Genomic DNA, 141,878 nt, shown 5'->3' with positions numbered 1-141,878 from the left:
TTCAACATTATATATTTTAACCGTTTTACTTTACCTGGTGCTACATATCCGTATGTGCCTGCAAGGGAGCTCCAATTCGATGAGTCTGGATTCAAAAGCTTAGCAGTGCCGAAGTCTGAAACACAAGGCTCGTAATCATAATCCAACAAAATGTTGTTGCTTGATAAGTCTCGGTGTACAATTGGCGGCACGCAATCATGATGCAGGTAAGACAGTGCATGAGCTACACCTTTTACAATTCTCACCCTCGTACTCCAATCCAATTCTTTTGCTTCGTCTTCTTTGCTCAAGATTGAAGCCAGACTACCCTTTTCTAGGTATTCATAGACCAGAAAGGAGTGCTGCGAATTTGAACAAAAACCACAAAGTTTCACAATGTTTCGATGTCGTATATTGATTAGTGCACTTATTTCATTGTGGAACTCCTTCTGCGATGTCTCCTCGCCGTCAAGTTTTTGATGGAGTTTCTTCACTGCAACTATGCTGCCTGATGGTAGCTTTGCCTTGTAGACACTTCCAGATCCTCCCTTCCCAATGCAAAATATGGAATCAAAACCATTGGTTGCTCTTATGATCTCCCGATACAATTTTTTTCCATCAAAAAGAGAGATTGAAAAATTTTCATCATGGATATCACTCTTTCCTGTTCCCAGCTCTTTCTTTCTTCTTGTTTTGATGAAGACAATTGCAAAGAGAGCAAGTAAAACTGCTCCCAAGATAGGGAAAACGATTGCAAACACGAGTTTTATTTTTGAGACGTGCTTATTGCAGGATTCTAGACCTACAACATTTCCACACAATCCTTCATTCCCTTCAAAGCTGTGAGCATCTTGAAATGCTTTGTTGTTGGGGATAGGACCTTGCAAGTGATTGTAGGATACGTCTATGTACGACAAGCCACGCATTCCATCAAAAGTTGCTGGAATGAGACCGGAAAGATTATTGTGGGAAAGATTCAGCCCCTCCAAGCTCTGCATATTGCCGATTTCTGATGGTATCTTGCCGTCAAGTGAGTTACGGCTTAAATCTAACTGTGACAGGTGAAATAACTTCCCCAACTGAAATGGAATTTCTTGACTAAAATTGTTGTTGCTCAAATTCAAGTAGTTTAACCTGACCAATTCGCCAAAAGTGCTTGGAATCGAGCCGTTCAGCTTGTTGATTGACACGTCAAGATATTCAAGTTCAGTGAATGCTCCAAATTCTGAAGGTATAGAACCCAAAAGTTGATTGCCATTCAACTTTAGATTCACCATAGAAGTCAATCTCCCCAAATCCTTGGGAACCACCCCAACCAGATGATTCGAAGACAAATCGAGTTCTTGAATTTTAGTTGCATTGACAATCTCAGATGGTATGCTACCTGTAAGGTTGTTCCCCGCAATCCGTAGGGTTGTTAAGTTTGGACACTGTCCCCAGATGTTTGAGATTTCGCCATTTAAGTTGTTGTGGCTTAGGTCTACATACTGAAGATTTGGATTGACACCAAAGTCTTCAGATGTATTGCTTGTAAATTGGTTCCCTTGAAGACGGACTCTGACCAAGCTCTTGCAACCTTTCAAGCTTTTTGGGATTGGACCTGAAAATTCGTTGTTTTCTGCACTAAACCTTTGTAGCAATCCACCTCTACATATATCTCGAGGCAAATAACCAGAAAATTGGTTAGTAGCCAAGTCAAGTATTGTCAACTTCAGTAGATTCTCTATCTCTTGGGGGATTGATCCAGATAATTGGTTACCACGGAGGTAAAGTTTTTGTAGGCTGCTCAAGTTGCCAAACGACGAGGGAACGGTTCCGTTGAGCTGATTGTTGGTGAGCTCTAGAGACACAATAAATTCCAACCTTCCAATCTCTTCAGGAATAGTGCCGGAAAGTTTATTATCGTAGAGAGAGAGATAAACAAGGTTTGTCAAATTGCACAAAGAAGTTGGGATAGAACCAGAAAGGGTATTGTTGTACAACATCATCGTGGTTAGATTTTTCAAGTTTCCGAAACTCAGAGGGATTGAGCCTGATAAATAGTTGTCAAACAAGTAAAGTTCAACCAACTTCGAAAGGTTTCCTATTTCAGGAGGGATAGGACCCAAAAGTTGGTTTCCGAAGAGAATCAAAGAAGTCAACTGGCTCAAATTACCGACAGAAGCTGGAATTGAACCCTCTAAATTGTTTAAGTTTAGAGCTAGCTCATAGACAAATTTAAGTTGGCCTATTTCTTGAGGAATTGAGCCGTTAAACTTATTTGCATTTAGGTGAAGAACCTGAAGATTTGTTAAGAGACCGATTTCGGGTGGGATTTTTCCAGACATTTGATTGTAGGATATATCGAAATAGATGAGTTTGGTGAGGGAACTGATCTCAGGTGGGATTTGATCAAAAAATTCATTCAAGCTGAGGTCAACATATGCAAGATTAGGCAAGGACATGAATGGAAATTCGAGTAGGGTACCATGCATACCAGAATTGGTGAGGTTTAATCTGTTGACACTTCCAGCAGAGTTGCATGAAACACCAACCCAAGTATTGCATGGGGCTTCATTTGTATTAATCCATGAGGTCAGGTTGTTTTGGGTTTGGTTTTGAAAGCTAGCTTTCCATTTGAGGAGTGCTTCTGCTTCAGTGGAATTGGCAGAAGCAAAAGCACTTTTTGGTGGTGAAGCTAGCTGAAGATACAAGATAAGGCAAGCTAGAAAGCATACTTTTTCACAATAAGTTGAAAATCTCACCATGGTTTTTGTGTGTACTTTTTTTAAGCAACTCAGGACTTTATTTATAGTGAGATGCATTATTAATTTGCATATCCTCTATTTGTTTTTGTTATCCCACCTAAACTTGCTCTGATTTTGTGGGTAGACCGTCCCTTGTTTAGATGCTACTTGTACCTCAGTAGACGGTGGAGTCTAAACAACTAGCACTGGATTTTTGACCTATTTAAGTTTTTGCTATTAAACTTAAAGAAAATGGGAGAAACCTAGTGAATTTTAAATATTCTTTCTTAATTAATATATGAGATGCTATTTGTCTGAGAGGACTTTGAATTTTCTTACACTTTGTGTTGAAGTCTTTGTCTCTTATCTTTAAAGATTGGAAAGTTTTCAGTGTGAACATATATTCATATTGTCAACAAATTTGAACTTTAGCTAGGTATTGAAAGCAATCCGTAAGGTATATTGACAATTTCCCAAATCGATAACGGAGTATTTGGTATCAATGGTATATTTAATCAAGTTAGTTAGGTATTGAAAGCCATCGGTAAGGCATATTGATAATTTCCTAGATTGATAATGGAGCATTTGGTGTCAATGGTATATTTAAAGGAAAACTAATGAAAATGGCTTGAAAACTTTGAGTTTTAACGATAAGGACAAAATAAAAGGTAAAGTGAATAGTATAAGAATTTACTTTTTAGTGTTAAAATATGATTTTTCGTTAAAATGAACAGTACTGCGAACTTTTCGTTAAAGTGAACAGTACTGCGAACTTTTCGTTAAAACTCCCTATATTTACTCACGCCGAATATAAAAAAATAACTTCAATAATTAATTCAATAAAGATTGGTATGCAAACTCAATTTTAAAATGCACAATTTTGAAAATACAATCGAGTTAACAACTTGGTTCTTTCTCTCTAAGATAATTTATGCTCCATCATGGTGTTCATTGTTGATCAACGCTTGTTTCACAGGATACAAAATTCACGTCTTTAATTATGAAAGGACTTCAAATCATAAGTAGCAATCATGATTGAGTTGAACTCTTTCAAAATGACTCACTGAATCTCTATATGAAAAGACTCACATGAAACTGTATGATTGGATTCAATTGAAGGAAAAAATTACTCTCAACGCGCATATTATTTTTAATTAAAGAATTACTATCTATTTAAACTCAAATTTACTACCTAAACTATCTTTCCAAACCCAATTCAAATTGTAAATTTATTTTTATACTTATTTAAGAAATAAATTTCAAATTGATTGGTGAAGTATCTACTTGTTTTATGAATCTTCCACATACCTAACTCTTCAATTTTTTTGTTTTTTTTTTATGTCGATGTCCCTGTGATTTAATTTGCATGTAGGAATGAATAGTTTTATTGAGCAACAGAAGATACTTCAAAGGTTGTGTTTTCAAAGAACCTCGAGTTGCATGAGAGAAATAGGGAGGAGAATTTTCTCCCCTCCTAATCTCTCCTTCCTTCTCCTCCTATTTAAATGATTACGATTAAATAACGTCAACATCTTGTATTGATTTTATTAGGGAGAGAAAGACAAAAAAAGACAAAAAAAAAAAAGAAAAAAAAATCTATAAAAGGAGGGGAGGGAATGGTATGAGAATAGGATGGGAGAAAATTTTACTGCAAGAAATAAAGATCTTCTCGGTCCTTTGTCTCCCCTCCCACCTTGAGATCTTTACCTCCTAAATCAAAAGAACCTACCTCTCTCTTTGTCTCTCTTTCTCTCTGCTCTCTTTTTCTTCACCCCCACTATATAATCCACTTCAAGTTCGATTATCATCAAAGATGAATTTAAACCATATTATTGCTAACACATTGTGAGGCAAAGCGCACCCCTCCCCCTTAGTGTAAATAATATCTCTTGTTCAAAAAAAAAAAACGTATGTAATTGTGTAAACTAAAACAAAACTTTAGACCTACCAAGTCATACTTTTTTTTGGAATATGAAATCTCGTCGTGGACAAATTTAATCTTTGTCGTTTGTAATGTTATTTGTCCCCATGATTATGAATAAAAAATTAATAGTTTATCATTCAACTTTTAGCATTGTATTCGATCAAATATTTTAGGACTTTATATTAAGACCACCGGATGTTAAAATCCGAATCTTTCACTGGTCAAGAGGGTGCTTCATAAAGCTTATTTTTTAAAAGCATGCAAAGCAACAACGGATGGTATAGTAAATCTTTCCAAATTGCCATTAACACTCTCATTTATCTCTCAAAATATATGACAGACTTTATTCTCGAGACTCACAGACACGTCAAAATGAAAGACATTTGAGGTTTCACTATCAAATATGGGGAGAAGTTCACATACTAATAAGCACACGTTCGTTCTTTCTTTCATTGATATAAGATTCATGCTCTCAACACGCTCATTGGGATTGACACTTTCAACACGTTCTTTCGCGTGTAGCAAATTTTTAAGCCTAACATGATGTTGGATTCATACTCACAATACTCCCCCTAATGTATGGCAGATTTTTAAGTTTAACATGTGAACACACAAATCGGGTAAGGTGGCACATTGACTGTTGAGCTTCATAAATGAAACAATCTGTCTTGATACCATAAAAAAGTTGACCTTTCTTGCTAAAGTTAGAGAAAAGATTTGTTAAAAATCAATTAACAATAATAACGTACAAAGTCTCTATTAAAAACAATTAACAATAAGCATTAACAATAACCTGTGATTAGGTTGCCTACTTAGGAGGCAAGTTGGTCTGAAACGATGGGCTCATGGCCATCCCTTAATTATCACTTTCACATACATTCCCTTTAGGGGTGGAAGTTAGAATGGTATTTTCAATTCCATTAGTAAAGTTTTCAAATTTGAATCCGAGCTCAAAAATTCTGATCCAAAAATTGAAATGAAAACATAATGCAATTGGGAATTCTGATCCGTCCAAAAATCACCCCTAATCCCACTAATGCCAATTGCTTTTAAGATTTTTTTTTTCATACCATATATAAATAAATTTTCACATATATCTATTATTTAAGAGAATTTTCTTGGTCAAAACTTTTAGCAACCGAGAGAATTCTTTTTGTTAATCCAATTGTTGATTTTTTTTTTCAAAAGATTTAAATATTGATTATTACGTTATTTATCAATCAAGTTGGTTTAAAGAATTAAATGATTATGAATATAAAATTTGTTCGGAAAAGGTATATTATTTTTAAGTGAAGGGATGAGCTCATTCCCTTAAAAGGGAGCTGCAAGTATTATAGTTATGTAAAATGTTTAATCATCTATTGGTTTATTATCGTGGTTAATTTAGTAATTAACTTCGCTACCCACTATCATATTTGCTGTCTCCACCGCGTCATTTTATCCTTCTAATTTCAGATGTGTGATCCCTTCTACTAGTTCAGATCGATATGAGCAATCCGCCTTCCCATAACTTTAACATTAATGTCCTTAGATAAAAACGTAGTTACTTCGTAGAATCATAAAACTTAGTTGCTACTGTCCAAAAAGAGTTAAATATATTTGAAGCACAAAAAGTTGAAAACATCTGAAATTTAACAAAATAATAAGTATTTATAAGCAAGGCTTCCGACTTCCAGCACAGAATACAGGAGGAGGAGAACTAACATAACTGCTATAATTGATATGATGTAATATTTATTCTAACAATACAATTTTATTTGCCTTCGGTGCCCTCGATCCCAGATGGGGATCCTGTAGGTAGCCGGCTCATGGGACTACCTCTCCTGATCCAGGCGGTTTAGAACTTATTGGTACGTCTATTGACGGTACTTCCCTTGCAAGAATGATCTCCATCTGCATAAGCGACTTATTGATGATCATCTTTCATCATATGCAATGATAAGAAAACAAATTTATCATCAGTTAATTACTGAATATATGTGTGTGTGTGTGTGTGTTTTAAAGGCTCGTTTCATAATCATTTCAGTTATCAATTTTTAGTTTTTATTTTTTATTTTTTGAAAATGAAAATTAAAACTTGTTTGATAACTGTTTTACGTTTTCGGAATAAAAATCTAAATAAAACAAAGTTTGAAAACCCAGAGAGTAGTTTTTTTTTTTTTTTTTTAATAATTAAAAACAAAGTTGGTGGGGTTCTCCCCAGTCACGCAAGGCAATGAGTTTTGTTAGCTTGAAGGACAATAAGTTAATATATAATATAAGAGAGCTAGAAAAAGAGAGAAAGAGTAACTGTGTATTGGATCTTCGGAAACATCGGCAAAGACTAATTTTGATGATAACAATAGCAATAGAAGGAACGGAACCATGTAGATACCGCAGGCCTTGTGAACCATTTTAACTAGTGAGAAACTTTTTATTATGACAGGAATACGAGTAGTACATCATGTATTTTTATATAAGGGGAGAAATTTTATTTTTTAAGTTATTAACTTTTTAACACAAATATTTCACTATTTGTATAATGATACGTGGTGTACCACTCCATGTACTGATTATACTAAAAAATCTCTCTTAACTAGTAGACATATAAATTTGGCTCCTTGATTCCTGTATTTAAGCTATATATCACGACATGGGAGTCACCCCATCCGCATCGCGTGTCTTTTGGGGAATCTTCTTCATTTAGCTCTCAACTTCTAAGTAGAACGTTCTCCAGACTCCGACAGGTGGAGATAGTGTTAGAAGTCATGTGCTGGCAAGAAGAAGAAGTCCGTCAACGAGCGGAAGCTCGAGAAGAACATGCACGGTAGCAACGATATGGTTCAAATTCGCATTTGACGAGAATCGAATCTAAGACTTTTTATTTACAAGTGAAGAGGAATACCACTAGACCGTAGTACTAAGTGGCTAAAAAAATTATTTGAGTAAGAAAAATTTCTTTTGATCCAATTATGATAAGATAGGATGTTTGTTGTGATTCTAGGAGTTTTGCTATATTAATTTGTGAACTAACTGGTAACTTAAATATAATAAAAATCATAATTTTAATTTAAATTAGTAGAAGAATGTTTGATCAAATGTTTAAAAGTTATAGATGGTTGATTCAAAAAATTCAAAATTGAGGTACATATATCAAAATGCCTCTTAAGTTTTTTTCAATAATATTTTTTAATTCATTCGATTTGACAATAAAAAATTGAAATGAATATGTAAGAAGTAAAAATAAATGTGTGGAGAACATCACCCTATAATTTGAGAACATCACCCTATAATTTGAGCTCCTTTTTCGGACAAATAAAGCTAGTTCTTTTACAAATGCTGAAAAAATTAATTACAAAATGCCTAATTTTATTACTCTATTGTCTAATTTTATCTTTAATTGTTGACAACCTAATGCTCATTTGTACTAATTAACCAAATGCATGCAACTCAACAAGGTTTAGACATTAGTGTGTCAGAAAAAAATACAAGACGGTGGGGCATTTAAAAACTAAAAAAGAATTTTTACTATTTTAATATGATTAATTGAATAATCTGCAATGCAAAAAAAAAATAGAAATAATTAATTAAATAATTTGTAATGAAAGAAAAAAGGAATGAGAGGGGGCATGTGCCCCCACTGGGCCTTACCTCCCTCAGTCCGTGCGTTTATGTTTATATATGAGAGCCTCATACATAATTATAGATGACAAGAAAGTCAAGGTCTTTAGGAGCATAAACTTCCATCAATACGAAATTTCTTATATTATATTCCCCATCTCGATTTAATTATTCACCATTTGGTGGTGATGTTTATGTAAAGACTATATATTCAAATATGGTTTAGCGTGTTCCTCACCCCTCTTTAAAGAATCTCTTAATGGAAAAATTCATAATTTAACAAAAAATTAAAAAAATCAAACAGACAAATTTTGTGTTTTTTTCCTACAAAAAGGGACAATTGATAGCAAACCACGGTTATCCACCTCTTCCAGGCTCGGAGAAGCTATGGGGAATTTCACCCTACCTGTGACCACAGTCAAGCAGACTTACCAACTCGGAGCATCGAAACCGGAACCTCCCACATTTTTTTTTTGTTTATTGGGAAGCCACAGTCTGTGCCTTTACCATTGGGCCACTTGATGTGGTAAAAGAAATTTTACCTTTTCATTTTGCACATGTTTATTATAAGACTTTCTCCAACACTTGGGGTAAAACTTAAAATTGTTAACTCAGAAACAGTTTTTCTGTTCTAACTCATTCTGGTTAACTTTTTAGCCTGAGATTATTAAAAAAATGAATTTAGGATAATTTTCTTCTTAAAGTAATTTAAAAAAAAAAATTATGTAGGCTATCCTCATTTAGTGTTATGAACATTTTATCCTAAAATATTTAGATACCGATAAATATTGAAAAATCACTAAACTGCCACCATGAAACTCATTGGACACTATGAAAGAATTTTTTTTATAATTATTTTAGCAGTTGGATTTTTGGACCGTAAGATTTGATTATTTTAGATCTTAGCCGTTGAATTCAATGAATTTATAAATATAAAACAAAAAAAATACACATATATATTGGGTCAGCCGCCCACTAATTCAAGGGGAATTCTGGCCTAAATTTTCCCCAAAAAAGAGTTTGGGTTAAATTTCATATTTGTGCCACTTAGTATTACGGTCTAGTGGTATTCCTATTCACTTATAAGTAAGAGGTCTTAAGTTCAATTCTCGCCAAAGGCGAATTTGAACCACGTTATTACTAGCTCATTGTAAGGCTAAGCACACCCCCTTCCCTTAGTGTCCAAAAACATAAAATAAAATAAAAACTCATATTGGGCCCCAAGGGTTAGAGTAAGTTGGGATAGGTTTAGAACCTAAAATTTTAGTAGGTCTGATAAACTATGTCCAATATCCAAATATTGACACAACAAGTATGTATATATGTGGTAATCTTATAGAGATTGGTTTTTATGATTAATCTACATGGTGCCAAATGATCGGATGGGTTCCCCACTCATTTGGCATCAGTACACTAACATAAATTTTGATGGAAAGACAATACAATTACCAAATTGCTTTGCGGAATTCATTTTTAGGAACTAACATGATAAATTTTCTATTTTAGAGACCATTTTGATTAGAATGCCCAATTTCAGAGACCAACCATGATAAAAACTCACATATTTTTATGCTATATATCGCACACCATTATAGCTCAATTTTGGTGTAGAGACTCTTAGGCCATAAAATGAGTACATTTTTATAATACGTGTGACATGTTATGCTATTAGGATAATCTAGATAAATTTTATTTTCAAAAAAATTACCGACCTAAAATTATTATTTAATAATTTTGAGCTAAAATTTTAAGTCATAAGTGTTGGAGGAGAAAAATTGTTTCTGAGTTATGACACAAATTTTCTAGCTTAAATTTTTAAACTTTATCCCCAAGGGTAGTCTTAGAGAGAGGGAGAAAGACTAAACTGTCAACTATTATTTAAGAAACTTATACGGGAAATCTAGACTCATGCACAAACGGGACTCAAACGGAGAGTGTTGTTTCTTGCACAAGCGGTACTTTTTATTGTATTATTAGTCTTGATGAAGATAAAAATGTCATGAAATTAAGGGGTCACTTTCTCAACGACTCATGGCCTGGTAGCGGGGCAGACCCGCCTACTATATAAAATGGATAAGGATCGTCTGCCCTCCTAGTTTCGGTGTCCTCCCGTGCCCTCCTGTTTTGTGTGGTCACGGTTAAACTACGTTAACATTTTATATTATTTTTTTTATAGAGATAATAAGACAAAAATGAATAGTAATATAAAATGTAGATGTGACTTAACCGTGATCACACAAACAAAAAGACACGGAAAAACACCGAAACTAGAAGGGTAGTCATTCCTTGTCCATACAGAAGGGAGCACGGAAGAAAAAGTCAGATTGGACCAGAAAATAGGAATCTTCCAAACCCAACTGACCAAATGCATGCTCCAGCAGGATCTGAGGAATACTCTACAACGGGAATATCATTATTTTGCATGTCAGATTCTTTATAGCAATGTGGTACTGACAATTACAAGTTTCGTAGCCAACTAACTAATAATTCTATTTTTACCGTCTAAATATATCACAAATTTATACCGTTTTATGTAAAAGACGAGGTGGACAGCCTAATGTAATTTTTATTTTGTAAATAAAATAGAAATTATATTAGGCTGTACAACTAGGTTGTCATGTAAGGTGGTACACTGAATATGATATATTTAGATGGTAAGTGTAATGGTATTCTTTTGTAACTGTATGTTTTTGTCTCTAAATATAGATTTTATTTTATTCAGTGGTGTTTGTTGCAGTTCTAATTTAATTATGAATCTAATCATGTAATTCTTAAGTAAAGATTATTGTAGAAATCCTATGAGATCTAAAAGATCTTTCCTATTAGTATTTGTCTTACTTATAGAACAAGTTTCTCTCTCCTTCACTAATACAAATAAAAGTACAAAACATTAGGAATATCAATAACTGAATTCCTCAAGCCCATGCTCTCTTTATTTCTTTGCCGATCTCTCTAAAGTGTTTTTCCTCTGAAGTGTGAAGTTGCTAAACACTTGTTAATAAGAACAACTTTTTTGCTTGACTTTTTTTGTAGCACTCTTTCTTTTCCCCCACAAAGATTATAGTAGGTAACAACTCTTATTTTGGATTTACCATTTTCGTCCATTCATTCGTTGTAAAAATTTCTTTGGCTTTTCAACTAGTATGAAGGATTCGTTTGAGACTTTATCTCGAAGAAGCACTTTTTCTTATAAATGCTTATTTAGAATTGTTTTGTTATAAACATGTAGAAAGTTATCTTACAAACAAAGATACTAATCATTCTTCTTGGAGAGATTCGACTAACTGCTTAATAAACCAATCATCCTTCTGACAAGCTTGTTGATGTGGCACTTTTAACCAATACAACAGCGACACATGTCACTATAGCTATTTTCCTGATCGGGAGAGGATCCTCTCTAGAGCCGGTTCCACCAGAGCCTCCGGATCCTCCTCTTTCCTCTTCTTTCTCTGCACTTTTTCGGCCCCCGGAGTCAGCGTTGTGCTCCCCCGGAGTGGGCATCAGCCGGAGTGGGCGTCATGGGCTACCCGGAGCTAGTTATCGACAACGTCGTAGTAGTCATCGTCGACTGTGTGGTGTTGAAGTTTTCCGATAACTAACTCCGGGGAGGGCATGACGCCGAACGCTTGTTGGAGGTCTCTTCCTTGCCAGAACCATCTCCACTTGCAGATGCAACCTACTGATGACCATCTTCCCTGCATGCTCTGCAATAACCAGAAGAAACTTTCATCATTATAGATGACTAGCTTGATGTTAAGGGTCATTCAACAACCATTTCAATTTTTTATTTTTCGTTTTTAGAAACTTGCTTGGTAAGTGTTTAATAAAAATTGAAAAGCAAAATCAAAGTGTATACTGAAAACAGACGCACAAAAAAAATAGCTTTTAGCTTTTTGTTTTTATTTTGCATTTTTTGAAATTAAAAACAAAGTAGTTATCAAACAGCTTCTAAACAATAATTTAACATGCATGAGAGAGAGAGAGAGAGAGGGTAACTATGTATTGCATTTTCTGAAACGTTGGCAAAGACTAATTATGATGATATCAATAGCAATACAAGGAAGGGACCCATTTTCATTAGTAGAGATATAAAGTTTGGCTCCTTCATTTCCCTAGCTAAGCTAAGCTACCCGTATATATTATATTCATACACCCTAAATTACTTCTTTCACACTCTTTTAATTTTTTAATATTTTTTGAAACACCACTAACACTTGATAGAAAATATTAAAAAATAAAAAAGATGTAAAAAAAGTAATTTAGGATGTGTAAATATAAATATAAAAGCAGTTTAGGTTGCCAAATGTTATTGCTAGGTCAAGGTTTCTGTATACCCATTAAGTCATCCACAAAACTTCCACATAATTTCGAGATAATAAAATAAAACTTGTCAAAATCAAGTGTTGATGAAATTATGCAAAACGAAATTTCTTCTTGTTATTATTTATGAGGTTTTCAATGTCGAAAGTGATCGCTATGTCAATGCCTGATATATTATGCAATTAAGCATGGAAGAAAATAAAAGCAAAGTCTGATTAGAGCAGAAAACATGAGTATGTCACTACTAGAAATACTATTTGCTCTACAAATTTATGCTCCATGAATCGAAATTTGTCAGGTAACAATCATGTTTATTAGAAGTGTGAAATTGGTAACAAACAGAATATCTTGTATATAAAAATTATAATCTGTTAAACTGACTAGTCAAGCCCACTAGTTAACTAAAATAGATTTGTTAGTCGATAAATCAAAGATTCAATAACCAATTTCAAATATCAAAAACTATTCTAGTCAGCAAGGTCTCAGTTCGTTCCAAGTTATTAATGTGTCAAGTGAGTATGATTGTGTGCACATTATAATTAAATATTCAAGTGATACATGTAGCATGTATATGTATGTGAGATATGTGACACAATATAAATAACTTTGAACACAAGATGTTTTTGGTCGGAAAAACCCACCTCTAGGTTAACAAAATCGGGGACTCTCCACTGAGTCCAATCCACTAGTATAATCAAGGTTCTTACAAAGTACCACGCAAAGCTCAATTCTTAGACCTAGTCTATAACAGCAATACAAGGGGCCATTTTCATGAGTAGAGATAAAAAGTTTGGCTCCTTCATTCCCCTAGCTAAGCTAAGCTACCCACGTATACGTATTTAAACGCGGATTAGGTAGCCAAATGTTATTGCTAGGTCAAGGTTTCTGCATACCCATTAAGTCATCCACAAAACTTCCACATAATTTCGAGATAATACAATAATACTTGTCAAAATCACGTGTTGATGAAATTATGCAAAACGAAATTTCTTCTTGTTATTATTTATGAGGTTTTCAATGTCGAAAGTGATCATTATGTCAATGGCTGATATATTATGCAATTAAGCATGGAAGAAAATAAAAAGCAAAGTCTGATTAGAATAGAAAATAGGAGTCTGTCACACTACCAGAAATTACTATTTGCTCTACAAATTTATGCTCCACAAATCAAAATTTGTCGGATAATGTAATTTTACCTGATGCAAATTTCAGTTGGTTGGGCAAAAATGGTCAACGATTAGGGTTTTGTCGGAGGCTATGCGCAACAAAGTCATTTAGTTGGGCAAGTCAATTTTCGTTAGGCAAACATTTGGCGTCAAGGCAAAAAATGGTGCGTAGGATGTGAAATCTTGTCCAACGAGCCTCAAAATGTTTCATCGCCTAAAGGCTTAGGTTTTAGGATTTTGTTTCGTTGTGTGCGTATATTATCCTTTGTTGACATACTCTTTGATTATAACTAAACTTTATTCCAATATATGTGTCACAGATGTATTATAGCGTTATTAACAAGTGTGTCAATTTTGTGTGTCCAAATAACATCACCAAATTATGAAGTCTTATATCAACACTATTGTTTGAGAAACTTATATGAGAAATCTAGACACATACACAAACGGAGACTCATTCGTAGTGTCATCTGTTTCTTTCACACGCAATATTTTTTATACTATTGTTAGTCGTGATGAAGATAAAAATGTCAAAGTCCCGAATTTATGAAATTAAGTAATCACTTTCTCAATGACTCATGCCCAGCTTGTAGCGGGGGAGACATGCCTGATATGTATCATTCAGCATTGAAGACAAAGTCAGATTGGACCAGAAAATAGGAGTCTGTCTTACTTTGAATCTTCCAAACCCAACTGACTAATGCGTGCATGCTCCATGAGGATCTGAAGAATACTGTACAACTGGAATTTTACGATTTTGCATGTCAAATTCCATCTACTATATATTATTAATTAATTTTATGATAAAATCAATTTTTTTTATGGTGTCAGAGCAAATTAGTCAACATATTAAGTCATTTTCATCATGGTTGTATTCTTTTGTTGTGTGGGGCATTCCTCACATCCTCAGGCGTGGTCACTTTTTATGAAAATGACTTGTATACATAGAGAGATATAGTTGTTAATTACCATTGCATACATTGAATAAAAGAAATTTACTAACACATTTTTTTTATTATTATTAAAGAGAAGGGAGAGAGTTTGAAATTATTAAAATAATTTTAAAGAGGGGGTTCCGAAATCGAACACATGTGTGGAAATCCAACATCCTATTTACTATGATTTTAGACCACATACAAGTTTCAGTCACACATGAAAACTTGAAGAGAAAAGAAAAAAAGATATCGATCGAACATATTTTAGCCACCAATGGATACATTAAGTGTATTTGTGTTCATGTTCCTCGTGTTGCTTTCCTCATCTTTGCGTACGTCTAACTACAAGTTGCTTTTTCTTCTTTATTTTTTCGTTTTTATATCAATGTAGTGCTAATACTCCGACAGTTATAAGGTTTGTAATTGTCTGTTTTTCCCTTCTAAAATATAGATTTTTTTATTTGGTAAAATTTGTTGCATTTCTAATTTAATTAAGAATGTAACTGTGTAAATCATAAGTAAATATTATGTAGAGATCTTATGAGATATAGAAGATTATGTAGAAATCTTATGAGATCTAAAAGAAGATTATGTAGAAATCTCATGAAATCTAAAATATCTTTCTTATTAATGTTTGATCTTTCCTCATGTAAATTCCTCAATGTCGTATCTCTCTTTTTACTCTGTGATCACTCTCCCTTCACTCCCTGTAAATTTATACTACAGTTGAGTTTAAAGTGTTTTTCTTTATTCTGTGAACTTACTAAACATTTGTACATGAAAAGTCGCATGAAATTTAGCTACAGCATGCCTAACATCACTGTTATAAAAATCTCCACTAGGAGGTCACCGTCCTGATTAATTTCTAGGAGTTTGAAAATTAAGAATGAGCCCTTAGATTTGACTAGGCACCCCCTTAGACAAAAAATAGATAACTTTTATTTTATATTTTAATTTTTTAATAAATTATAAAAAACTTGTTGAATATTTAGATGAACACTCATTATATGCTTGTTCCCCATGTTTTCAAATACTTTTTGATCTATATGTCATTCTATTTTTTTCATTTATATATCCCATCACAATTATGTATTTTTTTAAGTATAAGTAAATATATAACATAAAATTAAAACTATAAAATCGCCTAGGTGCTAAGTCACTCCCCGCCGCTCGACTAGCCCCTAGTATTTTTTAAAATCATGCCTAACATTGTTAATGAGAACAACATTTTTGCTTAACTTTTTTTAGCACCCCTTTTTCCCACAAAGATTATAGTAGGTAACAACTCTTATTTTGGATTTAACTTTTTCGTCCATTCATATTCGTTTTTCAACTTTTGAACTAGCATTAAGGATTTGTTTGAGTAACTATGATTCTCTTTCTTCCTATTTCCATCCATTTCCATTCCCTCTTCTCATATTTTATATTTTGTCTTTATATTTCTATAAAATATATATATATATTTATATATATAAAATGTTGACGTGACTTAAACGTAACCGTTCAAATAGGAGGGGAGAACATGAGAAATAAAAAAGAGGGGAGAGAATACAACAGCGACACATTATTATAGCTATTATCCCGATCCCGGTGGTTTAGAACCTATTGGTACTTCTATTGGACCTTTCCTGCCAAAATCATCTCCATTGCAGATGTGACCTACTGATGATCATCTTCCTTGCTGCATCCTCTGCAATAACAAAGAAGAAACTTTTCATCATTACAGATGACTAGATGTTTGTTAAGGGCTCGTTCAACAACCATTTAAATTTTTAATTTTTAGTTTTTCAGTTTTATTTTTGTGAAACTTGTTTGGTAAGTGTGTAAAAAAAAATTGAAAATTGAAACCGAAATCAAAGTATATATTAATAACGCCAAAAATTAAAAAAAAAAAAAAAAACTTTCAGTATTTTGTTCTTTTGAAATTAACAACAAAATAAGTATCAAACAGCCAAAACAATAATTTAATGTACATGAGAGATAAAAGAAAGGGAGGGTAACTGTGTATTGGATCTTCTGAAACATCGGCAACAATTAATTTTGATGATAACAATAGCAATACAAGGAAGGGAACCATTTTCATTAGTAGAGATATAGAGTTTGGCTCCTGCATTCCCCTAGCCAAGCTAAATGATATCGTCAAACATTCGATTCGATTTGAAATTGCAATTGATCATATTGCATAATCTGGATTTGTGCGGTTTTGAATTGAATTTTTGTTGAAAAGATTAAAATTTTAGAAAGAAGGGCATTGCTTAAGTCGGTTTTGTGCGTTTGTAGGGAAGATCTTTGCTGGAAAGTCTTCTATGATTCTGATATGCCATCTTTAGCGGTTGCTGTGTCGAAGAAAATGCTTGTTCCTGATAGCTAGAGTGACGGCTCTTCGTCTTTGACGGAGCAGTTGGGGGCTACGAGTACAGTTTCAGAGGATCCTCAGGTTTATGATACCCGTCCATATGCATACCAGTTATGTTCTATGGTATCAATTAAAATATTATGCTTTCAATACGAGGGAAGAGTGGATTTCTACTTGGAGCACCAAGAGGCCATGGCAGCAAACCAGCTTAACAGAGTTAAAACGGAGAAGATTGCGATGAACTGGGGCTAAGACGAGATTTTTTAATTTTTTATTATGTTTTAATAAAACTTAACAGTGTCAGTGTTTTTTAAATGTACGGACAGATGTTAAAAAATTAGACAAGGAGACACACACGGAACATGCATTCTGGGACAGCAGACCCACAGCCAAATGTTATTGCTAGGTCATGGTTTCTGCATCTTCATGCCCATTAAGTCATCCAAATTTATGTTCAAGTAAAATGTTAAGAAGATTCTTAACATTTTATAGATTTTTTGCCACCTTAAGTAAATTTCTATTTTAACATTATAAATCGTAGTCTCAAAAATATAAAGTGTAAAAAAAAGTCATAGAAAGTCTCTTTTGAAAGAGTTTTTTTAGCATTTCTCTTATGTCCAAATGACTTGCAATAATTTGGTGATAATGGAACTGTCAAAATCACTTGTTGATGAAATTATGGCAAAACCAAATTTCTTGTTATTAAGTTGGAGGTTTTCAATATCTAAAGTTTTCAATGTCAAATGTCAGTGCCTGATTTTTTGTTAAGCATGGACCAGAATTAAGAAGCTTGTCAATGTCATAGTTTGAATCTTCCAAACCCCCGATTAATTCATGCTAATGCATGCCCCTCACTCTATATATGAGGATGTGAGGAACGTCCTAGTTATTTTTAAAGTATGGAGTATTTAAGCAGTATTTTACCTATCATATTATAAGTTGGAGAAAATTAACATAATTTTTGTGTTTCTACTTATTTTATAATACGTGGAGTATCCGCTTGAATACTAAAAACTAGAAAAAAAATTCTCCCTACCTAGAAGGTTCAAAGATTAATGTCATATGCTAATTCCAAGTCGCACATCTCTCTTATAAGTAATACACTTACAAGTGTGGTAGGTTAATTATCAAGAAGTGATATTCGCATTCACTTTTCTCTCCCACATACGTAACTTCACAACGATATCGCAAAAATCTCTTTTTCCTAACGTCAAATATTCAGCGGCTGCCTTTGCTTCTCTCTCGCATTTCTGTTTGGTCATGTAAAGGTACAATCTATATTAGAAAGGAGAAGGAAAAAAAGAAAGAAAAAAGAACTATGTGGTACGCAAATGAAACCGCATTATTTTACAATAATTCCTAATGAAAAGTTGTTTAGTTTCGTTGATCATTAAACTTGTAACAAACATAACTCAGACAAATTCAAATTAGTCAGATGTCCCACCTAAAGTGCAGAGTCAAACAAATGCAGGCAGATATGGAAGCTCTCATGGCAACCAACAAAAGACCAGAGAACCGTTTGAGACCAAAATTTTCGCTGCTCAGCAAGACTATGTTGGAGTTTTGAATGGAAAATACCATGAGTTTATTTTAATCTGCACTCGTGGATTGGTTTTTTGCAGATTTCAAATTATAAGTCTTACACAAGTAGACTCAGCGTATTGAATTAAGTATAGATTAAAAGAGTTTGGTATGGATTAGGATGCAGTCCATGATTAGAGCAATTAAGATAAGGGCTCGGAGACCTTGGGATCTCAGAATTAATCCAATCCTTATATGTGTGTGTGTGTGTGTGTATTTTCAGATAACTATGAGTTTGAATTCAAATCAAACGTTTATCAATCAAACGACACAACTGTGAAAGGCAGTTGTTTATTCTCGTCCAAAAGGCGTGAACAAGTCTATAAATTTACCAACCCATTCCATTCAGAATATCAATTTTTTAGACAACCCAGTTTTCATATAACATTAATATTTTGGAGAGAAACAGTCAGTATGTTCGACGCAATCAAAGCCCTAGTGCAAAGACTTTGATTGTGATAATTGAATCCTGGTGATAGAAGCCTACAAAAACTACTGCACAAGTGTAGAGGCCAAATTTCTGTCTATAAGGACATTACAACCCTTACTGTTCTTGGTATTAGGACATAGGACTAGGGCTTTCATTTTGATAGGCTGATTTGTTTCGCCCATAGTTTTACTTTAGGTATGGTTAGATATGTCGTGTTGCAATTCTTTTGATTTTTTTTTATAATTTTTTTTGTCAAACGATAGATTTTGTTATATTAGCTCTCAACGGGATTCAAACTCATATCGTCGTCATGCAAGGGCTCAACTCCTTTCCACCATTGTGGTAAAAGGGCACTTGCCAATTGTTTTGAAGAACCTATTATGTTTTCAAGTTACATAATTTGAGCGTATGTGAAAAATATATTGGCACCCTAAACCCTTCATCTATTATTGTTGAGCGGGAACAACATGGTTTCTCTGTTGATAGTTTTTATGAGAATTTACCTCCAACTTATGGATATTGTGGTGTAATTGGCCATAACACGAACAAAAGCCGACATTTAAAGGATCGTAATCTTTCAAATGGGATGCAGACAGATGTTGAGGTTCATCATCACGGACGATCACGAACTCATCAGGTTTATCGTCCAAAACCGTCAACTAAAATTGTTTCACCTTCAGTTGATACTATTCACAAGGGATGTTCTCCTTTAGTTGAAATTATTCACAAAGAACGTACTTATGAACTTCATAATGATGTGGAGGTTCCATTATGTAGCTCTCTTGAGCAACGTCATACTGAACAATTCAACTATTTTGCGAATCAAATACTAATAAGTGTTGTGAATAATGAGTTAAGTGTGTTGGCTGACAGGGTAATTGATTCGTCGGCAGTGCATCATGAACAGTTAGAGACAAATGCAGACGGATTGCTTCTTGTGTTACAACCAACCAATAATATTGGTAATACCTCTGTTTCCCCACCCCACAATTTGAATAATACTCTTACAGGTGAGATTGGAGATGAGTGAAGGAAATAATATTGACCATGTTGATTCTGATGATGATGAGGATGCCCCATCTGGTTTTGGCTTGACGGAAGAGGTTGTGGACACAGGTAAGGATCCCAATGGCTTTACTCTAGTTCTTAGTAAATCTCAGCAGAAGAAGCAAAAGAAAAAACAAAAAGTTGAAGTAGCTAGGCAAGAAGAACCCTATGTTACTAGGGCAGAAAGACAAGTTATTTCAACCTCCAAATGAAGCTAGTTTACTGGAATATTTGTGGTATTGGTAATTCTGATACGCTTATGGAGCTTTCCAATGTCTGTTATTCCCATCATCCGGATTTGGTTTGCATTTCTAAACCTATGGTTACTTTTAATTCTATTCCTTCTACTTATTGGAATCATTAGGTCTTTTTTTGCTTACTGCTAATAACATGGGTGATTCACTGCCTAATATTTGGGTTTTGTATTCTACGAGTTATTGTTCTCCTACTATGATTTCTTCTTCAGGGCAACAAATTACTTTTCAGGCTTCTTTTGATGGTGTTCTTTCTCAATTTACTATTGTTTATGTAGCTACTACTTCGAGTCTTCATCGTGCTTTATGGTGCGATGTTTTAAGTATTGGTTCTAATACTACATTACCTTGGATGGCAATTGGTGACTTTAATGCTATTCTTTGAGCTCATAAGCAAATAGGGGGTCACTTACCTGCTCGAACTTCGTGTAAAGACTTTCGTAGTACTACTGAGCTTTGTGATTTTACTCATATAGATACTACTGGTGCTTTTTATACTTGGAGTAATGGTTGGAGTGTTTGTGGTAACCTGGAGAGGCATCTTGACTGCTCTCTTTGTGACACACGCTGGTTACAGTTTTGGCCTCATACGAGTTGTTCAGCTTTGCCCAAGGTAGTTTCTGATCACAATTGTCTTGTTTTCTCGGCATTTGCTCCTCTTCTTGGAGGACCCTGACTTTTTCAGTTTCAATCTATGCGGACTTTACATTCAGGCTTTTGCATACAGGTATCCCATGTTTGTTATGTTGGAAAAGCTCAAGGTTCTTAAATGTTGTCTTCGAGATTGGAACTCTACTGTTTTTGGTGGTGTTAATAGAAATGTCACTATTGCTAAAGAAAAACTTCACAATATCCAAAATATTATTTCTTCTGATGGGAATTCTCAAGAGAGGTTTAATGAAGAAGTTGTTACTAAGGCAGCTGTCCTAGATGCTCTTCATTTGCAAGAAGCCTTTTGGAGCGATCATGCTTGTATTAATTGGCTTACTAAATGTGATCGTGATACTGCTTTTTTCCATGTTTATGCTAGAGGTAGGCTTTCTTCTTCCAGGATTATTACTCTTTTGGATGGGGAAAATGTGTTCTTTTCCACTAATGAGTTTGCTGGTCATGTGGTAAACTTTTATCAGTCCTTATATAACTCTCTGTTCACTCCAAATGGAATTGAGGATGTTTGTGGTGTAATTCTGCCTATGGTTAGTGAAGAGAAAAACCTTGCTCTTTCTAGTTTACCTTAAGTTGTGGTGTAATTATGCCTATGGTTAGTGAAGAGAAAAACCTTGCTCTTTCTAGTTTACCTTAAGCTAATGAAATTTAAAATGTTGTTTTTTCCATGGATCCCTCGAGTGCTCCTGGACCTGATGGCTTTCTAGGTTCTTTTTATCAGTCATGTTGGGATCTTGTTAGTTTAGATGTTATTGCATTTGTACAAGATTTTTGTTAAGCGAGGTTGGCTTTATCCAAATGCTAATTGCAATTTTGCAGTCCTTATCCCGAAAGTAGAAGAGGCTGCCACCATTGCTCAGTATCGGCCCATTGCTCTTGTTAACTTTCAATTCAAAACTACTCCTAAGATTCTCGCTTATTAACTTGGCCCTATTATCACTCGCATAATTTCTCCTCATCAATCGACATTGTTGAAGGGTAGACATATTTCTGATTGCATTGGCCTAGTTTTAGAAGGGTTTAATTTTACAGATAAAAATGCATTTGGTGGTAATGTGGGCATAAAATTTGATATTGCTAAAGCTTTTGATACTTTGAATTGGAATTTTCTTCTTCATGTGCTTTCTCACTTTAGGTTTTCTCGTATTTTTGTGGCTTAGGTGCATGTTCTATTACAATCAACCGTCATTCAATTTTAGTAAATGGCACGCCACATGGATTTTTCTCTTGCTCACAAAGTGTCTGTCAGGGAGATCTTCTTTCTCCACTTCTTTTTTGTCTAGCAGATGAAGCTCTAAGCAGAGGTTTATCTTTGTTTTTCTCTACTGGACAGATTACTGCTATTTCAGTTCGGCGAGGTGATGGCTCTCCAACTCATGTGTTATATGTTGATGATCTTTTTATTTTTTTTGTTATGGGAATGTTCAATCTCTTCGTTCTCTTTGAACTTTTTTGGATAAGTGTGGTTCTGCATCAGAATAGCTTGTTAATGCAACTAAGAGTACTTTTTATCTCGGTTCAACCTCTGCCCATCGTAGAGTGCATATCTCGAGATATCTTGGCTTTCGTATGGGTGTTGTTCCTTTCACTTATCTTGGGGTTCCTATTTTTTCGTAGTAAGCCAATGAGAATTCATTTTCAAGTTTTTGTAGATAAGGCTAAAACTCGTCTTTCAAGTTGGAAAGGTAAACTTCTCTCAATGGTCGGACGACTCCAATTGGTGCAATCTATTTATCAAAGCTTGTTTCTACATAACTTCTCAATTTATCAATGACCAACTTACCTTTTAAAGCATACTTCTGCTTGTGCACAAAATTTTATTTGGTCAGGGGACTTGGCTTCCCGAAAGTTAGTCATTGTTGATTGGAGTATGGTGCGTGGACCTAAGCATGAAAGTGGGCTTGCTCTTCGTGATTTGGCTGCTTTGAACTTAACGGCTTTACTTAGTTTTGGCTATGATGCTTTACAATCTTCTTCTTTGTGGGGTTCTTTCGCTCATCAGCATTTTCCTCTTGCGGCCTAGTACAAACAAGATATTTATTTACGGTCCTGTGTGGCATGGTTTGAAGCGGGCTTTGCCTATTCTGAATAATAATAGTCGGTGGATTATTGGCGATGGAAAGTCAGTCTCTTTTTTGTTCGACAAATGGTTGGATGGACCGATTATTGGTCCTTCATTGTCTTCGGTCATTTCACCTACAGTTCTTTCTCGGGTTTCAAATGATATTGAAGCTCAAAGTTGGTCTTTACCAGATTATTTTATAGATTTATTCCTTTTTGTGGTCCAACGGATTATTCTTTTACCTTTGCCTTTAAATGTAGAGAATGACAAACTGATCTAGGAGCCTTCATCGACTAGGAAATTTTCCTTTTCTTCTAGTTATCATCTTATTCGGAAAAAAACATAACGATTGTGCTTGGGCTAAGGCTATTTGGTAACATTTTATTCCGCCTCGACTGTCTATTTTGGCTTGGCGGCTTTTCCATGACAAACTTCCTACCGAAAGGTGCACTACAACGACTTGGTATCTCTCTGGCATCCATTGTTATTTATGTCATAGTTTTGAGGAATCTACTTTTCATTTTTTTCTTCGGGTGCCGGATATCTAGGCAGCTTTAAAGGTGGTTAGCATGTCAATTTGGTACCTCTTTGCCTTTTTCAAATTCCTTGGCTACTTTTTGGGATGCTTACGTACGAAAGCCTTTTTCCCAACGATTGCACAATCTCTGGATTTTTGCAGGTCTTTCTACTATTTCGGCTATTTGGAAAGCTCAAAATAAGTTTATTTTTTTGGGGCCCAATCTATTTTCGCCGTCTGTGCATGTTTATCAATTCTAGGATCGTTCATGGTGGGAAGTTTAGCCCTGGTTATTCTCAAGATTTTGACGCTCGTATCATCTCTTCTCTAGGAATCCAACCTATCTTTTGCAAGGCACCAACTATTTTTCATGTGCTTTGGTCTTCTCCTTGGTTTCCTTGGATTAAACTTAATACAGATGGTTTGTCTAAAGGAAATCCTGGTCATGTTGTTTGTGGAGGAGTTTTATGGGATTGTCATGGTCAGTTTCTTAGTTGTTTCTGCTAAGGGATTGGTCATCGCAACTCTTTTTGTGTAGAATTATCATCAGTTATTATTGGTGAGGTTGGCATTGTCTTTGGCTGGAAAGTGACTCTTCTAGTGTTATTTCTGCTCTCCAATCGACTGATTTTCATCCTCACGCAATGGTTTATTTGTTTAGACCATATTCGAAAGATGACTTTCTATGCCTCTCACATATATCGCGAAGGAAATGTAGTTGCAGACAATTTTGCTAACATGGGCTTGTCTTCTCCAACTTTGGTATAACATTATTCCCCTCCGATGGCGGTCTGTGCTGCTTTATTTTCAAACAATGTTGGCTTTCCTGGTTTCTGCTTCTCAAATTAATGTGCATCTCGGCATACAAGTTTGTCTCGCTTTCTTGTTTTATTTTTTTTCTTAACCTTTTGATGTTCCTTGTTTTTGTTTTGCAGGTTTAGATCTTTATGTTCGTCTTTAGAAGGGTTAGGTTTCATGTCCCCCCCCCCCCCCCCCGGGGGCCTTTTTTCCTTGTATCTTTGTTGTTTTTGTTTCTAGAAAGATAAGGTTTATATCCCCCTTCTTTTCATGTATTTTCTTTATCTTTTTTTTTTTTTTTTTGTATTATGAGGGGTTAGGTTTATGTCCCCCCTAACTAGGTGTGCTCTTTTTTTTATATCAATAAAATTCTCATCGTACTGTCAAGGTTTTCTGTAAAAAATTAAAAAATAATAATAATAAATATTGTTATTCATGATGAAAAAATGTCAAATCACGTGTTTTAGTTATGAAACAGATTCAAAAAGAAATTTGTCATGAGGTTTCAATCTCCAATGTCCAACGTAAATTAATAACTTTGTCAATGACTTGTGCTCAGGGAGTGGAGGACAACTTGTATGGCTTAGGTTCACCACGACATGCAAGTTATCTTCTCCTTCACCCTCATTTTTTGGCTTCTAATTTCACATGCATCATGTTTACCAAGTTCAGATATATATAATAAAGCCGCATTCCCATAGTTTATACATTAATGGTGCTGCTTAGATATACTATTAAAACTGAGTTGTGGAATCAGAAGTTTGGAGTCATGAATTATATTTGACTCAAATCCTCTCCAATTCATCAAAAAAAAAAAAAAAAAAAATTAGACGTTTTTTTGAGTCATGAATTACAAGAGAAATTTATTGAGATGAGAAAAAAAGAAGTTATACCTAGCCAATGAGGGACGTAAACCTTATTCTTCATAAAGCAAGAACAACAAAATACAAGAACACAGGAAGGGATATGCACTTATCCCTTTTGAAAAAGAAAATACAAGAAAAAGAAAAGGGGAAGACATAGACTTTACCCCTCTTGAAAAAGAAAATACAAGAAAAAGAGAGGGGCGGATATAGGACCAAACCCCTCTAAAATAAAACTTAAAAGGTAAGAACCTTCAAGACAAGCTGCAAAACAAAAAAGAAAAATCCAAAAAGATTAGGAAAAAATGAAATTTGGATTGAGCTAGTTTAAGCATTTTCCAACACATCAATAAAAAAGCGTCTAACATTTGAAAAGTTTATATATTTCAAAACATCTACACTTCTCCCACGTTTCAATTCTATCAAAAAAAAAAAGAAAACTTTATTGGAACATAAAAACTTCATTGAGTAAACCAACTTACATATGGTTCGATCGGTTTAATGCACACCCCTAATTTTTTGTTCCTTTCCCCGTATAAGGCATTGGCCCATAAGGTATTGGTACGTTCATGGCTGTCTTTGTCACAGTATGCTGATGCGACCTGCTGATGAACTTTTTTGCTACATCTGCAATGACTAATGAACTTTCATTACTAACTAGTTAACAACTTACGAATCATATATAGATGCTAATCAAACAACGATTTATTGTATGAGAGAGAGAGAGAGAGAGAGAGAGTAACTACTGTGCTTTGGATTTTCAGAAACGTTGGCAAAGACTAATTTGGATGAGAACAACAGCAATAGAATGATGGAAATCATGTAAACAACGTTGGCCTTGTGAACCATATTGTATCAGCTCGAGACACAAGTTTGGCTCCTTCGTTCCCATATAACTAATTATATATAATGCGATGTCTAAACGCATTTCAAATTTGTTTTTTTTTTTTTTTTGTACAAGTAGTTGTTGACCTAGAACTGCCCAAGTCAAGGGTTTTGTCCCTTATCATTTTATGAGCTTTCCATGCTCAACTTTATAATTTGTTAAATTTTTATATTTCTTTGATTTTTTTTTTTTTTTTTTTTTTTTTACAAACATTTTGATATAAAAAAAAAAGTTTATATTTTTGAGTTTTTTTTATGGATAAGTAAAAAATTGACAGGTATTTATCGAGTTTTGGAGAAGTTTTGGTATTGAATCTAATTTAGATTAATTAGTAATATTATTTTGATTGTTAGATTTAAATGTGAGTTGTTGGATCTTTTTTATTACCGTTACAATTGATTAAATTGGATTGAGCCGTTAGATTAAAAAAAGATGTAGCTGTGTACGCATCACTAGATCATAATTCAGGAGGCGCGACATCCAATGGTGACAACGGCTTGTGCATCTCAACCGTAAAAACTAGGCTTGCTATGAGCCCACCCGCATTGAATCTTTCTATTATGTTTCTTCTGACCTGCACGCCCGCCACTCCCCCTTTGGAGATAATTTGGACCAAAAACTCAGGTTTTAACCATAAACGTCCCACTCAAATTTATATCCAAACGACTTGCACTTGCATGCACCACACTCGAAATAACAAAACGATCAAAATCACGAGTTAATGAAACTGTGGAAATTTCTTGTTGTTATTATGGCTGAGGTCTCCAATGTCAACATCTCCTATGGAATTAAGCATGGAAGAAAACAAAACTGAAGTTTGCAGATTGGACCAGAAAACTGAAGCCTTGTTAGTTTTCCTTTGAATGGAAGTTTTAACGAAACACTCCCAATACTGTTTACTTTTAATGAAAAATGACATTTTACCTTTCTTGTTACTATTCACTTACACATTGATTTGTCCTTTTTCATTAAAACTAAAAGTTTTTTAAAACTTTTTGTTAGTTTTCCTCTGAATTTCTTCCAAACCCCCATCTAACTCATGACTAATGTATGCTTCTCGCATTGTTTTGTGAGGATGTGAGGAATGTCCTACTTAGAGAGATTTTTTTTTAAGAGGTGATGTTAGGAAAGCCAAATTTTTAAATCGAATGATGTGGTGGTGGATGATTCGATTATTAATTAAATGTTTTTTACAAACGATATTATTGATGAGTCGATTTTATACTATATATTATTCCCTATTCTTGGTATATTTTGGTTATTATTGTGATGAGATTTTGATGCTTTGTTATGTATTTCCAATATAGGACGTGCAGACTTGTTCGGAGCATAAAGTGATCAAACCGTGGAATTTTTGAGTCATTCTAATTGAAGCGGCTTCGTGAGTCTGTCAAGAAGGGTGTATTAAAATTTCATAATTTTATCCTGAAGTATCTGATCATGGCAAATTAATTTATGGCCAGCGTGCAATGTTGGCAGATTGATTGGGCTACAAAATTTGTTTGCGACTTTTGGGCTGGAAAATGATGGATTTTGGACTTGGGTTCTTCTTGGAACTTGAAGAGGAGGTCCTAATCTTTAATTTGATTCGTTTTGGGCCTGTTTTGAAGCCCTGAAGGTCTAGAAACGTGGCTTCTCCTTTGCTCGGCAGATTTCCTAGTCAAAATAAGAATGTAATTTTTAGTTATCCTTTTATTATCTTATTTCCTAGTTTTTAGAAAACCATTCTATGAGGGTTTTAATTGGGAGTAGTATAAATAAGGCTTTTTAGCCATTAGGGTTCTCTACGGAGCATAGAGAGAACTTAGCAGAGCTTTGGAGAATTTCAGACCTTTTATCCACAATGTGTTTTCAATCTTTTTCTAGTTAATGATATTTTCTTTGATTTTTATTATGAGTATGCGTAACTAATTCCTTTTGCAAGGGTTGGGCCATGAGCCATAGCGTGAATATGTGATTTTATTAATTTGCTTATGAATGGATGTATGCTTGCTTTGAATTATTAATCACTGTGATTAAACTATCTATATATTTTAATGACTGATCACCATTAGGATATTTAGACAAATAATTTGATGCAAATTCTGTTGGAACATCACCCTGAGAAGAGCTTCTTGTGATTAATAGTTGTAAGTTCACTTAAGGCAAACATCACGATCTTAAGGGTTGCATGGTTTTTCAGAGGGTTTTCATAAAGCTTAATGAGTCTTGCATGTTTATATTTGATCTAAACATCATAGATAGATTGCATGTTAGATTTACGTTTTAGCTTGAACATCACAAGGGAAATATGCATTAGGAAAACCTAACCTTCAAAGCATGTATGTGGAAATTCATAAGTGATTGGTAAAATTACATAGGATTGTTATTGGTGATGGCTAAACCCTAGTCTTTCCCTAAATTGATTTTAATTTAAAAAAACGTTTTTCTCTTTGCTGCCTTTATTTCCAAACTTCTAAATTTCTTTAATTGTTAATTTAATATTTTCGAATTCAAAATTTTTCAAATCTTTGAGACAAAATCTGTTTTAATAATTAATTAAGAGTTAGTTTAATTACAAGTTAATCAAACAATCTTTGGGGACAACGACCTTGCATGAGCAATTACACTACAAGTACCTTGTATTCTTGCAAATATTTTCAGTGATTTTAACCCTATTTCCATAGGTGGTAAAAATACCTATCAATTATCTACACTACTGGATGGGGGAGTGGGCTAAGCCTCATAATGGGCTAATAATAATGTAGTTCAAATTCACCTTTGGCAAGAATCGAATCTAATTCTTCTCACTTACTAGCGAAGAGGAATATCACAAAACCTTAGCACTAAGTGGCGATTATTACTTAAGTGTTGATTAACGTCCTTATTTCCTATTAGTGACATCATTTGATTTGCAAATTTAGTTTTAAAATTTGGTCTTCCTAGCATTATCCTTTTTTTAAGTACGGAGTATTTAATCAATATTATGCATGTCATAATACAAGTGAAGCAAATGATATATTTCTTTTGTGTCATTCTTCTTATTTTATAACACATGGGGTACCTGCTTGAATATCGGATACTCAAAAAAATTTCTCCTAACTTAGAAAGTTCAAAGATTAATATCAAGTACTAATTCTAAGTCGCGCATCTGTCACTTATAGAGAATACACTTGCAAGCACGGTAGACTAATGATTAAGATGTGATTTCTGCATTAACCTTTATATTCGGCATACTCCTCTTTTTTATAGTCTTTTATATATTTAATAAAGCAAATCAATTAAGAGAAAACGACAGTGCGAAAATATACTACTTGTAATTAGGGGCGGTTTGGTTTGAGATAGAGAACCAAAATGGTCCGTTCGAAAACCAAACCTCAATTGTTCGCAAAAAGAGGGCAAAAAACCGAAACCAAACCAATATTTCAGTTTTCTCGAAATTTGGTAATACCGAAATAGTTCGGCTTTTCGATTCGGGCTCAAGAATGGGCCTTCATGTCAAATTTTTTTGGGCTTCTGATTTTAAGCCCTACAAAACCCAATTTTGCCCAAAATTTTTAAGCCCCAAATGTTAAGTTGTGGCCCTATGCTCATGTTCTCTATTCCTCTCCATTTATTGAGCAAAAACACTTTTGATTTTTTTTTTTTTTTTTAACAAACGATATTATATACACTAAAGGGAAGAGGGGTGGACTTAGTGTCGCTATGGGCTAGTAATAATGTGGTTCAAATTCGCCTCTGGTGAGAATTGAACCTAAGACCTCTCACTTAAGTGAAGAGTTATATTATTAGATCGTAATACTAAGTGGCCTTCTAATTATTAGAATTGCATCAATTTAATGAAAAAGTTTGTATCTTACTATGATCACATCAATTTAAAAATTCGTACAGAAAGGAAACAAATTGCTACAATTGCATTAGTACACCATTACAGTACAGATCTCAACAATCCCCTAATCTCCACAATCCCCTCAACCATTACACAAAGGTACCGTTTGGTACGTGGGACGGGACAGAACAGAGTGGGACAAGGCGTTCCGTCCCACGTTTGGTGCGCCTAAAACGGGTGGAACGAGCTGTTCCACGGGACTAGTTTTGGGTGAATTTTCGTTCCACCTCACCCCCTGGAACGACTCGTTCCACATCCGTGGAACACAAAATTATAACCTCTCCGTCTCCTTCTTCTTCCTCCTTGTTTCCATCCGATGGCATCTTTGCTCCCGCTCCGTTCCGTCCTGTTCCGTCTGCATACCAAACGATACCAAAAGGACTAACCTCAACAGTCCCCTAATCTCAAATCAAAATTCGAAACCCAAATTGTAACTCTAATCCCCATTTCAGAATCCCAAATCAAAATCCTAATTTAAATATGAAGAATTAAAGGAAATTTTCTTAACTTAAGTGTGACTTGATCAAGAGAGAGTCAGAGAGGAGTAGAGAGAAAGAGACGTGTGGTGTTGTGGGTGTGACGTGGCCGGGATCAAGATCGACCAAGAGAGAGACGTGTGGTGTTGTGGGTGGGTGGGGCCAAAGTCGAGATCAGGTGGTTGGGGCTCAAGTGGACCGAGTCGAGAGAGAGACAAAAATCGGGTTACTATGTTAAGGAAGAAGAGAAGAACTAAAGAAATGAGAGTCAAGAGAGAGAAACGAACCAAGAGACTAAGAAATGAGTTGAGAGAGAGAGAGAGAGAGAGAGAGAGATAGTTGTGGAGCTCACTGTGATATGGTGGGGGTGGCTGGAGTAGGAACTTGGGCGACAAAGTTAGGGGAGGATGAGAGCTTGGGGATTTGAGGTTCAAAGTTGGGAGGAAGAGTTGAGAGAGTGATCTGAGTGAGGTGAGGTCAAGACAGAATGGTTGTGTTTTTTTTTTTTTTTTTGGGTAAAGTAAAGTTCATTCAAAGAACTAAAATATACTCAAAGCCCACAATATACACAAATCCCTCCTCCAAAGACCCAAACAAAAGGCATAAGGCCCGACCCATACAAACCCTAACACAACGAGCCAGAAAAAACAAAAAACCCCCCAATTGGAATACCATACACATCAGCCGCCAAAACCCTATGAAAATAATCATCCATCCCCAAGGTTGCCAAAATTGCCCCAATTTGCGCACAATCTGAGTCATCCAGATAAACTCCACACTTCTAGTCGAAGCATCGGCACCCAAGGAGCTTCCAGATCAAAGCTCAGTCACCGAGGAGAACAATCCCATCAGAACAGTTGCAGCGGAAAATGACAGTACGTAGACCCAAACCGAAGTTCTACACACCTTCCCTTGCAGAATTGAAACTTCACCAGAGGAAATTTCACCTTTGAACTGGGTATTGAGAACATGACTAAGAACGGCAGTTGAAACTGGAAGATCAGATAGATCTACACAGGGATCCGAGTCAGAATTACAAGCTATCTAGAAGGGACATAGGATACAGGCCAAAGAAAAAAAAAAGGAGGAGGGACTTAGGCTGCTACCAACCCAAGCCATAGCTAGGATTAACGGCAACAAAAGTGAGAAAGAACTAAAGAACCAACCTTGAAAACTAAAGAAAACGCTCACACACCAGAGAGAAAAGCTCTCACCAAAATGGGAGAGAAAAAGTGGGGTCGAGAAGGGTTGGTTTTGAGTGAACGGTTAAGATAAATCTCAACCAAATCCGATGATTATAAAAAATTAATATTACAAATTAAAACAAAATATACATGTACACACCCATAGATATATTTCGGTTCGATTTGGTCTTATCGAACTAATCCAAGTTTCATGCCAAATTTCTTACCGAATTTTTCAATTTCGGTTCAACTTCGGGTACCAAATTTTCGGTATTGTCCATTCGACTCAGTTCGGTTTCGATAGGTTTGTTTTTTTTTTGGTATTTTATTCCACCACTATTGTAACATCAAATATTCAGGGGCTGTCTTTGCTTCTCTCTCCCTTTTCTTTTTTGTCATGTGCCTACAAACTTACATTAAAAAAAAAACCATGTGGTGAACAATTGAAACCGCATTATTTAATACTAATTTGTAATGAAAACTAGTAACAAACATAACACAGACAAAGTCTAACTAGTCATATCTCACATTTAAAGTGCAGTGTCAAACAAATGCAGGCAGACGGAAGCTCTCATGGCAACCAACAAAATGCCAGAGAACCGTTTGAGACCAAAACTTTCGCTGCTCGAAAGACCCGGTAGCAGTTTGACAGGCTCGCCCTTGTTATACTAAATTGGCGATATCAGATGCAGAATGGAACACGGAAGAGTTCCCAATTCCCCAAGATAGCAGTCACCAGCAGGAATGAGAAAAGCTGAAAAGATATAACCATCAAAACGATTTCTTCTCGTAAGAAACCAGACCATGAACTCCACCTTCTACTTGTGCTGCTCCTGTTCTTACCTGCATAGTAAAATACATTGTCAACTGATTGAGAAACCATATTAGTTCTTGATACGACCATCATTACATCTCAGATTCCTTGAGCAATAACAAGGTAATCGTGGAGTGCGCTTTTACTTGAGGTAAAATGGGGATGGAAAACTATCTAAGAAGTAAATAAGTGTCTGAATATGAGTGACACACAATGGCAGTACTCTAGATTAATAGGTTTCTTCCCCACTCCTTTCGGTAGTTTAACCTAAGAGTGACGAACAAGAATACAACATGATATGGAACGGACTACAAAAGAGTAAGTTATCGAAAGAAACATTGGCTACAATATCAGTTCTCAATTAAAGCATAGAACTAAATTGACATCCTTAATAACGATGATATGAATAACACAACAACGTCTGCAAAATGGTCTACTTACCTCTAGCCTTAAAACACTTGATTTTAAGAGTTCATGAGCAGACTGCAATGAAGAAGCACCAAGATCTTGGAAACCTTGTTTCACAGCTTGCATTGTATATGGTATGAACTTCAAAACAGAACCTTTGTCTGCAACTGCCCCAACAACCCCCTGTGCAATTTTCAGCTTAGCTGTATCGCCCAAGTACCTCTGATCACTCCCTTTTGTCATTGCTTCAAGAGACCCCATGCCTCGATATTTTTTGACTCGGCGACCATTCTATTGGAAAAAATGAAATCACTTATATCAAACTGTTTCCTTAATAGAGGTTAAGTGTGCAGAAAGCTAATTAACAATGACAAAGAAATAACAAACAGCATGTTGCTTATAAAAGACAAGTATACTGTAAATCCGGTGCAATTTATGTAGACGATTTTTGCTTTTAGTTCAGAAATAAAGGAAGATACACATAATTTGGGTCGTAGGTTAGATTAGCAAAGACCCTCTGTTCAAAACTAAAAAATTAATCAATTGCTTAATTAGATAATTACCATAAAAAAAATAAAAAATAAAAAATAAAAGCAAAGACACAGAAATTAAATACTATGTCCAATACACTTCCCCATAAGTTTAGCTTTGACATGCATCCATGAAAAACCCAATCACAATTTCAGGGAACCAGACCCGTATCTAGCCTAATCCTAACCCCTTTTGCCACTTACTGTCACCACTTGGGTTAACCCGAAGGAGTCCAAAACCCCTTACTGTATGTAGGCTTCAAACTGATTAAGTTCAGGTCATCAGGGAGAGAGTCCATGCAAACATACCAATGGCATTCCTAATAATGTAAAAGCATTAAAGATTGATGGCAAACCATAACACATCAATGACTAATCCGTCGAACGATATTGATGCAGTCCAAAAAGGATGAGAAATAACTCAGGATGTCTAACATACTAAGAAAAACATATCTTCTAGATAAGTTTCTTTACCAATCACAGCTGCAATTCAGTATTCATAAATCAGCCTAATAAACTCCTTAAACCACTCAAAAAGTTGTCAAAGAACTAGAAAAGACATATGTAGTAAACACTCATACAAACGAGAAGAAACGTCCAAGTAGATTTAATATCTGATGGTATGAGCAGTATAACTGTTCCAGCAATATAAACATAAGTAAGTCCCAGACATACCTGATACACAAAAACCCCGGGAGCCTCCGTGCTTCCAGCTAAGAAGCTTCCCATCATGACAGTAGAAGCCCCAAGGACCAAAGCCTTGACAATGTGTCCAGAATTGGAAATTCCACCATCAGCAATCACGGGCACCCCACTTTGTGAAGCAATAGACGCAACCTTGTAAACAGCAGTTGCCTGAAACATATCACCAAAACCAAAACAACTTTGGTCATAAAATGGTATAGCATTCAGCAACCTGTAGAACAAAACGTCAAACAAAGTCTTCAAAAAGTTCCAAAATGTAATTATATATCTTTTCACGCCACAAACTACACTGTTTTAGTCCATCAAAGGGTTGTCACTGCCAGAAGCTAAAGTCGAACCTTTGTTTTCTACGCCCTATGTTCTTAAGTATCTAATAACTAAATAGTAAAATACCCATCAAAACAACGATTGTTAGGCACAATGTCATTGATCAACAAATCCTTAATCAAATAATTTTCATCCACATAGAATTCAAGGAATTTAACCGATCACTACAAATACCATAACTTTCAACACCTCCAGATTCTACAAATCCTTAAATTAGCCACCAATAATGAGGATGTCAAACTGAAGCATCAATCACAAAAGCAACAACTAACAAAAAGAAGGCATCTTTATACCTGTCCGCGACCGACAGCGCAGACCTCTTGAGTGGTACAAATTGAGCCAGACCCCATTCCAACCCTCAACCCGTCAACACCAGCCTGAATCAAATTCTGCGCCTGACTCACCGTCACCACATTCCCGCCAACTACATCCAAATTCGAGTACATTTTCTTCACATACTTTATCATCTCAATCTGATAAATGGAGTTCCCCTGAGAGCTATCCAACACCACTACATCCACCCCTGCCTTCACCAACTCCTCCAACCTCTCCTTATCCGACTCCCTCGTCCCGATCGCCGCCCCAACCCGCCACGTCCCGTCGGGACCCACCGTCCCAACCCCCAATTTGGGGTACCCTTTAATCCTCTCCACCTGCTCCTTCGCCACCACATCCACCACCTCATTTTCCCTCACAGTCGCCACCAAATCTCGTTTTTTCTCCTCCATGTACTCCCCAATCGCCCCCAAATCGTAACTCCACGGCACCGTGAAGTCCGTACAGTTCACCATGTAATCGTAAATCTTCACCTCCTTGTCCCCCAATTTCACCCAATCCTTGCCCGCCACGTACCCCAAAAGCTTCGAATTGGGGCTGCCACTCTCAGTAACCAGAACGTAGGGATTGGAAGCGTCGAAAACGTCGTCAGATTGGATTCGATCGCTTGGGGATTTGAAGACGGGGTTCGAAAGAAGCGGGACCCGGCGGGACTTGACGGACCGGACCATGTGGGCTTGCTCGGACGACGTCAAGTTGGAGTGGATGATGCCTATGCCGCCGAGTGCGGCCATCGAAATGGCCATGTGGGACTCGGTGACGGTGTCCATCGGGGACGAGACGCAGGGAATCGAGAGAGGGATGCGGCGGCTGAGGTTGGAGGCTAGATGGACGGAGTCGGTGGGGAAGTCGATGTAGTGAGGGAGGAAGATGACGTCATCGTATGTGTAGGAGTAGCCCTGGTTGAAGAGCCGGTCAGAGGAGAAGCCGTCTTCGAAGATTGAGGCCGACATTACGGTGGCTGTAGTGGGCGTCAAACGGTGGCGGCGCCGCCTAGAGAAAGAGAAATGGTTGGGAGGAAGGCGCGGGTTCAGGGTTTTTTGCGTGAGATGTTTTCCTTGCTTCGGTGTTTGGGAGGGAAGCGGAGTAGTGGACTTCTGCCAGTGAGTCGGCTACTAATATGGAGGGAAACGTCCAAATATATTGGTTGGGTGTGGGCGGCTGCATGACACCTAGCCGTGTTGCTTCTTTCTGTTTCTCTCTTGTTTCCTCTTATTTTTTTCTGGTTTTTATCAGTTTTTGTTTAGTTCTTGACTAAATTTAGTTTGATACTTACTAGTCTAACAAGTTCTCTAAAGATATTCAATGAGTACAAGGGCCGGTGGTGATCATCAAGTGTTTGATAAAATGTCTGATCGGCAAATGTTGGTAGGGATCGACAAGTTATGCCCTAGTTTCATTAGATATCAATAGACCCATTAAGTATTTGACAAAATGCGTCACTAATAGAATTATGCATTAAATCAACTGAAGTCAAACAATTTGCATGCCAAACATTGTTTTTATTGTGAAAAGTTTTGAACTTTACGTTAAGAACTCATAAGATGCGATTTCGAAATATACTGCTAACTCGACTTTATCTTAATTACTTGTTTTGATTTCACCATGTCAAATTTTATTAGTTGAAGTTTTTCTTTTTATTAAGTGGTGGCCGTAGATACGGATAAAGGAGTATACAATTCCAAACATAGGGAGTCATATCCTAGTAGATCAACCACATTACAACATTATCATAATACTAAAAGATGTTTCTAAATCTTAGAATAATAATCCATGTTAATTAATAAGTGGATTGCAGCTGTTTGGCACTAACAAAAGCACATTTGTCATGATCAGTTGAGCCATTGGCTTTGAACCTAACCAAGTTTGCATAAAATATATATATATAAACAATTTATAACATGAGAAATTATTGAAGTTTGTATTCATGATTGAACAAGAAGTTATCTTTACATTGTACTTATAAAATTCCTGTTCAAATTAGGGTTACATACACTAAAATTTTGTACTTTTCTTATCGAAAAGTTGAAAAGAAAATGAAAAAGAAAGAAAAAATGGATTTGCATTGTCATTGTGATCGAGTTTATTTTGATATCAATAATAAACAAATTGACACTCATCATAACCTAAGACGTCACCAAGATAATGGATCAGTTTTCTATATAAATTAAAATGCAATATGGAAAAGTATTGGGACTAAACAAGAAATGAGTGTTAGTGAAATTATTGAAATATGTACTCTCTTACTTGGATATACAATAACTAGCATGGCAGTTCTCCAAAAGAACAAGTGCCACCAGCAACCTTAGTCCTTTGACAGTAACTACTGAAGGCACAGGAAGCATGGGCGAACAATGTGTCGGGCATGAAGCATGACCCATTGGGTTGGATGGAAGCGCAATAGCCTCTTGGATGATGGGATCGGGCAGAGATGACTTAGCCACGCACGACAGGGCCACCGTCGGGCCTCGTCTTGGACTAAGTGGCGTAGTGGGCGGAGGGAACACCATGGGAGGTAGGAACACCGGCGGGCTTGGTTGAAACCCAATAGGAGATGGAACCGAAGAAGGCGGGCTTGGAACAGGATCGGGCGGGCTAGGCTCGAAATAAGGTGGGCTTGGGATGTAGATATTGGGACTAGGTATAAAGCCCGGCGGGCTTGGAACGCTTTCGGGCGGGCTTGGGACATTTTCGGGCGGGTTGGGAGGGGATGGATGGTTGTGTGCCGGGTACCAAGCCCGTTTGTCTCTCTGTTAGTTCGTGTGATCGTCCTTTCCCACCTCTAAGATAAGGTATAAATAAATTGTATTCTTCATCCTTAATATTATTTCCAAATTATTTCCTAAGACTATTTTATGTGTGAGTAACTTTTTCTTTCTCTTCCTTCACACAAAATGAAAAAGCAAATCAACAATTCAAGCAGGCAAAACACATAGCAGTGAAACATAAACAAGCCACATAATAGATGTGTATTTGCATCGTTCTCTTCTTGTCTGCTTCTTATTTTTCTTTTGCATCTTCGTCTTCTTCCTCTGCCTTTGTTAGTTGTGGTGTTCAAGTTTTGAATCACTTAGGAGTAATCCATCTCGAGAAATCCTAAACTCAATCGAGCAATACTTGACGTCTAAAGTGTCTTAGCACGAGACTTTGACAATGCAATTTTCTGAGCAAAAGCCTTGTAGATTTGGTAGAGAAAGTTCCAATTTTTGCAGCTGTCTAAAAGTGATCTTATTTTTTGAATAATCTCTATATTTGCCAAATTAAATTGGTAAAGACATACATACATTATTTTGTTGAAGGTTAAAGTTGAATTGGAATGAATATCAAAAACCTGCGCCGTTAGTTAACCTTCTTGATGAATAAACTAAATTTTAGTAGTTTTAATCAAAGGTAAAAGAAATTAACAATCAAACAAAAATTAGTAAAAAATTGGAAAGAAAAAGGCATAGGGACTAGCTTGAACACGGGACCTCGTTATTACTGGCAACAAAGGAACCAACGTCTCCAGTTAACCTCCTTGATGAACCAACCAAATTCTAGTTATCATAATCAGATAAAAGAAATTAACAATCTAACAAAGTAAAAAAAATGAAAATAAAAAGACGCCGATAACAGTTCAACCACGGAACCTCATTATTACTAGAAAATAACACCACTAGCACCTCTAGTTAACATTCTTGATTAATTAACCAAACTTTTTAATTTATATGCTTATAGAATCATATATGAATACAATACTATAATAATTTTTGTGCCCCATTTTTGGGGCCCAACGGTCACCTAGCTGGCACTAGATCAGGACAGGCCCTAATAATTTGGTTTTAAAAATAAGAATGTCAATTATGCTACTGATCAGTCTTTAGATTCATGTTATGGAACTAAATTAGTTGTTATTCCATTATTCAGTAAGATTATTGATCACACCTCTTCTGCAAAATCATTAAAACTTACATGTATTCTAACTTAAATTATGTCTTTCTCACAAACATACTTGATCAGAATTCCGGTTGTACATTTTACACTGCACGAACTTTTTTTCTTTTGAAAGCATGAACTATTTGTTGTGATAGGAAGGTTGGTACAAAGCGATCAAATTGCTGAAAAAAGGTCCTCTCCAACTGATAGAAAACCAAATTCGTTTCCACCAATAAAACGCAGAGTAACCTTACTTTATCACTATTTTTTATATAATATAAATCTGTTGATGTCAAAATTCATTGCAAGTATTTTAGTAATTAAATTTTTTTTCCTTGCCTAGGCTGTTTTCTTGGCAATGAGAGTACTGCTGGGAAATTTTTGGCGTTCCAGTGGACAACTTTTGTCATATTTTATTAATGTAAATGAAACAATATTCCTTAATATTTTTGTTATATAAATAGCCCCAACATTTTATAATCTTTTGTATATCTCCATCTAATCTTTTTAGCATGTAGATAGAAAAAATCTATGATCTTCTGTATGTAGACTGTATAATCTTTTGTATGTAAAAATCTTCATAAAGTTTTCAATATAAATAGTATTAAATGACATAATTTTTATTATATCTTTCAACATAATCTTGCATACAATTTTTAACCCTACAACAATGCGCGTGCATCAATTTCTAGTAAATACCAAATAGGATATTTTGGTCTAACCATTTAAGTGGTAATACATGTGGGACTTGCTGTTGAGCGAGTCCAGCTAGCACTCCTCTCTTATTCTCAATTTAACTACAAATATAACAAAGTACATATATGATATATTTAAACAAGACGATCTGAATTTCGTGCCAACTCAAACAATATCAAATGCAATTTAAATCTTAATGAGTTGTTCAAGTGTGATGTCTGGTCCTCCAATTGAAGCTGCATTTTGGAATGATAACGACTGAGAAACCATGTGCATTGTTGGCCTCAATTGCGGTCGCGAATCCCTGCATGTGATTGCTACCCTTGCAATGGTTGTCAGTTCATGTTCAACTTCAAGTGTAGGAGGTGGGAGTCGTTGGTCCAATACGTCCTTCAGCAATTTGTTTTCACACACAGATGGAGACGAAAAGGACGAGATTAAATCACCTAGTCTTTTTCCCGTGATCACTTCCAATGCCAGCACTCCAAAGCTATAAACGTCACATTTCTCAGTTATCTTCCTTGTGTAGGCCAACTCTGCATAAAAATTAAGGGAGAGCAAGCCATTAGTATGTATTTAAATTTATATTGTCACATTTCAACATTTTATATTTTAACTGTTTTACTTTACCTGGTGCTATATATCCATATGTGCCTGCAAGTGAGCTCCAATTCGATGAGTCTGGATTCAAAAGCTTAGCAGTACCGAAGTCTGAAATACAAGGCTCATAGTCATAATCCAGCAAAATGTTGTTGCTTGATAAGTCTCGGTGTACAATTGGCGGCACGCAATCATGATGCAGGTAAGACAGTGCATGAGCAACGCCTTTTACAATTCTCACCCTCTTACTCCAATCCAATTCTTTTGCTTCGTCTTCTTTGCTCAAGATTGAAGCCAGACTACCCTTTTCTAGGTATTCATAAACCAAAAAGGAGTGCTGCGAATTCGAACAAAAACCACAAAGTTTCACAATGTTTCGATGTCGTATATTGATTAGTGCACTTATTTCTTTGTGGAACTCCTTTTGCAATGTCTCCTCGCCGTCAAGTTTTTGATGGAGTTTCTTCACTGCAACTATGCTGCCTGATGGTAGCTTTGCCTTGTAGACACTTCCAGATCCTCCCTTCCCAATGCAAAATATGGAGTCAAAACCATTGGTTGCTCTTATGATCTCCCAATACAATTTTTTTCCATCAAAGTGAGAGATTGAAAAAATTTCATCATGGATATCACTCTTTTCTGTTCCCAGTTCTTTCTTTCTTCTTGTTTTGATGAAGACAATTGCAAGGAGAGAAAGTAAAACTGCTCCCAAGATAGGGAAAACGATTGCAAACACGAGTTTTCTTTTTGAGACGTGCTTATTGCAGGATTTTAGACCTACAACATTTCCACACAATCCTTCATTCCCTTCAAAGCTGTGACCATCTTGAAATGCTTTGTTGTTGGGGATGGGACCTTGCAAGTGATTGTAGGATACGTCTATGTACGACAAGCCAAGCATTCCATCAAACGTTGTTGGAATGAGACCAGAAAGATTATTGTGGGAAAGATTCAGCCCCTCCAAGCTCTGCATATTGCTAATTTCTGATGGTATCTTTCCGTCAAGTGAGTTACGACTTAAATCTAACTGTGACAGGTGAAATAACTTTCCCAACTGAAATGGAATTTCTTGACTGAAATTGTTGTTGCTCAAATTCAAGTAGTTTAAACTGATCAATTCGCCAAAAATGCTTGGAATTGAGCCATTCAACTTGTTGGTGGACATGTCAAGAGAGTCGAGTTGAGTGAATGCTCCAAATTCTGAGGGTATGGAACCCAAAAGTTGATTGCCATTCAACTTCAGATTCACCATAGAAGTCAATCTCCCCAAATCCTTGGGAACCACACCAACGAGATGATTCAAAGAAAAATCGAGTTCTTGAATTTTAGTTGCATTGGCAATCTCAGATGGTATGCTACCAGTAAGGTTGTTCCCAGCAAATCGTAGGGTTGTTAAGTTGGGACACTGTCCCCAAATGTCTGAGATTTCTCCATATAAGCTATTGTGGCTTAGATCTACAAACTGAAGATTCGGATAGACACCAAAGTCTTCAGATATGTTGCTTTTGAGTTGGTTCCCTTGAAGACGGATTCTGACTAAGCTCTTGCAACCTTTCAAGCTTTTCGGGATTGGCCCTGTAAATTTGTTGTTTTCGGCAGTAAACCTTTGTAGCAGTCCACCACTACAAATATCTCGAGGTAAATAACCAGAAAATCGGTTAGCAGCCAGGTGTACTTCCTCAACAAATTTCAAGTTTCCAATCTCTTCAGGAATGGTGCCGGAAAGTTTATTACCGTAGACAGAGAGATATACAAGGTTTGTCAAATTGCCAAAAGAAGTTGGGATAGAACCAGAAAGGGTATTGTTGTATAACACCATGATGGTTAGATTTTTCAAGTTCCCGACACTCAGAGGGATTGGACCCGATAAATAGTTGTCATACAGGTAAAGTTCAACCAATTTCGAAAGGTTTCCTATTTCGGGAGGAATAGAACCCGAAAGTTGGTTTCCGAAGAGAATCAAAGAAGTCAATTGGCTCAAATTACCGACAGAAGCTGGAATTGAACCCTCTATATTGTTGAAGTTTAGAGCTAGCTCATAGACAAATTTAAGTTGGCCTATTTCTTGAGGAATTGAGCCGTTGAACTTATTTGCATTTAGGTGAAGGACCTGAAGATTTGTTAAAAGACCGATTTCGGGTGGGATTTTTCCGGACATTTGATTGTAGGATATATCAAAATAGATGAGTTTGTTGAGGGAACTGATCTCAGGTGGGATTTGATCAAAAAGTTCATTCAAGCTGAGGTCAACATATGCAAGATTGGGCAAGGACATGAATGGAAATTCAAGTAGAGTACCTTGAATACTAGAGTTGGTGAGGTTTAATCCGTTGATGCTTCCAGCTGAGTTGCATGAAACACCAATCCAAGTATTGCATGGGGCTTCATTTGCATTCACCCATGAGGTCAGGTTGTTTTGGGTTTGGTTTTGAAAGCTGGCTTTCCATTTGAGGAGTGCTTCTGCTTCAGTGGAATTGGCAGAAGCAAAAGAACTTTTTTGTGATGAAGCTAACTGAATATACAAGATAAGGCAAGCTGTCAAGCATAGTTTATCACAATAAATTGAAACTCTACCCATGGTTTTTGTGTATACCTTTTTCTGAAGCGATTCAGGGCTTGATATTATAGTGAGCTGTATTACTAATTTGCATATCCTCTATTTGTTTTTCTTATCTTTCACTTTTCATCCAAATGGTTAATTAAAACTTACAACCCGGTGATGTTTTTATTATTAAAGTTAAAGAAAACGGGAGAAACCTTGAACTTTCCAGTGATTTTTTAAGGATTTTTTTTTTTTTTTTTATAAAAAAAATATGTCAAATTTTAAGATAAAAGCAACCACCACATAAATTAAAAAGTAGGATTAATTTCATTTTATTACCCTAACATTTCTTGATTTTCAATATTTGGTACAAGTTTTTTCATTCCAGAGTGGTACATGAAATAGTAATTAGATATATCCGTTAAAATTACTGTTAAATTAGCCGTCAACTGATGACGTGGCGCCTACAAGGACAATTACTGAGAGCCACGTGTCAATATGACCCAAGTATATATTAAAAACTAAAAACATTAAAATTAAGAAATTTTAAATTTTAAATTAAAATTTTATTTAAATCTGGCCTCTCCTAATCCCCTTCGGCCATCTTCCTTCTCCCCCTCGCTTTCTTCCTACCCACCATTCTCTACCTAGCCTTCCTTGATTTTTACACCATCCCCTTCCCAGTAACTCTCACAATTCCCACTCTCACCGGCATGACTATTTTTACAACCTCCCTTATTTTTCAACTCATCTCCTCTCTCCGTGCAGTCGGGTTTATCACCCACAACGCATATTACGGATTCCATGATTGGCCCGTGGCAATTAACTCGGCAACCAATTCTGATTTGGCTTCCTTCTTTCCTAGGTATTAAGCCTGTCAATTTCTGACACGATCATTAATCTAACACGATATTACACGAAATTAACAGATTTTTAAATTGACACGATAACGAATCAGGTCTTTTTTTTTCAGATTTTCATTTTTGAACACATAATCTTTAGCAAAAGTAAAAAATGAAAATCTCTTTTTTTAAAAGCCCCCTACATATATATATATATATATATATGTATGTATGTAAAGCGACGTACACCACATATATCATCCATAAACGCCCCCACGCAAATTTATATCGAAAACGACTTGCGCATAATTTCAAGGAAAAAAAAATAAAACTGTCAAAATCACCTGCCGACAAAATTATGCAAAACGAAATATCTTCTTTGTTATTATGCGTGAGGTTTTCAACGTCGAAATGTCTAAAGTGATCACTAATGTCAATGTCATATACATATATATATATATATATATGTAAAGCCACGTACACCACATGTATCATCCATAAACGCCCCCACGCAAATTTATATCGAAAACGACTTGCACATAATTCCGAGGAAAAAAAATAAAACTGTCAAAGTCACATGCCGACAAAAGCAAAACGAAATATCTTCTTTGTTATTATGCGTGAGGTTTTCAATGTCGAAATGTCTAAAGTGATCACTAACGTCAATGTCTGCTATAGCATGGAAGAAATTAAACGTATCATTGGACCAGAAAATTGAAGCCTATCAGTGCATACTTTGAATCTTCCAAACCCAACTAACTCATTCCTAGTGAATGCTGGTGAATAACTTATTTAAGCGATACTATAATAATACAAGTAAAGAAATAATAGATTTTTTGTGTTTATTTACTTACTTTATCACCGTAGAATTACTGCTTAAATACTGGATACTCAACTTACGAAGTTTAAGGATTAATATCATATACTAATTTCTACTGGCACATCTCTCACTGGTGGAAAATACAATTACAACCTTGGTAGATTACTTATTTAGAGGTGATTTTTGCATTAACTTATTTCTTTCACCTACTCCTTCGTTTTGTAGTCTTTTATATATTAAGTGGTATTCATCTTTATTTGTAAAAAAGATTTTAGGTTCGACTCTCACTAAAGGCAAATTTAAACTACATCATTGCTAACCCATTTTGAGGCTAAGCCCATTTCATTTTCCTTAGTTCAGATAATATTCTCTTCACTTGGAAGTGAGAGGTCTTAGGTTCGAATCTCATGGATGGCGAATTTGATACCAAAATAGATTGTCCATTGTGTGGCTTAGTCGAACTCCCTCTCTTTTAATATAAAAATATCGATGCACTTAAAAAAAAAAAAAAAACCCTCCTAGATAAATTATATATATATATATATATATATGTAATGTGACCTACACTATAAATCTAAACGCGTTTTATTTTTAGGGGTGTGCTATCTACACATCATATTTTACTTCTCACACACCCCTTAATAATTTCTGTACGTTGATCTTCTTCAATTCATTTGATCTGACGGTCGAAAATTAAAAAGATATGTGAGAAGTAAAATGAAATGTGTGAATATCACACTTTTATTTTTATTGATACTTACTTGACATGGAAGATGGAATTGATTATGCATGTTAGGCGTAGGTCAAGATTTCTGCAACTCCATTTAGTCATCCATAAACGTCCCCACTCAAAACTGTCAAAGTCACCTACTGACGGAAAATATGCAAAACGAAATATCTTCTATGTTATTATAATTTATGTGTGAGGTTTTCAATGTCGAAATGTCTAAAGTGAGCACTTTGTCAATGTCTGCTATAGCATGGAAGAAAAGGATCAGGATCCTCTCCTGATCTAAGGATGAGGATCCTCATGATTAAGGAGTGTGGGTCGTTGGATGAAAATTTGACGGTTATAATTATTATAACTTTAAAGAGTCCCCCTGTTTGTAGCCGTTGGATTTTCATCCAACGGCCCACATTCCTTGATCATGAGGATCCTTATATAAGGATCGGGAGAGGATCCTGATTCGGAAGAAAATAAAGGTCTGATTGGACCAGAAAATAAGAGCCTGTCAATGTCATACTTCGAAGAAATTTTTTTTTATGACTGAAGCAGTGGTATGTTACGTGTTTTTATATAAGTGTTAAAAAATTATATTATTAAGTTATTAACTTTTTAACACACATATCTTATTATTTGTATAATGACACGTTCCAAGTGGTGTACCATGTACTGATCACACTGAAAAATCTCTCCATACGAATCTTCCAAACCCTAAGTAACCCATTCCTAATGAATGTTGTTCAATAACTTATTCGAGTGGTACTTTATATGTAATAATACAAGTTAAGAAAATGATATATTTTTTATGTAATTTTATTTATTTTATAATAGTGGAGTAACTGTTTAAATACTAAACACTCTACTTACATAGCTTGAAGATTAATATTATATACTAATTTCGAGTTGCACATCTCTCACTTATAGAAAATACACTTACAAGCTTGGCTTCGCATTCACTTATCTCATTCACACGCTACTCTATTTCGTAGTCTTTTATATATTTAATAAATCAATCTCCTTTTTGTAAAGTCAAATATTCAGCAGTTGTCTGCACTTTTTTCTTTTCTATGTGGTCATGTAAAAGTACAAACCTACATTAAAAAAAAGGGAAAAGAAAAAAAAAACTATGTGGTAAACATTTGAAACTGCATTATTTCATAACTTAAATTACCTATTAATAATTTTTTTTTAATTAAAAGAGAATGAAAAAATAATTTGATTATTTATTTACATTCAATAAAAATAAAATAAAATAAAATCATGAGCAGTAATATAAATTCGTAAAAAAAAAAAAAAAATTGCTGTTTTTTCTTCCACATATAACCATAATTTTTCAGTTCCACTTTCTCTCCCCCATTTCCTACTTTTTACCTTTTTATTTTCTTTTTCATTCAATTAAAACTCTATTTAATTCCAATTTTTTTTAAACACACATGACACACCTCGACCGAAGTCAAGGGCGCTGGCCGTCACGTGAGGGTGACGTAACCATGTGCACAGTGCGGAAGCAATAATAATAATAATAAAAGTACGAATAAATAAAACCAAACTACTAAAGAAGCTAGTTAAAGTAACACACTAGTGTGAAACTAAAAGTGATAGACAATATTCAGAGCACAAAAAGCCTAAGTGCAGTCCAAAAGAACAAATACTAATTACACAACATCCAAAGGTGATCCTACACTGGTGATAATTTGTTAGGGATGCTGAGAATTCTTCGTAAGCCACCAAAAGAGCACACCAAACTAGAACCTGGAGAGGCGCAAAACAGAAAGTGTGAGTGGGCAAAAACAAAGCTTTTCAAAATCATTTCATTCTCAAAAATTCTAACCCCTCTCCGTAAAACCTGTATAATTTCTCATAAAATAGAATATATAAATATATCACAACCATGCTCAGAGCAGCAACATTCACAAATATGTATGTATATAGCCATGTCAACTAACTCAGCATATGATGTAAGTAACCCAGGTAATGTCAATCAATGTAGAATATATGTCATCCGGAGTCACTTAACGTGACATGTACAGCTGAATCTAGAGCTCAAATCCACATCTCAACAATTATACCTGCACACGAGTCGGAACCACCTAAAGTGGTATGTATGACAGGACTGGGTGTAAATAAATACGCTTAAGTGCTACGATCACATGAAGACTGTGCGAATAATCGCGGGTCACCTATGATTCGGAACCACCTAAAGTGGTCTTTACGACAGGATTGTGCACCTAACTTGGATCCAAGATGAGCGTGTGGTGCGGGAGGTGAACATCACGTGAAGGACTGTGCCTTACTCTGGGCGGGAGCACTAACACCGGGGGGCAGGTTTATGAGCTCTCAATGCATCTCACGTAATCACTAATTCACAACCATAAACCATAAACTTACCTGGCACTTACATGTGCGTCCGCAACACCAAACATACATATATACAACTACTAATGCATAAATAAATAGGCAAACGCTATGCATGGCATTTTAAAACATATAAACATTCAATTTCATTTTCTGGGGAAAAGCACAAGTATATAGGTATATACAGAAAACCGAAAGCCCACTCACAGGTATGTGGAAGGGTCGTAACCCCCGAGCCTTGAGTGACTGCACTCGTTCTTAGGATAGGTTTCACCTATATGCGAAACAACTATAAAAACGTCAATTTAAAGCACATAACCAAAACTAGGTAATAATTTCTCATACAATGCTCAAATGGGTGTTTGAATATACCAACGTGATCTACTCAACCTCATGAACATCTCTATATTTTTAAAATAATTTTCTGAGGCCTCACTCGTCGCCACGTGCCGACGAGTGCACGGACCTACGCGCCCCCCACGCGCGGCCACGTGACAGTCACACTGACGGTGTCAGTTAACGCCGTCAGGAATATTCCGTTAAACCCTAACGGATTCCATTAAAATTGACTGACAGCGTCAGCATATTCTGTCCAAACTGACAGAATATTCCATCTTCGTCTCTGGCGAGTCGCCGGTCGCCGAAAACCGGAAAAATCTTTAAAACCTTCGTTTCTCACTTGTTTCTTCACCAATTTCTATGAAATTTGCACCAATGGAAAGCTGGAGATGAGTAGAACAATGTTATACCTGTTTGAAACCTCAAAGATCACAGGATCTTGCAGGAGAAATTCGAGAAAAACCGGCCAACTTCAAACTAGCTTTCTCGACGTCCACTTTCACCCAACGAACGACTTCGAGCTTCCTGATTACCTCACTAAGCTTCCTATAAGCTTCAAATTCCCTAAAAATCCAATATTTCATGTGTGCATGAACAGTGACAAAATCGGAGGTTCATGGTTCGACGTAAAATCGAAAGATTCCTTACCTGAATTTGGTATGGTTGAACTCATATGGTCCTCACGAACACAAAGGTACCATTTTCCACTTCGATCCGTCACGTTTGCAAGGGTTTTGAGTCCCATCCGTACAAGTGAGAATGAGAGAGAGAGAGAGAGAGAGAGTCACGGGGGAAAGAAAAGGGATGGGTGTGTGTGTGTGTGTCCTGTAGAGTCAACCCCCCAAAAACAATTAAACAACACCCCAAAATGACAAATAACCACCAAGGAAAAAATCGTCATTTCACACATACGATACGAATAATACGGGACGAGCTATCACACACATGTGTGTGATATTTATCATGAATATATATAATGAGACCTACACCACATATCTAAGCGCGTTTTTATCCAATTTTTATTAATATTTATTTGACATGGAACTAATTATTGCATGTTATTGTTAGTTCAAGATAGTGTTCAAAATATCGTCATAGGTAAAATGTCAATACGCAAATTTGTGCAAATATGTGAGAATATCGATGGATGTATCGATATTGTTATCGGCTTTTTTTTTATGGAAATGATAAAAATTTAAATAAAAAGAGTTTATCCGATATTTAACCAATGTGAAAAATATCGACAATCAAAAGTTAAGAGTTTCTCCGATATAACTTCATCCCCCTTTCTATATCTTTATTTGATCATATGGATATTTTTACAGAAATATAACACTGGTTTAAGGTTTATGCACATCCTATTAAGTCATCCATAAACGACCCCGCTCAAATTTATGTCCAAACAACTTGCGCTTGCACCACACAATTTCAAGAAAAATCAAAGTGTTGATGAAAGTATGGAAAGAAATGCTAAGAAGACTCTTTTAAAGTGGTACTTTCCATGAAACTCTCCGGCACCTCATGTTTTTTGTACGATATTTTATAATGCTGATACATGAATTGTGCAAAAACATGAAGTGGGGATGGAAAGTCTATAGAGAGTCCCACTTTTAAGAGAATCTCTTTAGTATTTCTCAATTATGAAAATTTCTTCTTGTTATTATGGTTGAGGTTTTCAATGTCGAAATGTCCAAAGTGATAACTATGTAAGAGAAATGCTAATTGTAGGTTTAATTTATTGATTTTAGTATTATCAAACTTGTGTTTGTCTTATTTATTTCAAGTTGCCTAGTGTTTAAGTTTAATTGCCACTTGTAAATACAAATATGCGCTGGTAGTGGTATTGTTCAGTTTAAAAAATAGTTGGTTTTTAGTTTAAAAAATAGTGATAGTACATTTGTTCAATTTTAGAAATAATTAGTCTTTAGTTTAAAATAGTAATAGTATCAGTGTTCAGTTTAAGAAATAGTGAGAGTGCTATTGTTTAATTTTTTTAAATAGTCAGTGTTCAATTCAACAAATAGTAATAGTGTCAGTGTTTAGTTTAAGAAATAGTATGTGTTGAGTTCTAAAAATAGTCAATGTTCAATTCTAAAAATAATTAGTATTCAGTTTAAAAAATAGTACAATACTAGTGCTCAGTTTAAAAGATAACTAGAGTTTAGAGTTTAGGAGAAGCCCCTAACAAAGTGGTGTTCAATATTTATTATAATAGAGATATTGCAATGATGGAATGTAAAATGTCTAAAGCAACAACTTAATTGCTTTAATTTTTTCTTGTTCCAAGCACCTGCTAATATACGTACCAATTCTAACTATCCATCTGATTGACTATCACATTCCGATTTTGCCGTAGCATGATATTGTCCGCTTTGCGCCACACTTTCACAAATTTGTTCATAGGCAAGAGAACCTCACTACCCAAAATGCGTTATGCTAGGAAGAGAGGGGCATGTACATATAAGGCCAGGGACTAACCCCTACCCCGTCGATGTGGGATACTACAATTCACCCCCCTTAGGGAGACCAATGTCCTCGTCGGCACATCTGAAAGGACGATGAGTCTGGCTCTGATACCAAATTGTCACATCACTACTCTGTCGTAGCACGATATTGTTCGTTTTGGGCCACGCCCTTACGGATTTGTTCATGGGCAAGAGAACCTCACTACCCAAAACGCGTTATGCTAGGAATAGAGGGACATGTACATATAAGGCCAGGGACCAACCCCCACCCTGCCGATGTGGGATACTATAGTTTTCGGAAAACCTATTACTTATTATGCTATATTGAGTTTTCTTAAACCTTAAGGGTTAGTATGTTGATGAATAACTGTTTCAGTATTACTTATATATCAACTTGGTCCACTCATGTTTTGTTTTGTGCCATCTCATGACATAGAATCAAGGCGTACAAACCCGAGGTCAAGGCACTCCCGCATCGGCATCTTCAAGTCCTCTCGGTGTACGACCCATCCCTTTGTTCGTTCAATTTTATATTATTCCTTTCTAGTGTCTCGGATTAGTTGTATGTTCTGAACACATTGTATGATCATTGTATTTAAATTTATAAGTTTTAATTATGTTTGTTACTTCTCACACATGTTAGTATGAATTCGTCACCTTCAGGTGTCGACCAGTATGTGTCTACCTTGGTGTTTGGAGGATATCAAAGCCGGGTGTGTCAGTGATGTTCCTTGTTTCTGTTTTGCAGGTTTAGACCTAAACTTTAGGTTCGTCTTTAGAAGGGTTAGGTTTCATGTCCCCCCCCCCCCCCTTATTTTCGTTGTGTTTTGTTCTAGAATGATAAGATTTATGTCCTCCCTTCTTTTCATGTATTTTCTTTATCCTTTTTTCTTGTATTATGAGGGATTAGATTTATATCCCTCCTAACTAGGTGTACTCTTTTTTTATATCAATAGAATTCTCCTTGTACCGTCAAGGTTTTCTATAAAATTAAAAAAAAAAAGTTAATAAATATTATTATTCGTGATGTAAAAATGTCAAATCACATGTTTTAGTTATGATACAGATTCAAAAAGAAATTTATTATGAGGTTTCAATCTCCAATGTCCAACGTAAATTAATAACTTTGTCAATAACTCATGTTCAAGGAGTGAAGGACAACTTATATGGTGTAGATTCACCATGACATACAAGTTGTTATCTTCACCTTCACCCTCATCTTTGGCTTCTAATTTCACATGCAACATGTTTACCTAGTTCAGATATAATAAAGCCGCATTCCCATAGCTTATACATTAATGGTGCTGCTTAGATATACTATTAAAACTTAGTTGCGGAATCAGAAGTTTGGAGTCATGAATTATATTTGACTCAAATCCACTCCAATTCATCGAAGAAAAATAGACGTTTTTTTGGAAAACTTGGCGTTACAAGAGAAATTTATTGAGATGAGAAAAAAAAAATTATACCTAGCCAAGGAGGGACATAAACCTTATTCATCATAAAGTAAGAACAACAAAATACAAGAAAAGAGGAAAGGATATACACCTTATCTCTTTTGAAAAAGAAAATACAAGAAAAAGAGAGGGGTGGACATAGGACCAAATCCCTCTAAAATAAAATTTAAAAGGTAAGAACCTGCAACACAAGCTGCAAAACAAGAAAGAAAAATTCAAAAGGATTAGGTAAAAATGAAATTTGGATTGAGCTGGTTTAACCATTTTCCAACACATCAACAAAAAAAGCAACATTTGAAAAGTTATATATTTCAAAACATCTACTCTTTTCCCACGTTTCAATTCTATCAAAAATTTTTTTTTTATCGGAACATAAAAACTTCATCGAGTAAACCAACTTACATATGGTTCGATCGGTTTAATGCACACCCCTAATTTTTTGTTCTATGTCCTGGCACTGGCCCATGATTATAAGGATTTGGTACGGGAATCTTTCTCACAATATGCAGATGCGACCGGCTGATGATCTTTTCTGCTACATCTGCAATGACTAATGAACTTTCATTATTAACTAGTTAACAACTTACGAATCATATATAGATGCTAATCAAACAACGATTTATTGTATGAGAGAGAGAGAGAGAGTAACTACCGTGCTTTGGATTTTCAGAAACGTTGGCAAAGACTAATTTGGATGAGAACAACAGCAATAGAATGATGGAAATCATGTAAACAACGTTGGCCTTGTGAACCATATTGTATCAGCTCGAGACACAAGTTTGGCTCCTTCGTTCCCATATAACTACTTATTATATATAATGCGATGTCTAAACGCTTTGTTTTTTTAGTACAAGTTGTTGTTGACCTAGAACTACCCAAGTCAAGGGTTTTATCCCTTATCATTTTATGAGCTTTCCATGCTCAACTTTATAATTTGTTAAATTTTTATATTTCTTTCTTTTCTTTTTTTCCTTTTTTTTTTTCTTTTTTTTTTTTTTTTTTTTGCTAGAAATTTTGGAATTTTCTTTTGTGTAATCTTTGTTTTATTTATTTATTTTTTACGAACATTTTGATGTAAAAAAAATTATTTATATTATTTAGTTTTTTATGGATAAGTGAAAAATTGACATGTATTTATAGAGTTTTGGAGAAGTTTTGGTGTTGAATCTGATTTGGACTAATTAGTAATATTATTTTGATTGTTAGATTTAAATGTGAGCTGTTGGATCCTTTTTTATTATCGTTAAAATTGATTAAATTTGATTGAGCCATTAGATTAAAAAAATGGAATTTTAACGAAAAGCTCTTAGTACTGTTCATTTTAACGAAAAATCACATTTTTACACTAAAAAATCAATCTTGGTATTATTCATTTTACCCTTTATTTTGTCCTTATCGTTAAAACTCAAAGTTTTCAAACTCTTTTCATTAATTTTTCTTTAAAAAAATTGTAGCCAGGTACGCATCACTAGTTCATAATTCAGGAGGTGCGACATCCAACGATGACAACGGCTCGTGCATCTCAGCGGTAAAAACAGGGCTTGCTATGAGCCTGCCCGCACTGAATCTTTCTATTATGTTTCTTCTGACCTGCAAGCCCGCTTTGGAGATAATTTGGACCAAAAACTTGGGTTTCATCCGTAAACGTCCCACTCAAATTTACATCCAAACGACCACACAATTTCACAGTCAAAATCACGAGTTAATGAAATTGTGGAAGTCTCTTAATGTCCACATGTCCTATCGAATTAAAGCATGAGAAGAAAACAAAACTGAAGTCTGCAGATTGGACTAGAAAACAGAAGCCTGTCAATGTCATACTTTGAATCTTCCAACCCCCATCTAACTCATGACTAAGAGTAGTTCCACCGTTGGTAAAGTTCCATCGGGTTATTCACTATTTAATTTACTCAATGAACAGTAATTATTATTAATAAACAGTAAATATCTTTTGCATCTCCACATTTACACTAAATGACCATGGTAATAGGTAATAAAATATTAGTATTTTTTAAAAAAATAATACAAAATAATTTTTTTATAATTTCAGATAAAATTTTTAATCGATCTCATTCTACCACTTTTTATCAAAAAATTTATTTTTATTTTTTTAATTTTTTCTTTTCGCATGGTGCACCATACCATTTCAAAACCTTTGTTTTTTTCACATGGTGCGATGCACCGTACCAAAACCTTTTTTTTCTTATTTTTTTCTTCTTTTCACATGGTGCCAACGCATCATTCCAAAAGTTGTGTGTGTTTTTTTTTCTTTCTTTTTCAAGCTCAATAGCTCTCTCTCACTTGAGCTCCGGAGGCAAGGCCTCAGACTCTGACAACATCAATAGCCGATCCGTGCAAAAATTCAATTTTTCCTTAGTAAAGTAGGTAAAGGATCGCCAAGTCCTTAGTTAAAATCTCTCTCTCTCTCTCTCTCTCTCTCTCTCTCTCCCTCTCTCAAAAACAAATCCCAATCGTGCGATCTGGGCGCGCGAGTGGAAGGAGGGGGATTGCAAGTGCGTGGAGGCGAAGGCGGTGTGGGGTGCGGCGGCAATTGCAGCGGAGGAGGGACTGGATCTCTCCCATTTATCTGTGGGTGTATCATCAGCCTCGGTGACAAACTCAGGCAAGAGCCGTTGAGTTCGAAGCCTTCCAGGTTTTACATTTTTTAAATTTTTTATTAATTTTTATTAATATTTAATATTTTTATTAATTTTATATTGTGGCTGAAGTCGTCCTGAAGTCAGCCCACATCACATTGCCTTCGGGCGCATGGGCCGGCACAAATTGCCGGGCCTCTCGCTCACCAGCATACGCTACGCTTCATCACTCGGGCTACATGGTCTCGTTCCTGCCTGTCCCTCGAGCTAGAGCACATGGTGGACTTGCTCTAATGTATGCTCCTCACATTGTGAGGATGTGAGGAATATCCTACCTAGAGAGAGATTTTTATTTAGAGATGATGTTAGGGAGGTTAAAATTTTAAATCAAATAATGTGATGGTGAATGATTTGATTATACTTAAATGTTTTTTGTACAAACAATATTATCTATACTAAGGAATGGGAGAGTGGGCTAAGCCTCACAATGGGCTAGCAATAATGTGGCTCAAATTCACCTTTGGCGATAATTAAATCTAAGACCTCTCACTTACTAATAAAGAGGAATACCACTAAACCGTAGTACTAAGTGGAATTATTATTTAAGTGTTGATTAATATGCTTATTTTCTATTAGTGACATCATTTGATTTGCAAATTTTGGTTTAAAAATTAGGTCTTCCTAGCATTATCCTTTGTTAAGTATGATTTAAGCAATACTCTGCATGTCATAATAAAAGTGAAGCAAATAATATATTTTTTTGTGTCATTCTTCTTATTTTATAACACCTGACGAACTTGCTTGAATATCAGATACTCGAAAAAATTTCTCCTAACTTAGAAAGTTCAAAGATTAATATCAAGTACTAATTCTAAGTCGTGCATATGTCACTTATAGAGAATACACTTGCAAGTGTAGCAGACTAATGATTAAGATGTGATTTCTGCATTAACTTTTATCTCCCACATACTCCTCTTTTTTATAGTCTTTTATATATTTAATAAAGCAAATCAATAAAGAGAAAACAACAGTGCAAAAATATACTACTTGTAATTAGGGGTGGTTTAGTTTGAGATAGCGAATCGAAATGGTCAGTACAAAAACCGAATCGTTATTGTTCAGGAAAAGAGGGCGAAAAACTGAAACCAAACCAATATTTTAGCTTTCTCGAAATTCGGTAATACCAAAATAGTTCGGCTTTTCAGTTCGGGCTCAAGAATGGGCCTTCAGGTCAAATTTTTTGGGCTTCTGATTTTAAGCCCAGCAAAACACAAATTTTCCCAAAATTTTTCAGGTCCAAATGTTAAGCTATGCTCTATTCCTCTCCATTTACTGAGCAAAAACACTTCTAGGGTTTTTTTTTTTTAACAAACAATATTATCTACACTAAAGGGAAGAGCGGTGGACTTAGCATCACTATGGACTAGCAATAATGTGTTTCAAATTCGTCTCTGGCGAGCATTGAACCTAAGACCTCTTACTTACAAGTGAAGAGGTATACCATTAGATCGTAATACTAAGTGACCTTCCGATTATTATAATTGCATCAATTTAATGAAAAAGTTTGTATCTTACAATGATCACATCAATTTAAAAATTCGTATAGAAAGGAAACAAATTGCTGCAATTGCATTAGTACACCATTACAATACATACCTCAACAATCCCCCTAATCTCCACAATCCCCTCAACCATTACACGAAAGGACTAACCTCAACAATACCCTCATGTCAAATCAAAATTCGAAACCCAAATTGACACTCTAACCCCATTTCAGAACCCCAAATCAAAATCCTAATTTAAATATGAAGAATTAAAGGAAAATGTCTTAACTTGAGTGACTTGATAAATAGAGAGTCAGAGAGGAGTCGAGAAAGAGAGATGTGTAGTGTTGTGGGTGTGACATGGTCGGAGTCAAGATCGACCAAGAGAGAGAGTCAACAGAGGTGAAACACAGAGAAAGGTCAGGAACGGGTGGGCGGGGCCAGAGTTGAGATCATGTGGTTGGGGCTCAGGTGGGCCGAGTCGAGAGAGAGAGAGAGAGAGAGAGAGAGAGAGAGAGACAGACAGACAAAAATCGGGTTACTATGTTGAGGAAGAATAGAAGAACTGAAGAGAGGAGAGTCGAGATAGAGAAACGAATCGAGAGACTAGAGAGGAGTTTTGAACGAGAGAGAGATAGTTGTGGCGGTCACTGTGATGTGTAGGTGGTCGAAGTGGGAAATTGGGTTGGTTTTTTTTTTTTTTTTTTTTTTTGGTAAAGTAAAGTTCATTCAAAGAACTAAAATATATACAAATCCCTCCTTCAAAGACCCAAACAAAAGTGATAAGCCCCGCTCCATACAAACCCTAACACAACAAGCCAGAAGAAACAAAAAACCCTCAATTGGAATACCATACACAGCAGCTGCGGGAACCCCATGAAAATCAATCATCCATCCCTAAGATTGCCAAAATTGCCCCAATTTGCGCATAATCCGAGTCATCCAGATAAACTCCACTGGGGAGAACAATCCCATCAAAACAATTACGGCGGAAAAGTGGTGGTACGAAGACCTAAACATAATTGAAACTTCACCATAGGAAATTTCACTTTTGAACTGGGTATCGAGAACATGACTAAGAACGAGAGTTGAAACCGAAAGATCGGATAGATCTACACAGGAATCCAAGTCAGAAATACAAGCTATCCAGAAAGGACATAGGAGACAGGCCAAAGGAAAAAGAAGGAGGAGGGATTGGGGCTACCACCAACCCAAGCCACAACTAGGAACAGTGGTAGCAAAAGTGAGAAAGAACTGAAGAACCAAGCTTGAAAACTAAAGAAAACAGTCACACGCTGGAGAGAAACTCTCTTACAGAAAGAAAAGCCCTCACCAAAACCCCCGCGGGGAGGGGGGGTGGGGGTGGTGGAAGTGGGGTTGAGAAGGGTTGGTTTTGAGTCAACGGTAAAGATAAATCTCAACCAAATCCAATTGACTATAAAAAATTAATATTCCAAGGTTCGGTTTGGTCTTATCGAACTAATCCAAGTTTCATGCCAAATCTCTTACCGAATTCTTCAATTTCGGTTCAGCTTCAGGTACCAAATTTTTGGTACTGTCTATTCGATTCAGTTCGGTTTCGGTAGGTTTGGTTTTTTTGGTATTTTATTCCACCCCTAGTTGTAACATCAAATATTCCGCGGTTGTCTTTGCTTCTCTCTCCGTTTTCTTTTTGGTCATGTGCCTACAAACATTAAAAAAAAAAAAACCATGTGGTGAACAATTGAAACCGCATTATTTAATAATAATTCGTAATGAAAACTAGTAACAACCATAACTCAGACAAAGTCTAACTAGTCATATGTCACATTTAAAGTGCAGAGTGAAACAAATGCAGGAAGTAGTTTTCAAAAAAATAAAAAATAAAAAATGCAGGCAGATGGAAGCTCTCATGGCAACCAACAAAATGCCAGAGAACCGTTTGAGACCAAAACTTTCGCTGCTCAGAAATACCCGGTGGCAGTTTGACAGCCTCGCCCTTGTTACTCATGCTAAACTGGCGATATCAGATGCAGTATGGAAAACGGAAGAGTTCCCAATTCCCCGAGACAGCAGTCACCAGCAGGAATGAGAAAAGCTGAAAAGATACAACCATCAAAACGATTTCTTCTCGTAAGAAACCACACCATGAACGCCACCTTCTACTTGTGCTGCTCCTGTTCTTACCTGCATAGTAGAATACATTGTCAACTAATTGAGAAACCATATTAGTTCTTGATATGACCATCATTACATCTCAGATTCCTTGAGCTATAACAAGGTAATCGTAGAGTGCACTTTTCCTTGAGGTAATATATGGGGATGGAAAACTATCTAAAGAAGTAAGCGGGGTCAGGGAAAACCCTGAGAGGTTACAGATTTCTTCTTTGTAAGTAAATAAGTGTCTGAATATGAGTGACACACAATGGCAGTACTCTAGATTAATAGGTTTCTTCCCCACTCCTTTTGGTAGTTTAACCTAAGAGTGTTGAACAAGAATACAACATGCTATTCAACAGACTACGAAAGAGTAAGTTATCGAAAGAAACATTGGCTACAATATCAATTCTCATTTAAAGCATAGAACTAAATTGACAGCCTTAATAACGATGATACGAGGTAACACAACAACGTCTGCAAAATGGTCTACTTACCTCTAGCCTTAAAACACTTGATTTTAAGAGGTCATGAGCAGACTGCAATGAAGAAGCACCAAGATCTTGGAAACCTTGTTTCACAGCTTGCATTGTATATGGTATGAACTTCAAAACAGAACCTTTGTCTGCAACTGCCCCAACAACCCCCTGTGCAATTTTCAGCTTAGCTGTATCGCCCAAGTACCTCTAATCACTCCCTTTTGTCATTGCTTCAAGAGACCCCATGCATCGATATTTTTTTTACTCGGCGACCATTCTAACGGAAAAAATGAAATCACTTATATCAAACAGTTTCCTTAATAGAGGTTAAGCCTGCAGAAAGCTAATTAACAACGACAAAGAAATAACAAACAGCATGTTGCTTATAAAAGACAAGTATACTGTAAATCCAGTGCAATTTATGTAGACAATTTTTGCTTTTAGTTCAGAAATAAAGGAAGATACACATAATTTGGGTCGTAGGTTAGATTAGCAAAGACCCTCTGTTCAAACTAAAAAATTAATCAATTGCTTAATTAGATAATTACCATAAAATAAATAAATAAATAAGAGACACAGAAATTAAATACTAAGTCCAATACACTTCCCCATAAGTTTAGCTTTGACATGCATCCATGAAAAAACCCAATCACAATTTCAGGGAACCAGACCCGTACCTAGCCTAATCCTAACCCCTTTTGCCACTTACTGTCACCACTTGGGTTAACCCGAAGGAGTCCCAAACCCCTTACTGTATGTAGGCTTCAAACTGATTAAGTTCAGGTCATCAGGGAGAGAGTCCATGCAACCATACCAATGGCATTCCCAATGATGTAAAAGCATTAAAGATTGATGGCAAACCATAACACATCAATGACTGATCCGTCGAACAATATTGATGCAATCCAAAAAGGATGAGAAATAACTCAGGATGTCTAACATACAAAGAAAAACATATCTTCTAGATAAGTTTCTTTACCAATCACAGCTGCAATTCAGTAGTCATAAATCAGTCTAATAAACTCCTTAAACCGCTCAAAAAGTTGTCAAAGAACTAGAAAAGACAAATGTAGTATACACTCGTACAAACGAGAAGAAATGTTCAAGTAGATTTAGTAGCTGATGGTATGAGCAGTATAACTGTTCCAGTAATATAAACATAAGTAAGTCCCAGACATACCTGATACACAAAAACCCCGAGAGCCTCTGTTCAAAACTAAAAAATTAATCAATTGGTTAATTAGATAATTACCACAAAATAAATAAAAAAGCAATGACACAGAAATTAAATACTATGTCCAATACACTTCCCCATAAGTTTAGCTTTGACATGCATCCATGAAAAAACCCAATCACAATTTCAGGGAACCGGACCCATATCTAGCCTAATCCTAACCCATTTTGCCACTTACTTTCACCACTTGGGTTAATCGAAGGAGTCCAAAACCACTTACCGTATTTAGGCTTCAAACTGATTAAGTTCAGGTCTCAGGGAGAGAGTCCATGCAAACATACCAATGGCATTCCTAATGATGTAAAAGCGTTAAAGATTGATAGCAAACCATAACACATCAATGACTGATACGTTGAACGATATTAATGCAGTCCAAAAAGGATGAGAAATAACTCAGGATGTCTAACAAACTTAGAAACACATATCTTCTAGGTAGGTTTCTTTACCAATCACAGCTGCAATTCAGTATTCATAAATCTGCCTAATAAACTCCTTAAACCGCTCAAAAAGTTGTCAAAGAACTAGAAAAGACATGTAGTAAACACTCAAACAAACGAGAATGAAATGTTCAAGTAGATTTAATATCTGATGGTATGAGCAGTATACCTGTCCAGCAATAAAAACATGAGTAAGTCCAAGACATACCTGATACACAAAAACCCCAGGAGCCTCTCAGTGCTTCCAGCTAAGAAGCTTCCCATCATGACAATAGAAGCCCCAAGGACCAAAGCCTTGACAATGTGTCCAGAATTGGAAATTCCACCATCAGCAATCACAGGCACACCACTTTGCGAAGCAATAGACGCAACCTTGTAAACAGCAGTTGCCTGAAACATACCACCAAAACCAAAACAACTTTGGTCATAAAATGGTATAGCACTCAGCAACCCGTAGAACAAAACGTCAAACAAAGTCTTCAACAAGTTCCAAAACGTAATTATATATCTTTTCACGCCACAAACTACACTGTTTTAGCCCATCAAAGGGCTGTCACTGCCAGAAGCTAAAGTCGAACCTTTGTTTTCTATGCCCTATGTTCCAAAGTATCAAATAGTAAAACACCCATCAAAACAACGATTGTTAGGCACAATGTCATTGATCAACAAATCCTTCATCAAATATTTTTCATCCACATAAAATTCAAGGTGTTTAACCGATCACTACAAATATCATAACTTTCAACACCTCCAGATTCTACAAATCCTTAAATTAGCAACCAACAATGAGAACACAAACTAAAGCATCAATCACAAAAGCAACAACTAACAAAAAGAAGGCATCTTTATACCTGTCCGCGACCAACAGCGCAGACCTCTTGAGTGGTACAAATTGAGCCAGACCCCATTCCAACCCTCAACCCGTCAACACCAGCCTGAATCAAATTCTGCGCCTGACTCACCGTCACCACATTCCCGCCAACTACATCCAAATTCGAGTACATTTTCTTCACATACTTTATCATCTGATAAATGGAGTTCCCCTGAGAGCTACCCAACACCGCTACATCCACCCCTGCCTTCACCAACTCCTCCAACCTCTCCTTATCCGACTACCTCGTCCCCGCCCCAACCCGCCACGTCCCGTAGGGACCCACCGTCCCAACCCCCAATTTGGGGTACCCTTTAATCCTCGCCACCTCCTCCTTCGCCACCACATCCACCACCTCATTTTCCCTCACAGTCGCCACCACATCTCGTTTTTTCTCCTCCATGTACTCCCCAATAGCCCCCAAATCGTAACTCCACAGCACCGTGAAGTCCGTACAGTTCACCATGTGATCGTAAATCTTCACCTCCTTGTCCCCCAATTTCACCCAATCCTTGCACGCCACGTACCCCAGAAGCTTCGAATTGGGGCTGCCACTCTCAGTAACCAGGACGTAGGGATTGGAAGCGTCGAAAACGTCGCCAGATTGGATTCGATCGCTTGGGGATTTGAAGACGGGGTTCGAAAGAAGCGGGACCCGGCGGGACTTGACGGACCGGACCATGTGGGCTTGCTCGGACGACGTCAAGTTGGAGTGGATGATGCCTATGCCGCCGAGTGCGGCCATCGAAATGGCCATGTGGGACTCGGTGACGGTGTCCATCGGGGACCAGACGAAGGGAATCGAGAGAGGGATGCGGCGGCTGAGGTTGGAGGTTAGATGGACGGAGTCGGTGGGGAAGTCGATGTAGTGAGGGAGGAAGATGACATCATCGTATGTGTAGGAGTAGCCCTGGTTGAAGAGCCGGTCGGAGGAGAAGCCGTCTTCGAAGATTGAGGCCGACATTACGGTGGCTGTAGTGGGCGTTGACGGTGGCGGCGCTGCCTAGAGAAAGAGAAATGGTTGGGAGGGAGGCGCGGGTTCAGGGTTTTTGCGTGAGATGTTTTGCTTGCTTTGGTATTTGGGAAGGAAGCGGAGTAGTGGACTTCTGCCGGGGAGTCGGGCTGCTAATATGGAGGGAAACATCCAAATATATTGGTTGGGTGTGGGCAGGTGCATGACACCTAGCCGTGTTGCTTCTTTCTGTTTCTCTCTTTTCTCCTCTTATTTTTTCTGGTTTTTATCAGTTTTTGTTGAGTTCTTAACTAAATTTAGTTTGATACTTATAAGACACAAACAAGTTCTGTAAAGATATTCAATGAGTACAAGGCCCGGTGGTGATCATCAAGCGTTTGATAAAATATCTGATCGGCAAATGCAGGTAGAGATCGACAAATTATGTCTAACAAGTTTCGTTAGATATCAATAGACTTATTAAGTATTCGACAAAATGCTTCAATGATAGAATTATGCATTAAATCAACTGAAGTCAAACAATTTGCACGCCAAACATTGTTTTTATCGTGAAAAGTTTTGAACTTTACATTAAGAACTCATAAGATGTGATTTATAAATATGTTGCTAACCCGACTTTATCTTAATTACTTGTTTTGGTTTCACCATGTCAAATTTTATTGGTTGAAGTTTTTCTTTTTATTAAGTGGTGGCCATAGATATGGATAAAGGATTATACAATTCCAAACATATAGGGAGTCATATCCTAGTAGATCAACCACATTAGAACATTAACATAATACTAAAAGATGTTTCCAAATCTTAGGATATAATCCATGTTAATTAAAAAGTGGATTGCAGCTGTTTAGCACTAACAAAAGCATATTTGTCATGATCAGTTGAGTCATTGCTTTGAACCTAACAAAGTTTGCACAAAATATGAAAAAAATACAATTTATAACATGAGAAATTATTGAAGTTTTTATTCATGATTGAACAAGAAGTTATCTCTACATTGTACTTACAAAATTCTTGTTCAAATTAGGGTTATATACACTGAGATTTTGTACTTTTCTTATAGAAAAGTTGAAAATAAAGAAAAAAAGATATGCGTTGTCATTGTGATCAAGTCTATTTTGATATCAATAATAAACAAATCGACACCCATCATAACCTGTAAAGACGTTACAAAAATAATGGATCAGTTTTTTATATAAACTAAAATGATATATGAAAAGGTATTGGGATTAAACAAGAATTATTGAAATATGTACTCTCTTACTTGGATCAACAGTAACTAGCATGGCAGTTCCTCCAAAAGAACAAGTGCCACCAGCAACCTTAGTCCTTTGCCAGTAACTATTGAAGGCATAGGAAGCGTGGGCAAACAATGTGTCGGGCATGAAGCATGACCCATTGGGTTGGATGGAAGCGCACTCCGCTCCCGACCCACAAGCGTAATTCATAGCTTCTTCGATGATGGGGTCGGGCACAGATGGCTTAGCCACGCACCACAGGGCCGCTGTCGGGCCTCGTCTTGGACTCGGTGGCGTAGTGGGCGGAGGGAACACAATGGGAGGTAGGAACACTGGCGGGCTTGGTTGAAACCCAATAGGAGATGGAACCGAAGAAGGCGGGCTTGGAACAAGACCGGGCGGGCTAGGCTCGAAATAAGGTGGGCTCGGGATGTAGATACCGGGACTAGGTATAAAGCCCGGCGGGCTTGGAATGCTTTCGGGCGGGCTTGGGATGCTTTCTGGCGGGTTAGGAGTGGGGATGGATTGTGGTGTGCCGGGTACAAAGCCCGTTGGGCTTGGGACGGTTTCCGGTGGATTAGGGGTGGAGATAGATTGTGGTGGACCTGGGACAATGCTTGTTGGGCTTGGAGGTGGACTTTGGAGAGGAAGGGTTGGGGGAACGTAAACGAAGGGTGGTGAGGGACTTGGTGGTGATAACACAATAGGTGTTGGGACGGTTGTAGGGGGAGTTTGTGGGGTATTGGGTGGAGTTGTACAGTATGGAGGTGCATTTTCAGGCATGGAAATTGGAGGTAAAGAATCATAAGGTGGCAATGTGAATGGTGAATCCACAGCATATGGTTGGATGTCCTTTGATCCCACCAATGGAAAATCAATGCGGTTGATTAAGTTCAATTTGTTTGCAGCTCTGAGAAATAGACTTTGGTGCTGTGTTGGACTCGGAAGAATAGCTTTTAGCAATCTCATTGATCTTCTTGCCTCTACCAAAACATATAGATTGCTTGTCAACAAAAAAAATTAACCGTCTCATAGTTGTATCGAGATATTATTCGATCACCTCTTGCTGTATCTCTCATCACGTGACTTAGTCACCTGACGAGAAATCTAGTAATTAAAAGGGGATATATAACCGGTCATCCCTAAGAATCTACCCTCAGCTTGAGGTTAAGCACTGTATATAATGTGGTTAAGTACTAAAATGATCTAATCAAGGAAGAAGCTTACCGCATTGCGTGAAGGAAATAGTTGCCAAAGTTAAATACAGAAAAACAATGCGAACTCTTGTGTTATTTCTACTCGTTTCCATGACTTGCAACAAAACCCAAAACTCCAATTTAAGCTTCTTCTTCTCCTCTTCTGCTTTTGCTACAGTTCCCACAAAAAACTCAAAAACCAGAAGCAGCAAGACATGCAGAAGGAAGCATTTGCATATTAAGCAGCAGCCTTGGACCACACCTCCCCAGAATTGCCCACAAGAAAGGGCAAATGTAGACAAGTGGTTAGTTAGCTCGGGTGGCCATAAAGATTGATTCTTTAACAGTCCAGCTTTCATTCACTTTGCTCAGATGTATGTGTTTGAAGGAATACAAAAAGGGTTCAAGGAGAAGGTGTATGTGATAGGAAGATGAATTATTCTGCATGTATAACATCTCTTTTGCCTCCTCAATAATATTGTTTTTGCATGCAGCTGAACTGGAATATATGCTTGCTTGATCTGAGAAAAATCAAAGTGTGATTTTCTCTGCCCTTTTCTTTTGCTTCCTTTCTACTCAAAGCGCTCTCTCTCTCTCTCTCCCCTCTCAATTCTCTTTCCAAGTGGGGGGAAAACCAAACCAAGAGACAAGGTGGATATTCATTATTCAAATGAAAAATTGGTTGTTTGTTACACGAAGTTGCAGAGTCAGAAATTCATACTAGGGGGAAGCCGTAGAGTTAGAAGTTCATGTTAGGAGGGACACACTTTATACCGAGGTGGACATAATATAAATAAAAGTAGTTGTCTCATTCGTTTTAGTTACCTTGATATTAAATTCAAAAGTGAGTAACCATGCATGCATTTATTATCCATTATACATGGTCAACTATATCAAGTCCATTTATTCTTCATTCTTTATACCAAACACAGTGAGTGACCAGACACTTATTTTCTCATGGAGACTAAGAGAACATTTTTGTAAAAACATTAGGAATGAGAGATTTTGAAGGGTTTTTATGCTAATTTGGACACATGAAATCTTTTTCTCTCTTTTTGATTTCTTAGATGATATAATAGAAGAAGATGAGAAATAAATCAAAAAATAATAGTCAGCAAGCGAAGGGGAAAAATTGTATATAGGCAAGAAACAGATAATATGATCAATTATAGCTCTATAGTTTCAAATCTTTGATGTAAAAAATTAAAGGCTTTGTATTTGTTGGATTGAAGTTAATTTGACTAACACGCACAATTACAAATTCAAGTCGATAGTGGTAAAATTGATTAATGGTAGTGGAGGTTTACAGGAAAAAACAACTTCAACATAGGCCGGAGCTTACCTTGGCCTCAAGGTAGCTCCAATCCACCACTAGTTATACAGTAGGAGAATTTATAGTTTAAGTGATTAAAAGCGTTTACTTTGTATTCGATGTCCCCCCCCTCCCCGGACACGCACCTCCCAATATCACTTTGCATCAAAAGAATGCTTGTTACAATCACTTTTGTTCTGATTGCATACCGGCTTGGATTTGCTTTGTTCAAATGATCTTTTACATGTTCGGTTAAAAGTACATTTGCATGTTTGATTACGAAACGTACAATGCCTTTAACGCAAATTACTTCAATGGGTTTTCCTAATCACCATGTCCCCACCAAGGATTAATACTCCTTAATCTATTTGAAGGTTGATTAGTGCTTTAATCTGACAAATTAAGAAATGAAGGCAATGCCATATTCGAGAACATGCACCATTCACCAAGGGCAGTCTCATCAGAGTCGTGGGATTTTAGAATCAAAACTCCTCTCTATGTTCTTTTATCCCGTTTTGCTTCCGACCTTGTACCAAATTCAAAAATTTAACTAATCAATCGTTAACTTGTAGCTTAAGTTGTTGAAAGCGTTCTTCGTATCATAATCTATCTGTAGACTCTTACTTGTAATCAAATTGCAGAAGACATGAGTCTTGTGGTGACAAACATGATCTTTATAAATCATTATATCCTTATACAATTTTAATATAAATCATTGTACCATTTTAAAGTTACAATGTGTTAGACTATTGTCCTTTTGATCCGTTTAACTGTCAAGTAAATTTGTTATTTTTTTACGTGACACGTTAAACTCATTTTTATTTATTTAGACTCTACATTAAGTGAAATTACACATATCCTAAAGAGAATAAATAAGAACTTTTTTTTCTTCTCAAACACTATAAAATGATGAAAAAGTCCCAAGCGGCCACACCACACCAACCCAACATTGATGTAAATGGACACAGATCCTCTCCGGATCAACACAGCCAGAGCCTAGGGATCAATGCATCCGGGCCATTGAAATTTTATTCAACGGTTACAATTATTATAACTTTTAGAGAGCCTTCTGATTGTAGCCGTTGGATAAAATTTTAATGGTCCGGATGCATTAATCCCTAGGCTCCGGCTGTGTTGATCCGGAGAGGATCTGTGTCCGATTTAAATGACCAATTTCACACATTTCCTAATCAAAGGATGTTAGTTATACAGAGCGGCCAATAGTGTAATTTTTTGACAATTTAGGGTTGATATTATCAGGTTGAAAAAAATAGGGACCAAATTGTTAACCATCCCAAATCACAGGGTGCAAAGTGCAATTAAAAAAGGAAGCTTACTTTCAGGTATTTGCAGCACAGTACGGTCAACGGTTGACACTTCAGTCTGCTGCAGCTGCCCATTGAAAGCTAGGGTTTAAGCTCTGCTGTAAAGACGGCATCCTTCCAACAATCAGGTGACACATTCAACCTCCATAAACCCTAATTTTATCCCCAAATCATAGTTCTGTATACCCAAGAACTCAATGCTTTTTAGGAGGAAGCTTTGCCCTATTAATATTTGTAGACTCACCAAAAACCCTACCGTCAGCTCTGCATTTCGTAGTTTCCTTTCAAAGTACCCAAATTTATGTGCAAATGAACTTCATAGTTATGGAGGAAGATTCGGGTTATGGAGCTCTATAACGGGTTTCAATTCAATTTCTCATAACTTTTCTGTACCAGCAAAACCCAATTTTGTGGGGGGCTCTGGTGTTTCGGATACGAATTTGGTTGAAACCCCGGTATAATTAGGCCGTTTCATCAGAAAATACTGTTCTAGGAAGAAGAGTGATGAGTGGACTGAGGAAATTGAGTATTTGGATGAATCAGGGAGTGTTATTTATACCGGGAAAGGTATACGGTCGGTCGAGCCAGGGCTCGACGACCATGTGATGGTAGGAGGGTTGAAAAGGCCGATGTTGAATGCCTCTGCCATTGCTAAGATTGTTGAGGTTGTGAAGAGGTGGAAATGGGGGCCTGAATTGCAGACCCAAGTAGACAAACTCCAATTTGTGCCAAACATGACTCACATTACTCAAGCCTTGAAGGTTATTAAGGATGGCGATGGTGCTTTGAGTTTGTTTCGACGGGCTAAGAGGCAACCGTGGTATTTGCCGAGTGATGAGTGTTATGTGGTGTTGTTTGATGGCCTAAACCAAAGTAAGGACTTCAATGGAATCCAATCCTTGTTTGATGAAATGGTGCAGGATTCAGGTAGTAGTGGGGTTTTGTCATCTGGTGCATATAATCATGTCATTCAGTTCTTGGCTAAAGCAGATAAAATGGAGGTGGCATTTTGTTACTTTAAGAAGATTCAGGATTCGGGTTTTGAAGTTGATACTCAGACATATAATTCGCTTATATTGCTGTTTCTAAATAAGGGTTTACCTTATAAGGCATTTGAGATATATGAGAGCATGCAAGCTGCAAGCTGCAAGCTGTTCATTAGATGGATCAACCTACGAGTTGATGGTACCAAACTTGGCGAAATTGGGCCGCCTTGATGCTGCATTTAAGCTCTTCCAAGAAGGGAAAGAAAGGAACTTTAAACCCCGCTTTAATGTCTTTGCATCACTTGTTGATTCAATGGGAAAAGCTGGGTGGTTGGACATGTCGATGAAGTTATACATGGAAATGCAGGGCTATGGTTTCAGGCCATCCGCTCCCATGTACCTTTCTATGATTGAGTCATATGTAAAGGCTGGCAAATTAGATGCTGCCCTTAGGCTTTGGGATGAGATGAAGAAAGCGGGCTTTAAGCCTAACTTTGGGTTGTACACAATGATTGTTGAGTCCCATGCAAAATCAGGGAAACTTGATACTGCAATGTCTACCTTTACTGATATGGAGAAGGCTGGATTTCTACCCACTCCTTCGACATATTTGTGTCTATTGGAAATGCATGCTGCCTCTGGACAAGTAGATTCCGCTATGAACCTGTATAACTCAATGACCAATGCAGGTTTAAGACCAGGTCTATGTACTTACACATATCTTTTGATGCTTTTGGCTAATAAGAAGCTTGTGGACATGGCTGCCAAGATTTTGCTTGATATGAAGGCCATGGGTTATTCTGTTGATATGAGCGCTAGCGATGTTTTAATGGTGTATATCAAGGAGGGTTCCGTTGATGTAGCGCTTCATGGGCTCATCAGGGATTAGAACAAATAATTTTATAATTAGACAGTTGTTCAAATCATGTATGAAGAGTGGTTTGTATGAGTCAGCAAAGCCTCTCTTAGAAACGTATGTGAATTCTGCTGCAAAAGTCGACCTCATACTTTACACATCCATTCTAGCCTATCTCGTAAGATACCAGAAAGAAGAGCCTATCTCGTAAGATACCAGAAAGAAGAGCATGAGAGGCATTTGATGTCAATACTTGGTGCCACAAGACAAAAGGCACATGCATTTATGTGTGGACTCTTCACGGGCCCAGAACAGAGGAAACAACCAGTGTTATCTTTTGTGAGGGAATTTTTTCAAGGTATCGATTATGAGTTGGAAGAGGGGCCTGCTAAGTACTTTTTTAATGTTCTCCTCAACTACCTTGTTCTTATGGGGCAGATAAATTGAGCCCGGTGTGTTTGGAAAGTTGCCTATGAGAACAAGCTTTTCCCAAAGGCAATAGTATTTGATCAGCAAATTGCTTGGCCCCTGGACGTCAGGAACTTATCAGTTGGAGCTGCTCTGATAGCAGTTGTGCATACTCTCCATAGGTTCAGAAAACGAATGTTATATTATGGTGTCATCCCAAGGCGCATTAAATTGGTCACAGGACCCACTTTGAAGTTTGTGGTTGCACAGATATTGAACTCAGTGGAATCTCCATTCGAGGTTAGCAAAGTGGTGTTGAGGGCTCCAGGAGATGTTGTCATGGAGTGGTTTAAGAAACCCATCGTTCAACAGTTTCTGCTGAATGAGATTCCGTCAAGGTCCGACATCCTCATCCACAAGCTGAACACTCTTTTTCCTAGTTCTGCACCTGAATTAAGGTCTCTGGCCCCTCCCAAAATGCTCATGCCAAGGAAAGCAATGTAAACATAGAGGATATATTCAACATTTAGTTACGCATCTGTTAAATGGAAAATGTATAAGTTGTTGATTTTTGACCTTTCTCTGAAATTAATGAAACGTGTATATAATAAAAAGTTTCAGCAAGTTCATTGTTCTTTCTCTTTTAAGTTTGAATGATTGTGTGAGTTCATGAGACTCCCCCTTCCCCCTAGCCCTTACACAGTGCACCGTATCCTTTTGTTTAAGTCCTGAAGAGACAAGCTTTGGTAAGAAGTGGATGCTGGATTCTGTACATTTTCAGGCTTCTTTTACAAGTTTTAATCAATTCAGACGATGCAGATGGGTGCAATTGAGCCTGGATCATTATGATGTACGCAGCCAGGGGTTGCCTCAAGATCTGTGCTTTGTTATTTGGTGAGTCAGGAACTATTCTTGCTGCGGTTCAGTGATAATTGTCTCTGGAATCAGTCATTTATAATTATGTTTATGTTATAATTCATCGAATAACAAATTCTAAGTTAGCTCTGATGGCGTTGATGAATTCTAAGTTAGTGTTGATACCTGATGAGATGACAGTTGGACTTTACTTTCGATATCTGATAGTAACTGATTGCCATGAATTGACCATAAGTGTTTCAATGGCAGATAACACGGTAACTAAACCGGTGAATGGGAACTTCCCCCATGGATTTTCTTTGATGCAGGGTGAAGTCAAGTTGTCAAATGCATCTGGTAGTATGTGAAAGAACCCTGTTTGTAGAATGACGCCGGCAGCGAATGCCCTGATCAGGGAGAAGGTGGCATTTTCGGGCCTTGGAGTTGGGATTTTCTTGCCTAGCAATGGCAGACTCAGCCCAACAGTACCAGCAACAAAAATGGAAGCAAGGGAGCCTACTTTACACTTGAGTGCGTCTTCTTCGTTGTGCTCTGTGTCTCGGATTCACACGTACAATCTCCGTATATGGCGGGAAATAGAAGAAGTAGGATTGAGATTATCTTTAACATGTTGGAAGATTGAGCTCACTGAAGAATGGACATGGTTTGAACTTTGAGATATGGGAAAGGGAGAGGGAAAGAAGTGATGGAAAAAAATTCATAGCGAAAGTTCTTTTGGTTTTTCTTTCCCTTTAGTAGTGGTACTCTAATTTATGGGGAGAGGAATACGAACTAGAGAGCAAGGGGGCAGATGCTTATTCACTGACCAACTAGCTTAACCGACATCCATTGACTTTTGGGTCGTTGAGATAGGGCGAGTTGTCTGGACTCAGCAGGCAACTTCATCCCCAAGGTCCTCTTTGAATGGAGAGTGAATAGTACTTTCATCCTTTTTAGCCAATTTTATTTTACAGCTTTGTTGTTTACGCTATGGGAGATACTTTGATCTCTTACATATAAGAAGTCATTTCTCCTAACAAACAAATGTTCATCTACAAGTGTGCAAGAACTTTGTATGGTGTTTTTAATGAGTTAGTTTGTATATGTATCAGACTGTGATTTGCAGGTAAGGAGGAACGATTAAAGAATTAAGAAATTCTTTAGCTACTCGTTTCGAAAAAAATTCATGCAACCTATCAGTCTAAGATGCACAGGTGCATTACACGGCTGAATTTGCGTGATTGGATTCTGACAATCTCAGTTAGCCGTACCAATACCCGCAAGACAAGAAAGATGAATGCAAGCAAAATATTCATCCGTACATCCAACTCTCATATATCAAATTCTAAAACTTTGATTCGCCCTCATTAATTTTTACTGTTTGATTTCTTTAAGAACTTGAAAATAATGAAAAACATGGTGGACGTTAGGCCCCGTCGAGAATGAGAAATAATTAGGAGCAGTCGCTGGAAGTCGTTCGGCGCCACACACAAGTCACTTTCAAAAATTCCGAATTCAATATTTTTAGAAAAATTGGAACGGTGGAATGCATTTACAAATTTCGAGAATTCTGAATTTTTGAGCTGATTTTTTCTGAAATGTTCCGAACACATTCCCGTTGAAAAAAACTTATGAATTATTCCCATTTATTATAGTTGTTTAGTCTAATTATATATTTTGTAATCAATTTTTGTATTTTATTTTTAGTTTGGATGCATTTTGTTTATTGTTTTTATATTAAACACACACTAGTATTGTTTGGGTTAATATTTAACTTTGGACTTCAAGGGAAGAAAGTCTAAAAGAATTCAATAAAGGAGATTTTTACCCGAGGCCCAGAGTCAAGCCCAGATACCCATCTCGAGACAATATGACGGCTCCCCATTTAATGCAAAGGCTAGGCGTTTACAAGAGAAGTGACAACTGATGGAAATCCACCTACTCCCGGTCCAAAAACACTTTCTAAATGGCAGAACATGTAAAATGTTGATGACTCACTACTCTTCAGTCACTTTCGAGCAAGAGCATAAGTAGTACAGTCAAGTTAATTTGCCTATAAAAGGGGGAAGAGGGCCTAGAGATAAAGACACTTAACCAATCAAATAAACAAACATACAACTTGCCTCTCAGTAAATAAAATACCTAGAAAGCTATGCTTTGTCCAGATTCTGCACCCTTTAGCCTTAGACTTCCCTTAAAAAGACATATTTTGTCTAGTGTAAAAGCTCTACTACCGTTTCTAAATGTTGTAGTATCAATTCTTTTGTGTAAACTTGTTCACCACTCATCATGCTTTAATACCCAAACCCTTGTAACCACAAAGAGAAGAGACCACAAGATGTTCCAGCCTTACCCGACTCTTTTTGTTTTGTCTTTAAGTTAATAGATCTGGTGTTATGATGTATTCCCCAGTATATATTCAAGTCATTTCCAGTCTTTTGATGAACCAAAGTTCCATCAGTTCTCATATCTGGTTTATTTAGTGATTTTACTGTCGAAGAAGACTAAATATGATTTAAACGGATGACTTGATCAAATTTGGACCTCCACCTCTTAATCATACAAGATAACTAACTAAAAGTCCTTGATTTCAAGACATAGAGAAGAACTTAATGTAGACTTAACTCATCCACGACAATCATTTGATAACAAGAAGTCAAAATAACTTGAGGCGCAAGTAATCGACTTAAACACACTTGTTCTACATCTGCGATACTGAGATAGCAGTGACACGCCTAAGCACTTAGTTAGTTTTGATTGTGAGCCTCAAGGCATAAGGCCCCACAAATGCACCTTTCAGAACTAACTTTATCCTCTTTTTGCAGCGTCTTAGCAAGTTGAAGCCCGACAATCAACCAAAGTGCCAACTCCTCGGGAAGCTGTGTGCTCGAGTCAGGGACCCTTCCCAGCGAGATTTCCTGCCCGAACAAGTATAACACAAAATTAATTGAATTTATACATATACATGTAACAAATATTAAGAAGAACAACAAATTGCATGAACAATAAAGTTAGAGTGTAAAAAAAAAAAACTTATAAAATATATGAATTTCCGAATTATGTTCTAAATTTTTTGAAATTACTCCGTTTTTGAAATTTTTGTATTGGCCAAAAATTCCAAATTTAAAAATTGTGATATCATCCGATCCAATTATGAAATTTTGAAACAAAAATTGAAAAGAATATTTCCGACCCGATCCTTGCAAAAAACACACTTAATTCTTCTTCGTGTATTTTTAACTTTTTAAATGAATAAATATAAAACCAAAAGACATAAATAAATAGATGCGGAAATGATTTCCCCATTTACTAAAAAGCATTTTAAGGTAACAATATAATTCACTCTCTAAAAGGAGCTCATCAGATTCGATTAAAAAACAAAAGGAGCTTATCAGATAAGCAGACAATCTCGACTCTTCGTAGACGAAGGAATCTTGGGAAGCCCAAACCAAAAAAAGAAGCCCTATTTACAAGTGAAAAAACAGTCGGTGACATAATTAACTTATTTTTTTTATTAAAAAAGAAAAAGAAAAAGGATATTTCGCCTCTGCTTCCTCCTACACCCTCACTCGCCGAAGCTCTCCCTCCGTCTCTCTCTGTTTTCGCGATTGAAGTGAGGTTGATTTCTTTCCTTTATAGGTCTGTGAAAATCAACTGCAGTTGGGTATGAATTCGCATTCGAATTTCGTTTAAATTTCTGTTTGGTTGCCCAGAAAATTGCGGGAAAAGTAGACTGCCTCCCAATGAATCTCCGACAGTATCGACATTCTGAATTATCAAAATTCTTGCCCCTCCCTCCCCCAAAAAAAAGAATTATGAAAATTTATTAAAATTTTGGTTACTGCTTTTGATTAAATTAACAAATTTTGAGTAATGTGGTCAATGATTTACGTGTTATGATTGAATCCTGATATCTGTAGCTGCAGTTGTTTGTTTGTATTGTTTCAGCTAAGTGGGAAGATATGGATTCATCAGTTCTGCTATATAACCAGCTCAAGGTTTAATTTTGTTGGGATTTTTTGAATTCTTACGTTAAAGGGTATATAAATTCGGATGGTTTATTGCTCCAATGGCACTTTAATTTTATTTTGTTTCAATCCCAACAGGGGGCAGAACCGTTTTTCTTGTTAGCCGGTCCCAATGTGATTGAATCCGAGGAGCACATTTTCCGGATGGCCAAGCACATTAAGAGCGTCGCAACAAAGTATTCTCCTTCTCTTTGGGATTTATTCATTTTGTCGAAATGGGATAAAGATTGAATTGAAATCTGCGTATTTTTTCGGTTTTTGGCAAGATGGATAATTTATTGTTTAATCTTGTAGAGTTGGATTGCCACTGGTTTTCAAGTCGAGCTTTGACAAGGCCAACCGTACGTCCTCAAAATCATTCCGGGGTCCTGGCTCGGAAGAAGGCTTAAAGGTGGACCGCTGTTCGTTATCTTGTTCTCATGCTAAGTTTAGATATGAATCGCTTTGGCTGATACGGTAATAAATATAGAGAACGTATTAGATATTGTTAAATGTTCAAAGTGATTGTTTGTGTCATCAGATTTAGAAGACTTCAATTCAGTGTTATTGATCAGTTTTTCCCGTTGTGGTTAGTCGATAGGTTAGAAGTTCTTCTGTGACATGTGTTCTTACTACGGGCATATAGAAACCATGGTTTGATTCTTCGAGAGTGGAATTTCTCTTTCTTAACGTTTAACTGGGCAGTAATTTTCAATATAGACGACATTCAATTTAGAATCACCAATTCCTCTTTGTTTCTCCTTTTTCTTTCAGATCCTTGAGAAGGTTAAAACAGCATATGACCTCCCTATAATTACAGATGTACATGAAGCTAGCCAGGTGAGCATTCCGTCTCCTCTCTTCAGACACAAAAGTTTAGATCTTGTTCTTAGTATACTTGTTCGCTTAAGCTTTAAAGTTTGTGGGTCAAAGATAAGGCCGTAAGAGTAAAATGATTGAATTTCATTTGACAAAACGCTGTTTGCTTTGCTGAATAAATGTGTACCATTTGGGTAACTTGGATATACTATCCTCATCACTATATGTCTCTGTAACAATGTGTGTGGACTGTGGATAACGAGAAGTTAGACTCTGGCATTGATTATAATGTACTCCATTACTAATTTCTTGATCTTGAACCCGATGAATAGATCTATATGTTCTATCTTGAATACTTGCATGCACATCTGAAAAAGCCATCCATGCTTGTCTACTTCTTTGCCATCCCATGTTAGACAAAGAGAAAAGTTTGAACTGGATTTTGACAGGTCAGGAACTGTTTCTCACGTTTCTTCTTTGTTCTTTGTTTTTTCTAGTGTGAAGCAGTTGGTAAAGTTGCAGATATTATTCAGATTCCTGCATTTTTATGCCGCCAGGTGAAGGGATAACACTGTGCCTCCTACCAGCAGATATTTTCATTAAATATTTTTACGGATGTGTTGCTAAAAAGAGGAATAAAAAGTTAAAAAGGAAGTTTTGAAAGGATGCAATAGCTGGAATCTTATCTTATTTGTGACTTCTTATGATGACAGACAGATCTTCTAGTTGCAGCAGCCAAGACTGGAAAAATTATCAATATTAAGAAGGGCCAGTTCTGTGCTCCTTCTGTGAGTGATCTTTCTCTCTCTCTGACCTAACTGATTAGACCTCCGCTGACTACTCTCATTTAAAATATTTTTGTATCCTTGTGCTTCAGATATTAAGCTTGAACGTGTTCATATTTCAGGTCATGTTAAATTCTGCGGAGAAGGTTAGACTGGCTGGAAATCCAAACGTGATGGTTTGTGAGAGGGGAACTATGTTTGGCTATAGTAAGTCTTACAGCAGCTATGTATTAAGCTATGCTTGCCCCGCTATCTGTATCCATTGCTTTAACACAAGTGAAAGTAAATTCTGCTTGCATCATGTCCCCTTTTTGTTTCTAAACTTTCATGCATTGATTCCCCATTCATATTGTATAAGATGTACAATTGACCTACATTCTAGGAAATTATTTGTTCATTCTCATAAATTGTTCTTACTCAGTTGATTAATCCTATGTCTCTTCTTTGATTCATAGATGATTTAATTGTTGATCCTCGCAATTTGGAGTGGATCAGAGAAGCTAATTGTCCTGTGGTAAGTTAATGTTAAAGTTTGTTCTTTTATGTGCTGTTGTTGTTTTATGCTCAATTTCGTTTTGTTTTGCTTTATTTCTGGAAATTCTGTTGTGAGGAATATTGGAAGTACGTATAGGAAGCTTCTGTAGGAAGTGTTGCCTGTTGAGTATGAAGTCAATTACAAAGAGGTTGGGATATGTGTTTCTTGGTCCAAGACTCCAAGTCATCTGACTGTAATGTGGCAATATAGATATAGAAGCTGGTTAACAACTTGACATGTATCCTGTTTAGTTGGGTGACTATTAACTGCTCCTTACTAATGCTTTCAGACCTTGGTTCTTGTCAGATGATTCTTTTGTATTTTGCATTCGTCCAGTCCCAGTTTTCAGTTATCTTAACGTGCTGCCTCCATTCTCATTTAACAATCTGAAGACCAGATCATGTGACTCAACTCAAATGTTTCACTACAGGTTGCTGACGTCACACATGCTTTGCAACAGCCTGCTGGGAGAAAGGTGAGAAAATTTGTTGAGCTCTGCAGCTTCCTCTCTTAGAAACGCATGGTTATTCTAGCTGCAAATTATATATTCTGTGGTATTTCACATGAAATCTGTAACCAATATTATTTATTCATCTTCATGTCTCATTGGCATTAGCTATGACCTGTCGGTTTCTAAGGGTGATGTTGCAATATTTCTACCATTTTTTTTAGCATCAACAGCTTTAATATGCTGAATTTAGTTTGATATTATTTTGTTGTTGAATTTTGCTTCCCATTTCACCCTACTTTATCCTGTAGTTGGACGATGGAGGTGTTGCCAGTGGTGGTCTTCGCGAATTGATACCATGCATTGCAAGGACAGCAGTCGCTGTTGGGGTGGATGGTATTTTCATGGAGGTAAAGTAATCTTCTGAGTTCTGAATCTGATGCCTGCATTTTTTGTTTCGCCTTCTCTGAGGATTATCATTTTCAATTCTGGGGTTTGCTTTAAAAGAAAATTGGGTGATGTTAACTAATTCCACTTACCAGTAATGCAAAAAGTAACTTGAATTCATTTTGAGTTCACTTGAAGGAGCTTTATGAATAATTTCTCTTAAGTTATCTGTAACTATAAATGTGCATGCAAATTCGAAAGTGTCCAATACGAATTCATCTTTCTTAGCTTTTCATTGTATGACCATAACATACAAAGGTGCAGTTGCAGATGTTTCTTAGGGTAGTCTTCTTCATTATGAATAGATTCATACACACATACTTATTCACGCTTGCATACAGACTTTTGGGTTGCTAAGATTTTCCTTTGGTTACTTAGGTACATGATGATCCTTCTAACGCTCCAGTTGATGGTCCAACTCAATGGGTGAGTAATGCTTTCTTATTTGCATGCGCATTTTTTCTGGAAGTTCATTCCTGTTTTGGGATGTTTGAATATATGGGCATTGTTTAACTAAAGAGTACTTTCTTAAGTTAAACTGTTTAAAATACTTCTAATTTATGATTTTAGCCCTTGCGCCACTTGGAGGAACTGCTGGTAGAGCTCATAGCAATTGCTGTAAGTCCCTTCCGTAATACAAGCATTTACATTTATGATCATTTGTGTGTTAATTGTTGAAAAACTACTTGAGAGAATTTGTGTAAATGGAAACTATAAGATCTTGGTTACTTGGGAGAGTCAAATACATAGTCGTTACATTAACCATGGAAATGCAGTGTTAGCTGTACTATGAATACTAGATTCTTTTAACAACTTTTCAAACAATTCAGAAGTACTTATTTAGACATATTTTATATGGTATAGTCTATCATCCCACAACCTTCCGTCTTTCTCTCACATGGCTAGAGAGTGAAAGATAAAGAACAAGAATGATTTTTCATTTTGATTTTTTTCATTCTTAATAATATGATTTTTCGTTTTATTACTGGATATTCTGTTTTGTTGTTAACTCTTAGAGGGTAAGCAAGGGGAAGCAACCTTTCAACATTGATCTCACACCCTATCGCGATTAGAAGACTTGAAGCTACTCTATTGGTAAGATGGTGGTATAACACATTAAGTATTTGTCTGTTTTTCTTATGTTGCCCATTACTGTGAATCGGTGGTGTGTAAAAGCCCATCCTAGAGTGAAAGGAGAGCACATCCACCCTCAGCCCTGTACCCGTGCAGGTTGGGGCAAAAAGATGCAGAATTAAGCGTTTTGCGGTACTCTCAATCATATACTTTTTACACCTCCAGGCAATATATAGGTCTAGAACTCTCATAAGAAAATCAATGTTAAAGAGTTTAAGGAGTTTCTTACTTGTCACCGCCAACATATATGCTGCCTGGCGATGGATTTTTACAGAGTCTAATAAACCTACTTTTGACCAAAATGGCTGCTTCCTTTTTGCGTAACTGCTTCCATTTCTTGTTTCTTTGAGTCTGCTCCCGTTGTTACTTACATATGATTTTTATTCCTTTTTATTTCAGGTATTTATCTGTGTTGGGGGAAGGGGAGTGACATTGTACCGCAGCCACCCCCGTTCGATGAGCCGAAATGTTTACACTTCGAAGCATGCAGACCAGGATCAAATGTGAGATAAGATGCTGTCCTCCTTGGATTTGCCAGCATTTGTTTATCATTGTATTCATGAAGTCATTAGTACTGCGCCCTTGGCCCGAAGAAATTGTTTGTCATGATATTCGTGTTTGCGTTCCTCGTTAAACGTCCGTACATTTTATTCAAGATCTTCAAGTTCCGACTATGTACCTTGTCGCTTAAGAAATAAAGAATTATGTTTTTCTTCAACTATTAGTTTTCACTTTTCATTGGATAAGCATCAAGGGTGTTTTCAGTGAAAGTATTAACGTGTTTCTAATAAAAACGTTTGCTAACGGATGTTGGCGGAGAATTTTTAAGGACGTGTTTGCACCAAGTGGTAAACTTGATGCTTAAAGTAGTTGGATACAACGACTGTTAGTGGTTAAAGTGGTAGTGTTATCGGTCGGAGTAGTAATATTGCGTTTGAAATGTAATTTCCCACCATGAAGAAGCAATATATTATGTAATAATCCGTCGATGTGAAAAAATTCCGTCATTTCCATTTCGTGAGGATCGAACCTCAAAAAAAAAAATAGTTGAAAAAAAGGCTGAGTTAAATACGAGATTTACCCTTTAAACAACTGAAAAACCCTCATATTCATAACACGTGTTTATCAAAGCCCTAATTGCTACAAACCAGAGAACTTCCTCCGCAGCGCGGCCAAGCCATCGTCGTCGTCTGCCCCAAAAAAGAATCCGAAACCTTCGATTTCCCGGCTCTCATATTTCTTCCAATGGCCGATAACACCCGAAACATCCGAAACATATGCATACTGGCGCACGTGGATCACGGCAAGACCACGCTCGCCGACCACCTAATCGCCGGAACCGGCTCCGGCGTCGTCCACCCGAAACTCGCCGGGCGCCTCCGGTTCATGGACTATCTCGACGAGGAACAGAGGCGGGCCATCACCATGAAAAGCTCCTCGATTGCGCTCCACTACAAAGACCACTCCATCAATCTCATCGACTCCCCGGGCCACATGGACTTCTGCAGCGAGGTCTCCACCGCCGCCCGATTGAGCGACGGCGCTCTGGTCCTGGTGGACGCCGTCGAGGGCGTCCACATCCAGACGCACGCCGTGTTGCGCCAGGCCTGGATTGAGAAGCTGACGCCGTGCTTGGTGCTGAACAAGATCGACCGGCTGATCTCCGAGCTGAAATTGAGCCCCATGGAAGCTTACACGAGGTTAGTGCGTATTGTTCATGAGGTTAATTGGATTGTGAGTGCGTATCAGAGCGAGAAATACTTGTCCGACGTGGATGCTATACTTTCTGGGCCGGCGGGGGATGTGGGTAGTGATGAAAATCTGAGCTTTTTGGATGTGGAGGATGATGAGGAAGATACGTTTCAACCCCAGAAAGGGAATGTGGCGTTTGTGTGTGCTTTGGACGGTTGGGGTTTCTGCATTAGTGAGTTTGCTGAGATTTACGCTTCAAAATTTGGGGTGAGTGCGGCAGCATTGACAAAGGCTTTGTGGGGACCTAGGTACTTTAATCCGAAAACCAAGATGATTGTGGGGAAGAAAGGTGTAGCTGGTATGAAAAATGCTAGGCCAATGTTTGTTCAGTTTGTGCTTGAGCCGCTCTGGCAGGTTTATCAGGCCGCTTTGGACGATGATGGCGGTGGGAAAGTGATGCTTGAGAAAGTTATTAAGTCCTTTAATTTGAATGTGCCGCCTCGTGAGCTTCAGAACAAGGATCAGAAGGTTGTGCTTCAAGCAGTGATGAGTCGTTGGCTTCCGCTTGCAGATGCTGTTTTGTCGATGGTTGTGAGGTGTATGCCTGACCCGGTTGCAGCACAGGCGTTTAGGATAGGGCGGTTGCTTCCAAAGAGACAAGTTTTGAGTGATGGGGTTGATTCGGATGCGCTTGCAGAGGCGGAGCTTGTGAGGAAATCCGTTGAAGCTTGTGATTCGAGCCCTGAAGCTCCCTGTGTTGCTTTTGTATCCAAAATGTTTGCTGTCCCTATGAAAGTACTTCCACATAGGGGATTAGATGGGGAAATTGAAAACAACGTAAGTGATGAGGGTGAATTGAATGAGTGTTTCCTTGCATTTGCAAGGATCTTTAGTGGGGTTCTTTATTCAGGACAGAAAATTTTTGTCCTTTCGGCTTTGTATGATCCATTAAAAGGGGAGTCAGTGAAAAAGCATTTGCAGGTGGCTGAGTTGCAATCTCTGTATCTCATGATGGGCCAAGGCTTAACACATGTGGCCTCTGCCCATGCCGGGAATCTTGTGGCAGTTCGAGGCCTTGGCCAGCATATACTGAAAAGTGCAACACTTTCATCGACAAAAAACTGTTGGCCTTTCTCCAGTATGGCATTCCAGATTGCTCCTACTCTAAGAGTCGCAATTGAGCCAACTCATCCTGCAGATATGGGTGCACTGACTAAGGGTTTACGGCTGCTGAACCGGGCTGACCCGTTTGTTGGGGTAACAGTTTCTGATAGGGGAGAAAATGTGCTGTCTGCTGCAGGAGAGGTGCATCTTGAAAGATGCATAAAAGATTTGAAGGAGAGATTTGCAAGGGTAAGCCTGGAAGTGTCTCCACCTCTTGTGTCTTATAAAGAGACCATTGAGGGTAATGTAGCCGACAAACTTGAGAATTTGAAATTCTTTCGTACAAGCTCAGATTATGTTGAGAAAAAGACAGCAAACGGTAGGTGTACGATAAAGGTGCAAGTCATAAAGCTCCCACCCTCTTTAACTAAGGTGCTTGAAGATAGTTCTGATTTACTTGGAGATATCCTTGGAGGTAGAGCTTCTCAGACCAGTAAAAGTTTTGACACAGAGATTTCAAGGATTGCAGAAGATGAGAACCCGATTGAAGCACTGAAGAAACGTATCATGGATGCTGTGGAGAGTGATATTCTGTCAAGTGGTGATGACGACAAGCATCGGGTTGAGAAGTGTAAACTAAAGTGGCAAAAATTACTTAAAAGGATATGGGCGCTTGGCCCTTCGCAAGTAGGTCCTAATATCCTCCTTACTCCAGACCTCAAAGGAAAGGGTTCAGATGGCTCTGTCCTCATCTGCGGTTCCTCTCACGTATCTCAAAAATTAGGGTTTGTGGATGCTTCTGGCATTGGCAATACACCTGCTGATACATCTTCAGAAGTAGCTCAAGCATTGTTAGTTGAGGCGGAGAGCCTTGAAAGCAGTGTAGTATCTGGGTTTCAAGTGGCGACAGCAGCTGGACCTTTATGCGATGAACCTATGCGGGGTTTAGCCTTTATTATCGAGGCTAAAATTGAACCATTGATGGCTCAGTCTGATGAAGGGGAAGCCTCCCACCACCAACCTGAGCAATATGGTATCTTCAGAGGACAGGTAATGACAACCATCAAAGATGCTTGTAGAGAAGCTGTACTTCAAAAGAAGCCACGGCTTGTGGAGGCCATGTACTTCTGTGAGTTGAATACGTCAACTGAGCATTTGGGTTCTATGTACGCTGTGCTTGGGCGAAGGCGGGCTAGAGTTTTAAAGGAGGAAATGCAGGAAGGCTCCCCATTGTTCACTGTGCATGCATATGTGCCAGTTTCTGAAAGCTTTGGTTTTGCAGATGAGCTTAGAAGATGGACTGCTGGTGCTGCAAGTGCTCTTCTTGTGCTTAGTCACTGGGAAGCACTTCCAGAAGATCCTTTCTTTGTACCAAAAACAGAAGAAGAAATTGAGGAGTTTGGTGACGGGTCTAGTATGCTTCCCAATACTGCAAGGAAACTAATTAACGCCGTAAGACGGAAGAAGGGCCTTCCTGTAGAGGAAAAAGTAGTACAGCACGCGACCAAGCAGAGGACCCTGGCTCGTAAAGTGTAAGAGGTTGGTGATATACTTTAGCTTTAGGGTTAGGGCCAAGTTAGATGAGCGATTTACTACTCCTGTCGAAATGCAGGAGTTTTTGGTATCTACTGACTATAGCTTAATATCTTCTGGCAAATTGGCAGTGCTGCTATAGATTGAGACTAATTTGGTTGCGTAAATGGTTCGTAATCTCAGTTTTTGTATGTTGCTGTGGCTGGATAACAATTTTGATGGCCCTATAGAAATCTGAATTTTGAATGGATATGTTAATTTGACCAATTAAGGCCAAAGCATCAATAACAAAATTCGCTTATGACGGAGAAAATCAAGTTATTGGTTGAACGTTGAAGATGAACCACGAGTCCACGACTTTGGATCAAACATTATGGTGTTCTTATTTGTACAACGAGAGAAATTTGGGCTGAAATCTCACAATAGGTCAACTATAGTCATCAAGTTAACTGTTTTTGGGATTCGAACTTGATAATTCCTTTACAAGTGGAGATATATACCATCATAATACTAAATGAATTTACATACCCCAGTCATTTTTGTTTCTTGATTTTTTTTCTCTACATCCTTCCATCCAAAATTCAGGAATAAACAAAAGCCAAATTGCCAAGTAATAGTCGGTCACATAACCCCTTCTTTGTTGGGAGAAGTTTTTAGTTGTGACGGGAACACGGGTGGTACACCACGTGTTTTTATGTAAGTGGTGAGAAATTTTATTTTTTAAGTTATTAACTTTTTAACACACATATCCCACCATTTATATAGAGATACGTGGTGTAACACCTCGTGTGACGATCACATTGAAAAATCTCTTCTTTGTCAGGTTGGCTTAAGAGACACTCCAAAATATAGGAAATATGATGTCATACTCCTCCATTATTAGTTACCCTTTCTCGAATAAAAAAAGGGTTCGGTTACCCTTTTTAGTAATTTTTGTACCCAGTAATCCTAGGTAGATCATTTTTTTAGATTAAATTTACAAATGATGTAATGTGTCACTAATAGATGGTCTTCCTAGTATTATCTGTTTGTATTAAATAAGAAGAAAAATGGTAAGCATGATATTATTGTATAAATCAATTTAATAAAAAAAAATGGCAATTCCATATTTTGCTGACTTATGACAATCCAAAGAAAAGGAAACTCTAGTTCTTCATGAATTACAGGCAAGCTGTCGTGTATATATAGAGACCCTAGTTCTTCCTTTGTGAGTACTCACAAGTCACAACATTCTTTTGAGCAAATTCTATAGATCAAGAAGAAACGTTTCGTGTATACATCTACAATCCATTCATCGGAAGCAGGAAGATCGACATATGGAGAAGATAAACAGCAAGAACTGCCTAAAGTCCACCTTCTCGGAGCGTCACGACGCTTTGTTTCGTGAAGCCGAAGAATTTGCTCCCGGCCGCCTGGTTCCGAGATGGCTGTTGTCGTCTTATCACGGGACAACTAGCTACGCCTATGGAATCCCCTCTGTGAACAAGGTCTTGGATCGCTTTCTTGGTGAAGGAACTTCATCTAAACGTCATGATGATGATAATGATGATGGTGACGACGATGACGATGATGATGGCGACGAAGACTTGGAACGCAAGAAAGAGAGAGAAAGTGGAAGAGATCAAGCGGTTGTTGCCTGCGCCACATAAAAACTGGGGACTAGAGGAACTACCGAAATATAAGGCTTTCATGCAACGTCTCAAAGCGAAAGTGGATTCTAAGATACATGATATGAAGAGGAGAGAAACCAATAACTAATATGGTTGCAGTCTGAATTGTTGGTTTTATTAGGGAAGTTTTGATTCATCAAGTGTTTTTTGATGTTCAAAACTTCAAATAAAGATTCTTTTTTTGTATTCCTTTTGGTTTATTCTTCAAGCCTTAAGAAAATAATTTGTATTCATCCTTCATCGTTGAATGATAATTTAATCTACATTGTTGTAGCATTCTGTATGTCTCAGTCGATTTGTTCTTGATGCAATTGCAACTATTTCCATAGTTCAATCTATAATAGATAACCATTTAGATCACCACTGACATGTAGTCTTACGAGGATGCGAAGAATTGTCTCACATTAAATTTTATTTAAAAAAAATGTAACGACTTATAAGGAATTGGATCACTCTTACTGATGCCAATATAATGTTTCCTTCTGTATAAAGAAACATTATCGATCTTTATACTTTGACCCATTTTAACTTTTATCTCCATCTAGTCCCTTACTTTTGTTCAATTAATCAATAATAAGATCGTACAAATCTAATAAGCAGAATATATAGACGCTTACAATTTTGGGATGATTGAAACTGTTTTGGAGATACAAAATGTCGGAACCGAATCTCCTCCAGACCCAAAGAAACTGAGCCCAAGGATCAAATGATTCGGGTCATTGAAATTTGATCAAACGGTTACAATTATTATAACTTTAGAGGGACCCCCTGTTTATAGCCGTTGAGTCAAATTTCAATAGCCCAGATCATTTGATGAGTAGGCTTAGTTCTTTGGATCCTGAGAGGATCGGTTCCCAAAATGTCCTCACATTTGGTGGTTGCATATTGCCATGACGGATTGACCGAAAAATTTTCATAACAAATAACATTGTAAGATCAATTTGCCAAAGGGTCTCGGATGGTTAACTCGGAAAGTATTTAAGGGAAATTGAATGTATTAGATAGTTCGGAGTTCAACTTTTCGTTATCACTTTCTTTACGTGACTCGACTATTTATAGAGAAGGATGTCCATAAATCATCAGCTTGCAAGGCTAGGCAAGTTGATGTCACTTAGTACTAGAGTCTAGTAGTATGCATCTTAACTTATTATTGTAAGTGAGAGGTCATAGCTAGGTTCGATTCTCACTATTATTGAATTTGAATTATATTACTGCTAGCCTATTATGAGGCTTAGCCCACTCTTCCACCATTTTAGTGTAAATAACATCGTTTGTGAAAAAAAAAAAGGCTAGGCAAGTTGACGGGCAGAGCAGTCTTCCTACCGGGCGGAGGGTGTAACCCTCTGCAGATGACCAGCCTAGGCAGAGTTATCTAGAGGTCATTGACTCGTTCCTGGACTCAGACATGCAAGGGATAATCTTGGCGAACATGGAATCAGGCGGGAGAGTACTTTGACATGGTAGAGACTCAGTAGAGCATTCTCATGCGTGCTTAGGTGCCATACGGACAGAGTTGCGAGGGGTAGACGCATCTCTCTGTTCGAGGGACATGATGTCTGCTTCGTCCATTAGGGTTGAGATAGCAGTCTGCTTACGATGTCAAGGCTAATCTATAAACATTGAGCTCATATCAACATGACACACTTTGGTTGGACAATAGACATGGTTAGTTTGTCTTCACAAATTCACATTATAATTTAAAAGAATATAAGATTTAAACTTGATAACAATTGACCGCTTAATTAGTACTATAGTATAGTGATATATCTCTTTACTTGTAAATGAAAATTTTGAATTTTGTGGATGATAAATTTGATACTAATTTATTCTCTTACCTTTTAGTGTATATATAGTATTGCATTTAAAAAAAAAAAATTCTATAAATTGTAATGACACAAACCAAAGTGGAAAATGAGTCAAACCATATGGACCATAAATGTAATTTAACCATATGCGCGTGTCGAATGAAATTACTAAATTGCCCTTAAAATCCCTACAAGTCCTCGTTCCGGCTACTATTTATTCTTTCGTTGGTCTAATCCTCTCTCACTCGTAGACCCGCCGCTGGTTGGAATTTTCTCTCTCCTTCTGAGTGCATCTCCTTGTCTCATTTTCAGACGAATTACTCTCTCACTCTTGAATTTTCTTTTCACCGGATCAGAAATCTCTCACTCTCGATTTTTCTTTTCACTGGATCAGAATCTCAATCTCAATTTTAACCAAAAGTCAGAGGTACGAAAATCATACATTTTATGTTGTCAAATGAGTTATTCATTTAGACTTGGTTTATTGATGATTTATTGATGATTGTTAATATGGAAATTTTCTAGTATGAAAACTCAAAAGAATAAAAAAAAATCCTTAATCTAAGCTACATTCTGTTTTGTTTAACTTTCTTTTAGCTACATTGATTTTTTAATGCTTAGATTATTAGATTAGCATGATGATGGCCATATCTGCTTGAAATAAATATTAAAAAACAGGAATATTTTAAATTTCACTTTGTTGACAATTTGATGTGAGAGCGGTGGACTGTTTTTTATTGATTATTTATTTTTCGTATCAAAAGAAAATTTTTATTTAATAAACTATAAGATAATTATATGTGTTCCTCTTAGGAAGATGAGCAATGCACTTTCCCGATTACACTGTTGGGTACCAACGGGAAATCTGCTAGAAGATACTGATATTTTATTTAGGTAGTTTAGTCAAAATAATTTTCAAAATTGACATAACTCTTCATTTTAGTTTCTGAGATTTAAAATCAATAGAAGTGGTCATTGGATTTGTTCACTATCAATCATTTTGATCATTTCGTGAAAAAACTATGACCAGAATGATAAAAAATACTCTCAATTTAATAAATAATGGGACAAATTATTTGACAAAAAAATGAGAGTATTTTTGTAATTTTGGTCATTATTTAACAGAGATTTTTTTTGAAATGATGAAAATGATTGACGAGGAAATAACTCAAGGACCAATTGCGAAGTTATACCAATCTCAGAGACTATTTTAACAAAAAAACCTTTTATATATTAATAGGGATAAAAAAGATTATACATTAATAGGGATAAAGTTGAAGGAAAGAAAGTGGAATATGAAGATATTGTAGGTATAATTGATCTTTCATCATTAAATGAGGACAATTTTGTCATAATATTTATAATAAATGTTAATTAATGTTGAAAAAAAAAAAACAAATTAACATAGAGCCTCAAGAGTTTGCTTTCCCTATATTCTAACATTTATTATATCGTTTCTTAAAAAAAAATAAAATAAAAAACATGTGAAAAGAATTTATCTTTCCCAAGCCGTTTTCCTCACCAACCAAACACAGCCTAAGTGTACACCATGCATAAGACATCATAGAAACAAAAGTAGCAAGCCTAGCACCCAAAAACAGTCGAACTAACAACTAAAAATCTCACATTACTAAAAAATGATTGGATTGGAAAAGGTAAACTTTAGAGGGAGGATCATAGGAGAAAGATTGGGTTGACAAAGGGATAGAAAGAGAAAAGAGGGAAGATAGGATCAATTGAACTTGCATAAATAGTTAAATACTCGGAGTCTATTAGTGCATTTATTTAAGATTTATCGATTTTAACGATTTACAATGAGCATTGTGGTACACACATATGCAGATGGCGCACGGCTACCACCTGAGAAGTAGGAGGAGGAGGAGGAGATTGGACCCCAAACCAGAAGAACCAAAGCTTCCCTTTGAAATCATTATTGAGATTCTGAGCTGGTTGCCGGTAGAGGCATTACTCCGGTTCAAGTGTGTCAGCAAAACATGGTGCTCTTTGATTGAAGAATACAACTTCATTTTAAAGCACATGAAACGGGTCAGTCCTATCCATCTACAGTTTCGACTTAAAAGCGAAAGGAACCATGTAGCCCCTTACTTTGATTCAAATTACGAGGGCATGGGACGTGTTGCTGGGATGTTTCTGGAGAAGCATATTACTAGTCACCTTTGCCGCATCAGAAATCCGGCAACCCGCCGAGTACTCAACTTGCCTGAAGCTCATAAGGGTGCGAGAAGAATGTCATCTGCTTTCAATTTATCGACTGGTGAGATCAAAGTGGTAACTTTATATGTCGAGAACAATGAATTAGGGTTTCAAATTATGACCGCTGGGAAAGATGAGAAGTGGAGACCCTGGAAGCACCCAAATCAGGGTTTGCTCAAGGAACAAGGCAGAAGGGTAGTGAGATGTAATTTTTTTGCAGCTGAAAAGATGAATGGTAGGGTTTGTTATTCTGCTGAGTTTATGAAAAGAGATGGCCAAGATCTGTCAATATTAGAAGTCCAACGCCTTGATCTGGTGGATGAGTCTGTCTTAACAGCAACCCTACCTCAGGGAGTTTTTCCCGATTTGAACAAAGTTTGCGTCATCAATTGGAACAAGCATGTGGCTGTGGTTGAGATAGTAAATGCCACCCTTCATGCCTTGGTGTGTGAAGACTCCAGGGAGAACAAATGGAGCCCGAAAAAGATCGTTGTTCCGTTGAAGTTCATGGAGAAAATACTTCCACCTCTTCAGGAAGGTCGAGATGTGATCATTCCGGTGAATGTTGATGGTGATGACTTCAGTTTCTATTGTTTTCAGGGAGAACAGTCTTTTGTGTACAACACGAAGATGCAGAAGGCTAAGTATTTATACTCTGGTGTGGATCGTTGGACTGCTCATAGGCCAAGCTTGATGGGTTTTAAGGGAATGAGGCTGGAAGAGGAAGCAACTACAAGTGCAGCCAAGCTTGAGGAGTAACTGGGAGCATTTCAATTACAGTGTTATTTTTCTATGTTCTTCGTTAAGAATGTTGTTATGTTAATTTCTAGAGGATGTTCTTCTTTAAGAATGTTGTTATGTTAATTGAATTTGAACCTTTTAATTATCCAGCTGCTGCATATAGCATATAATTTTGTCCCGGGGGGCCGCCGCAATGGGTTAAAGATGAATGCTTTAACTAATAGGGAGAGTTTGAACACGGGGATAGTGGGTTAAAGAGGAATGCTTTAACTAATAGAGCTATCCACCATTTGCAACCGAGCATATGATTTAAACTTGATTACTACTAGTCACTTAGTATTACAATAGTAAAATATCTAAATTTTGTAAATATCAAGTTTGATACAAATTTATTCCCTTACCCCTTAGCGTAAATATATCGTTTTATAAAAAAAACATTATTGAAATTGAAACTAGCTAGAGTAAATTTACTAAAATTGAAATGACACAAACTGAAGTGGAAAATGAGTCAAACCATATGACCAAAAATGTAATTTGCGTGTTGAATGAAATTACAAAATTGCCCTTAGAACTCCTCTTTTCGACTTATTTATTCTTTCGTTGTTCTAATCCTCGCTCACTCTTAAACTTGCCGCTCTTTCTCCGTCTGGGTGTATCTCCTTGTCTCATTTTTAAATGAGTTACTCTCTTCCTCTCAAATTTTCTTTATGCCCGATCAAAATCAGTCTCAATTTTACCAAAATTTAAATGTACGAAACGCATATGATTTTTATAGTACAACATGAAGACAAATTTATGGAGAAATTTTTGCCTCTTCCTGAAGGTCAAGGTTTGATCATTCCAGCGAGTGTTGATGGTGATGAGTTCAGTTTCTATTGTTTTAAGGAAGAAAACTCTTATGTGTACAACACGAAGACGCAGAAGCCTAAATCATTTTGGTGTAGATCGTAAGAGTGTTCACAAACCAGTTTGATAGGTTTAAAGGGAATGAATCTGGAAGAGGGAGCAACTACAGGTGCAACCTAGACTAAGGAGTAACTGGAGCAATTATAATTTTGATTACATTGTTATTTTCCATGTTCTTCGTTAAGAATGTTGTGGGTACGTCCTGCGTAAGTCTTTTCGGCTCGAGATTGTGGGTATATCCTAACGCTGGTGGTCGAGAACAACTAATATTCCTTAAACTTTATGGAACAAATTATAACTTATAATTTGTGGTTTGAGGCTTTGAGCACTTATTTGGTTTGGTTTGTCACATGGAAAGTCCATCACTAATCAAATAATTTTGGATTTTGTCACATGCATTGAACACTACTTATATATTCTTTTAATAAGTGAAGATCTGTAGACATTTTTTAACATTGAAAAGAGAAATATCATTAAATTAGCAAGTTTAGTTGGTTAACTTAAACATGTTTGATATTAAAACTGTATTACAAATTTAAAATGAGCATCTAGGTCGAAACGACTATGAGATTAGAGAAATGTGTATGAGGTGAGAAAGAATGTTCAAATCTTTTTCTTTTTTGGTTTAGAAAATCTTACAACGAAGAGTTTGTAATAAGGAAAGAAGGGGGTACCTTTGACCAAAAACTTGAGGACAGGGGTAGTAAAGTAAAATCGTATCCTTATTTCAAAAAACGAAAATAAAGATCGCCGCTTTAAGGAGAAGACTCAGAACTTTGCAACGGTCGACTGATCTCATTCCTTTCCATCTCCGAAGATCAGAATCTGAGAAGAGCAAGATCTATCTCCAAAATGACGTCGTTTAAGGTACGCTTCCTTCTACGAATCTATGCAAGAAATTATCGTTTCCAATTAATTCTTTATAAATCGAATTATTCGAAGGATCGATTCAATTAGTGATGCTTTTTGAAATTTGAATTTTACTGTTCATACAAATTCGAGTTCTTTTGAAAAAATTAGGGTTTAGCTTTCAGACATTTGGGGTTTCTTTTCTGGAAGTTGCTTTCTTTTGAATTTTAGCATGAATTGATTGTAATTCTCTCGGTCTTTCAAGAAACTGGATCATCGACAGAGCGCTGTGACATTTCAAGAGAGAAGCAAAATGTTGGCTACTAAGGTCAGAAAGAAAGCCTAAGATTTTCGATTCCCGATTAACTGTCTTTGATTTCTTTCTCTGGTGTTTCTTTTGGGTGAAAGTGATTCTGACATCTGCGAAACCTGCTTGGGTTTTCTCAAAATTTCAGCCAAAATTCAGCGTAGGACAAAATCGGGTGGGAAAAGACAACTCGACACGCTCTAGTGGTGCGGAACCGCAATTCTTGGTTCTTCAGCTGGTTTAAAGTTCTTGTGGTGGTGATTTATTGATTTCTGACATTATATTTCTATTTTTTAAGCAGTTGGTGTCGCAAGTTTTAAGGTTTATACAGAAAGTGACACTGCTAAAGCTGATGCCGGGAGCAGGTAAGTGCAATTTCATTTTGATTATCGAATGTTATAGTTTTAAACAATATCTAAGTTGTTTTAGAACATTAAGTTTTAGTTATTGGCAACCATTTAGATTGTAAGAGAATTATATTTGTTTGCCCCTTTTAGTTTCAGGACTTATGCAGCAGTTAACAAAGTATCAACACAGGAGAATACAGCTGCTTTAAAGGTAACCAATGACCTCCTCCTTCATCTGTTTTTTTTGGCGGTGGATTGGTATGGAGTGTTATTTCTTGTGTAATAAGGAGTTTTTGTTTTAATTGTATATTTACTGCTCTCTTTCTGTAAATTGTTTTGTTATCAAGGCTGGTTTGAAAAGTATGGAGAAGCGAAAAGGCATACTTGGTAACTCGGCAGGTAAGGTTAAACCAGACTGTACTTGTTAGTTGAGTTACACATCTTGAATCAGTTTCTTCTTAAAATTCGTGTTGTCCTTATCTTAGCAAATGCAAATGTTGGAAGAAGAGCATTGGCCGATGTTAGCAATGTCAAAAGCAATTCTTCTAGGATTGTAGGGGGTGATGCCTCTAAAAAAATGTTGGTACCTTCTCATTTGCTCCAGTAGTTCCTCCATTTTGGGTTTTGAGCTAAGAAGTTCTAAGTTTGGGCTATCTTCAATGCAGGACTGGTAAAAGTGAGAGAATTAAATCTTTGCAGCGGTATGCATTTGATATCATGATATTTATTTGCACTTGTGAGGTCAATACTTTTTGGTATATATGCATACCGATGGATATAACTATAGATGCTAACAAAGATGTGAGCAGGCTCAAGACCCTTTGATTTTGCATTAATCTAGTATTGTATTTGTTGTATCTCTTTAGGGTTTCAGTGGGTACAGGCGTTAGGACTGTGAATTTATCATCAAGAAGATCCTTCCTGGTAAGAATGCTAAATCCTAGCATGCCTTTTCCTTGTAACTCTCTTATGTACATGATTGTGTAGTATGTTGTTCTTCTGACTTCAATAGATATTTCTCTCTGTAATCTGAAATAAGAAAAAAAAGAGCCTGCATATGAGGGGTTCATATGCCAATTATCTCCACTACTTTTAAGATCTCACAGTTATTTTCAACCCTTCAACAGGGTATACATCTGCGAAACTTAAAACTCCTTTTCCTGTCCATGTTTTGCTTCTTAAGGGTCAACTCAGTTTGTTTTTTCCACTGTCCCGTTGTATGTTTGACAGCACAAAGACAGGGTTTTATTTTTCTCGAAAGGCTTAGCGAGTATCAATGCCAATCATTTTCATATATTGCAATATATTCTTCCAATTGTAAGTATTGATTATTTTGTTACTTCTGTCAGGGAAAAGGGCGAGAAAGCCCTAGCCAAGCTGCTTCTAAGTTACAGACTTCCAAGAGAGGTAACTTTAATACATCCGAAATGTGGTTATATTTTCCCAGATTAAACAATACCTTTTGAAAATCTTCCATTATGCACAAACTCTAGGTATTAAAGACTTGAAGGCCCTTTCAGAGAATCAAGGGACCAAGGATATTGGTCTAAACCGTGAGTCTGTTGTTACCGATGGCAGGTCTGAACAACCTTTGTTTTCCACCTCTTTATTAGAAATTAGAATTTGTGCCACAATTTTTTTGTTGTGCCTTCAAAAAATTCTTCTCTGGCTCCCATGCTTATGAAACTAAACATTTATAAGGACCCTTGATTAAATTTCTTTTCATTATTTTTTTTTCAGGAGCACTTCTTATACTTCGCTTAAGCCGATAAGGTATCTGATATGCAAAGCATGTTTGTTTAGTTACCATGAATAAGATGTGCATCTGATATTGACGTATTTTCTATTTCCCCTCTCCATTTTAAAGGAAATCTCTGCCAGTGCTAAAGGTCAACCCTGAACAAGCAAGTATTCCAAAGGTTGGTGTGATATATTATATTTATGGTCTTTGGTTTAGTTTAACGGGAGTAGGATTATAAGTTGGACATTTATCTTTTTCTGTTCTCCTTCTTGTAGGACAATGCTGGTACTTCTGAAAATTCTGAAAGGAAAAGTGAGTGTAATGGTAAGATGGTGTGAATTATTTAATTTGACAAGTGCGTGGCACAGGATGTCTGACCAAATGGCATTTTGGAATACAGTTAAGGTTAAAGTTGGCAAGAAAGTAGCATCTAGAGTAAACGCTAATGCTAGGAGCCATCTGTTGAGGAATCGAGTGAGTGATGGCTTTGTGATTATGTAAGTGACTGATCCATACTACTAGTTTTCTTTCCCGCTTAAATCCAGTTAAAAGATTTTTCTGATGTTGCTCCTTATTCCATTAAATCTCATTTTGTTTCTGAATGAATGGACTGGCAATATCTTTCTTGCATTTTTATGGATAGGATTATTTGCTCTCAAGTACAACTACTATCTCAATTTCAGAGCTCAAAACAAATAACAGCAGATGCATTTAGAAGTAAAACTATAAGGGAGTAAGACAAAGAACATGTATTCTGCAGTTCACTCCCAAATTCTCTGAAACTTGTGGCTCCTCCCAGTTATTTTAAATATTTCCAGTATTGTTCTAGAAAAGGAAATTTATCATTGTTCTTGTCCCATGGTGTCTAAAAAATTGATTTCATAATGCTGCATGTGAAAACAAGTCTTGAAAGTCACAGCGTACATAGATTTAGAATGGCTAGACTGGAGAGTAGATTTAGAATGGCTACACTGGAGAGTTGGTTTTAGGTTGTCAGTTTATTTTTAGTCTTGATGGGCTCCTGTAGTCAATTTATTTTTCCTTTATTATTATTGTTTGAATTAGTACATTCATTAACTTTCTATTTCATTGAGTGTCTGTTTCGTTACATTCATTAACTTGCTATTTCATTGAATGATCATTTAATCTTTCATGTCTTAGTTAAACAAGGGCGAGCCTCCTATCTATTAATAATTTGCATGTGCTTTGAGATTGCAGGGGTCAACGCAATTCAAATGCTCGTGTATTGCCAAGAAATTCTGTCAGGGTAAGTGTAATCAGATATAAAACTCATGTCACAGCTCCCCCAAAGGGAAAAAAATTAATGTCATTTTGTTGGACCAGTTGTGACATATAGTTGCTCGACCGTTGTCTATTTCAAACAGTAAAACAATTCCAATTGCATTGCCATATTTTCCTTTCAGTACTTGAAACAATCTATCAATGTTTTTACGACATTTGGTCCCTGAAATCTGTTGAATCTGTGTTATTGTTCAACACAGCAACCGTATTGGCATCAACTTGAAGCTTCATGGCAGTGCATTCATTTTATCATTTTACCTGAGTGATTGCTTTACATTATTATATTTTATTTAGTGTTCTGTACATTATCTCAGCTATCTATAAATATGAGAATACTGCATCATCCTGACTTTGTTTCTTGGCATGTTAGATCTATATGAAATCAATGTACGTTCTACTTATATTCCCTTTATTTTTATTATGATCCAGCCAACTTTGTCCACACTGAAAGCACATGAGTCGCAAAGGACTTTGAAATCCAAGGGTGCATCAGGTCCAAACAAATTAGTTTCTGCTGCTGCAACTTCATCCAAAACTGAAAAAGTCGTTATGGCTTTCCTTCCTGATAATGTTAAGCATGAAGCCACTCAGGTAGAGCTCCCATCTGAAGAAAACAGCAGACAGAGTGCTTCAACTATCATTTCCAGGAGAAAGTCAAATAGGAGGAGATCTTACACATCTCTACTGATGACCGGATCAAAGGTTGGGGCTTACCATGTTCTAGTGACGCCTTTATTCTTATTTGTGGACTTTAATCACACTTATGCCTAATTGCAGTTACTAGAGGAACGTGTTGAAGCTATGAAGGAGGAAGAACTACCAAGCATTGATGATGATTGCAATCAACTGGAAGTTTCCGATTATGTTGATGAGATCTATCAGTATTACTGGGTTTCTGAGGTAATCGTAATGCTCTCTCTAATACCATTGTTTTCATCTTAGTCTGGTAAGGATAGTAGGCTTCAAAATTTTCTTCATACTTTCAACAATTTACCTCCCCCATGAGAAAAGGGACTCAATTCATGCTGGCCTTCAGTATCATTGTCCATAGGTCTTGTCAAGTTTTCGTTACTTTTCTCCATTTTACTTTCATGATTGTCTTATGGGTTGAAACTATGTTTCATGTAGTTCTAGTTCTTTCCTGTTTCCACTTTCTTGTTCCTCTCCTGCAGTGCTAGTTCTGACTTCTTGGCTTTTTTACATTGCTTTTCAACTGCAGGCACAGAATCCACCTCCAGAAAATTTGTTGTCGATTCAGGCAGACATTACTCCTCATATGCGAGGCATATTGGTCAACTGGTTAATTGAAGTACTGGTTTTACCTTCCGATAAACTGTCATGTTTTTTTCCTTTCCGTCTTGCTTAGTTCAATTTTACATATCATCATGTCTAATAGCTGGCTATCCCCTTGATTTTTCTGTGCTAACATTTTTGGTTCATCCGGGATCAGGTACACCACAAATTTGAGTTAATGCAAGAAACTCTTTATCTCATGGTGACATTGCTCGACCAATATCTTTCTCAAGTCACAATTAAGAAGGATGACATGCAGTTAGTTGGTCTCACTGCACTCTTGTTGGCATCGAAGTACGAGGACTTTTGGCATCCGAGGGTAAATATCAGTATCTCAACTCGGATGAATTTTTCATGTTTTCTTTCTAATTCTCTACAACATGAAAAATTACAGGTCAAAGATTTAATTAGCATCTCAGCTGAGACATACACAAGAGCGCAGGTGCTTGGAATGGTATGTGCTTTTCTTAGAACCGGGAAATGTCCTGCTGCATTCTATAGTTCCCTTTTCACTTGTCCTAACAGTAAACACTGGATTTGCTCTTCAGGAGAAAGCTTTTCTTAAAAAGTTGAAGTTTCGTCTTAATGCACCTACTCCTTATGTCTTCATGTTAAGATTTCTCAAGGCTGCTCAGTCGGAAACAAAGGTATACCAAACTGATAATTTGATTAGCGATTAACTCTATAAGTATAATTGGTTGAATACGACAGCTTAATGGGAGTATTAGTTATGGATTGGATAACAATAAAGTCATATCTGAGTGAAACTTTAAGTTTGCTAATAGTCTGTTGCTTTGTGGACATTGCTGCAGCTTGAACATCTGGCATTCTACCTCATCGAGTTGTGCTTAGTTGAATATGAAGCTTTAAGGTTCAAGCCCTCGCTGCTGTGTGCAGCAGCGCTATATGTCGCAAGGTGCACCCTGCAGATTACTCCGGCTTGGACTCCACTGCTCTGCAAACACGCTCGCTATGAAGTATCCCAAATCAGGTACTTCTTCAAAACCTAAGTCAATAACTTTTGTTCCTAACCTAGTAATTGCTTCGGAATGAACATTGACGATCAATATTTTGATTGTTGCAGAGACTGTGCAGAGTTGATCTTAAGATTTCACAAAGCTGCCAGAGTGGGACGTTTGAAGGTCACATACGAGAAGTACTCTAGCCCTGATCTCAGTGGTGTTGCAGCGATAAAACCCTTGGACTCACTTCCACTCTGATTGAGCTCAGAGGAGCGAAGATAACAATGCTAACAATTCGAGAGATATAGACTTCAGCATCATCTAGTAGACATGTTTTCCCCTACTGTTGTTGAAGCCTGTGTGGTAGGACAAAATTCTGCTTGTATATCGTGCTCGTCTTACCCGATTTATCTGTCTACTCTATGGTTTTCTGGACTGTAAAATCTTTGTTCATTTGGTACCGCAGTTCACATCGGTGTGTTGTGTTGCACGCGTTGACGTTACGAGCTCACAGGAGCGTAACAACATATAGTTGTTGCTAAGAAATTATGATGTGAGAACTGAACATTGTTGTTGTAACAACCATTGTTGTGTGAATCTAGTTTCTTGTTAATGGTACACATTGCATAGATCAATCATTTTCTCCTTTTATCTGTTGATAGATCAAAATTAGCTCTTAATTAACATTACATAATCTGATTTTAATGACTCATGCGTGCTTACGAAAGCAAACAAATTTCCCGATGAGCTTGAACTCAAGTTGCAAGGGTAGGGTGACGGTAGATCCTAGATTCGATTCCCGTTTTAAATAAAAATCATACCAGTTCTCACATTGGACATAGCAGAACTGATTTTCGACTCAATAACCGGTTTATTTGCTCTGAAATGCACGAAATTGGCTCGTCAGGGATGCAGTTAGTTAGACAGCAGTTTCTGTTAAGAAATGAAGCTTCGTGGATGATATCAAGCAGAACATTTTCCGAAAGCTTGATAGGCTTGAAGTAAAGAAGCGAAAAGGTCACAAGTAGAGATAGCATCGAGGTTTTTGTACTATGGAAATGTAAATCTGGAAGAGACTAACATAACAACGAGTAGAACATACGCATGTTTGATATTAGTGATGACAACAAACTACTGATAACAGTGACCGGACCAGACAATCAAGCGGTAAAGGAGGCAGAATCGATCATGTAAAGCAACATTATAAACGCAAAACAAAATTTATATAATGAAGCAAGATTTCATATATAGTATTCCGACCTGTATAAGCTCAAAAAATGTACCCTCGCTTCTTTGCCTCCACCACCACAAGAAGTATATTGAACTCTGCAGGATCTCCCTATGTATGTACAACCTTGTTCTTCAGCAAAAACCATGACCTGCTATCTACCAACATATACAAAACGTAGTGCACAAGTTCATATACGTTACTTATTCTACCGTATAGATTAATATCTGAAGTAGCTAATCAGCTGACCAAACCATCTTGTGGAAGCAAGTAACCATCCCGATTCAAAGTCCCCCTCACTGCTCGATAAAACTCCAACCACGAAGATGAGTACGCATCCGCAGGACCCCACAGAAATGTCAGGTTAGGACTTGCAGGGCAAGCTGCTACTAAGTCTAACACTGATGCAGCTGGTTTGAGCTTCTGTGGAAAGTTAAACGCCAAGTTATCGACTTTATGTTCATATATTTTGCCCTTTCGATCCAATTTATACCGCGAGGTGCCCTGAAACTGTCCTTTCGCTTCCCATGGAACCCGAGGAACACCCTTCATGTTCCACCTAATCAGTATCACATTCTCCGAAGGCTGCCAAATCCTATATACCTCGAGGGAGATATCGCGGAACAGAATCTTTCCATGAAATCTCAAAGCCCAGAAGATCAATTTGTAATTCTCAATGCCAGTAAATGTGTTCAAAGGATCCGTAAATGTTATATCATCCCTGAAATTCATCAAATTCCACAAATGAATCCAAACAAATGTAACTCTACATTTCCAATAACATATCAAATGATTACATCCATCAAACTTCTAAAAATATCAAATTTCTTTACAAATTTACGAACTTTCTGACAAACCAAACACTATGAAAGAAAATTTAAGAAACCCAGATGAGAAAATTACCTATAAATATCATAATTAAGGTCCTTGGAAAAAATCAAGGGGACATCTTCACGAAGCGTCCGTACGGCCAGGCCAAGATTGACATAAAAGTCGTCCCTTTGCTGCTTATCCTGCGCAACCCTGGAGGTGTTAAGCTGCGCACCCTCCGACAAAGTGGGCGTCTGTACGCTGGCGAGAGGAGAGAGGTGAGAGAACGAAAAACTGGGTTTTGTCTGGGCGAGCGTTTGGTGAATGGGTTTTTCTTTGGTTTTGGTTTGGAGGAGCGGGGAGGAGGGAGAGAAGTTTGGTAGCAGAAAAGCCATTGCCTTCCCTGTTATTCTTCAATTCACCTTCTCATGTGGAGAACTTTATAGAGAGAGGGAAAGGATTTGGAGTTCTAGAGAGAGAAGGGATGATTTTTTGAGAGTTTCGTGTTCTCCGTGTGTGGGTTGGAAGAGGTAGCTTAATTTGATTTTGGCGTTGTATATTTGGGAATTTTTTTTATTATTATCGGAATACAGATAATACAATACATATTTTTATATAAATAATGAGAAATTATATTTTTTAAATTATTAACGCGTGTTCCAGTTATATTAAAAATCTCTAGATATATTGAGTGGTTTTGAACGTGGCCATGAATATGTCTCGTGTTCCGATTGATTGGAAGTGCTTCGAAGTTGAAAGCGGACAAACTGAAAGAAATATTATTTGTGGTCTTGCACTTTTTCCCCCTGAACTATGCACTATTTTGTTTCAATTTTCATTTGAAATCAAAGAGATGCAAAAATCTTATTGCTCCCAAGCCCCTTCTCCCATAAATAACTTTGTTAGCATCTTAAAATTTTCTTATTACCCATTTTTCTTTGCAAACGTGAGGATAGTCATATTTATTAACGAGCTGAAATCTTTTCGCGCAAAGTTGAATATATCATACATGGGTTTAGCTAGTTTAGCCAGAACATTATGTTTTCCGTTCTGCACTCAAGACCTTTCCTTTCTTTTCAACTTTTAGTTGTAATTTTTAATTCATTCATCGAAAAAGAATTGAATCCTAGGATTTTTATCTCCAAGTAATTAAAGAATATTTTTTTCGACATTCAAGGTCTTCCATTTAATGTTCTCCTCTGTTAATATCACTTGTAAAAAGAAATAAAAGATAAAGTCCTAAACTTTCACAAGTGATATTAACAGAAGAGAAAATGAAATGGAAGTTTCAACAATGAGATTGATGTTTGTTTCACGTTTCATGAGCATTGAATTCAAACACATGTCACACGTAATAATATACTAGTATGCAATCATTATCCAAGAATCCTCCTTTTACTAGAAAAAGGAAGACGATTGTAAACTTGCTCGTTAGACCTTTCGGTATTAAACTAAAGACCTTTCAAATATCTCATAAGATCCAAACCCATTTAAACGGTTGATTATTCTAGAGTATATGATCTTTCTTTTCAACCTATATCGCAGGTTCAAACTCTCCTCAATGGTAATAATAAAAAATGATCAAAACCCATTTTCTTGTTTGATGCTAGGAGGATACAAATCGAAGAAGATAATGAAATCTTATCCCCAAAGGTCAAAGACCAAATCTAAGTTAGACATGTACAAGTACGCAATTGTCTATGAGGTGGACTCATGCCTAATTGTCTACCTTAGTTTGACTGGAATGTAGAGTACGCAATGACAAAACAAGACATTTTTAGCTACGTTTTCTAGAACTTCATTTATTTTACTTTTTATAACTTAAAAGTCATAATTTTCTTTCTTGAAACTCAAAATTCGTTCCATTACACTTTTGCTTGTGGACTCTCTCTTCTCCCTGAAACTTATAAATCGCCTCCTAAAACATATATGAGACTCAATACCCAATAAAACTATGTCATACGTGCAATAAACTTGATTATAAATCTCCATCATGCATCAATATTCAACAATCAGAGAATATTAAATTTAAAAGAAATTGAAAAGATGAGAAAAATAAGAAAGCAATTGATTAGCGTGGCTCACCCAAATCAAACCCACAAAAACTAACATATCTAAGGCAATGGGCAACGAATTTTGAGTTTTATAGAGATGACTTTCAAGTTTCAGGGGACAAACTAAGATCAAAATCGAGTTTCAAGGGGCAAAGTGAAGCAGATTTTGAGGGGGAGTAAAGTGATAACTTTTGAGTTAGAGAAATTTTATTTGAATCCATATAACCTCATTTTACACCCAACTTCAATTTTAAATGTGAATTATCTTTTTTACCCTATTGCATAATTACTCTCAAGTACAAGGTGAAAATAACAACAAAACCAAAATTTATCAATAAACCCACACTCAATAATTAAATCCTACTATTACACAATGTTTATCATACGTTCATTCCAGCTAAAATCCTAAGAGCTCTCATTGAGAAAAACAAATTCTTTTATGGATGGATGATGATTTTGAAGTTTTGAATCCTCAATCTTAGGTATGAATCGATTTATGCAAAAAAAAAAAAAATTAAAAAAATAAAAAAAAGAAGAAGTTTGATTTCAATTTTTTTTAAGTTGAGAAGATGAGTTTTTGAGTTTCGATGGGTTTTTGGGTTTTGCTACTACTTCATGTTACCATTACAATTAGGTGTACCCATCTCTCCTTTAAAGGCAGAGTTTGTAAGTAAAAACGTTCCTCTCTCCCAATCAGCTTAATTTTCAGTCGTCATTAGTCTTCTTGCTAGCTTACTTGTTAACAGACTTATCTTCTTAATTTGTAAGCAACAATAGATTTATAAACCTCTTCAAAAGTTGTCATTTTTCTTCCTTTTGAGAAAAGATAAGTTACAATGGTAAAGGTCATACATAAAAAATAAAAAATAAAATAAAAAAGGGTTTGGAACATCCTCTACAATTACAAATCTATGGCATCAGTTAGTCAAAATAGCATTTTATGACAAAATCAAAGTCTTCGTGAGTTTCAATTCACGATCATCAAAATTGAGAAGATGAGTTTTTGGGATTTTATTTATTAAATGGGTATAAAGATAAATTTACATTTTGAATTGAGTTTATGAGGGTAGTTTAGGTAGCAAATTTGGATTTAAAAAGATATTAATTCTTTAATAAAAAATAATATAAATATAGCGAGTAAGTTAGGTGTAAAAAGATATTATATGAGTTCAAATAAATTTTCCCTTTGAGTTACAAAAAGCAATTGAAATTAAAATCGAGTTTCAAAAGACATACATAAAAATAAGGCACAAAACAATGCAAAAGGTTAAGAAGCGATTGCATGGAATCTTCAAATTGAGAAAGCACATTCCTTCTAGAATATACCAATTGTGAACTAGTCAAACTTTTGAGTCAGAATCGGAGCATTGCCTTGGTAACTAAATCACAAAGATTGTATGAGAATGTTCTTTGAATTTCACAAACGGAGGCAGATTCTCTGCCCTCCCACTTCCCATGCCCTCATGCTTGTATGGTCACGGTTAAGTTACGTCAATATTTTATATTACTATTCTTTTTTGTTTTATTATCTCTATTAAAAAACAATATAAAATGTTAACATAACTTAACCGAACTTAACCGTGACTACACAAAATAGGAGGGCACGAAAAGTGGGAGGGCAAAGAATCTGCCTCCTTCACACTTGCGCCCATGACCCATAATTAAATTACATTGATAAGTTCTTCAAGGTTGAAACTGCAAACAAATTACAAATTTCTTCAAGGTTTCAGCATTGTTGAAGCTAGGTCCTAGGTTAGATTATCTTCAACTCTTGAGTTAAAACTTAAAATTTTTTACTCAAAAAATTTAATTGTTTTTTTGCTCCAACCCTTATGGGTAATTCGTCCCCAACCATGAAATAGGAATTAGGGAAAGAAATTTGGAAGCATTCAAATATGAATCACCAACAAAAGATCGATCAATTTGACATGATTAAACACGCATAGGTCTCTTCTGTTGATTAGTCTATTTGCCTAACATTAGGAGAATCATGACTATTTTCATTAGCAATGAATTAGGTTAGAACCCAATCAAGTGCACCAAACAGAGATGTTAGCATCTGGTTAGTGCTAAATATGTGAGCATACAGTATTATAATTACATGTATAACCACATGTTCTCATGCTTCTTTTTGAACATTCTTTTGCATCCCAATTTCTTTTGGAATCAATTAGTTTTATGGTTTTTAAGCATTTTTAAGTTTAGGTCCTAGGTTAGATTATCTTCAACTCTTGAGTTAAAACTTAAAATTTTTTACTCAAAAAATTTAATTGTTTTTTTGCTCCAACCCTTATGGGTTAAATATTTAACCCGAGATTAATAAGGAATGAATTTATGATAAATTCATTCTTAAAGTAACTTTTTCTAAATTAAAAATTATTTTGACTATTTTAATTTAATTTCAAGAACATTTTAAACTAAAAATATTTAAATTTCGATAAACATTGAAAAATAAATAAATCAACGTCATGAAACTTGTAGAACACTATGAAAGAATATAAAACGCATAAAAGAATTTGTTTTAATTATTTTAGACATTGGATTTAAATTAAGACCGTTAGATATTTATTTTTTTTAACCATTGAAATTGATCATATTAAATCTTAACTGTTAAATTCAATGAACTTATAATTATAAATCTAAAAAAAACACAGACACCACTAAATGAAGTGGAAATTCTAATTTAAATTTGCCTCAAAAATGAATTTTGAGTTAAAACTCATATTTCACTCAATAGTGGAACAAATTAGAGTGGATTTCGAACCCAAATTTTGAATTTTTCTCCTAAGATTGGAATCCAAGGTGCTTAGGTCCTAGGGTTGAGAGTCCGAGGTGCTGAGGCATCAAGTCTGAGTTTCGTGTGTCGGAGTTCCGTCCGAAGCAATGGTGCTTGGACTCCACCTCAGGCATCTCCAATCGAGGCATCTCCAATCGAACGAGAGTAAAGGATTATGTTTCGCCTTAAAATCCTGAAAAGAGTTATATTTTAATGAACAATACCAGATAACTGACATCACTGACTTCAAATAAAATGCTAAACTTGTTTGGCCCAAAATCTCTAACATCTCTTCCAACAAAAGTTGAAATTATAGCATTTTGGGCCTCACGAAATTCCAACTCTTTGGGTCTTCCACAACTTCCAACCAAGAAAATGAGCGAAGGCCGCACGTATTCCCACCTTCTGCTTTTCTTGTTTTCTTCCATTCAAATTCTGCAACTTTTAATCTAAATACTTGTTCTGTATATTTGTTTGTTCTTGTTAAGCGTGGCCCTTAAGATCGCTTTCCTTTTTACCCATGGAAACGTTTGGAATCACAGCTGCGCAATAGTGTGAAAAACTCCATCGGGGAGGGTCTCTTGTTTAGGGTTTTCCTTCTGAAAGTTTAGTTCACAAACAAGTGGGTTTATGCTAATTTGAAGGTTTAGTAAACTAATTTCAGCAATAAACAAGATACGTATATAGAGATGGAAAGCAAGTCAGACAAATCCAAATGCCTCAAATAATTGAGTTCATGAAAAAAGATTTCTCCTTTTTTCACACATCTAATTGAATCATCACTCTTGCCAAATCCCACTTCCAACTCAAACAAATTCATCAAAAAAAATTGCAAAAACAAAAAAAACCCCAGACGGGACTCAGATTTAAAATGTTACCCACCTAAGATGGAGACATTTACAAATTAACAGTTTACCAAATGGTTTAGAAGCACCCCAATTGACTGAAATATCAAATAGCATGGAACTATCTGCCTTACGGTTTCAAGAAAAATGGGGAAAAAGATCTCCAAAACCAAAAAGGAAAATAGAGCAATGCCTCAGAAAACCGAGGTGGGAGGAGAGGAGGGTTTCAGAAGGAAAACCCTAAAGAGACCCTGCCCGATGGAGTTTTTTACTATTACGCAGCTATGACTCAAAACGCTTCCATGGGTAAAAAGGGAAGGCGATCTTAAGGGCCACGCTTAACAAGAACAAACAAAAACTACAGAACAAGCATTAGAATTTGAATGGAAGAAAACCAGAAAACCCTAATTCCCGAAGAGGAAGAGGAGGCGGATCAACTGCAGAAGGTGGAAATATATAGGGGATGCGACCAATTAAATAACACAAATAAAATTAACTTGAATTTTTAATTTGGATGTGGGAACATCTGAATGCATAAACCTTTTGGAAGTAAAAGGCGAATGCCAGAATCTCAGTTCCATCTTTTTATCGGCAACGTACAGCACTAATTACGCTATCAAAACAAGCGAATCAGAGACTCTAATTTGTTGCCTTTCCAATCACCCAACCCAACAAATTCCCATGCTTTCTCAATAACCCAATTTACCCAATCGAAAAAAGAAAAAAAGAAAGACACAAATCACCGCAAAAATCTCACAAATTTTGGATAAAATTAAGGCTCAGAGTGTAAAGTTGGCATCAACAAGCCCGAAAACCAGAGCTCTCAAAGTTTGATGGTATACAGATTTAATCATCACCGCCTCTCTTTGCCAAACCAAAAAAAAACACTACTAAAAATTTAGACAAATTAAAATACTTTATCAGAAGGGTAAGAGGCGGCCTCAGAGGGTCGTGATTGAAACATCAAAGATACCAAAACATCTCAGATGGTACGGACAATACAATATCAAAACATCACAGGCCAATTTCATCACCACAAAAATGACAAAAAACATAATAATATAGAGAGAGCAAGAGAGGGTTCAAGGAGGCTGGAGGTATGCTTTGCTATGCTGATGGATGTGAGTCCGGGGGCGGGTTTAAATACTAGTGAGGAGAAAGAATCGAAACCCTAGTTGTGCTAAATTACCATGATGGCCTTGGTTCAGATGGGTTTGGTTTTGTTGTGAAGCCCATGGCAATCTTAAAGAACCCATCTCACACAATGGTGGCCCAAATTGCTTTTATAGGAACTTGGGATATGAAGGTTGGTTCATGAGTTTTGCTATTCCTTTGATTAGTTTGCTTCCATGTAGTCTAGTGATATTCCTATTTACAAGTTTGTTAAATCTTTTTGTCAAACTATGTTGTATGGAAGAGTTTTTATGTTTCAAAGTTGTTAATCCCCCTACTCACGAACCAAACGCCACCTAACTGATTGCCTTTCTTATTATTTCCAAATGATCCGAGTCAGAAAACGAAAAACAATGTCTAACCTTATTCATTTCGTACATGACTTGATACATTAATTGGCCCTTAGATTACGCTCGTGTGTTCAAAGGAGCCTCTTAGACATGGAAGTGTTGCGAGTTGTGCATTGCTTGATTGACAAGCAATGAAGAGGTTGAATGAGTGATTCCAATTGAGGGAAGGCAAACAAGTTTAACTGTCACGTGGTGTCTCCAATCAAAGTCTTGTAAATACGCTTGTTATAACAAGACTAAAAACGTATCAATCTGTGGGTGCGCGACTCTTGCCCCGAAAAACTTCTCTTTTATTTAGACATTTGGGAAGAGCTTTTAGCATATCATAGTTGGTGTGTGTTAGTGATTGCTTCATCAAATAATGTAATTGACACCAAGAAATGAGCAAATACTCACTATTGACAAAATAAAAGCCACACAGGAAAGGTAATTCCATAAAATTCTACAAACATTTGGTCAAAATGAATGCACAACCCGCCGCTTATTTAAAAAACTTCGGTCTGTGAAAAAACATAGCTCTACAAGTTACTACCATCTTCACTACCGCTGTCATCGTTAACATACACTGTTCTTGTGTTCCGGCCTGTGAGTGAACTCAAAATCTATATGCACAAAAGCCCGTTCCACTTCAGGGAGTTGCTCGAGCTTCTCTTGGAGAGTCTCGCCAATGTTGTGCGCTTTGTTCAGTAGCATGTCTTCTGGCAAGACAATGTCAACCTCCACAAAGTAATGGGAACCAAATGTGTACGCCCTCACTGTATCGATGTGCTTGATTTCTTCGTGGTGGTTCCATATCAAGTATGTCAACTTTGCCAAAAAGTCGGGTGGTGCTGTTCTTCCAATTAGCGCATGTACATTCTCCAAGACCGTCTTTGTCCATGTATTAATGGTATATAGTGCTATCTGCATAATGTGTTCGAGAATGAAGTTAACATTACATCAACAACAAAGCCTTTTCCCACTATGTGGGGTTGGCTAGAGAATGAAGTTAACATTAATGATTAAAAAGTACAGCAGATCAGAAGGAGCGAAAATGGTAAATGAAGAACTTACTATAATAGCACCAGTAGGATCAATCCACCAAAAGAACCGGACAGCTAGGACTGCTGCTGCTAAACCAACTGAATTAGTAATGACATCGAAAAAATGGTCTTGTGCATAGGCCCGTACAATTTCATTCTTAAATCTACGACAGTAGACCATGAGCACAAACTTCACTACAGTGACTGAGACCATGATGCCAATCATCCAATTCTCCTGCGTACTATTCATTTTTGCAGGCGGTGACTGCACCCACAAAATGATACAAAGGATACAGCAGCAACATTAATTACAAAACAAGCTAAATTAAGATCTACACAGTAAGCATATATTTACACCAAATAATTGCATATAGGACCATGAACTCCGTTCATTTGATGAAGAAAAAACGACCTAGTGATGTCAAATAGACCTATCTGTTGTTTCTGATTTACATGAACTCCAGTTTTAACTGTCAGCACTAGGATGACCATAAAAACTAGCTAGAATGCAGCAAGTGAAATGTGAGGACATAATTAGACAATCGTTTTTACATAACGAAGCAACTCTGGCCAAAAGAAAAAACGATCAGACAGAAATAGGCTAAGAAACCATCCCCAGGATTGAGATACAGAATATCAGTTCCAAATAAAACTGAAAATCTAATGTTTTGCTTCCACAAAAACATAATAGAAGACAATTAAAAGGGAACACCGGAACATATCAGAGCTTTCTCAGAACCCATAAAACAGTCTGAAACCTGGCCAGATGCCTTCCTAGTCCAACTTCAAAGATGAAGTGCGAAGAAAAATATAAAAAAAGGCGTCACCTGCCTGTGAGACGAGTTCCCGACCAGACTCAATCAATATTTGCAGTCCAAGAGTAGCCATAACAGATGCAAAGACAATGATACCCTGCATGATCAAACACAATTAAAGATATACACACAAAAAATAAGAAAATGGCGAATCAAGCCGTACAAGAGATCCAATTGGAGAACACAGAAAATATGCAGCTCCAATTCATCCACTCATTGTGGGAACAAAGACCCAACTATTTCCAAAATTACCATTGTTATCAAGCTTGATAACTTACCACTGGTTGCATACGTTTCTTCCCAATAGGATAGCGAAACTGGTTGGAATTTTTCATGGCATTAGCAGTGAACCACAAAATAAAGCCGGATAAGAGATCCAAGAGGGAATCCAAGGTAGAGGCAATAACTGCCAATGATCTGCTCATAATTGAAGCATAAACTTTTGCAGCAAAAAGAACCAAATTAGCTATGTTTGATGCATGAACTGCCATCCGCTCACTCTTCGCTAGCTGCTTCATTTGATCCTGAGAAGAAATGTATGCAAAAGACACGAGTTTAATTGAGAAATTTGTCATTCCAAGAAATTTCATGCTGTGAGAAACAACTCATTAACCAGACTTGTGCACTTATATGTCTAATGTAGAGAGAATAAAATTCAAGGATAACAAACTGCTAAGACTTGGCAGCTTCTGTGCCCTACCCCTCAAAATATAACTACAACGCATTTAATTCCACAAACTGAAAATAAAGAAGTACGAAAATAAAATTCGAATATCCAAATCTCAATACAAAGAGAGGGATAACACACAAATTGAACAAACCTCTGTAAGACTTCCGGGCAACCAACCCTCATCAGTCATGGTCTGCATCTCACTGAACCCTTCAAGAAGCCTTTCTTGTTGCTTGTAATATTCTTCAACCTTGTACTTTTTCCCTGAGTTTAAAAGCCAAAGCAAGAAAAATTCATGAGCCCCATGATATTTGGCAGTGAGGAAAAAGGCCGTAAAACCAAAAAGCGAATGACAGTGTCCTAAGTTTATCATTATTGATAAAACCATTACAGGTTAATTCAACATGAGGCCCACAAAGTTCAACAAAATACATCAAGCAATTAGTATGGGAAAATTTGATGGATTTCGACAGCGTTCCTCTAAATCCTCAGCAGTGGTAGCTTCACTATCGAACACAAAATTATTCACGAAAAATATGCAAGGGAACTCTTGAGACAAGTTCAAGGTCAATTAAAGTACATGACTTACAAACTTGGAAAGAAAAAAAAAAACCCAAAGTATAAATCATGTCAAAATATCAAAACGTTTACGAAATTTTCATCTTTCGATGATCTCCCCAAGCACACTGAACATCCAAAATTAGTAATCACCCTTTAATTAATTCACTCTTAAGATTTTCCACTTTAACAAGAATCTTGGGTTAGGTCCAAACTAATTCTCTCTGCTTGAGAGACCTTTCTCACCACCGCTTGTGTGAGGGTTCCACTTCCGATCGGTGGTTGTGCTTTCCTTGTTCTGTTGTCTTCCTTTTTGCTGTTTTTCCCCTGCTCTCCTTTCCGATCTGCCCCATTTCTTCATACCCCCGTCGGCGTTTCTCCTTGCTCATCTCTGCTCCGATCTGCAGCCGCTTCAAAACCGCGATTTGTTGCGGTACAGGTGCTCCTAGTTGGATGTTGCAACGGTGAGGCGTCGGTTGGTTGGTGGCGAGGGTTTGTGCTGATAGGGATGCTCGGCGGTGGGTGCTGCAAGGGAAGCTTTGGTTTTCTTTTGTTGTATTTTAGGGCTTGGGCCTTTACTGTTTGTTGGGTCTTTTGCGCTAGTTTGGCAGGTCCTGTTTTGTTTTTGTTTGTTTATGCTTCTGTATCTTTGCACCTCGTACTGTTCCTTTGTGTTTGGTAATGAAATTGACCCCCTATCCTTTCCAAAAAAAAACAAACAAAACAACCCTGTTTTTATTTTCTGCACACAATCCAAATCTTCCAAAAAGTTTGAATCCTCTTAAAATTATGCATTAAGAAAAATAATTAACACCAAAGAGCCCAAGAACAAAGTGAATTTTGCAGATAAACCCCACGATTTAATCTTGACTTAATACGACCAAGATTACTAACATTGCATGCAATACAAACACGAAACAGGTAAGAAAGAAAACGACGAACAGAACCCTTACTGGGGGCGCAGAGGCGACGGAAAGCGAAACGACTCCGTCCACTGTCATGGTCGTCACCACTAGTACCGCTCTGCTGGGGCAGCCGGAACTCCTTAACATCGAGTCTCCACGATGTGTTTCCGTCCGGCTGTACGGCGTCGTCTTGTGAGACCAGAAACGGTTCAGTCCGGCCTCCGGAAGTCGGCGAACTAATCTCCATTGTTGTTGGGGATTTTGGGGACGCAACTTCTCCGGAAATTTCCAACTTAATAGGATATGTAACCACCCCCGCTTTATACGTGGACTGAATTACTATGATCTCGTTTGAATGTGCTTTTAAAAAGACTGAAAACGTTTTTGATGAAAATATTTTAGAAAACAGTACTTAGTAAAAATGGTAATAAATCCTGGAAAAAAATACTTAAAGTTCTTCTTACTTGGTGCTTTTCGTTGGAACCCAAAAATATTTTCTCTACAAGCGTTTTCAGTCGTTTTAAAAACACATCCAAACTAGCTATATATCAGTTTATCGTTTATACCTTTAGACGTCTAAAAAGATCACTATCACTACTAAGGAGAGAGATTTGAACTCAGGACCGCAAGTATAATTCTACTTTTTTTTTAACAAAATAAATTATAATTTCAAAAACAAAAAGAATTAATCGAGTTATCATTATGGTAGCATTTTTGATGAAAATGTTTTTTAAACTAATCATTGATAAAAATTTGAGCAAATTTTGAATAAGCATGGTAAACGCTTTAAGTTATTTTAAAATAATTGTCTTTCATTTATAAGGGTTTGATTTCAAATTTTCCTAAGCTATAATATTTTAAAATAAGGTTGAAAATAACTCAAAAAATATACGTCGCTAAGAAGTGAGGCCACACAAACCGTTAGGCGGCAGGAACAAACAAAACTATTAGAAGTGTGGTCGTTGTATAGCTTGTAGAGGTATCAAACTATCTTCATTTGTAAATTTGAAATTTTAGCTTTGACTCAAATCCATGACGAGTTTGATAACTATCATGACTGACTCATTGTATAGCTTGTAGGGGTAGCATCAAATTGATTGATTCAAATTGTTTTGGGCGGTTAATTTGGTTTTGATCAAGAATAAAATAAAATACAAATTAAAAGTCAAACCAAACCAAGCAAATCATATATTTTAATTATTAATTTAATTTATTCAGAGGTCTTCCTAAACACATTATAAGTGTCACACATATTATACTTGTAATGACTATTAACAATTAGTATATTTATTTTTAACTTATGCTTATGTGAGTTTGTAACTAATAAGTCATTTGGTAGCGTCATATTTTAGTTAATTGAATCTTAGTCTTAGTTAGTGTTTTAAAAATGAGCCCCGAGGCATGCCTAGGTAACTTTGAATGTGGAGTGATGAAATTGCCTCCGTCCAATGAGAGCAGGCGAAAACTTGCTAAACGTGGCTAAGGTGTACCTAAGGCGCTCAACTGGGCATCAATTTTTGTGTAAGAGTTGCCGGAATATGAAAATCTTTATGTTGAATTTGAAAGTTCGCTCATCTCCATGGTAGAAAAAATGCACGCTCGTCCAAGCCATTTGTGGCATCATAGTTGGCTCATCTAGTTTATGGTATTTCTCTTCTTAATATCGAAAGAAGTAAAGCGTTATTTTGAACTCGCACGCTCAATGGTAATGATTGTAATGTGGAACACGAACAAACAAACTATTGGAAGTGTGGTCGTTGTATAGCTTGTAGAGGTATCAAACTATTTTCACTTGTAAATTTGAAATTTTAGCTTTGACTCAAATGCATGACGAGTTTGATAACTATCATGACTGACTCATTGTATAGCTTGTAGGGGTAGCATCAAATTGATTGATTCAAACTGTTTTGGGCGGTTGATTTGGTTTTGATCAAGAATAAAATAAAATAAAATTTAAAAGTCAAACCAAACCAAACAAACCATATATTTTAATTATTAATTTAATTTATTCATAGGTCTTCCTAAACACATTATAAGTGTCAACATATTATAATTGTAATGACTATTAACAATTAGTATATTTATTTGTAATTTATGCTTATGTGAGTTTGTAACTAATAAGTCATTTGCTAGCGTCAGATTTTAGTTAATTGAATCTTATTTTTAGTCAGTGTTTAAAAAATGAGCCTCGAAGCGTGCTAGGCAACTTCGGATGCGGGGCGGTGAAATCGCATTTGCCCAATGAGAGTAGGCGAAAACTCGCCTAAACGTGGCTAAGGCGCTCGATTGGGTGTCAATTTTTGTGTAAGAGTTGCCGGAATCTAAAAATTTCTCTGTTGAATTTGAAAGTTTGCTCATCTCCATGGTAGAAAAAATGCACGCTCGTCCAAGCCATCTGTGGCATCATCGTTGGCTCATCTAGTTTATGGTATTTCTCTTCTTAATATCGAAAGAAGTAAAGTGTTATTTTTGAACTTGCACACTTAATGGTAATGATTGTAATATGGAACATGAACAAACAAAACTGTGAACACGGAAGATTCCTTGAAACAAGAAACCAGAATAACGTGTACAAAATAATATTTTTGTGTTTATGATTTTGGGGTTACGATCTCTCTCAAATTTGGTCCTCTGATTCTATCTTCGTAGGGTGTAGGTTTGTGGATGAGTTGTTGATCCAAAGGGCCGTCGGGGCTTGATCTAAGGATGAACAGTTGATGAACGGATCTTCAAGGGGCGTTGGGCTTGATCTTGAAGAATGGGTGTATGGATTTCTTCAAGGGCTTTTGGGCTTGATCTTGAAGGTTGATGGATGAGCAGATCTTCAAGGGCTTTTGGGCTTAGTCTTGAAGAACGATTGGATGTGTGGATTTGTTTGTGCTGTTGATCCAAGGGGCCGTTGGGGCTTGATCTTAGAATGAACGATGAACACTTTCTTCAAGGGCCGTCAGGGCTTGATCTTGAATAATGGTTGTGTGGATTTCTTCAAGGACTTTTGGGCTTGATCTTGAAGGTTGATGGATGAGCGGATCTTCAAGGGCTTTTGGGCTTAATCTTGAAGAACGATTGGATGTGTGGATTTGTTGAGGTTGTTGATCCAAAGGGTCGTTGGGGCTTATGCTTAGGATGAACGGATGAACACTTTCTTCAAGGGCCGTCGGGGCTTGATCTTGAATAAGGATTTAATGAAGAACGAAGAGAGCTTTCTTGATTCTTCGGAATTCTTGGGAATTTGGATGGTTGGAAGCTTTGGAGTTTCAAAGCTTCAAGGATTTGGGGAATTCTCTTCTAATTTTGGAGTAGAGAAATGTATTTGTGAATTCCTTGATGATTGATACCTTGATGGAGAAGCCTATTTATAGGCTTTGAGAATGAATATCCACCACAAAATATTTTTTTCCTTTCCAAGCACCATTGCCTAATTTTCCCACTTAATGCAATATTGAAATTGAAGTGGTGTAACTTATGGCCTAATTTCCCACTTAATACCATTTTAAACTTGAAGTGGTCTAACTTATGGCCTAATTTCCCACTTAACACCATTTTAAACTTGAAATGTGTATGCTTTGTCATTGCCCAAATGAGAAAAACTTGCTTTGATCCGTAATGGATTGAAGTGTGCTTGCCTTGTCATTGCCCAACATGAGAAGAAAAACTTGTTTTGATCCTCAATGGATTGAAATGTGCTTACCTTGTCATTGCCCAAATTGAGAAGAAAAAACTTGTTTAATCATCCAAGGGTATTTCTTCCTATTTTGTTGAGTCACATGCCAAGTGTACAATTTGTACGACATGTGGCGTATGCCATGTATGCCCTGACATGTCAAAACTTTAATGCGTTGGTGAACATTTGTTTTACTGAAATTTCGATGTCTACAAAAACTATTAGAAGTGTGGTCGTTGTATAGCTTGTAGAGGTATCAAACTATTTTCACTTGTAAATTTGAAATTTTATCTTTGACTCAAATGCATGATGAGTTTGATAACTATCATGACTGACTCATTGTATAGCTTGTAGGGGTAGCATCAAATTGATCGATTCAAACTGTTTTGGGCGGTTGATTTGGTTTTGATCAAGAATAAAATAAAATACAATTTAAAAATCAAGCCAAACCAACACAAACCATATATTTTAATTATTAATTTAACTTATTCAGAGGTCTTCCAAACACATTATAAGTGTTAACGTATTATAATTGTAATGACTATTATAAGTGTTAACAATTAGTATATTTATTTGTAATTTATGCTTATGTGAGTTTGAAATAATAAGTCATTTGCTAATGTCAAATTTTAATTAATTGAATCTTAGTCTTAGTCAGTGTTTTAAAAATGAGCCCCGAGGCGTGCCTTGGCCACTTCAGAGGTGGGTTTAAACAATAATGAGGAGAAAGAATCAAAACCCTAGTTGTACTAAATTACCATTGTGACCTTGGCGCAGATGGGTTTGGTTTTGTTGTGAAGCCCATGGCAATCTTGAGGAACTTAAAGCCCATCTTACACAATGGTAGCCCAAAGTATTTTTATAGGAACTTGGGATATGAAGGTTGGTTCATGAGTTTTGGTATTCCTTTGATAAGTTTGCTTCCATCTATCTATTCCTTTAGTATGGTGATATTCCTCTTTAAAAATTCGGTAAATCTTTTTTTCATACTAAGTCGTACATAAAAGTTTTTGCATAACGGATGTTTTGAAGTGTTAATCCTCCTACTCACGAACCAAACGTCACCTAACTGATTGTCTTTCTTATTATTTCCAAATGATTCGCCGTAGATAACGAAAAATATAGTAGTGTCTAACCTTATTCATTTCGTATGTCATTTGATACGTTAATTGCCCATTGGGTTATGGTCTCGTGTTCCAAAGCACCTCTTAGACGTGAAAGTTTTGTGAGTTGTGCATTGCTTGATTACGAGCAATGAAGAGGTTGAATGAGCGATTCCAATTGTGGGAAGGCAGACAAGTTTAACCGTCACATGGTGTCTCCAATCAAAGTCTTATAAATACACTCGTTATAACAAGAGTGAAAAATTATCAATCTGTAGCCGCTTGACTCATGCCCCGAAAAACTTCTCCTTTATTTAGACATTTGGGAAGAGCTTAGCATATCATAGTTGGTGTGTGTTGGTGATTGCTTCATCAAATAATATAATTGACATCGAGAAATGAGTAAATACTCACTGTTGAGAAAAATAAAAGCTACACAGGAAAGGTAATTCCATAAAGTTCTACAAGCATTGGTTGTACAAGCAAATAGCAATAACAAAGTGAATGCACAACCCAATGCTTATTTAAAAAACTTTGGTCTGTGAAAAAACATAGCTCTACAAGTTACTACCATCTTCACTACCGCTGTCATCGTTATCATACACTGTTCTTGTGTTCCGGCCTGTGAGTGAACTCAAAATCTATATGCACAAAAGCCCGTTCCACTTCAGGGAGTTGCTCGAGCTTCTCTTGGAGAGTCTCGCCAATGTTGTGCGCTTTGTTCAGTAGCATGTCTTCTGGCAAGACAATGTCAACCTCCACAAAGTAATGGGAACCAAATGTGTACGCCCTCACTGTGTCGATGTGCTTGATCTCTTCATGGTGGTTCCATATCAAGTATGTCAACTTTGCCAAAAAGTCGGGTGGTGCTGTTCTTCCAATTAGCGCATGTACATTCTCCAAGACTGTCTTTGCCCATGTATTAATGGTATATAGTGCTATCTGCATAATGTGTTCGAGAATGAAGTTAAAAGAATGAATAAAAAGTACAGCAGATCAGCGGGAGCGAAAATGGTAAATGAAGAACTTACTATAATAGCACCAGTAGGATCAATCCACCAGACGAACCGGACAGCTAGGACTGCTGCTGCTAAACCAACTGAATTAGTAATGACATCGAAAAAATGGTCTTGTGCATAGGCCCGTACAATTTTATTTTCAAATCTACGACAGTAGACCATGAGCACAAACTTCACTACTGTGACCGAGACCATGATGCCAATCATCCAATTCTCCTGCGTACCATTCATTTTTTCGGGCGGTGACTGCACCCACAAAATGATACAAGGATACGGCAACAGCATTAATTACAAAACAACTAAATTAAGATCTACACAATAACCATATATTTACAACAAATCAGTGCACATAGGACCATGAACTCCTTCATTCGATGAAGAAAAAACGACCTAGACAATCATATTTTACATAACAAAGCAACTCCGACCAAAAGAAAAAACATCAGCTAGAAATAGGCTAAGAAACCATCCTCAGGATTGAGATTCACAATCAGTTCCAAAATAAACTGAAAATCTAATGTTACACTTCCACAAAAATAAAATAGAAGACAATTAAAAGGGAACACCGGAACGTATCAGAGGTTTCCCAAAACCAATCCGATCTGTTCATCGATGGCTGGCAAGTAGGTCCTAATGATGATCCTGCATGTATTTCGTGTGTTTCTCACCGGCGTCTTTAAAAAACCTCATGAATTGACTTGGGTTACAGGTGTGGTTTTGGGTGTATTGACCGCATCTTTTGGTGTAACTGGTTATTCCTTACCTCGGGACCAAATTGGTTATTGGGCAGTAAGAATCTGAAACGTGGCAAGGTTCCTTCCTAGTCCAACTTTAAAGATGGGAGTGTGACGAAAAATATTAAAAAGGTGTCACCTGCCTGAGAGACGAGTTCCCGACCAGACTCGATCAATATTTGCAGTCCAAGAGTAGCCATAACAGATGCGAAGACAATGATACCCTGCATGATCAAACACAATTAAAGATCAACAAAAAACAAAAAATAAAAAAAAAAGAGAAAAAAGAATAGGACGAATCATGCCGGACAAGAGATCCAACCCAAGAACACACAAAATATGCAGCTCCAAATCCAACCCAAGAACACACAAAATATGCAGCTCCAACTCATCCAATCATTGTGGGAACAAAGACCCAACTATTTTCAGAATTGCCATTGTTATCAAGCTTGATAACTTACCACTGGTTGCATACGTTTCTTCCCAATAGGATAGCGAAACTGGTTGGGATTTTTCATGGCATTAGCAGTGAACCACAAAATAAAGCCGGATAAGAGATCCAAGAGGGAATCCAAGGTAGAGGCAATAACCGCCAATGATCTGCTCATAATTGAAGCATAAACTTTTGCAGCAAAAAGAACCAAATTAGCTACGTTTGATGCATGAACCGCCATCCGCTCACTCTTCGCTAGCTGCTTCATTTGATCCTGAGAAGAAATGTATGCAAAAGACACGAGTTCAATTGAGAAATTGGACATTCCAAGGAATTTCATGCTGTGAGAAAATAAAATTCAAGGATAACAAACTGCTAAGAGTCGGCCGTCTCCCTCAAAATATAACGAAAACGCATTTAATTCCACAAACTGAAAATAAACAAGCATGAAAATAAAATTCGAATATCCAAATCTGAATACAAAAAGAGGGATAATACACAAATTGAACAAACCTCTGTAAGGCTTCCGGGCAACCAACCCTCTTCAGTCATGGTCTCCATCTCACTGAACCCTTCAAGAAGCCTTTCTTGTTGCTTGTAATATTCTTCAACCTTGTACTTTTTCTCTGAGTTTAAAAGCCAAAGCAAGAAAAATTCATGAGCCTATGATACTTGGCAGTGAGGAAAAAGGCCGTAAAACCAAAAAGCCAATGAAAGTGTCCTAAGTTTATCATGATTGATAAAACCATTACAGGTGAACCCCAATCTTCCAGAAAGTTTGAACCTCTTAAAATTATGCATTAAGAAAAATAATTAATACCAAATCACCAAATAGCCCAAGAACAAAGTAAATTTTGCAGATAAACCCCAAGATTCAATCTTTGCTTAATACGATCAAGATTACTAACATTGCATGCAATTCAAACGCAAAGAAGGAAACGGGTAATAAAGAAAACGATGAACAGAATCCTTACTGGTGGCGCAGAGGCGACGGAAAGCGAAACGACTCCGTCCACTGTCATGGTCGTTACCGCTAGTACCGTTCTGCTGGGGCAGCCGGAACTCCTTAACATCGAGTCTCCACGATGTGTTTCCGGGCGGCTGTACGGCGTCGTCTTGTGACACCAGAAGCGGTTCAGTGCGGCCTCCGGAAGTGGGCGAACTAATCTCCATTGTTGTTGGGGATTTTGGGGGACGCAACTTCTCCGGAAATTGCCAACTTATAGGATATGCAACCACCCCGCTTTATACGTGGACTGAATTACTATATAAGTTTATCGTTTATACGTCTAAATTTATTTAGAATTTCTTTTAAATCTATACTTACTATTATTAAGTGAACCCCTTCTTGCTGAATTTTTACCCCTTTTTTTTTTTTTTTTTTTTTTTTTTCTTATTTTGCCTTCATTTTGGATACGCAATACTTACATGATGAGGATAAAATAGTAATTTTATACCTTTTAAGAAAATAACAATCATATCCCTATTTTATCCTCATTTAACTTTTGATACACAATATTTACATAAAGGAAACAAATATTATTAAAAGAACCCTCATTGTCAACTTTGTGCCCTTTTGTTCCTAATTTTGTATCTTTTAAGAAAATAATAATCGTATTCCTATTTTTTTTATTTTACCCTCATTTTTCATAACAATCCGCGAGGTTTCGGGCAACCGGAGGCCTCGTCGGGGTAGAGATGCTCCGATCGATTCCGCGTTTTTCTAGCGAAGATCGAAGAGAACAACGAGGGCGACGAAGCCGACGACGATGACCTGGCTGGTAGCGACGAATCCCTAGGATCCGACTAGGACTTGTCGGATTTTGAGATTATTAAATCTGCATAAATTGGGGAATTGAGGGGAGGTTGTGGATTTGGATGGGAGAGGAGGTTGGTTGTGTATGTGTTTGTGCTAGAATGGACTTCGGGCTCGTCATTCGGACTGGTGCAAATATGGATGAGAGACGACGCCCTCCGCCGCAGATTTGTACTGCAGGGAGGACGACGGGAGGGGGAGCAAGGGCGCAAGGGAGGAAGATGCCTTTGTAATTTTTTTTATTTTATTATTTATTAAATTTTAATAATCATGTGGGCCCCATATTAACATGTGGCACCTAGTTATTGTCCATGTGGACGTCACGTCATCGGTTAACAGAGATTTTGACAGAAAAGTTAAAGGATGTATGAAAGTGTTCCAAAATTATGACTTTAAGTACTACTCTAGGATGAAAAAAAACTTTATATATCAAATGTTGAAAATCAAAAAACTTCGGAGTAGAGTAGTAAACTGAGATTAACCGCAAGGGCGCAAGGGAGGAAGATACCTTTGTAATTTTTTTAAAATTTTTAAACTTTATTATTTATTACTTTTTAATAATCATGTAGGCCCTGTATTGATATGTGGCGCTTAGTTATTGTCCACGTGGACGCCACATCATCGGTTAACAGAGATTCTGACAGAAAAGTTAAGAGATGTATGAAAGTGTTCTAAAATTATGACTTTAGATACTACTCTGGGATGAAAAAAACTTCATGTATCAAATGTTGAAAATCGAGAAACTTCATAGTATTATATTGAGACCTTTAAAATAATAATTCAAAAAGGTCACTATCACTAGGATTTTATTGGTTTGATACTACATGCATACAAGTAGTATTTACGGGGAGAGAGATTCGAACTCGAGACTGCAAGTATAATTTTTGAGAAATTTTATTTGAACTCTTGTAATCTCTTTCTACACTTAATTTACTCTCTCACCCATATTATTTTTAATTAAAGAATTAATCTCTCTTTAAACCTAAATTTATTACCTAAACTACCCTCCATACCCAATTCAAAGAATCAAGATGTTAATTTCTCTTTACACCCATTTATAAGAAGTTGTTTTGTTTTCAAAGAAATTCGAAAGTAAAAAAATCTTATTGGTCCCTTGTACCCCCTCGCAGATGCAATTGTGGTAGCTAAGGCGAGAAAGAGGAGGAAAAATTTCACGAAGCCATAGAGCATTCATGGCCGACGATGTCGGACACAGTGCAGATTCATATTGGCTATACATTGTCTCCTAGTTTTCATGCAAGTGCTTTTATTTCAAGGGGACTCCTTGGAGATTTGAATCCAGACTCCAGAGCACATCAACTGACCATGATTATAGAAGGTTGTTGAGACAATAAAAGATGTGGTCTGTAACATAGGTACATCTTCAAGGCTTTTGTTTGTACTTTATATGTTGTTAATTTATTTAATTTGAATGGTTTGAGAGTGAGAGCTGGTTCATCCAGCTCCTCCATCCTTGCTAGAATTAGGGTTTTAGCCATCAATAAAAAAAAACTTGTTTTTTTTCTATAAGAGTTATTAGGATTTTAGTCGGAATGAACGTAAGATAATGATAGTAACGTTTAGTTATAATGTGTGGGTTTATTGATAAATTGTAGTTTTATTATTAATTTCATCTTATAATTGATGGTAATTATGCAAGAGGATAAAAAAGATAATTAACATTTAAAATTTAAGTTGGGTGTAGAAAGAGGTTACATGAATTTAAATAAAATTTCCCATAATTTTTTTTTTTAACTAAATGAATTATAATTCCAAAAACAAAAAGAATTAATCAAGTTTTCATTATGGTAATGTAACTGAAATTAATCCTTAGTAACAAATTCAAGTGAATTCTGAAAAAGCATTGTAACCGCTTTATGCCATTTTAAAAGTACTTTCAAATGAGCTAATTATCTTCATTTGTAAGGGTTTGATTTCAAGTTTTCCTAAGCTATGATATTTAAAAAGAAAGTTGAAAATAGCCCCAAAAATATACATTAAGAAGAAAAATAATCATAAAGAAATATGATTTTGTTTCATACGTGAACCTTCCTCATTGGTACTCCTAACAAAGTGGCTTTAAATGGAATAAGTTTTGTTGGGTTGAATCTTTGCATGCCCAACACACAAAAAGATAGCGGCAATACTTCCTTCCCTTGCAGGATGCATAGACTACGCGTACCGACTAATTTACTTTTCTTTTTACACGTCTCTACGTTGATTGATTAATGCTTTTTATAAGAGGGGAAAGCTGATCACTTCGTCACGCCAATTTGCTTTTTTTTTTTTGGGGGTTAGGAAAAGCCACTCAGGTATTTTAGCTCTCATGGCCGTCATCATGTGATTTTATACAATGTCAAGAATCGAACTTAAGACGTGCTGTGTGAAATATAAGTTTATAATTCTTTTCCAACACTGGATCACCTGTGGTGGTTGTTGGTTGATCATGTTTGGAAAAAAGAAAACACTGTTTGTGTGTTGCATAAAAACTTACCTACAATAAGTTTATACACATAGTTATTACACATTTTCGCAAGCCATGTAAATTGTGAGATTAATATCATGCTAGAGAGAGATTCATTAATCTCGATTATCTTTTTTTCTAGAGAGACCTTGTGGTCCTAATCTTTTGGGATTCGAAATTCTTCATAGATGAAGTTGGATCGTTGTTCATATTTACATGGAGAGAAACTCCTTGTCATATTGCATGTAGGATTCCAAGTATAATTTGGTTTGTAGAATGAGTTCTTTGGGAATTAACCTTCTTCATACAACGTTACTTTTTGTGTGCCATAGGAATCAAAATTTTGCTTTTTGATACAAAGAAGAAGAGTAAATCAAACTTGGGAATATTTTTAACCAGTTGAGCTCTTGCAGGATCCATCAATTAAATGCATTTCCATTTTCCATATGATGAAAATGATCCAAAAGAGATTCCAAGGTTTTCACTTTCGAGACTAAGAAAAATTTAACACAAACCTCGCTACAACATTTCACTACTTAAATTTTCACACTCTAAGAATAATTAACTGAACATTTTTCATGTGGTGCAAAAACAACATGATCTCTTTGGTTCTCTTGTTGTGCAAAAACAACATCTACAATTCATGGACAACCATGGTTTTGAATTTCCATATGGTGCAAAACCAATAAAATTGTAGCTTGGTGCACCAGCTTCATTGTGGACAGTTTGATTTTGAACATTTTCACCTTAGCATCCTAGTCAAACAATACAACTTAACATTATAATGCAGGATGACTCAATCTTAATTTAATGTAATAAATATATGTTAGTGGGGTAGACTAAGTGGGGTTAATATTAATGAGTTCATTAACTCTAGTAATGACGCATGAACTAGGATGCATCTATCAGTAATTATTAAGAGGGGGTTAGACGTTTTATAAATTATGAGTATTTTGTATTCTAGGGGGAAGATGATGATGAATTGAATTGAAAATTGAGTGCAGTTTGAGAGAGTTTTCTCATTTTTGTTCTTGTTCTATCAACTCGGATATTCCAACAGAATTAACGAGGTATAGACACCCCAACGATCATTGGCCATTCTCGTGCAGACAATCAACAACTTTCGTGTGATAAACTTCTTCGCATTCTTGGTGAATCAACAAGAGGTTTAGGACTTGTGAAATTCGGTATTGTCTTTATAACAAATTTGGATACCGATCCTTGAATGGAGAATGAATGTTAAAACAAAAACACACGAAGTGCATAACTTTTCCTTGCAGATTCAAATCTGAATTTCATGTCCTAAACCTTTTGTTGATTCACCAAGAATGCCAAGAAGTTTATCACACTAGCGTTGTTGATTCTCTGCACGAGAATGACCAATGATCGTTGGGGTGTCTTTACCTCGTTAATTTCGTTGGAATATCCGAGTTGATAGAACAAGAACAAAAAAAATGAGAAAACTCTCTCAAACTGCACTCAATTTTCAATTCAATTCATCATCATCTTCCCCCTAGAATACAAAATACTCATAATTTATAAAAAGTCTAACCCCCTCTTAATAATTACTGATACATGCATCATTACTAGAGTTAATGAACTCATTAATATTAACCTCACTTAATCTACCCCACTAACATATATTTATTACATTAAATAGAGATTGAGTTATCCTGCATCACATTATAAGCTCATAATTTGTGTAATACAAAAAAATATGCAATGTAACAACTTATCAATTCATGGCCGCTGCTTATGCCATTCTGTTAATATTTACTTTCATCTCGCTTCAACCTTCAAGCGATACATACTGATCCTATAACATTATAATTTTTTTTTTTTGAGACAAAAATTATAACATTATAAATATTAATAATTAAAGAATTAGATTTGTCAAGGTGGATGATTAATGATTTAATTGACAAATGGGTTTTCAGATGGGGCATTAGTGAACAAGACAAAAGAAATTTTAAAGACAATGAATGCATAAATTTGGTGCAAGATAAGTCTATATGGCATCCACTACGTGGTGAAGGTAAAGGATAAGGATTGTGTGCCCTCTCACTTTTGGTACCCTTTTATGCTCTCCTGTTTTGTTTGGTTTAAGTCACGTCAACATTTTATATTGTTTTGTTTATATAGAGATAATAAAACAAAAATGAATAGTAATATAAAATGCTAACGTAACTTAATTGTGACCACATAAATAGGAAGGTATAGAAGAGCACCAGAAGTGAGGGCAAACAATCCTTGTCTGGAGGTAAATGGGGAAAAATAGTCAGCATTCCTCATGTACATAATTTAATCATGAAGACACAAAAATGCATTTTCAATTTCCAAAGATGAAAATGACCCAAACGATGTCCAAAGGTTTCGAGTTCTCCTTTCTTTGAATAAGATCTCTTTTTCACGCTCGTCCTCAAAAATTTCATTCTTATTAATTTAGACACAAATTTAATTAGATTGCTGACAATGTTGTAATAGAAGTGGAACTAAGATTCTCTCCTCTTCTCTTCTCTTTCTATCTCCTTCCATTCTTTTCTCACACATTTTCTTATTCTGTCTTTCTCTTGCAATAAAAACTTAATATAAGATGTTGACGTTGCTTAATTATGATTGTTCAAATAAAAAGAAAGGAAATGTGAAAGAAAAAAAAAAAAAGAAGAGAATCCTACTCCATAGAAATGAGTCTTATCATTAATGTGAAGCCACATATAGTAGATAGTTATAAGTAGCATGATGAGAAATCTGAGCGGTCCCTAGGATATTGTGATGCCCATTAATTTAAGGGAAAGGTAAAAATACGGCACCACAAGGTCTATGTCAGTGTGCAGCCAAACCTACACGTATTGCATATTTTGTCAATATATCTTTTGATGTTGGAATATCCCAATATTATTGACTTCTGTTGACATTGATATCTCGTAGCTCAAGACTCAAGAGAATATATTGATTAGAGTGGTCGCAGGTCCGTCCTCACTTGTGAATTATGAGTAAGGCGTATGAAATCTACCCATTGGCTCTAACTTTTATTAAGCTTCATGAGAGAAGATGAGGAGAACGACATCATTTGGTCTTTTGGGTATCATATATTTTGTTTTGTTTGTTTAATGAAACAATGAGTTTGGGTAGGGGAGTTTTTATAACAGACGAGCAATCTTGAATAGAAAAAGCAAACCGCTATTAATTCTATTTTCTCAACTAGAGTAATATGCGCTCTACTATTTACTAGTGGAAATAATTTTCATACTTCAGTTTTAGCTTCTAACATCTCTCTTTATTTATAACCACTGGAATAATTCAAACAGAATCAATAGTCAAGATTAAAATTGGGTATGTAAGAGGATAAAAAAATGTGTGAAAATCAGTTCTCTCTTCTAAGGCCTGGTTTGGTACTAAAGTGATTCTGAAAAAAGCTGAGAGTTGTTTTTGTGTTTGGTAAACATTTAGCTTTAGCTTTTTTTCACAGTTTTGGGTGAAAAAAGCCAAAACCAAGAAGTTGCAAAACCCAACTTTGAAAAACTGGTTTTTTTTCACATCTGTTTTACATAAAAGTTTACCAAACACTATAATACTGCTTTTTTTTTTTCAAAAGCAAAAAGTTTACCAAACACTTTGCTACTTTATTTCACAGCTGCTTATTCTCACAGCACAGCGGGCTGGTTTGGTATTGTTGTGCTTTCAAAAAAAAGCTGCTTCTGCTGTGCTGTGAGAATAAGCAGCTGTGAAATAAAACAGCAGAGTGTTTGGTAAACTTTTTTGTAAAAGTGCTTTTGAAAAAAAAAAAAGCAATATTAGAGTGTTTGGTAAACTTTTATGTAAAACAGATGTGAAAAAAGCCAGTTTTTCAAAGCTAGGTTTTGCAGCTTCTTGTTTTTGGCTTTTTTTCATCCAAAACTGTGAAAAAAAGCTGAAGCTGAGTGTTTACCAAACACAAAAACAGCTCCCAGCTTTTTTTGATAGCAGCTTTTTTCAGAATCACCTCAGTACCAAACCAGGTCAGCAGAAACACTTTTTTTTCAAAGTACAGCAATACCAAACCAGCCCTAAAGCAACTCACCCCTTCATTGTTTGCAAACCTCTTCCCTTACTCTTCTATTTTCTACCAAATTAGATTTCTTTGTATTTCTCTACCTCTTACTTGGTTGTCAGAATTTGTGTAATATTTGTATTCTATTGAATTTAAGAGGTCTTTCAGCTTGTGTACTCCAATTGCTCATGCTAGTCTAAACTACATTATAGCAAGAGGATTCTTTGGGCACCAAGGTAATTAGTTCTTCAAGTTTTGGAGTTCCATTGCGTTAATGAATACGGTTGGAAAGACCAATAAGTTCAATCTTTTTTAGTATACACATAAATATTTGAGAAAACCCCCTCCCACGTACAATCCTAACCCCGCCACTAGTTGTTTGTTGATTTTAGACATTTCGTTTTGTCCAAGATGAGGTGAAGAGATATTAATATTGAAAGAAAAGGGCAAGGGCTTTACGGCATGACGAGCTGTCGAAGATTATTGGGGATGGAGATATAAGTCGCTGGTTTGGTGATTAGGTCACATTTGTCAAAGATTGAGGTTCAAGTTGCAGGAATTTTGGTGGCAAACAAAATCAAGGGCTTAAGAGGCATGCTTTCCATCAAATGTATACTAGTCACAATATTGGATTAGTTTATATCACACGTCTTTAAAATGAGGATCTTAGAAGAGCAAAACTTTGGACTTAAAGTGATGAATAAACCTAATCAAAATGAGTATATAGTTAGCTAAAGATTCAAAGTTTGAGTATTTTTTTATTTAGCTTTGCAAATAATGAGTATTTTTTGTCAAAAACTCAAAAAATAATACCTACGTTAATTAATATGTCACAGTTGATCGGCAGTCTAAAATCTTAAGAAATTCTTAACTTCATCGCCAAGCAGAAATCCGAGAATATGTGAGAATGTGCGAGTGATGTGATGCTGATGGCGTATGCTGTGTCGTTGGGAATTCCATTGGAGACCAGACTTGGCTCAATCAAAGCAAAACTTGTTGGATATATTTATCCATTGCTTTAAGAAACCATTTTTAATTAATCCATGAAGCTATATATATATATATATATATATATATATATATATATATATATATATTATTGTAATTCTCAAGATAACTTATATGGTTTTGCTTTGCTTTTGCAACATTGGATTGCTAGCCATAGTGCTGTACGTAGTTAATATCTAAGGCATCTTAAAAAACAAAATTAACAAGGAAAATAAATTTTAATAATTGCACGATGACACAATAATACAAAAAAAAGTCATTTAGTACTACGATCTAATAATATTTTTCTTTACTTGTAAGTGAAAGGTTTTAAATTCGATTCTCGTCAAATACGAATTTGAACCACATTATTGCTAGCCTAGCTTAGCACAACCCTTCTGTTAGTGTAAATAATATTGTTTGTTTAAAAATAAATAAATAAATAATACAAAAAGATAATGCGTCTACCTTCAATGGGATGCGAAATTCTAATCCTCTCCTATGAAAAATCAGAGAGGAAGAGGATTGGTGGGATATTAGTGGAATCCTTGTAATTAAAAACAAATTAAATTAATAAATAATAATTATCTTGGGAAAAGGATCCAAACAAATTAAATTAATAAATAATATTTAACGAAAATTGACTTCATGATGTATGATGAATGATCATGATTACGTAACTCTAGAAATCCTTTTCCATGATCTTATTCCACTTTGGGAAAAAGCAGGACATGGTCGGAGGGTGGTGCGACAAACCTCGACAAATATGAAGTTTTTACTCAAACAATATATTATTCGTTTTGTTTGTCTATCGGTAGGCTTTCTTGTAGCTTTTTGGCTTTTAACCTTAGTAATATATTTTCAGTTAAAAAAAAAAAAAATATATATATATATATATATATATATATATATATATTATTCCTAAATAAATGTAATGCTTTTGAACTTTATATCGTTTTAGATAACTTGCTGTCCCATTCTTTTTAATTTCTCAAAAAAGATCAGCGGGTGGCTTGTCATCCACCTTTTTTTGTGTGTTAATGAAACAATGAGTTTGGGTATTGGAGTTTTTATAAGAGACGAACAATCTTGAATAGAAAAAGCAACCCCGCTATTAATTTTATTTTCCCAACAAGAGTAATATGCACTCTATTATTCTATAGCGAAAATGATTTTCACACATCATTTTTAGTTTCTAACATCTATTTTTATTTATGACTATCAGATTAAATAAATCAAATAGAATTAACAGTAAAAATTAAACATGGGTGTGTAAGAGGATAAAAAATGTATGTGAAACTCAGTTCTCTTTTCTAAAACAACTCACCCCTTCATTGTTTGCAAACCTTTTCCCTTACCCTTCTTTTTTCTACCAAATTAGATTTCTTTGTATTTCTCTACCTCTTACTTGGTTTTCTGAGTTTGTGTAATATTTTTATTCTATTGAATTTAAGAGGTGTTTCAGTTTGTGTACTCCAATTGCTCATGCTAGTCTAAACTGCATCATAGTAAGAGGATTTTTTGGGCACCAAGGTAATTAAGGTACAAGCAAGGCTAGTTCTTCCAAGTTTTGGAGTTCCATTGCGTTAATGAATACGGCTGGAAGGGCCAATGAGTTCAATCCGTTTTAGTATACACATAAATATTTATGAAACCCACCCCCCCCCCTCCCCCCCCCCCCCCCCCTCTCTCACGTACAATCCTAGCCCTCGCACTAGTTGTTTGTTGATTTAGACTTTTCGTTTTGTCGAGGATGAGGCGGAGAGATATTAATATTGAAAGAAAAGGGCAAGGGCTTTAGGGCATGGAAAGGGATCCTCTCCGGATCCCTTCCTCCTAATCCACCAAGTTCAGGGATCCAAGTCGTTGAAATTTAATCAAATAGCTAAAGTTATTATAACTTTTAAAGTGGGCCCTTGTTTGTAGCTGTTGAATCAAATTTCAAAGATCCGGATCCTTGAACTTGATGGATTAGGAGGAAGGGATCCGGAAAGGATCCCTTTCCTTAGGGCATGACGAGTTGTCGAAGATTATTGGGGATGGAGTTATAAGTCATTGGTCTGGTGTTTAGGTCAAATTTGTTGAAGATGGAGGTTCAAGTTGCAGAAATTTTGGTGGCAAACAAATCAAGGGCTTAAGAGGCATGCTTTCCACCAAATGTATACTAGCCATAAGATTGGACTAGTTTATATCACATGTCCTAAAAAATGAGGATCTTAGAAGAACAAGACTATGGACTAAAGTGGTGAATAAATCCTAGTCAAAGTGAGTATATAGTTAGCCAAAGATTCAAAATGCGAGTATTTTTTATTTAGCTTTGCAAATAATGAGTGTTTTTGTCAAAAACTCAAAAAATAATACCGATGTTAATTAATATGTCACAGTAGATCGGCAGTCTAAAATTTTAAGAAATTCTTAACTTCATCTCCAGGAAGAAATCTGAGAATATGTGAGAATGTGCGAGTGATGTGATGCTGATGCCGTATGCTGTGTCATTGGGAATTCCATTGGAGACCAGACCTGGCTCAATCAAAGCAAAACTTGTTGGATATATTTATTCATTGCTTTAAGAAACCATTTTTTAAGTAATCCATCAAGCTATAATATACACTAACAAATTTTACCCGCATGTTGTTGTGGGAGTGAAAATATAATTATAGATTATGTTTTTAACATATAAATATGCAAATAGTGTTATAAATACTAAACAGAAAATGGAGCAAATATTTTTACAAAGATGTCTAAGTATATATAATTTACAGAAAAGACATTATCAAATGTCTTATCATCAGTATACAAAAATGGTTAACCTGGTATTCCACCTTAACAGTCATCCTAGTCCTTCATTGGAATGACTACTTGAAAAAGAAATATTGCAAGAGAGCACATTGTTTATATACAGAAAAAGAATGGAGAATTCATGTCAAGATCAACTATTTAGTATTTACACACAAAAAAATGTTAACCAATACTTGTTTGTTTTGGATAACACATGTCAACATCATTTAACACATGAGAAATTTTTTTTGCTAGAAGCAGTCACTGCAAAAAAAACAGTTTTGATCATTAGAAAAAAAAGGAAGCTAAAAATGAAAGAAAATGTTAATACACCTGTAATAAAATTTTGAGATGAATCGATTCATAGCATGGAACAACCAATAATAAACCATAGTTACCTAGTTGTTTTTTTTTTTTTTTTTTTTGGTGTACGAAGCAAGGTCTATTTTTGAGTTGGTTGGTGACGATTTTCTTTTCAACAATTTGATCGGAACTTGGTCCTGATCTTGTATATCTGTTTCAGATATTTCTTCCCCTTCATTGTGTCAAAAATATTCAATCGATCGAAAAGATAAATTTAGATTAGATTGAGTTGAATTTAAGATGCAATTCAAAATATTGATATATAGTGCATAACCTTTTTTCAGATGGTAGAAAAAGGCTCTTCTAACTGATTCTCTCTTTCTTTTATGCGATTTGCCAATTGTGTCAACAAGTGTAGTGGAAGACGAAACAGTTGTAAAAGAGACTATAATTTCTCTGCTTAGAGATTGTGGAGTTGCTGGCTGAATGGTCAAGTCCTCATAAATGTTATAGATGAGAAAATCATTCGAGTTCAGTGAATTTCTACTACTTCCAAATCGAAGGTGATTTTTTTTTTTTAGCCCTATAAGTCTAAGAAACTGACTTGGCAACTGTTTTTGATCAGCCGATCTCTGATTGAAAACCAAATCTTTACAAGGTATGCCAAAAACATTTTCACCCGATATGCCAATAATTAGAGTATTGATCTCATATGTTTCATCTTCAAGGACCAAGAACACTTTGTAAAAACACAATGATAGATCAGAAACGATGAATTGTTTAATGAGTTTAAAGCGGGATTCGTATTAAACTTTCAAATGTTATTTTTTAATTCTAAGATTAAATATATGATAAAAATTTGAGTGTTTTTACTTTGCCGAAGTGATAAACAATAGCAAATTATTTTCTAACATTGTATTCCTTAAAAAGTTTGGATTTAATGTAATCTAAACCTGGAAGGATTCATAAAACACAAAAATTGAAACATAGTGTTAGAGTTATTACCATGGAGTGGGAATCTGATTTGGATGCTTCTGGCAAATCAGTTGACCACTTGTTGGATATTTATACATTTGTGTTGCGCACGTAGGGCAAGTTGTGTACCACCATTCATATCTCGTGTTGTATCGCTTGAATGACGCTTTGCACAAAAATATCATTATGTAGAATGTTAAAAAATTTGTATTTGCGTAGGCACAAATGATTAAATAGATAAGTTATATCAAATAACTTAAAAACAATTGAAAACGTTTTCATTGAACACAATAAAAACACTCCCTAAAAAAAACATTTCATATACTTTATATAAATCAGGATCCAAATACCCTAAGTCCTCAATTGTCACCTTTTTTCCAGTTTACAAAATGTCTTCCTCATTGGCTTGCTTGGAAGAAGGAGGCAACGTTTCAATAGAATGAGGCCAACTTGAAAACCAGTAATAATTTAGATTGAAGATTGGAAAAATAGAGAGATAAAAATATATAACCACGCAATGATTATCATTCTATGAGAACAATGCGATGATTATCATTCTATGAGAATGATTGGAATCACATTGATTTGTAAGTATTCAATTCTGGAATGTCAGGATCTATAAAGAAAAGCGTTGAACTAGTACTGTTTAAGATGATGTTGTATGTGCATTAAACAAAAGTCAAGATAGAAAAAGAGAAATATTATGTAATAATTGACATTTTAAATAGTTTTTAATCTAGGCAAACAAAAATTGTAAACTATAGGTTATAGAATTTAAGATCATTCTATAGATCTTAAATACCATATATCACAATAAAATCATATCTAACTCAAAAAGGGCAGGATGAAAATTAAGTTTCTTGTATAAAAAAATAACCTGTGCAATATGTTTATTATGGTAATAACATCCTTTTTGCAATCATGATGTGGATCTCTCATCAGTTGTTTGACTCTTTTTTATGTGAGAAGCTATCTTTGATTATGATTAACTAAAATATATTTATTAATGTCTAAAAAATTGCTAATTTATACTTGTAATGATGCAACATCATAAGATAACATTTTTTTTTTTGTTGTGCATCGACATAAAGAGATAAGACATTAAAGCAGTCAATGTTTTAATACACTTCTCATAAAATAAAATCACCTAACATGGTTTTGCAAGCGCAGAGAAATAGAACAAAAGCCAATTTAAAAGCTAAACAGATTAGAAGGATTTTTTTTTTTTTTTTATTAAAGTAAATACCTACAAACAGTTTAACCCTCTGGCTTGTAAAAACAACAACGATTGGTTGGGGCAGCTGTAGTAATGAGAGAGCAGAAAAGGCATGTGCAACATCTAACAACAGTGTAATCTTACCCTTTCATTTTTGTAAAACAACAAAAGCCAAAAAGGAAAAAAAGAAAAATTTAAAAGTCACGAAAATCTTAACTTTGTATTTAAAATTCTTGAAACTATTTTTAACAGAAGAATATGACTAGTAGACTATTGAGATGGAATTGAGAGGTAAAAAAATTTTAAATTTTATTATGGACATGAAATGACCTAATGTTTTGTATAACCAAATCACATTTGTGATCAATTCTCTGATTGATCTGTATTGGTTCTAAAGGCTGGACTGCAATCAGGGGGCCAATAACATCTTCAAATTTGAAAAAAAAAAAAACCAATTGGTAAGTTCATAGGAAAACGTTGAATAAAATAAGCACTAACACATTTTAATATGCTTATTTATGTATATGATTACCTGTTAAGATATCAAGCTTGTTTGACCGAGGATACAATCTGTTATAATCTTGCAAGAAAAATTTGTGTCTTGGAATAGGCGGAAAGACACATGCCAACTTCTTAAAAACTGTTATGGAAGTGAATATGATGTGGGTGTCATGCGAAACAACTCTATACGAAGCACTTGCCATGTTAGTATGGAAATTTATGATTTCATAGCAAGCACCCGCTTCAATCTTTGGAACTATTATTTCACAGTCTATTTCATTAGAAGATGCTTCGATAGCTTGTTGCTTGATAATAAAAGAGATAAAAAAAAAAAGAAAAAAAAACATTGAGAACACTGTGGATAAGCAAATTGTTCTAACTTTTATAGCTGAAATAACATTGAATTATGCATAGATGACAAATATTAAACAACAACATGGATAGTAAATAGCAACAATAAATAAACAATTGTAACTAACATTTCAAAGGAGATGAATATGCGTAAAAAGAACTTTGTAGTACATAGAGTAAACGCCAAAACAAATGTATGATTTGACAACATAAAATTGGAGAATAAAGAGTTTAGAAATAAATTGTACACAATATTTAGTACAGAGAGTATAAAAACTATATTATGTGCTTTAAAGCAAATAATTCATTCTTAACATAGAAGATCAAATGTCTATAAAGTAATTGACTTACCAAATAAACCTTATGTTTTTTACTATGTATTATGGTTGATATTCACCGCCTAGCGAAATGTAAATCATAAGGTTTCTTTGGCGAATCAATATGGTGAATCAATATGAAAGTAGGTGTAGATTAGTCATGGTGATTTCAAAATGAATAGCGAACATCCATTCATTTGAATGAAAGTAGCTGCTGTTAAATTGACCGCCTAGTCAAATGTAAATCATAATTGATTTACTAAAGAAACCTTATGTTTTTTACTGTGAATTATGGTTGATATCCATAGCCTAGTGAAAACTAAATGATAAGATTTCTTTGGTGAATCAATATGAAAGTAGGTGTAGATTAATCATGTGATTTCAAAATAGATAGCAAACAATCATTCATTTGAATGAAAGTAGCTGCTGTTAAATTCACATCCTATTAGGAGAATTGGGACCGGCCACATTTGGTTGATTTATGGGATTGATTGCAAGATATTATGTAAAATAATATCTTGCAATTAGTTTGGCAATTAATTCTAATTTGAAAGGGATGATTGGGAGTTACCTTGTGGGTGAGGATTTAATGAGGAGTGATAAGAGAGTTTAAAAGAATACCATTTTGATCACCTTTGACCTCAATTGAGCCGTTATTGTCCGTTGCATGTGTGTGAGAATCTCGGTGTGCCTCGAGGGTAATTTTGTCTTCTTTACCCAAAAGTCTACATGTCGCCTCCGTAGTTTTCTTGATTATTTTTGGCTCCACACAACCAGCCAAAAAAAAGAAGCATAAATCCAATTGAACACTATTACGCATCATATAACACCCAGATAAATTGATAAAAGTAAAAAGTACAAAAACTTAGGGTTAATCTTAGTTTACTACCTTAAAGTTTCTTGGTTTTCAACATTTGATACATCAAGTTTTTTTCATCCCACAGTGGTACCTAAATTCATAATTTTGGGACAACTTCATACCTCCGTTAAGGTTGCTGTTAAGTTAGCCGTTAACTTGTGACGTGATGCTCACATGGACAATTATTAGACACCACATGTTAATATGGGTCCACGTGGATATTAAAAAATTAATTTTTTTTTTTTCACTCCCTTCCTTCTTCGACTACATTCTCCTCCATTCCTGACCCACCTCATTTCCCCAACCCCTTCCTCCTTAACCATAATGGCGCCAATACCATTTTCCCAACCGCAACTATGGTCGCCACCGCACCACCACCGCCACCTACCCCAGCCCCAGATTCCTTCAACGACGTACCCCGGGGCTCGACCCCAATATGCTACATGACTTAATGAAGAAATGAAGGGACATAAATTTGATTTATAGATCTACCAAGAACCATGAATTTTTCTATCTAAATCAGAACGAATAAGGTACACCAGATCCATACAAATTCGCCAAGAAAATCCACCCTACATATATTTATATGACAAAAACTTCAAATTTATTATACCATCTTCGCCTTGTGCGTGATCTAATTACGATGTGGGGGAGGTAGATAGGTTCAACTGCAAGTGACGACGATGGCTGGGGATGTGCGGACAGCGACATGAGGTGTGACACAGTTGAGGAAGGAAAGAAAGCCAGTGGAGGCGGAAGGCTCTTGCTCGTCGAGGAAGAGGTCCTCGGGAACCTTAAAGGCGTCGTGCACAAAGACAACTACGACACTGATGACAAGAGCAGAGATGAGGACGGATTTGACAGATGTGAGGAAGACGATGAAAACAAAGAGGCGATGAGGCCCTAGAAGGTTTGGGTTTCGAAGAATGTGTGGCCGAAGATGACGAGGGGTTGATCAGAGGTGCGGTAGCAGCAGTGGTTGCAGTTGAGGAAAATGGTACTACGCCACTGTGGTGTAGGAGGAAAGGGCTAGGTTTTACATAGATGATCTATTTGTAAGGGATGGTTATAGGAGGAATGAGTTGTGGAAGTGAGGGAGAGGTGGGTTGGGTATGAAGGAGAGTGGAGTCAAAGAGAAAAAAAATTTTGACTTTGATTTTTTATTTTATTTTGAATTTTTGAAGTTTTAAAAATTTTTAATATCCATGTGGACCCATATTGACACGTGACGTCAAGTTATTGTTCACGTGGGCGCCACGTCACAAGTTAACGGCTAATTTAATAGCAACCTTAACGGAGGTATGAAGTTGTCCCAAAATTATGGCTTCAAGTACCACTCTAGGATGAAAAAAACTTGATGTATCAAATGTTGAAAATCAAGAAACTTTAGGGTAGCAAACTGAGATTACCTGGCAAAAGAAAGAAAGAACTCCAACCACAAATCCTCAAGACAGAACCTGATTCTAAAAAAAAAAAAAAAAAAAAAAAAAAAAATATTAAAATTGCATGCTCCAACAAAAGAGCATCATTGACGACAAATTAACATCACAGTTCCAGGGAAAAAACAAAAGGGTAAAGTACAAAAAACTACCTCAACTATTGATGTCACGACACTTTTATACCTCATCTTTTAAAATTGACAACGTCATACCTCATCTTACGAATTTGTGTCAATCTCATACCTTATGTTAGCTTGGCCGTTTATTTCTCAGTTAAATGCTGATGTGTCTTGATCCGGGACCCATTTTTTATTAAAAACTAAAAAAATCATTTAATATTTTTTAAATATTAAAATAATAAAAAAATTTATTAAAAAAAAAAAAAAAAACCAACATCAGTCGTCCCCTTCCCCCCTTCTCTCTCTTCTCCCCATCTTCATCTTCTTCCCCCATTCTGCAATAGCAACCCAGAAAAAAAGAAGAGAGGAAAAAAAAAAAAAAAAACCAATTTGTTTTCCCCGCTCCGCACTCCCTCTTCTCCCCGCACCCAACCTCCCCACCTTCACACCCACCCTTTGCACCCAACCTCGCATCCATTACCTGCAACTCATAAAAAAAATAAAAAAATAAACCTAGATCTCGTTGAGGTAGAATTGGGAAACCTTCGCCAGGCCGATTTCGAAGGTTAAGAACTTGGACACGAAGAAAATGAGGGGGAATGAGTGTGGAGGGAAGAGGGTGGGTGCCGGGGGACGGACAGACGAACTAGGTTTTTTTTTTTTTTTTTTCTTCCTTCTCTCTTCTTCTTCTTGTTTTTCTTTTGCAGGGGTGGGTGGGTATTTTGGGGTTGGTGTCCCGGGGGTGTGTGGGGGGAGGGAAGGATGAGAGTTTCCTCTTCTTCCTCTTCTTCTTTCTTTCTTCTTCTTCTTCTTCTTCCTCCTTCGGGGTGGATTGGGGTTGGTTTTTTTTTTTTTTTTTTTTTTTCTCTTCCTTCTCTCTTCTTCTGCTTATTTTTCTTTTGCAGGGTGGGTATTTTGTGGTTTGGTTGGGGGCGGAGGGGCGACGAGAGTTTCTCATTTTCTCATTTTATTTATTTATTTATTTCTTTCCTTCTTCTTCTTTCTTCTTTCTTCTTCTTCTTCTTCTTCTTCTTCCTCTTCTTCTTCTTTCTTCTTCTTCTTCCTCCTTTGGGTTGGGTTGGGGTTGGTTTTTTTTTTTTTTTTTTTTCTTCTTCTTCCTCCTCCTTCTTTCTGGGTTGTAGGGGGTTGGGTTTGTGGTGTGGGGAGGGGGGACGAACTGGGTTTGGTTTGGGGTTTTTTTTTTTTTTTTCCTCTCTTCTTCTTCCTCTTGTTGTTCCTCCTTCTTATTTCTGGGTTGCAGGAAGATGGAGGAAGAGAGAGAGGAGGGAGGGACGAAAAGGAGAGCTTTATTTTTTATTTTTTTATGTACTTTTTTTAATTATTTTAATATTTAAATAATATTAAATGATTTTTTTTGTTTTTAATAATATTTTTTAGTTTTTTAATAAAAAATGGGTCCCGGATCAAGCCACGTCAGCATTTAACTGAGAAATAAACGGCCAAACTAACGGAAGGTATAACATTGACACAATTTCTAAAGATGAGGTATGACATTGTCAATTTTAAAAGATGAGTTATGAAAGTGTCGTGACACTAATAATTGAGATAGTTTTTTGTACTTTACCCAAAACGAAAGCTTGAAAGCAAAACAAAATGAAAGGCAAAAAACACAACAAAAATTGAGGACCAAACTTACAAACCCAGATTTGCAAGCGGCAATAAACAGAAACATCATCGTCACCACTTTTAATAATACAGAGTCCATATTAACAGAAGCATCACCATCACCACTTTAATAACAACACTTGATATGGTATATAATTGAACTTATATAGTGTGATGTATTAACTGTAAGATCCCACATCAGCTAACGGAGAAGGGGTGATGTGCCTTACATTTACATGATCCCCTCCTTATAGAAGTTCTCATATCGAAACCCAAAAACAAAATCGTGAAGAAATGGTAAGCCCAAAGTGGACAATATCATGCTACGGCGGAGTCAAGCTGGGATGTGACAATTTGGTATCAGAGCCACTTTGTCGTTCAGTGCTGATGTGCCGACGAGTACGTTGGATTCCCCTTAAGTGGGATGGATTGTAAGATCTCACATCAACCAATGGAAATGGGATCCTATGGCGGAGTTGAGACTGGGATCTTACATCAACACATACCATAGTACAATTTCTAAATAGAAGCAAAACCAACCAGCCAAAAAAAAAAAAAAACCATGAATTCAACTAAACACTAAAACGTATGATATAACACCCAGATAAATTGATAAAAGGAAAAAGTAAAAAAACTTAATACTTGACAAAAGAAAGCAAGAACTCCAACCCCAAATCCTCAAGACAGAACTTGCTTCAAAAAAAAAAAAAAGCAAATTAAAATTGCATGCTCCAACGAAAGAACATCATAGACGGCAAAACAACGTCACATTTCCATGGAAAAAACAAAAGCTCGAAAGCAAAACAAAATCAAAGGCAAAAAGCACAACAAAAATGAGGACCAAACTTACAAACCCAGATTTGCAAGTAGCAATACAGAAAGAGGAGAAAAAGCAGAAGTCGAAAGCAAAAAGAAAGGGAAATAAGACAGCAAACGTGCGGGAAAGAAGAGAGAAATAAAAGAGAAGAGCTTACAAACCCAGATTTTCAAGTAACAATACAGAAAGGGGAGAAAACGTAGAAGTCGAAACAAAAAAGAAAGAGAAATAAGAGAGTAAATGTGCGGGAAAGTAAAGAAAAATAAAAGAGAAGAACTGAAAAGCCAAATGCAAGGGATGATCAACATGCAACACAATGTAAACCAAAAGCAATCAAAACATGTTTCCAGCATCACCAACAGGCGAGAACAAAACCAAGAAGAGGGCAAAAGCGGCAAATCACTATACAACCTGAAAACATGAAGAAAACAAAAGATGAAACTTGAAGCCCACTGTTAATGAACAGTAGTCATCCATCGCGTAGCTAGTTGTAGTGTTGTACGCAGTTATGTTTAAGACATCTTAAAAAAAAAAAAATTTAACAAGAAGGAAAATAAATTTTAATAATTGCACGATGACACAATAATGCAAAAAGAGTCATTTAGTACTATAATTTAATAGTATATTTCTTCACTTGTAAGTGGTTCGATTCTCGCCAAATACGAATTTAAACCACATTATATCTAACCTGGCTTAGCACACCCCTTCCGTTAATGTAGATAAAGTCGTTTGTTTAAAAATAAATAAATAAATAAATAATACAAAAAGATAATGCTTGTACCTTCAATGGGATGTGAAAGTCAAATCCTCTCCTAGGAAAAATCAGAGAGGAAGAGGATTGGTGGGATATTAGTGGAATCCTGGTAATTAAAAACAAATTAAATTAATAAATACTAATTATCTTGTTCCACTTTGGGAAAAAGTAAGACATGCTCGGGGGGTGCGACAAACCTCGACAAATATGAAGTTTTTACTCAAACAATATATTATTCGTAAATAAATGTAATGCTTTAAACTTTACATCGTTTTAGATAATCTGCTGGTACTGGGTGGGAAAAGCTTTCTTTTTAATTTTTTTAAAAAGGATCAGTCGCTGGCTTCGTTATGGTAATCCATCTTTTTAAGAGACAGGACTCATAGAGATATTTCAACATCTCTACTATTGTGTGATTCACCAATGCTAGAAATTGAACCTAGAACATGCTGTGTAGACTACGAGCATGAAATTCATCTTCAACTACTGAATTTTTGGGTGGAAAAGTTGGCCGATGATCCTTTTGGTAAACATTCAATCATGCAGGAATATATTATGCGTCAATGCGTCGGTCGGTGTCTCACTTTTGAATTTGGAAGTCGCATCTCCTCGCATGCAAGCTAGCTAGGTCCACTCCGTCGATATTAGTTTGCTTAAGTGAGTGTTCAATCTTAGTTTAGTGATGCTCGGTGCTTTGGTGACATCTTTCAACGTTGTGAAGAGAAGTACGAAGAGTGTAGTTGTTGTGGATTGAGCTTTTGTAAACCGGGCTTCAAACGAAATGAATCGACAACTTTTGTTGTAAATTTGAAGTTTGATCGTATGCTGGATTTTAGGATGATTTCATGGGTTGGGAAAACAAAGTTATGTATCAACTTATGAAATTCTGTTACTGTAATTGGGATGACAAATTTGAAAGAATACAAAAGAAAAAAGAATTGCTTACTGCTTGAATCAAACCGAGTTTTGATCCGTTTTCTTCTTTAGAGGCACGTGTTGAATCAAACTGCCGTTTTCATCATTTTCCTCTTTACAGACACGTGTTAGTCTCCGTTTTGATCCATTTTTCTCTTTACAGACACGTGTTAGTCTTGCATGTGGAAAGAAATATATTCTATATAGAGTTTATTCCGGTGAAATTTATGTTGGATTTTTTAACAAATCACTAGTGAATTTCACAATATAACACGAACATGATCAATTTTTAACATATCTTAGCAGATTCCCTCCTTATCGAGCATTAATGCTCGACCCGAACAGTAATTTTCATGCATATCTGAATGATGCTATTCAGATGTACATAATTTTACTACAAATTGTGCTACCAAAGTACCAAGAAATGACAAATAATTGCAAGCCTGCTTTTGTAGTGTACTCAACCAAAATACATTCAGGCATCCAGGTCAGTTGGAAAAAAAACTTCTCGGTTGATACTAATTTGGAAATAAACAACTATTCTGAACAAGCCACAATATGCACCGAACACTCCAAAATTTCGTGGTCCACTAAACGACACGACATCAGTTTACCACAATTCACTGATGTTCATCAAGTGATCCTCTTAAACGAGCAGAACTGAATTAACACACCCGTCGTTCTCTGGATTATTCGTTACCTGAGATGGATTTGAGAGGTAAAAAACTTTTAAATTTTATTATGGACAAGAAATGACACGATGTTTTGTATAATCAAATTACATTTGTGATCAAATCTCTGATTGATTTGTATTGGTTCTAAAGGCTGCACTGCAATCAGGGGCCAATAACATCTTCAAATTTGAAAAAAAAAAACCAAATTGGTAAGTTCATAGGGAAACGTTGGAATAAAATAGGCACTAACACATATTAATATGCTTATTTATGTATATGATTACCTGTCAAGATATCAAGCTTCTTTAACCGAGGATACAATCTGTTATATTCTTGCAAGAAAAATTTGTGTCGTGGAATAGGCGGAAAGACACTTGCCTACTTAAAAATTGTCTTGGAAGTGAATATGATGTGGGTGTCATGCGGAATAACTATATATTGAGCCTTTGCCTTGTTATTACGGAAATTCAAGATTTCATAGCAAGCATCCGCTTCGATCTTTGGAACTATTATTTCATAGTCCATTTCATTAAAAGACGCTTCAATAGCTTGTTGCTTAACAATAAAAGAGATAAAGAAAAAAGAAAAAAAAAAAAGCATTGAGAACACTGTAGATAAGCAAAGTGTTCTAACTTTTATAGTTGAAATAACAAGAAATTATGTGTAGATGATAAATATTAAACAGCAACAAGGATAGTAAATAGCAACATTAGATAAACAATTGTAACTAACAGTTCAAAGGAGATGAATACACGTAAAAAAAAAGTGCAGTACACAGAGTAAACGCCAAAACAAATGTATGATTTGACAACATAAAATTGGAGAATAAAGAGTTTAGAAATAAATTGTACACAATGTTTAGTATAGAAAGTATACAAACTATATTATGTGCTTTAAAGCAAACAATTCATTCTTAACATAGAAGATCAAATGTCTATAAAGTAATTTGATAAAAATTATCACAAACCTTTTCATCAACCAATATACAGTGCAGGCCTGTATATCTGTCGCCCATGCCTGGATACTTCAGTTTCTATATCCTACAAACACGTACTTTAATTTTGACAACCTTTTTATATGCCACCAATTGATCAAGTAGAGTTGGACCTTCGTCTTCCATTTTATCTATACAAACGAAATACAAATTTTATAAATTTATACACGGCGTAGGGAAAAAGTTTAAAATACCAGCCACACTATAACATCCATTTTTATCAATATTATAAACAAATAGAGAAATTACAATTGAAATCTAATTTTGAGTGAGAATAGTTATCCAATAATAATAGTCAAATCAAAACACACACAGTCGCTAAATCAGTTGTAATTCTTTTTTGATTAATAGAATTAGACTAAAAATTTATTGCTTGTGGATCCTATCAAATTTCATTAAGCATTGAGATGATTTTGATGCAACAAATAATAAACATTAACTAGGTCTGTCCAGAACACCATAACCTAGTTAACAAACCGAAACATACAGATACAAACGTTGTATTACGAATAAATCCCTATAAGGAACAAAAACTTGAAAATCATGATATCTAAATACTTGCCAAAAACTATCATTGTCTGCAAAAAAAAGGAAAAGAATTTTTTAGCGATGGACTAACAAAAACCATCACTTTGTGCAAAAAAAGAAGAAAAGAAGACTCTACACATGTAATATGATGAGAGCACATAATAATATATGATATTAAACAACTACACCAACGTATTGATACAATCAAGAACTTGAGAGATAAAGGAAACACTTGTTAGTTTTTCCTATAAACAAATAACAACACTATTTAATTATTAAATGGAATTCATTCATGTCATTAAAATGAAGATAAAGAGTGTTTTAAGACTTTATCAACAAATTGGCAAGGGATGCTAAATCATATCAGCTCTGATTCAAGCTAACTAACGAATAAATTATAATTAAAAATTTATGACTCATAAGCTAAACTAATGCATTACTCCATCTAAGGGAACAACGAACATCACTTGTTCCTAGTTTTATCCAGACACTTTAATTTACACCACACCAAATTTAACCACAATAATATAGTCAGAGAGCTAACTAAAAAACCTACATGCCATATAGCAATATCAAGTTAAACAGCTTGGAAAAACACCAAAGGTCAACACCACCCACAAATGTAAATATTCACAGCTTAGTGAAATCTACACCATAA

The 141,878-nt window shown here is 36.2% G+C and overlaps 13 protein-coding genes, 2 long non-coding RNA genes, 3 other non-coding genes and 2 pseudogenes across 24 annotated transcripts in view; 7 read left to right on the top strand and 13 right to left on the bottom strand.

Moving 5' to 3' along the window:
* LOC137727609 (MDIS1-interacting receptor like kinase 2-like) overlaps positions 1 to 2,800 on the bottom strand; it is a 3,430-nt gene extending 630 nt beyond the window's left edge. Inside the window, exon 1 of the mRNA XM_068466440.1 lies at positions 35 to 2,800. Coding sequence (XP_068322541.1) covers positions 35 to 2,783 — 2,749 coding nt within the window. The 5' untranslated portion in view covers positions 2,784 to 2,800. The remainder of the gene's footprint in view (positions 1 to 34) is intronic.
* Positions 2,801 to 25,267: 22,467 nt separating this feature from the next.
* LOC137727611 (uncharacterized) lies at positions 25,268 to 26,128 on the bottom strand. Its single transcript, XR_011067827.1, has 3 exons — positions 25,971 to 26,128; positions 25,707 to 25,860; positions 25,268 to 25,488 (listed from the first exon to the last, which is right to left on the bottom strand). It is a non-coding gene; the product is annotated as an uncharacterized lncRNA (long non-coding RNA).
* Positions 26,129 to 32,074: 5,946 nt separating this feature from the next.
* On the bottom strand, positions 32,075 to 36,190 carry LOC137729634 (inosine-5'-monophosphate dehydrogenase 2-like). The gene is made up of 4 exons (XM_068468627.1): positions 34,716 to 36,190; positions 34,066 to 34,245; positions 32,894 to 33,151; positions 32,075 to 32,481 (listed from the first exon to the last, which is right to left on the bottom strand). The coding sequence occupies exons 1-4, from the start codon at positions 35,709 to 35,711 to the stop codon at positions 32,410 to 32,412; spliced, it is 1,506 nt and encodes a 501-aa protein (XP_068324728.1). The 5' UTR covers positions 35,712 to 36,190; the 3' UTR covers positions 32,075 to 32,409.
* A 3,207-nt stretch (positions 36,191 to 39,397) lies between these two features.
* Positions 39,398 to 42,613, bottom strand: LOC137727610 (MDIS1-interacting receptor like kinase 2-like). The gene is made up of 2 exons (XM_068466441.1): positions 40,000 to 42,613; positions 39,398 to 39,905 (listed from the first exon to the last, which is right to left on the bottom strand). The coding sequence occupies exons 1-2, from the start codon at positions 42,545 to 42,547 to the stop codon at positions 39,556 to 39,558; spliced, it is 2,898 nt and encodes a 965-aa protein (XP_068322542.1). The 5' UTR covers positions 42,548 to 42,613; the 3' UTR covers positions 39,398 to 39,555.
* Positions 42,614 to 51,534: 8,921 nt separating this feature from the next.
* On the bottom strand, positions 51,535 to 52,332 carry LOC137730232 (uncharacterized). 2 transcript variants are annotated; one of them, XR_011068104.1, is made up of 3 exons: positions 52,166 to 52,332; positions 51,916 to 52,063; positions 51,535 to 51,706 (listed from the first exon to the last, which is right to left on the bottom strand). It is a non-coding gene; the product is annotated as an uncharacterized lncRNA (long non-coding RNA). The 2 variants fall into 2 exon arrangements; XR_011068103.1 differs by having other exon boundaries at positions 51,916 to 52,054; positions 52,166 to 52,323.
* A 4,714-nt stretch (positions 52,333 to 57,046) lies between these two features.
* On the bottom strand, positions 57,047 to 62,672 carry LOC137730168 (inosine-5'-monophosphate dehydrogenase 2-like; annotated as a pseudogene).
* Positions 62,673 to 62,875: 203 nt separating this feature from the next.
* LOC137729726 (protein TRACHEARY ELEMENT DIFFERENTIATION-RELATED 7A-like) lies at positions 62,876 to 64,031 on the bottom strand. Its single transcript, XM_068468736.1, has 2 exons — positions 63,046 to 64,031; positions 62,876 to 62,937 (listed from the first exon to the last, which is right to left on the bottom strand). The coding sequence occupies exons 1-2, from the start codon at positions 63,986 to 63,988 to the stop codon at positions 62,906 to 62,908; spliced, it is 975 nt and encodes a 324-aa protein (XP_068324837.1). The 5' UTR covers positions 63,989 to 64,031; the 3' UTR covers positions 62,876 to 62,905.
* A 2,895-nt stretch (positions 64,032 to 66,926) lies between these two features.
* On the top strand, positions 66,927 to 69,677 carry LOC137730246 (pentatricopeptide repeat-containing protein At1g79490, mitochondrial-like; annotated as a pseudogene).
* A 3,818-nt stretch (positions 69,678 to 73,495) lies between these two features.
* Positions 73,496 to 78,850, top strand: LOC137728686 (2-dehydro-3-deoxyphosphooctonate aldolase). Of its 3 annotated transcripts, none has more exons than XM_068467426.1 (15): positions 73,496 to 73,575; positions 73,884 to 73,955; positions 74,064 to 74,161; positions 74,280 to 74,376; positions 74,739 to 74,804; positions 75,281 to 75,340; positions 75,497 to 75,571; positions 75,691 to 75,775; positions 76,024 to 76,082; positions 76,534 to 76,578; positions 76,863 to 76,961; positions 77,377 to 77,424; positions 77,569 to 77,616; positions 78,015 to 78,093; positions 78,532 to 78,850. In XM_068467426.1, the coding sequence occupies exons 2-14, from the start codon at positions 73,920 to 73,922 to the stop codon at positions 78,069 to 78,071; spliced, it is 873 nt and encodes a 290-aa protein (XP_068323527.1). In that variant the 5' UTR covers positions 73,496 to 73,575; positions 73,884 to 73,919; the 3' UTR covers positions 78,072 to 78,093; positions 78,532 to 78,850. The 3 variants fall into 3 exon arrangements, with proteins under 3 accessions (XP_068323527.1, XP_068323524.1, XP_068323525.1); XM_068467423.1 differs by having other exon boundaries at positions 73,502 to 73,621; XM_068467424.1 differs by having other exon boundaries at positions 73,532 to 73,596.
* Positions 78,851 to 79,251: 401 nt separating this feature from the next.
* LOC137729129 (uncharacterized) lies at positions 79,252 to 82,711 on the top strand. The gene has a single exon (XM_068467969.1). It carries the CDS (start codon positions 79,378 to 79,380, stop codon positions 82,462 to 82,464), a length of 3,087 nt encoding a protein of 1,028 aa, XP_068324070.1. The 5' UTR covers positions 79,252 to 79,377; the 3' UTR covers positions 82,465 to 82,711.
* Positions 82,712 to 83,777: 1,066 nt separating this feature from the next.
* LOC137728447 (agamous-like MADS-box protein AGL29) lies at positions 83,778 to 84,110 on the top strand. The gene has a single exon (XM_068467229.1). It carries the CDS (start codon positions 83,778 to 83,780, stop codon positions 84,108 to 84,110), a length of 333 nt encoding a protein of 110 aa, XP_068323330.1.
* A 3,668-nt stretch (positions 84,111 to 87,778) lies between these two features.
* On the top strand, positions 87,779 to 88,909 carry LOC137728446 (putative F-box protein At1g50870). Its single transcript, XM_068467228.1, has one exon. It carries the CDS (start codon positions 87,779 to 87,781, stop codon positions 88,907 to 88,909), a length of 1,131 nt encoding a protein of 376 aa, XP_068323329.1.
* A 1,684-nt stretch (positions 88,910 to 90,593) lies between these two features.
* On the top strand, positions 90,594 to 93,753 carry LOC137727381 (uncharacterized). The gene is made up of 15 exons (XM_068466249.1): positions 90,594 to 90,664; positions 90,912 to 90,974; positions 91,102 to 91,159; positions 91,255 to 91,318; positions 91,451 to 91,511; positions 91,648 to 91,699; positions 91,786 to 91,879; positions 91,966 to 92,001; positions 92,167 to 92,224; positions 92,650 to 92,707; positions 92,794 to 92,878; positions 93,041 to 93,073; positions 93,168 to 93,219; positions 93,317 to 93,365; positions 93,442 to 93,753. Exons 1-15 carry the CDS (start codon positions 90,650 to 90,652, stop codon positions 93,540 to 93,542), a joined length of 879 nt encoding a protein of 292 aa, XP_068322350.1. The 5' UTR covers positions 90,594 to 90,649; the 3' UTR covers positions 93,543 to 93,753.
* Positions 93,754 to 94,241: 488 nt separating this feature from the next.
* Positions 94,242 to 97,487, top strand: LOC137729983 (putative cyclin-B3-1). The gene is made up of 9 exons (XM_068469045.1): positions 94,242 to 94,308; positions 94,773 to 95,045; positions 95,121 to 95,243; positions 95,563 to 95,652; positions 95,794 to 95,955; positions 96,031 to 96,090; positions 96,185 to 96,283; positions 96,449 to 96,627; positions 96,721 to 97,487. The coding sequence occupies exons 2-9, from the start codon at positions 94,893 to 94,895 to the stop codon at positions 96,854 to 96,856; spliced, it is 1,002 nt and encodes a 333-aa protein (XP_068325146.1). The 5' UTR covers positions 94,242 to 94,308; positions 94,773 to 94,892; the 3' UTR covers positions 96,857 to 97,487.
* Positions 97,488 to 97,676: 189 nt separating this feature from the next.
* On the bottom strand, positions 97,677 to 99,197 carry LOC137729984 (uncharacterized). The gene is made up of 2 exons (XM_068469046.1): positions 98,730 to 99,197; positions 97,677 to 98,547 (listed from the first exon to the last, which is right to left on the bottom strand). Exons 1-2 carry the CDS (start codon positions 99,029 to 99,031, stop codon positions 98,067 to 98,069), a joined length of 783 nt encoding a protein of 260 aa, XP_068325147.1. The 5' UTR covers positions 99,032 to 99,197; the 3' UTR covers positions 97,677 to 98,066.
* A 4,960-nt stretch (positions 99,198 to 104,157) lies between these two features.
* Positions 104,158 to 104,262, bottom strand: LOC137730387 (small nucleolar RNA Z266). Its single transcript, XR_011068147.1, has one exon. It is a non-coding gene; the product is annotated as a small nucleolar RNA Z266 (small nucleolar RNA).
* Positions 104,263 to 105,086: 824 nt separating this feature from the next.
* LOC137730400 (small nucleolar RNA snoR116) lies at positions 105,087 to 105,173 on the bottom strand. The gene has a single exon (XR_011068159.1). It is a non-coding gene; the product is annotated as a small nucleolar RNA snoR116 (small nucleolar RNA).
* A 74-nt stretch (positions 105,174 to 105,247) lies between these two features.
* On the bottom strand, positions 105,248 to 105,334 carry LOC137730401 (small nucleolar RNA snoR117). Its single transcript, XR_011068160.1, has one exon. It is a non-coding gene; the product is annotated as a small nucleolar RNA snoR117 (small nucleolar RNA).
* A 963-nt stretch (positions 105,335 to 106,297) lies between these two features.
* On the bottom strand, positions 106,298 to 110,072 carry LOC137728843 (metal tolerance protein 10). Of its 4 annotated transcripts, none has more exons than XM_068467620.1 (6): positions 109,853 to 110,072; positions 108,493 to 108,605; positions 107,950 to 108,195; positions 107,688 to 107,768; positions 106,888 to 107,121; positions 106,298 to 106,737 (listed from the first exon to the last, which is right to left on the bottom strand). In XM_068467620.1, the coding sequence occupies exons 1-6, from the start codon at positions 110,049 to 110,051 to the stop codon at positions 106,390 to 106,392; spliced, it is 1,221 nt and encodes a 406-aa protein (XP_068323721.1). In that variant the 5' UTR covers positions 110,052 to 110,072; the 3' UTR covers positions 106,298 to 106,389. The 4 variants fall into 4 exon arrangements, with proteins under 4 accessions (XP_068323721.1, XP_068323722.1, XP_068323723.1 ...); XM_068467621.1 differs by lacking the exon at positions 109,853 to 110,072 and adding an exon at positions 109,137 to 109,576; XM_068467622.1 differs by lacking the exon at positions 109,853 to 110,072 and adding an exon at positions 109,146 to 109,575.
* A 4,797-nt stretch (positions 110,073 to 114,869) lies between these two features.
* Positions 114,870 to 117,994, bottom strand: LOC137729674 (metal tolerance protein 9-like). Its single transcript, XM_068468677.1, has 6 exons — positions 117,732 to 117,994; positions 117,271 to 117,383; positions 116,786 to 117,031; positions 116,468 to 116,548; positions 115,603 to 115,836; positions 114,870 to 115,513 (listed from the first exon to the last, which is right to left on the bottom strand). Exons 1-6 carry the CDS (start codon positions 117,928 to 117,930, stop codon positions 115,169 to 115,171), a joined length of 1,218 nt encoding a protein of 405 aa, XP_068324778.1. The 5' UTR covers positions 117,931 to 117,994; the 3' UTR covers positions 114,870 to 115,168.
* Between the last annotated feature and the right edge of the window lie 23,884 nt (positions 117,995 to 141,878).

The sequence above is a fragment of the Pyrus communis genome, chromosome 3 (assembly GCF_963583255.1).
Source record: "Pyrus communis chromosome 3, drPyrComm1.1, whole genome shotgun sequence".
Lineage (NCBI taxonomy): Eukaryota > Viridiplantae > Streptophyta > Magnoliopsida > Rosales > Rosaceae > Pyrus > Pyrus communis.
This window is presented reverse-complemented; position numbering and strand designations above follow the sequence as displayed.

Bases quoted from the DNA above. Each gene is read 5' to 3' on its own strand.
- LOC137729634 (XM_068468627.1), bottom strand. From the start codon at position 35,711: ATGTCGGCCTCAATCTTCGAAGACGGCTTCTCCTCTGACCGGCTCTTC. The intron at 34,246-34,715 runs GTATAAAGATGC...GATATGTTTCAG, and splicing joins GCGCTGTCGGTCGCGGACAG to GCAACTGCTGTTTACAAGGT. The intron at 33,152-34,065 runs GTATGTCTGGGA...TTTTTCCAATAG, and splicing joins CCGGGGTTTTTGTGTATCAG to AATGGTCGCCGAGTCAAAAA.
- LOC137727610 (XM_068466441.1), bottom strand. From the start codon at position 42,547: ATGGGTAGAGTTTCAATTTATTGTGATAAACTATGCTTGACAGCTTGC. The intron at 39,906-39,999 runs GTAAAGTAAAAC...ATTTTTATGCAG, and splicing joins ATATGGATATATAGCACCAG to AGTTGGCCTACACAAGGAAG.
- LOC137729726 (XM_068468736.1), bottom strand. From the start codon at position 63,988: ATGAGATTGCTAAAAGCTATTCTTCCGAGTCCAACACAGCACCAAAGT. The intron at 62,938-63,045 runs GTAAGAGAGTAC...ACGTCTTTACAG, and splicing joins GCTAGTTACTGTTGATCCAA to GTTATGATGGGTGTCGATTT.
- LOC137728686 (XM_068467426.1), top strand. From the start codon at position 73,920: ATGGATTCATCAGTTCTGCTATATAACCAGCTCAAG. The intron at 75,341-75,496 runs GTGAAGGGATAA...TTATGATGACAG, and splicing joins CTGCATTTTTATGCCGCCAG to ACAGATCTTCTAGTTGCAGC. The intron at 76,962-77,376 runs GTAAAGTAATCT...TTGGTTACTTAG, and splicing joins TGGATGGTATTTTCATGGAG to GTACATGATGATCCTTCTAA.
- LOC137729129 (XM_068467969.1), top strand. From the start codon at position 79,378: ATGGCCGATAACACCCGAAACATCCGAAACATATGCATACTGGCGCAC.
- LOC137728447 (XM_068467229.1), top strand. From the start codon at position 83,778: ATGGAGAAGATAAACAGCAAGAACTGCCTAAAGTCCACCTTCTCGGAG.
- LOC137728446 (XM_068467228.1), top strand. From the start codon at position 87,779: ATGGCGCACGGCTACCACCTGAGAAGTAGGAGGAGGAGGAGGAGATTG.
- LOC137727381 (XM_068466249.1), top strand. The intron at 92,708-92,793 runs GTAACTTTAATA...CACAAACTCTAG, and splicing joins GTTACAGACTTCCAAGAGAG to GTATTAAAGACTTGAAGGCC. The intron at 93,220-93,316 runs GTTGGTGTGATA...TCCTTCTTGTAG, and splicing joins AACAAGCAAGTATTCCAAAG to GACAATGCTGGTACTTCTGA.
- LOC137729983 (XM_068469045.1), top strand. From the start codon at position 94,893: ATGGCTTTCCTTCCTGATAATGTTAAGCATGAAGCCACTCAGGTAGAG. The intron at 95,244-95,562 runs GTAATCGTAATG...TTTCAACTGCAG, and splicing joins AGTATTACTGGGTTTCTGAG to GCACAGAATCCACCTCCAGA. The intron at 96,284-96,448 runs GTATACCAAACT...ACATTGCTGCAG, and splicing joins CTGCTCAGTCGGAAACAAAG to CTTGAACATCTGGCATTCTA.
- LOC137729984 (XM_068469046.1), bottom strand. From the start codon at position 99,031: ATGGCTTTTCTGCTACCAAACTTCTCTCCCTCCTCCCCGCTCCTCCAA. The intron at 98,548-98,729 runs GTAATTTTCTCA...GATGAATTTCAG, and splicing joins CTTAATTATGATATTTATAG to GGATGATATAACATTTACGG.
- LOC137728843 (XM_068467620.1), bottom strand. From the start codon at position 110,051: ATGGAGATTAGTTCGCCGACTTCCGGAGGCCGGACTGAACCGTTTCTG. The intron at 108,196-108,492 runs GTTTGTTCAATT...ATTTCTTCTCAG, and splicing joins TGCCCGGAAGTCTTACAGAG to GATCAAATGAAGCAGCTAGC. The intron at 107,769-107,949 runs GTAAGTTATCAA...TTGATCATGCAG, and splicing joins AGAAACGTATGCAACCAGTG to GGTATCATTGTCTTTGCATC.
- LOC137729674 (XM_068468677.1), bottom strand. From the start codon at position 117,930: ATGGAGATTAGTTCGCCCACTTCCGGAGGCCGCACTGAACCGCTTCTG. The intron at 117,384-117,731 runs GTAAGGATTCTG...TTTTAAACTCAG, and splicing joins CCGTCGCCTCTGCGCCACCA to AGAAAAAGTACAAGGTTGAA. The intron at 116,549-116,785 runs GTAAGTTATCAA...TTGATCATGCAG, and splicing joins AGAAACGTATGCAACCAGTG to GGTATCATTGTCTTCGCATC.